At 42.1% G+C, this 120,000-nt stretch overlaps 9 protein-coding genes across 13 annotated transcripts in view; 6 read left to right on the forward strand and 3 right to left on the reverse strand.

Annotated features, from left to right (window-relative positions):
* Positions 1-9,334, forward strand: part of LOC134183894 (coiled-coil domain-containing protein 166-like) — a 10,675-nt gene extending 1,341 nt beyond the window's left edge. The window contains exons 1-7 of one of the 3 annotated variants that reach the window (XM_062651472.1): positions 5,965-6,387; positions 6,877-7,176; positions 7,246-7,563; positions 7,628-8,020; positions 8,078-8,162; positions 8,231-8,409; positions 8,477-9,334. In XM_062651472.1, coding sequence (XP_062507456.1) covers positions 6,297-6,387; positions 6,877-7,176; positions 7,246-7,563; positions 7,628-8,020; positions 8,078-8,162; positions 8,231-8,409; positions 8,477-9,201 — 2,091 coding nt within the window. In that variant the 5' untranslated portion in view covers positions 5,965-6,296 and the 3' untranslated portion in view covers positions 9,202-9,334. The other 2 variants (XM_062651469.1, XM_062651473.1) reach the window with 2 other exon arrangements.
* On the reverse strand, positions 9,285-10,046 carry LOC134183895 (dynein axonemal light chain 4-like). The gene is made up of 3 exons (XM_062651474.1): positions 9,892-10,046; positions 9,733-9,816; positions 9,285-9,525 (listed from the first exon to the last, which is right to left on the reverse strand). Exons 1-3 carry the CDS (start codon positions 10,030-10,032, stop codon positions 9,361-9,363), a joined length of 390 nt encoding a protein of 129 aa, XP_062507458.1. The 5' UTR covers positions 10,033-10,046; the 3' UTR covers positions 9,285-9,360.
* Positions 10,047-22,525: 12,479 nt separating this feature from the next.
* LOC134184762 (uncharacterized protein K02A2.6-like) lies at positions 22,526-24,783 on the reverse strand. The gene is made up of 3 exons (XM_062652506.1): positions 24,310-24,783; positions 23,932-24,057; positions 22,526-23,521 (listed from the first exon to the last, which is right to left on the reverse strand). Exons 1-3 carry the CDS (start codon positions 24,781-24,783, stop codon positions 22,526-22,528), a joined length of 1,596 nt encoding a protein of 531 aa, XP_062508490.1.
* A 3,625-nt stretch (positions 24,784-28,408) lies between these two features.
* On the forward strand, positions 28,409-31,337 carry LOC134184421 (endonuclease V-like). 3 transcript variants are annotated; one of them, XM_062652108.1, is made up of 6 exons: positions 28,620-28,907; positions 29,610-29,784; positions 29,841-29,958; positions 30,788-30,856; positions 30,929-31,057; positions 31,124-31,337. In XM_062652108.1, the coding sequence occupies exons 3-6, from the start codon at positions 29,884-29,886 to the stop codon at positions 31,199-31,201; spliced, it is 351 nt and encodes a 116-aa protein (XP_062508092.1). In that variant the 5' UTR covers positions 28,620-28,907; positions 29,610-29,784; positions 29,841-29,883; the 3' UTR covers positions 31,202-31,337. The 3 variants fall into 3 exon arrangements, with proteins under 3 accessions (XP_062508090.1, XP_062508092.1, XP_062508091.1); XM_062652107.1 differs by lacking the exon at positions 28,620-28,907 and having other exon boundaries at positions 29,591-29,784; positions 29,846-29,958; positions 30,929-31,053; XM_062652106.1 differs by lacking the exons at positions 29,841-29,958; positions 30,788-30,856; positions 30,929-31,057; positions 31,124-31,337 and having other exon boundaries at positions 28,409-28,907; positions 29,610-29,682.
* A 20,169-nt stretch (positions 31,338-51,506) lies between these two features.
* Positions 51,507-82,887, forward strand: LOC134183968 (splicing factor 3A subunit 3-like). The gene is made up of 20 exons (XM_062651562.1): positions 51,507-51,611; positions 51,673-51,720; positions 54,601-54,653; positions 54,718-54,823; positions 54,878-54,950; positions 56,979-57,070; positions 57,126-57,211; positions 66,469-66,541; positions 74,722-74,787; positions 74,847-74,983; positions 75,039-75,079; positions 81,574-81,646; positions 81,712-81,784; positions 81,844-81,909; positions 81,965-82,066; positions 82,124-82,203; positions 82,274-82,304; positions 82,358-82,448; positions 82,529-82,584; positions 82,657-82,887. The coding sequence occupies exons 1-20, from the start codon at positions 51,516-51,518 to the stop codon at positions 82,732-82,734; spliced, it is 1,521 nt and encodes a 506-aa protein (XP_062507546.1). The 5' UTR covers positions 51,507-51,515; the 3' UTR covers positions 82,735-82,887.
* A 203-nt stretch (positions 82,888-83,090) lies between these two features.
* On the forward strand, positions 83,091-99,150 carry LOC134184763 (uncharacterized). Its single transcript, XM_062652507.1, has 5 exons — positions 83,091-83,221; positions 92,694-92,753; positions 98,614-98,652; positions 98,715-98,816; positions 98,881-99,150. Exons 1-5 carry the CDS (start codon positions 83,168-83,170, stop codon positions 99,148-99,150), a joined length of 525 nt encoding a protein of 174 aa, XP_062508491.1. The 5' UTR covers positions 83,091-83,167.
* Positions 89,058-91,568, reverse strand: LOC134183996 (uncharacterized). Its single transcript, XM_062651595.1, has one exon. It carries the CDS (start codon positions 91,566-91,568, stop codon positions 89,088-89,090), a length of 2,481 nt encoding a protein of 826 aa, XP_062507579.1. The 3' UTR covers positions 89,058-89,087.
* Positions 99,151-110,086: 10,936 nt separating the features above from the next.
* Positions 110,087-115,013, forward strand: LOC134184481 (tyrosine-protein phosphatase corkscrew-like). Its single transcript, XM_062652184.1, has 5 exons — positions 110,087-110,533; positions 110,596-110,627; positions 110,685-110,807; positions 110,870-111,031; positions 114,604-115,013. Exons 1-5 carry the CDS (start codon positions 110,525-110,527, stop codon positions 114,782-114,784), a joined length of 507 nt encoding a protein of 168 aa, XP_062508168.1. The 5' UTR covers positions 110,087-110,524; the 3' UTR covers positions 114,785-115,013.
* A 491-nt stretch (positions 115,014-115,504) lies between these two features.
* LOC134184228 (squalene monooxygenase-like) overlaps positions 115,505-120,000 on the forward strand; it is a 9,068-nt gene continuing 4,572 nt past the window's right edge. Inside the window, exons 1-3 of the mRNA XM_062651864.1 lie at positions 115,505-115,613; positions 115,674-115,959; positions 119,599-120,000. The exon at positions 119,599-120,000 is cut by the window's right edge and continues 162 nt beyond it. Of these exons, the coding sequence (XP_062507848.1) occupies positions 115,527-115,613; positions 115,674-115,959; positions 119,599-120,000 (775 nt within the window). The 5' untranslated portion in view covers positions 115,505-115,526. The remainder of the gene's footprint in view (positions 115,614-115,673; positions 115,960-119,598) is intronic.

Below are 120,000 nucleotides of genomic sequence, written 5' to 3' on the forward strand. Positions count from 1 at the left end.
TGGCTGCTAATTCTGTAAATGAAATATACTTCATAAATGCATGCAATGATAAATTATTTACCAACAACTAATAATCTAATCTGTCCATGCAGAGAACGGGGTGGTGAGCTATAAACAGCTTTGGTCCTCATTCTTATTTATAGTACACAATTTTTATGACCACGCCTACAAATGATGGGGCTTAGTCATAGCCTGGTCTAGCCCATGCCATGTTACGCCTCTGTCTTGCATGAAGTGGCAATCGAGTGTCCGCTTCTTCTTGTGTGGACTTCAATTCACATATGTATACCTCCAGCATTGAGTTTCATGCACTTGTCACGTAAAACTGCATGGCATTTTCAAAAGCTTGATGCAAACTCAGGACATTGCCTACAAATCAAATCGATGTGTTGTCATTCTTGAAAAAGGTCCAAAGTAGTTGAACCCGTTCTCTCGCAAACAGCGGTCAGGGAATTAACCCAAAGACAAATAGATTATCTAGCATTTTTGTCACATATACAACTTAGCATGTAAGAGATTCCTATTAGAGAACGTCAAATAGTTTGATTCTTAGGCGGTCATCTTGATAGTTTGTCTCCAACACGTCAATCAAAGTCTGTAGTAAACACCTAAGCATTTCTAGTACCTAGATTTCCTGTCACGGGAGGTTCGTTTGCATAGGTCAGCAGGCAGAGTAAGTAAAACAAGCTTATAACAGTGGTTATTTTGTTCAAACAAGTAATCGACCGCATTTCTAGAATTCTAAGCACTTCTACTGTAGTCTACACGAGATATTTGCACGTTAGCAATGGAAGGATTACCCTTGGGTTCTCCGCCCAGCAAGGCACCACTGCTAGACTTGTCACACTGTTTGTGTCACTGTCGACCAGACGCTACAGGTTGTCTCTCATTGTTCACATTTGCTAGTTGGAAACTTTGCAAGAAGCTGCAAACATACGACGCGATGCAGTTTCGTTTTCCTGTCTCAGAAATTTTATGAATGGCCAATGGGAGGTTACCATATCTCTTATGTTAATTGCCAGACTTATATCAACAGAACTATCCTGAGTAGGCTCCTTTCTAAAACGGTCGGAGGTAATTGTGTATTCTCCAACAGAATGATGTAAAAGTGCTGCTGATCAGCAGCCTCTTTCTGAAACGACTTCGTTGTTGAGGCACAGCAGAATACTTACAACTAATCTAGAAAAGTGGGTTACATCTGTCAGACAGAAAAGAAAATTAATAAGTGACAAAATTATAATCTTAGTGCTGGCCTAACGTTGAATTTAAAGCCGCAGAAAAGTTGTTAAGTGTTGCTTGTATTTGGAATGAGTAGCTGTTATGCTACATTTATGCATTCCATTGCATTGAGCCGAATTCAGTCAAACAAGCGTGCGTATTCATATATATATATATATATATATATAGTCTTCAAACTTGAAGGTGTCCTATAACGTAGGGTTTCCAAAGCCAGAGAGAAGAACTCTCCACCAGCGGCAGCGACGATATCATCATGGTAGGCATATATTTCCATTTCACCCGCCAATGCGGCAGCACCTGTACTGGTTGCAGCGGCAACGATGTAGCTGGGTTGGAGGGAATTTCTAACAGTTATGTCAAAGAAAGCAGGCTTTCCATTATTGGTAAAGTCAGGATGATAAATGTCGCCTGGTTGATGAAAATCTCGGCCACCTATTCGCTGTTGTTTCTTTACTCCACTATTGTCGGTGTGGAGGGCTTGCCAGACGATATCTCTCAAACTGTCATCTCGTTTTGTTCGCAAGGGGCCACTTCCACAGCTCAAGGTGTGGTCCCCAAACTGATCAATGATATAACCACACACACATCTTTGGGCATTTGGATGTGGTGGAAATAGTGGTAGTCCCAGCCAGATCCTTATTGATGTGATGAACTTGTGTTTCGAAAATGCCAGCCCAAGTTTTTCATTGGGAACAGCCCTGAGCCAGGCTCCAGCGTGAATGGACGAGATGGTATTGATATGAGCAAGATCTCTTATGCTCCTGTTGTTTTTACAAGAAGCATAAACTACGTCACCTATTTGGCCCTGAAATGATTTTTGAGAAAGTCCTGAAGGAACGGCATTCGTATTCATCAGGTTGGCAGGGTTTGTGAATAGATCAGTAAAGCACATGTTGGCCAAATCTTCACCAGAGATTTTAAGTGTTGAAGGCTGTAACACAACCTGACTACCACCTGTAACACAACATCCCTTTCTCAAGCTTTCCAGAACCTCATTGAACAATTATCTGTGAAACTCTGGTTATTTAATGCTCGTTTAGTGCACGGTTGTATGCAACTGCATTCTTCTAGTGACTCTCTTTGGGACTTGCTCACTTAGTGTATTACCAATTTATTAATTATATTATTAATATACCTATATAATATGTGTGTGTGTGTGTGTGTGTGTGTGTGTGTGTGTGTGTGTTTGTGTGTGTGTGTGTGTGTGTGTGTGTGTGTGTGTGTGCGTGTGTGTGTGTGTGTGTGTGTGTGTGTGTGTGTGTGTGTGTGTGTGTACGTACCTGAATGACCAAGCATCGGTTGAAGACGATGCTTTTGAGAAGTTGTCAACTGAAGTTGAAGACAGCACTAGCAAGGGTCACAAGTGCTAAAGTTGCGAGGCTATCACGTGATACACCATAGTAAATCTTTAATTGGCGTTTTTAGGGGTACATGACTTTGGAAGGTGTGGTAGGAACTATACATAACTATTTCTTTCATTTACAATCTTGATGGGTTGCGAAACAGCAAGAAATACCAACAAGCCTTGACATCCAGACTATTGTACGCGCAAGATACTGCAATAAATAAAGACATGATTATGCCACTTTTGGACCTTTGTCGAGATGCCAACAAGTTGAAATCGTCTCTAGAGAGCAAGAACGTTCTAATGAAAGTGAGAAATAAATGTTGGCTGAGGTTCGGAGCGATACTGCTAACTATGCATCTTTTCAGACATGGTCTCGTACTATTAACTAAGGCCTGATTCACACTGAGCACTTAATGTAATGTAATGTATTTTATTAACGTAGGGTGATGTACGTAACGTAACATAACGTAACATGACATTTAAGAGTGATACTTGTAAATCTATCTAAAATCCTACGAAGCGACTGTTGTTTTACGTATCCGCAAAGTTCGTAAGTAGTCTGTAGGCGTAGAAGTACAGCAATAAGAGTTATCACATATGAGGCATAAATGTCGCTCATGGTTATGCAATGCTAGGTTTCTGTATAAATGTCGTAAGCAATGAAAGCAATTGATTTTGCGATAACAGTTGCAGATAGGTAAGTTTTATTGTGTATTTCCGACAAGATCTGGCAGACGCAAACATGGATTACACTGTTCTGGTAAAAGATCTTTCATGATTGTTTCACACATCTGATTGGCTGTTCTTCCATTGTCTTTGGTAGCCATGACATAAAGGAATACTGCTCTGTGATTGGGCCCCACAGGAAACGTGGCACATTCTTGAAGAGTAACAAGGTGTAGTCAGCCAGTCAGCCACAAACATAGCCCACAGACCGGAAGCCAATTCACCCCTATACGTTTGATTATCTACTCAACAAGTCTTGTTACTTTAAAAAGTTCTGTTTCTTATAGCTTATAGCTGAATTTATGGCACTATGAGGTAACATAGCTGTTGTGGCAGAAGTTTGTGCTCTCGCAGTGCTGTCCGTATTCTGGATGGAGTGGTTTATACATGTACCATTAGTATCTTACTATTTCATGTAGTGCTGGTTTACTGAAGTGTAGCAGGATTTTTATAGCAGTCATGGTCCACTGTTCTGTTTCTATTTATGTTTATAGATCTGTATCTATGTATGTCTATGTATATATATATATATTTGTCTATTGTTTACAAGATATACAGATGGAGTGTGGTTGAAAAGTGCATCACATACATTCAAGATTTGAGCTTGGCCATTGTGTTGATTACCATATTACTAGTGAAATTTTGATCACATCTTTTGTGCATTTCAGTATATGACGCTGCACATGAGCTATGTAATTTGTACTTGTTCAGACTGAAGGGTAATGTGTACATGTACCTTAATTAGGGACAACAAGGCCTAGATGGACATACTGTAACCCAAGATAGACAACTACCTTTGCGAAAAGACTAGCAGCCATGATGAATGCGGGTTCTAACGCACCTTACGCTGGTAGGTGTGCTTGATGTTTACATGGATTGCGTTTTCCTAGTATGAAAATGGGTAAATACACATTGAAAGCGCATCCAATTCACATCTGCTGCAAATGCAGTTTGAATGCACTTCAGGTGTGAAAAGGCGTTTTTGCACATGTTACTTGAATAGGTTATGGCTGACAGATGGACTGGCTAATGACTAACACATGATTGTAACAATTATAAAAGAAATGATGAGGGGACTTGTGGAATTATTAATTTACAGCAGTGTATGGTGTAGATTCTGATATACGTGTTTATACCGGTATTTTGACTTTTTGTATTAATTGAATGTGCTTTTAGCTTTACATGCAGTTATGGCAGAAAGAGACATAGAGTGGGACAAGACTAACAAAGAGCTTGATGACTTGAAAGAATACAAAGTCAGTGCAGCATCCTTTAGATTGTTACTTTGTTGCAAATCTCCCTACACCATTTCCAAATTAGACCTATTCATTCGTGCATCAAGTGGCATGTTGTATCAAACTTGTTTTGCCATGTAGTTTTGTTTCTGTCCAGTGGATTAGGTGTGAGGTTTGAGGCAATGTCTTAGATGTAGGCACCGTGCAATATTCCTTATAAATTAACAGCAGAGACAGTGCTCAGACTGACAGGAATCTAGTAGGTGTGTGTCCAATCATATCAGCGTTGTGTCAAATCCTTTGAATTCAGAATCATGCCAATATTATATCCACCTCGGATGGTCACAGGAAGTTCCATAGGAGTCTCTATCAGTGGACTCTGGTTATGGACACTTCACATGGAATAACTATGGCATTGATACATGCAGATCTATGGAATTGGTTGGAAAATCAACAGTATAGGTATCTAGCCAATGCTTGCAATTTGTTGTAAATGTTTTCTTGCCAAGGGTATGTACATGAATTGTCTGATTGTCATGAATTTGGGCAAACTGCCCTGGGAAACATGTATGGTAATTCTAATGCAAACACACAAGGATGGGATGGTATTTGTGGTGGAAATCAGTGAGTTGTAACCGTAGGTACATTGATGGTAGTGTCAATTGTTGGATTTTGCTGATGAATTAGTGACATTTTCAGTGGTGGGTCTATGAATTTGGGGGTATGAATTTAATATGGCAGTTGCCAAATTTGATGTGACTGACTGCATTGATTTGACATCTCAGAAAATGTATTAACACAGAAGTACACTTTGATTTGACGAAACGTATACGGTTAATTATTAACAGTTTTACTTCACACTTGACAATGAATGCACTTGAACCAAGATGGCGCTGTATTAAATACTGTGTTTTGTTGAAGTCACTCCAAGAAGCACAGGAGGCAGCAATTGCTCAATTGGAGAAAGAGGTTGATTTGAAACGTTTCAAACATAGTGATGCAGTACAAAAACTGAAGTCTGCATTTCTTAATGAGAAACGAACATTTCAAGCCAATGCTGATGCCAAGGTTGCAGACATGCAGCAAAAAGCTAATGAGGTTAAACTTTGTGTTGGCGAGCTCCCTTTCTCTCTTTCTCTTATTGGTACAGTATCTCTACTTTCTAGCAAGCAACCAGTTGTTTACGAGATCACACACAAGCAGTGCATGAGGAAAACAAGGAATTACGACGCGAGTTACTTTCGTTGATTCAGGAAGGCCGCGTGCTGCAAGATTATAAGCGTCAACTCGAGAAACAAAACAGAGCCCTCCTACGAGATAGGCAGTTTGTGTTGGATTTGAAACAAATCAGAGATAAAAAACAGCTGAAAGCTATACGTACAGCTGAGCATGGTCACACGTAGTGTTTTGCTGGTGACCTATTTTATCATGGTATCCAAAAAACCATCTCTAGGTAGGCTTGTTTAAACTAGCGGCGTATTTTGTCGTTTATGCAAGTGTAACTACTTCCATCTCTCAACCCGTGCACGACAGGTTGCGTTCTACTCACCTCTCCAGTGATGTTTACTGTTTGTCTAGCGACGAAGGAATTGCGTTCACTGGGCGGTAGTAGAGTTGGGTGGTGTGCCGGTACCCTCTCATGATTGGATACTTGTCACGGGTTGTTCGCTTTGCGCATGCTGCTTGGTATCATGAGACAACGGCGTGAGTATAATCGTTAGTTAGACGTCGCGTTTCCAGTACTGGAAATGACGCTGCTTTGGCTCGGGTTGTTTGTCTCTGTACTACTTTGCAAAATCGATCTGTCATGTGCAAAACCCGGACATGCCCAGTTTGACGGTAAGATGTTTTGTGTTCTCTGGACTAAAATTTTAGAATACTAGCGGTACTCAGCTGTAGCATTGGTACGAACGCGAGACTACGAAAGTAGTGGTACCCCGAGTTTCCTGGCAGAAGTGACCTGTTGTATTATACCAGAAGCTCAAAACAACGTTCGAATATCATGCGATCTGCTTCATTACTAAAGGGTGCTACATAATGTGCTATCTAGTTGTCATGCTCGTCGGTGCTTGAGATATTGAGCATTGCGGTAGACGACATGCAGGTAAGCTAGATATGTCCTCTTCTTGTTTCGTGGGCTCTAGAAGCGTAAAGTCATCCGTTGTTGGACTGACCATCACACCACAAGTCGCTGTAGTGAAAGAAAGCGACAGCCGCTTTCGGAGGTGTGTGTCAATGTGTCTGATCAAATTTTCACTCTTACTTGGGCGGTACCGTCAAGTCTGAGGGCGTGCAGGTCACTAACATATGACCGTCTGTTTGTTTCAGATTTCAGGATCAAGATATCAGCCAGCAGCCCGTTGGCACGTCCTGGCTGGACAACTACGTTCAAGGTCCAACTGTTGGGAAATAGTAATAGCGATAGCAGCTTGCGGTTTGTGTATACATTGTCGTTGAACGGTACCTCATATTTACGCAAATGGAGTCGGTACCGAGCAAAGTTTACGTACAAATGGCTGGAAGATACGCCTGCTGGTCTCTGTGAAGTTCAACTAGCAGTGTTATACCTTGACAAGAAAGATGAAGTAACGCTGGTGGCGAAGAAATCAACGCAGATACTAGCGACACGTAGGCTAAACATGGTGTAATATATATATATATACGTGATTCATATGTGATAACGCAACACCTTTGCAGGGGCTAAACTGAGCATTTCAAGCAACAGCCCTACTCCACCGGGCGGGTACACTCACTTTACGTTTGAAGTTGAAGACTCGTTGAGGACCTACTTCATGTATAACTGGAAAATACATTGCACCACCTGTGCGAGTGGCTTGGCTCAACTACAACAAGGCTCAGTCAATGGTACAAAGAGCGAGGATCTCCAGTATAAGTGGAGTCCTGATGCAGAAGTTGGAGAGTATTTCATTACAGTTGACGTTTACATCATTGGAAACAACGGATGTGTCATCACAATTCCAATTGATTCGACTTCACTAACATTTGAGCTAACTGGTAATTACCTCGTTGACTTCTACTGATCTGACATTCTAAGGGGCATTATGTATATGTCTTACAGATAAAATTATTGCAAATTTTGAATTGCGATACAGCGGGTCTCAAGACTTAATATGCCCTAGTTGTTGTGCGATACCTGGAGAATTTGACTTTTACTCTACCATTCACAACCCGGGAGGGTTTTATGACACCACTTCCCTAATTTTTGAATGGAAGTTTAACTTCCCAAAGAAAAAGAGTGAAGGAGGTTCAGACAACCGTCAAAAACCAAAACACGACTCTACTAACTCCCAGCATCCAGGGAAACGAAGTAGTTACAAGGAAGGGGAAGAAGTTATAACTCAAGAAGTGTTATATCCAGGGAGGTACAACTACACACTTGTAGTAACAGGGAATGCTTATGAAACTGGTGAGGAACATTCTGGTCAAACATCTGGGACAATATGTATTCAAGGCAAGTGGTGACCATACATTGCAATCATGTCAAAATGAATATCTTCCTTTGTCATAGATCCTCTCAGTAATGTTTGGTGTGAGATGGAAGATGAGATAAGAGTACTAGAAAACAGTACAATCAAGCTGTTTTCCAATGGAAGGTAAGTTAGGTATTAGGTAGATGTGATCGATCATCATCAACTCATCTCACTTGTTTTGGCACTATTAGCTATCCTGTTCAATACTGCATATCAACCTGTGACAATGCAGATAAAATTTGTACTAGATATGTGAACTCTTCTGCCTCAATCAAAGTCTTCTTTCAGAAGGCAGGAAAGTGTTTTGTCAATATAACAGCTGCAAATAATGTCAGCACTCGGTCATCAATGTGTAGCCTGTATGTTTCAGGTATTCTACCATTTGACTGCACTTAATTTACATACTGTTAAGATAGTGAGCCTGTTTGATGTTCCAGATGTGAGTGATACAGAAACATCGTCAGGACCATCTTATGCTGTTCCAGTTGTAGGATCGATTGCTTTTGCTCTTGTGGTTGTTGCAGTGCTAGTGGGAATTCAACAATACAGAGCATACAAGAAAAGGACCACTGAATTAACTTTTGAATACATCGACAGACCACCGGCGTACAACGTTGCAAACTTATGGACTGGAGTTAAGTCCACTGTTCAAGGAATGATACAACGACCCCAGAATGAGGAAAAGCGGCCATTGCATCCACAGCCCACCACTACTCCTCAGCAGTCTGACTACCCATTTAATTCACACAATACTCCATTCCAAAGCGAGAATCCACTACCACGACCACAAAGTCCAATGGCAATTGTCAACCCATACAATCCGCCAAATGATCCGATGCCACCACAGCCCAGCAATCTCCTACCTCAACAGTATCATATACCCCAACAGACTAATGCAACTTCACCTCCTACAGCCCAGCAGCCCATTTCTCAACCTCACCCGTATATTTCACCAGCTCAACAGCAAAGCATTTCACAGCAACAGCACAGTGTCGCCAATCAACATGGCAACTCAACGAAAAGTCATAGCCAATCTGCTGACTATCAGAGAGAATCAACAGTAGAGAGGTCACGAGATGACTCTCCGCCTAGACTAATGCCATGGGCAGACAGTTTTGTGTCTTTTGCTAGTTTTGGCACATTTGCTCCTCCTCAGCACTAAATTTTTGTCACCATATGCTTGCAGAGCAACAGATTCCCCAAATTTTAAGTTATTTTCACCTTTTCCTCTGTACAAATACCTCATGGCACTCTTCGAATGATTTCTTTAATTAATAAATGTATGAGCAACATGTAATTATCTGCTTATTGTCAGAGTCTGTTATGAACACTTCCACACTAGGATAGCCTGGTTGCCTCCGAAGAACATGTACAGAAGATTCTTCATTTCGTGAGTGATCTCGAATGCAAACCCTTCACCGATGACAACGTGCCATGCCTGACCAAACTTCTTATCCATGGTTTCTTTTACCATTTTCGCTGCTGCCTAGTTAGACAATAAATGGAAATTTTGTACTGTACTCCATACATAGAATGCCTACAGATAACTTTGACAACAAACATGAATTAAACAACAGAATTTAGAAAGTTGAAGTAAATACTAGCATGCAGTTTAATTAAATAGGAATTGTTCCACAACGGACGTTTGACAGCCATGCATTGCAATTGCCTACTGAGCCCTTTGAAAGCTGACCTCGTTGTTCGTAGAATACTTCTCCGCTGCTGTAACACACAATTCCATTGCTTCCGTTTTCAACTCTTCATTCATATCAGAATTCTAAGCAAGTCCAACGAGATTTCGAGTGAATTAGCCTAACACAGGCTACAAAATCCTACGTGGATAACTTCTTACTCTAACGAGAGGATAGTTTAGTTGCCGTCGAAAGTCCTTTTCTGGTGCCTTATCAGCAGTCGCTATTTCCCCTGTTCCCTCACCAGACGCCATCGTTTCAGCTGTGATCTCGTAGCAACGAAAATTGAAATCAACAACCATTTGTCATCAGAATGGCGGACCTTTCAAGCGACCACGAAAAGTTGGTATCAGAGTGGACTAGGTATTATTACGTGCTCGAGATATATACGTCGTAATGATGTGAGAATCGAATGTATACTAGGCAACAACAAGAAATGAAGATGAAAGTTGTGTTGAAAGACGACGACTTGAGCTTTCATGCTGACACATTGACTTCACTCAGATTTGTAGCGGGTGCAGATATTTCGTTTGTGAAGGACGACGGTGTGAACGCATGTGCAGCTCTTGTAATACTCAATTTTCCAGAACTGGAGGTACTGCAGGTGTAAGTTATACCGTTACACGAGCAGTTGTAAGCGGGCCAGCCCGTGCTGGCTCGGCTTATACGGTACGTGTAAACGCGGGCCGAGCCGTGCCAGCTCGGCTCGATATTTCTAGCTGGGCCACTGCGCGCTTAGCCTCGCCCCAGACGCAATGTGGATTGCAGCCCCGGATGGGCTGCCATCACTACTACGTCTGGTTTGGTACCGCCCCTTTCGGTCAGCGCTAATCATGTCCCTAGGGACATGTACTACTGTCTGTTCCCCATAAGTGTGAACTTTAAAAATCATCAATATCTCTGCTGTTTTTTGGACTTTCGCGATGATCTCGGTATCGTTAGAAACCACTAGGTCTGTCATTTCTGTTTATCAAATTATCGAAGCCTTTCCTACAAACGAAACGGAAGGATAGTACTTGTGCATATCAAACACAAATGGGTGGAGCAATGGCTATTCTCCAATTATCTTGTAAGACCAACGGATCAGCAACTGGAACCATTTAAGATAATTGGTATAACATGGTCCAACTGGAGTAGCTCTTAGTGCACTAATGAGTACACCTGGTGTGACCTCTACTTCAGTACTCACTTCCGGGTTCACCGTTACAGGGAACAGACAGTAGTACTGTAGTGTCAGTTACAAGTGTACTTTGTGGGCGTAGTAGATTACAGGAAATGACTGTAGCCTGGGATCTGTATGTAGCATGCGGTACGCAGGCAGCAGTCCAATGCAGTACAGTAGAGGCATAGGAGTCGTTGCAGCTTCAACTGGCAACCTGTGTACGCGTTCAAAGGCATATGATGCACTGCAAGTGCCATTTCTGATCTGCCATTTCACCCCTACGCTCCTTATCGTAGCTGCAATCTCTTACCAACGCTTGATAGCGGCCTAAAATTGCAATGTCGACAGGTACAGAGGCTAGAACAATGCCAAAGCCCAATCGAAAGCTCTGTTCCTAGCTTATATATCATTAGTATGGCACACATACTTACTCCTGCCCAGAAAGGGGAACCAGACGTAGCAGGTGATGGCGGCGCATCCAGGGCTGCAATCCACACTGCGTCTGGGGCGAGGCTAGCGCACGCCAGCCCCGGCTGGCTCGGGTCAAGTATAGTGTAAATGCACAGTGTGCTGGAAAACGAGCCACACATTGCTCATTTCGTAGTCTTGCATAGCCAGACCTCCCACTGCGTCAGTGATACTTTCAGCGAAAATGGTACAAATAGCGTGGAGGGAGACAGGTACCCGTGTCTTATCCAATTATAGAGTGACCAAGAAGAACAAGAAGTTTAGCTTTTGAACTCTGTTGCTGCATGCGCGCAACAGTTGCCTGGCAATAGACCTGCGACGTCTTCTAGATGTCCTATGCATTCTCAATATGACTGTTGTAAAGCCATAGAGAAAAAACGCAAGCAGCTTGGCTTCTGTCCATTGCAAACGTGAGCTAATGTGAGCCATGTCAAGCTCAACTAATTAACGCAGGTTAGTGACATGCATTGGCTTCCTTCTACAGAGTGTGTCGTGTAAACCCAGGCTGGAATACTTGACTGGCGAGGCTCGGCTCGTTGCACTCCACACGTTGGAGTAAGAGGTAGATAACAGATACAGCTATCGTTTCTATTGTTGAGACATGTTGTAATAATTGTGCTAGTGTTTAGACATGTTGTAATAATGTTTCAGTCCCGTCTTGTATTATCTAAATTAGATCACATGATCAATATATCACAGGGTACGGTAGTGTACCCTGTATGTAGGATTGGCCCGGTTTTGGAGCATTGTGGGGCGTGGTCGTCTTTTTGCATGCTTAGAAAACATAGTAATTGAAGACTAACATTTCTCAAAATCAACGAAATGAAATGTTTGTATATTTTTGTTTTGGTCACTAATCATCTAACAACCTAGAAAACAGTTGCTAGCCTCGGAGGCCCATGCGCCAATTTTGTTCTTCTTTTCCTTCTGCACGGATATTTTTTTTGTACGTTATGTACGGCTGTGAAACTTGCGAAAACGTTTTAGAATTATCCGAACTCTATTCTTTTGGTGACTAGAGAAACCGAAATCAATGTTAATTAAAAATTGTGTTTCTTTCAAGCAGATTTGATCCAACGACTGTCATCAATGCTATTGCACAGTTAGGGCCAATCACGGAGCAGTATTTGCGATTGCTTGTCCATTGCAACCAGGGACAATGGACAAAGAGCCAATCAGATAGGCCGAACGCGTTTATGAAAGAGTTTAGGACCAAAACTGTGTAATTCGATCATGTTTGCCATTGTCCGGTCTAGTCTGAAATTGTTTGCGATCTGCGTTGCACACAGGAGCGAAATTGACAAATAATTACGTACACATAGCAATTTATACGGGAAACCAACATTTGCAACGCATATCCTGTATGTGATGATCTTTGGCTTTGACTACTAAGCCAAGTTCTATTCCAACTGCTGTTGCATATTCAATTATACACGCACGGAAGAAAGAGCAATGCAAAGACACTAAAAATTAGGATCCATATTTGTGCAACGTGCGCTAGGATACCATGGTACCATACGTATACCCAGTAGACCTCTTTATATAAACCATTTGAGTAAACTACCTCAGAATCATGTCTAACAAAAGCTGTTACATATAAACAGGTTTAATTAACGCTAATGAAAACACGCTAAATCTTAGACATTCTTATAAAATGCTTACAGGCCCTAATGAAGACATGTACACCCTAGCTGTGTTGCGCTTTTGTGCTCTAAAAACTTCCCAAACTAGAATTTTAAAAACTTTTTCTCTAAAAAAAAGAAATAGATGTAGGAATTGTATAAAAAGTAATAAAAACAAGATCTATAGATACAATATGAACCAAAGCCAGACATCGTTAGTGAATCCTTCCAACCCCCACATTCCCTACATTTTACATTTTGGGGGTTGGAAGGATTCACTAGTGATGTCTGGCTTTGGTTCATATTATCTATAGATCTTGTTTCTATTACTTTTATGCAATCCCTATATCTATTTCTTTTTTAGAGAAACAGTTTTTAAAATTCTAGTATTTTTAGTATATGACTATCTTTGAGTGTCATTCACACTGCATCTAGTGAAAAATAGAAAAATATGTTTCTGTGGATTAGCCCCGTGTGTCTAATAGTGTTTGGTACACTCTGAATTCGAATAGCGCATGCATGAAAAAATGATAGGGTGCGAAGTGAGGCTTTCAGTGGGGCCCCTGTTGCGGTTAATTAAACTCAAAATTAATAAACAATCTCAAAAATTCATTTGTGCAGTTTTGTTGCACTCACGCTGACAATCTTTCATCGAATTCTCAACCACCTACGGCAATATTTCTATTTTTGTAGTAAAATGCGGGAACCTGTCTACTATTCTCGCCTTGAGAGAGCGAAACTCTTACGTTTATTAAAATCAGGTGGCTCGATGCAGCTAATAGACTTGTACACCACTGGACCAAATTTGAAATAAGTACACCAAACCAAATTTAAACTGTGCGAGTTTAATTAACTTAGCGAATGACATGCGCATTGGGGGATTTATGCTGTCCCGCACTGTAGATTAAAATATTTAAGTAATTATTTGAAAATTAAGTGGTGTGTTTGAAACGCCAGGAGAGAATTTAAAGAATATTGCAAAAGGCCAGTGTGTGGCACACAGCAAGAGAGTCGTCACGCAAGGCTTTTGTTTGGGTGAGAACATAGGTGTAACTCTTAATATGTTTCAGTACCAGAGTTGTGTGCTCATCATGATTAAAAGGTGCAGGGTCACAGTCGGACATGCGTGCTTTTGAGCTGATCTCAAGTGAGGTAGCTTTTGCGTTGTAGCTATTGTATCTAGCAAATGTTCAAGTGTCCTGGCAAGAAAATCAGTTTCGATCGCCAGTAAGCTTTTCAAATGCTGTTCATATGTAGCGTATGTGTCATGTTAATTCAGTTGGTGTTGAATTAAGTATCCATGTTAAATTCAGTCGTTAAATTTAGTTGGACGTTAAAATGACTGTTAAATTCAGTCTGGCGTTGAAAGAGCAATGTAGAATAGTGTCCTCAATCATTTGGTTAGGTCTAGACTTGTTTAATTAACACACACCATTTGCCCCGACTGTTTTTAACAATGTACACTGTTAAATTCAGTCAGATAGCACGTTAGACGTTATCCAAAATGGCCACTTTGTTGTTGAACTGTAACCAACAGACATCTGCTCTCATTGCTTCTTAGGGTAAGAGGCATGACCTGTTGTAGCTTTACGAGTTTCATTCGTTAACCAGCTATAGCTAGCTGATCTAATCCACTACACAATCTACTTCACGACAGTCACACATCAGCGTACTGCGCTTCCTTTTTTTGATACAAATGAGGATGAGGAGGTAGAGTGAATTAGTGGCAATATTCACGCGTTGCAAAAAAAAAGGAGAAGCCTATGAAGACAACATTGACTCGAGATAGCAATAGACACGGGAGCGAGTGTCGGTATTGTGAGCTAAACACATGGAAGTCAGTCTGGAAGAAAGGTGAAGCAACGTTGAAGGTTACAAAGAAGACGCTGAAGACATAAACTGGGGAGCCGGTACCTGTACGTGAAAAGTTGAAAGTGTGGGTAGACCGTATGGACGCCGATTATCTCTTCCGCTTGTGGTAGTACTAGGCTTTGGCCCGAGTTTATTAGGAAGAGACTGGATTCGGCAAGCACAAATTGATTGGGGAAGAGCTCATCTTTTGGAGGCAAACCCTCACCAAGGGAAAGTGGAAGGGTTATTGTTATTACACAGTGAAGTGTTCAGTGGGAAGTTAGGGAGATTGCAAGGTGTGAAATTGATATTACCAGTGACAGAAACGATGAGTCCCAAGTTTTACCGACCAAGACAAGTACCGTATGCTTTGAGAGAGAAGATAGAGGAAGAATTGTTCGACCTCACGAAGCTGGAATTATTGAGCCAATTCACTATTCGGAGTGGACGGCTCCCATACTTCCAGTATTGAAAAACAATGAAAAGGTCAGAATCTGCGGAGACTATCGGTTGACAGTGAATCATGTGTCGAAATGCGATACTTATCCAATTCCACGCATTGAAGACTTGTTTGCTCGAATAGCAGGAGGACAGCAGTTTACAACCCTGGATTTGGATAGAGCATATCAACAGCTTGTACTTGATGAGGAATCACGTACTTATGTAGTCATCAATACTCACCAAGGATTATTTCAGTACAATAGACTACGGTTTGGTGTTTCATCAGCTCCCGGTATCTTTCAAAGGGCGATGGAAACTCTGTTGCAAGCAATGCCAGGAATGGTGGTCTACTTAGATGACTTATTAATAACAGGAAGAAACGAACAAGAGCATTTGTCTAACTTAGGTAAGGTGTTGACGAAATTGGGAGAGGCTGGACTACGGCTGAATAAAGACAAATGCCGATTCATGCAATCTGAAGTAGTGTATTTGGGACATGTCATTGACAGGACAGGGTTACATCCGGACAAGGGACGAATTCAGGCAATAATGGAAGCACCCAGACCACAAAATGTGACAGAAATAAAGCGTACCTAGGATTGTTATCGTATTGTGGCAAATTCGTACAGAATTTGTCTACAGTGCTACCTCCACTACATAGATTGTTACAAAAAGGAGTAAAGTGGAACTGGTCATGTGAACAAGAACGACCTTATCGCCAATCAAAACAGCTGTTAGTGTCGGACAAAGTGTTAGAACATTTCGATCCACAGCAAGAGTTTGTCGTAACCTGTGATGCTTTGTTCTACAGTTTAGTTGCTGTATTGGCTCAGAGAGGGAAGGACGGAAAAGAATATCCAGTAGCATTTGCATTGAGATCATTGACGAAAGCGGAGAGGAATTATGCACAGGTGGAAAGAGAAGCATTGGCAGTAATTTTTGGTCTACAAAGAGTTCACCAATATCTGTTTGGTAGAGAGTTTGCTAGTCTCAGACCATAAACCACTGGTAGGATTGTTGGGGGAATACGCCTCTTCCGCCAATGGCATCAGCGAGAATTCATCGATGGCCCATGATTCTATCAGGTTACAGTTATAAGTTGCGATACAAACCAGCCTGGGATATCGGTAATGCAGATGTTTGCAGTCGATTACCCTTACAACTACTGTCGACAACTGAGGAAGAACAACCAGAGACAATTCAATTTTTACAGCAGCTGGAATTGTCACCAGTATTTGGCAAGAGATGTTAGAAGATGGACAGAACAAGACTCTACTGTCTAGGGTACAATATTATGTTTATCATGGTTGACCCAATAAACCACTAATCGAAGCGTTGACTCCTTACTGGCCAAGAGCAAGTGAATTATCTATAGAAGAGGGATGCGTATTATGGGGTACAGGGTGATTGTACCACCACAAGGGCAACGAGTTTTGGAGGAGTTGCATGCTGGTCATCCTGGTGTGACACGGATGAAAGGCTTAGCCAGAACAATAGTCTGGTGGCCAAGACTGGATGGATACATCGAACGCAAGGTCCAAGGTTGTTCTAGTTGTCAAGAAACAAGGAATGCACCACCCAAAGCTCCATTGCATCCCTGGTCTTGGCCCCATCAGCCGTGGATGAGGGTGCACGTGGACTACGCTGGACCCTTGCTAGGAATAATGTTTATTGTACTCATTGATGCACACTCGAAGTGGATTGAAGTAGAACCTGTAGAATCAGCGACGACAAAAATTGCGGTGGAAAAGTTATGGAAAATTTTCTCAACTCATGGAATTTCTGAAAAACTGGTATCAGACAATGGGTCAGTATTCACCAGTCAAGAGTTTACCGATTTTGTAAAATCGAATGGAATAGACCACATTAAATCAGCACAGTATCATCCGTCAAGTCATGGGCTGGCGGAAAGAGCAGTACAAGTGTTGAAGAAAGGACTGTTCCTAGCAAACAAGGAACATTGACATATCGCTTGACACAAGTGTTGTTCAGCTACTGGATTACACCGCATTCCACGACAGGAATATCACCTGCGGAATTATTAATTGGTCGCAAATTACGGTCACGTTTAGATTTGTTACACCCCAACTTGGAGCAAACGGTACATAAAAAAATGGCAACAGAAAAATTTCTACAATGGTAACTGGAATAGTACGATAGACCTTAAAACGGGGTGAGAGTCTACGTGCGCAATTAAAACAGAGGTCATTTTTGGGTAGCTGGTGTATTTCAGTCCAAAACAGGCCTCTTATCATACACTATCAAACTTGAGGATGGGAGGGTAGTCAAACGACATTTGGATCAGATTCAGAAAACCTTACAGTCAGAAAGACATGAAAGAGGTGAACCAGAAGATCTATTGATGGAACCAATACATCCATTGGATAAACCATGTTCAAGAGCAATGGTACAGTGCCCCCACGCATAAACGCCCATCTGGGAGTGATGTCAGGAAAGTGTGCGTAATTCAAATGTTCTGTCATGTCTATCGACGAAACTCGGTAACAAGATTCAGCAATCATAGCCGCATCTTGTTGTGAAAGAACTCAACAAACGGTTGCGTTTACAGCGGGCCTCGCTCGAGGAAGCACATTTTCTTTGTATTACACATTTGTCTGTTTTTACGCTACGGTGTTTCATTATTTAACTAGTTATTTTGCAGAAAGGGACATGACATGATTATCTAGGTAATATTCGTGGCGATTTTTGAAACATGCTTTCGTTTTTGAGATATTGAAGAGAAAGGCCCCTGAAGAGGGGTGCACATAGGGTCGTACATCTCTACAAAACGGTAACGGAATATGGTGAAACACAAGGATAACATAGCAGAGACGATTTCTAAAATATTCATCGTGGGGATTTCTGATTGATGCTTTTGACGCGAAGATATGACAACATGAATATGTGCAACATTCTGTATTACGCCATCCGTAAATATTTTTCACTTACAGTAAAAAAACAACCAAAAAGCTACACAGAACCTAAGATCTAAAAACTATACAAAACAACTAAGGATCGAAACGCCTGAAAAACAACAAGACTAAGCATCATTCGGTCTTCTGTAGTGAGAGTGACAACCCAGTCGTCCAAACAGTCCTAAATGTCTTTATCTAAGATCTGCTTGTCTAGTAAAAGTTGCCCGAGTTCACAAGAACTGGCAGAAACTTGAATAGGTCTTTCACATAGTCAAACATCAGCGAAGGAGACGCTAACCCGTCATTCCCAAAATGGGGACCCTCCTTTTGGTCAACAGGAACACTCATTCGCTTCCGTCTAACCTCGTTCAAAACACTTCTTCTGTCTCTGAACAGCTGTTGCTCACTCCGGCGCACAGCAAAGAAGACAGGTGCAAGAATATGGCACGGTTGCTGTGCGACCGCATAGCGTTGCAACAGTAAAAGGCGGAGCTAAGTTTATCAACCAATCAGTAACAGGCAACGCCCCTATCGACAGCCAATCACCGCCTTGTATTACTAACTTTCTTCTAGAAGGTTCTGTGACATCATAATTACATTACCAGAAAGCCCTCGCATCAAGGACCACTCGCATCTAATCAGCTACAGCGTACGACCTTGGGGGCCCACGCTAGGCCGCGCCGAACTTATGGGCGTTTATGCGTGGGGGCACTGTATTGGTATCGCCGGGAGATCCCGAAGCGTGGGTTGTCACACCAGACTTACCATAACAACAACAAGATGGAGTTGACAAACAATAGAACAGGATGCGATGGTACCATCGCCGGAGATTAGCACAGAACCAGAAGACTTAGAGACACACGTGGAACCAACCAGAGCATCAAATCTAGGTGCCAACAAAGGAGTGACTCCAATCTGCTGTTCCAGCAGAAGGAGAAAGGCACAAGACAGACTGAATTTTTGGTAGATTTGACTATTGTGTTGTACTGCATACCTCTTAATTGTTAATATCAATCACATAGTCAGGGGAGGGGGAGAAGGATGTAGTATATACATTCGGGAGCTTGTATTGTGTTAGTTCAGTCATTGACCAGCATTAGGTCTAGCCAGTCATTCTTGAAATAGATCCTCTTGAGTTAACAGTAAGACCGGCTGAGCGCGTGCTAAGGACGCAGTTACTTGTGACAGTTAGTTACTGTGACAAGATCAGGGAAGCTCTAGACCATATTTCAGTTTGCTTGTGTAGATGTGCGCATGTCAACCGGACTTGCAATAGAGACCAAATAGCGTAGTATTATAGACGAACTCCATATGGAATGCGCTAGAAAGAGTTATAGCGTTTTAAATGCATTCTCTAGCACGGAAAAATTATTTATAACTTATCACTGAGTAAGGTTAGCTAGTTTTATTACTGTACGTAACGTGTACAGTACATGTACAACGTTCGAAGAACTGCCATTTTGTCTAACGTCTAACGCATGCTATTTTACCGAATTTAACAGTGTACATTGAAGAAACAGTCTGAGTGTGTGGCACGCGTGTTAAAATAAGTTTACATCTAATCAAGTCATTGAGGAAATTATTCTGCATTGTTCTTTCAACACCAGACTGAATTTAACAAAATCTTTTCAACACCAGGCTGAATTTAACACAGATAGTCTACTTTATTTAACACATGCTATGAAGAATTCAGTTTGTGTTAAAAAGAGTCTTTTTAACAGCTACTTTGTTAGAAAGACTGGTTTAACGCTAGAAAGAGTCTTTTTATAGGTACACTCCGTCGTTTAGCGCTACGCCCCTGCAAACTTGATTGCATGGTCTACAAAATCAAGGTGGAAGGTTGGGCTGAATACAGGCAAAGCTGAATATCAGAGCGTAGTCACCGTTACAGATAAGGAAAATGTAGGGGAGCAATTTTGCAATCTCGTTGTTGAAGCAGAGTTCGCGTCTTGCACAAACCAATGTGTCATCTTTCGTCAGGTCAAAAGCACCGAATTGGTTACGTTTTACACAAAACCAGGTCTGAACATGCAACTGCTACATATCAGCGTGAAAACAGAGCGCATACTATGATCACGTGGCAAGCAATAGGGTGGGTGTTCCTAATTGTGGACACTCCCCGGTAATTTGAGTTACAAACGCTGTTTCTCTGGCAACTTTCAACGGAGAGAGAGGGAACATGTCCAATATAAGCACCAATGTCTAAGCTTTGGAACGATACCTGTACAACTAGAATCGCACAACGTCTGCTAGCGCACTAGCAAAATATACAGGATAATGTCTGTGAACAGCCCAAACGGGGTTGTATCCTAATTGTGGACATTTTTCTCCGCCACAGAAAGCGACTGAGTCTGAGAAACAGCTGGACTAGATACCGGAATGGTTGCCTCACAAGCTGGTATTTTGGGGCCACAATCAAACCATGTTATGTGTGTATCACCACGATTCACCTGCGAAACTGTGAGCACCCACAACGTTCCTCCCATCACGTCCACAAATTCGAGGTATACGAATCAATATTTTGTTGGATCACGAAAGTGCCCTGATGTTAATTATGCAATTATCGAGTACCTTGGTAAAGTTTTGAGCCTAGTTACGTTGACTGTGACGTGCTAAAGAAGTGCATTAAGTGCTTGGAGCGAACGTGTATTTCCAGTCCAGCAAACACATAAATATCTTCACTCATACTAGATCTAGACATCACTAATCCACTGGCAATCTAGCTGTTTTCACTGCTACTACGTCTGGCCACAATTGGGTATAAATGAGAACGAACAATTTAGGTGGAATGTCAATATCAGCGACATTAGTAATCCAGTTAGAATTTGATTGTCTTCATTGCTGCTAGACCTGGCAACAATAAGACACAAAATGAAAACCTACAAACTCGCCTAGGATAGGTGGAAGGTCAAACCTGCCTTGTCTGATATCAATAATCAGCTCAACCAGCAACACAAAAAGATGCTAGAACCACAGTTTACAGTTCAGACGTTTATCTAAACATGATTGATCGTCTCCTGCATTGTATCGTAGACAGAACACTTGGTTTCTGCAAAATTGAAAGGCATGACGCCATTTTACACAGAGGTGATACACCACAGAACATGGTTTTGATTGTGGCCCAAAATACCAGCTTGCGAGGCAACCATTTAGGTATCTAGTCTAGCTGTTACTCAGGCTCAGTCACTTTCTGTAACGGAGGAAAAAATGTCCACAATTAGGATACACCTTGCATCCAGGCTGTTTACAGACGTTGTGCGATTCTAGTCGTACAGGTACGGTTACGAGCCTAGACATTGGTGAGCATATCGGACATGTTTCACTGTCTCTTCGTGCAGGCTACCAGAGAAAACAGAGATTGTAATTCAATTAACCGGGGAGTGTCCACAATTAGGTACACCTACCCTAATAGGTCACGTGATAAGTCGAAGTGCACAAATGCAGTGCAGTTGGTCCCTTCAGCCTTGCATGCGCATCCATGCTCGTTTCACAACCCACTGGCACATTTTCTCAATGTCTCGTGAGTGTTTTCTAGCATTTTGATGGTAGCGAGGCTCCTAGCATTAGCGTGCGTTGACGGAATGTTTCTCACGTGTCCATAGTATGAGCTCTGTTTTTTGGCTATTTGCTGCTGATATCTAGCGCTCTCTTATCACACCAACCTTCCATCTTGATTGCATAGCTATGCAATCAAGTTTGTGTGGGCGTAACACTAACCGACGGAGTGTTCCTCTATCATCTACTGAATTAATTAAGTAGTTAATTAACATGTGCAAAGGTCAATAGACGAAACTACTGCAAAACTGGCTATTTAGGTATTGATTGATGGTCATGGCAGCAGCGTAAGCTGTAAACAATACAAATTTTGGTGCTCACTGTGACAACTCAATAATCTTGTTAACTCAAACAACTCAGTCAATCAACTACCAGCAAAACCACATGTCCCGTACAATACCCAATCTCCACAACATCCCTCAAAAACAAATTAAACTACTCAAACAGTCTTTTTTGTAAAGCTCTATACCCACTCTCCTAAACGTTCAGGCGGTTGTCCTTTAGTTCTTCTCTGGCTACGTCTAGGTAACTTCTCTGTCTCGATGGAATCATCCTCCGAATCAGAATTGGTTGCAATCGTGTTATCAGCTGGCGAGGAATGACATGTTTTCGGAGACAATATTCTGCTCAACAAATGGTTCATGTGTACTTTTCTAGTAGTGCCTGTAAGAAACCTGACCATGTAGTATCTTTGTCCTAGAACTTTGAGAATTGTTGCTGGTTTCCAAAAACCTTTCCTTTATTTTCTGGCTGTCTAACGAAAACAGCTTCTCCTAATAAATTATTGAAAGAGTTTCCTTTCATGAGACGTACGATCATGTCTTTTCTTTTGTCTCTCTTGACACTCTTGAACTTTGCATTTCAGTAACTGCTTAGTCTGATCTGGATGGGCAGGTAATTCTGGCGCTAGCATATCGAGAGAACATCGAAGTTCCCTATCCAATAGAAGTTTGGATGGAGACTCCCCAGTAGTGTTATGTTCTGTACTCCTGTATACCATGAGAAAGTCAGTAACAACGTCTTGCAGATTTGCTTCTGGTGTTTCTAATCCTTTTCGGACTGCTCTCTTAAACGGCTGAATGAATCTTTCTGGATGTCCATTACTTTTAGGGTGGTAAGGAGGTGTTAAACTGTGAAAGATTCCTTGCTGATTACAGAAATCTTGAAACTCTTTCGCCACAAACTGAGGGCCATTGTCGGTGACGATTTGCTTTGGAATTCCAAAACTCGCAATTAGGTGTTTTGATGACGATATTACTTGCTTTGTTCCGCTTGATCCAACTTGAAATTTAAAATCCTCTGGCCATTTTGAATGGGCATCAACAACTATGAGCCACATAAAATTCTTGAACGGTCCCGCAAAATGAAGGTAGAAACATTGCCAAGGTCTGTCCGGAAATTCCCACAGATGAAGAGGAACTGTTGGAAGACTATTTCTGTGTAAGGCACACGCATCGCAATTGCGTACCATTTTATCAATATCACGGTCAATACCTGGCCACCAGATATGTCGGTGAGCCAGTTTCCTCATGCGGGCGGAGCCCACATGAGCTCTATGCAACTGCAGCAGAAGCAATTGCCTAATGGCAGATGGTACGACAATGCGCATTGTTTCATCTCCATGCTTCAAAAGGCATCCATCAATAACTGAAAGTTGATCTTTGCAAGAAGAATACGGTTTGACGCTTGCATTAGATAATTCTACTGGCCATCCTTCCTGAATGTATTGAATGATTTCTTGTAAGACGGCATCTTTCCTAACGTATTTCTGAAGTTGCTTGTAGACAATGGGTCCATTTTTAACATTTTTGGGTATCTAGGCTGGCCACTAACTGCTCAGCTTCTTTGTCTTGTTGTCTAATTTGATCGAAAGTTTCATCATGTCCTATAGGAAGACGTGACAAGGCATCAGCGTTTCCATGAACTTTGGGATTTGTTATCGTACTTGTACTGCAATAACTGGAGAGCCCACCTAGTCAAACGACTGCTGGTTCTAGTAGGAACTGATATCCTAGTAGCGCCAAAAACTGGGACCGGTGGCCTATGATCTGTTCTTAAGGTAAAATGACGTCTCAGAAGATAATGTCGAAATTTTTGAATTCCATAAATAATTGACAAAGTTTCTGTCTCTATCTGAGAATAGTTTACATCAGCTTTTGTTAAAGACTTGGAAGCATGCTCAATTACTTGCTCTTGTCCCTCAGCATTATGCTGAGATATACAAGCTTCTAGTCCTTTTTCACTAGCATCACATGCTAGGAACAACGGTTGATCCTGATTGTACATTGCTAGAACTTGTAGTGAGGTAAGCTCCTTCAGAATTGTGTTAAAAGAGCCTGCAACTTCACTGGACCAAACCCAAGACACATCTTTTCTCAACAGATAATTGAGTGGAACTGTATGATCAGATAGGCTAGGAAAAATTGATAAAAAATAGGTAACCATTCCTAGAAATGAAGGTAATTCAGCTTGATTTGTAGGAATCAGCATGTCTTGAATGGCTTTTATCTTCTCTTCCGAAGGCCGAATGCCATCCTTGTCGATGACATGGCCAAGATATTATACCGATGGCTGAAAGAATGAACATTTATCTTCCTTCAAACGAAGGCCATGATCTCTGATACGCTTGAACACTTCAGACAAGTTTTTCAGATGTTCTTCATCATCGGACCCTGTCACCAAAATGTCATCAAAGAAATTAGCAGTTTTCTTGAGATTCTTTAACATCTTATTCATTACTCTTTGAAATATAGCAGGTGCAGAGCTCACTCCAACTGGTAATCGACGAAATTTGAATAAGCCTTTGTGCGTATTTATCACCAAATTTTTCTGACTTTCCGAATCCAGTTCCAATTGATTATACGCATCTGACAAATCTAACTTAGAGAATTTTTGCCCTCCCACGAGAACAGTGAAAATATCAGACAGGTGTGGAATCGGGTGCTGGTCTACCACCATGAATTTGTTGAGACGCTTAAAGTCTCCACATATTTGTACAGATTCTGATTGCTTCACAGCATTGACAAGCGCATAATGCATTATTCAATGGCTTCAAAACCTCTCTTTCAACCAGTCTGTCTAATTCTGCCTCTTTGTTTTCTCAGATGCATAGGAGGTCTTCTAAACGAAATGATTTTAGATCTGCGTCCGGACGAACTTGGATGCTTGCCTTCTCACTGCAATGTCCCAACTCGTCCTGGAATATGTCAGAAAATTCATACAACAGCATATTCAAAGTGATTGGTGGTATTACTTCCACCGGTAACACAGCTGGGCCTCCCAAGCTTTTAAGAAATTCAATACGTGTTGTTGCAAGTCCAAATTTCCTTATCCAATCCATCCCAAGTAGATTGGTTCCCACTCATTCCTTGACATAAAATTGAATATCAGCTAACGAGTTTCAAAATTGCACAAATTTCTTTAAATGTCATAACTTTTCCCGATGCATTTCGAAGTCTTCTTTGAGAAGCCGACAATCTAGGACTCCCAAGACACTCCCAAGACTGAGCAGTTAGTAAAGGTACGTCTTCTCCTGTGTCTATACGAAATTGAATTGTTTTACCATCTATTGACAACATGCACCAATATTTTATTGCTTTCTGAGCAAACTTTATCTATCTTGCAAACGTCCTTGCAGATTGACTCTATACTTGGATGAGTAGTGCTTGAATCTGAAGCACTATCATCACACAGCTTGGCCAAAGCAATATGCCTTGCTTTTTGTTCTTGCCTGTTTCCAACTACTTGCCGATCTGGAGTTTTTAGTCTGCAAGCACGTTCCACATGACCTCTGTTTTTACAATTTGCACAAGTGTTTTCTCAAAGGACCTACTAGCTGGTAATGCTTTCTGTCTTCACAAATGTAGCATGCACCCACACGTCGTTGCTTATCATTCTCATAAGTATCCCCAACATAAAGTCGATCTCCCTTTGCTTGCCTTGTTTTCCTGATATATTTTATGGTCTCCAAATTCACTGACGTAGACGTATCTCGTGTTGCTGCTATCCGTGGCACTCTCCAACGTGCTAGCGAAAGCCAGTACCTGTTCTAGAGGTGTTGTCAAAAGATTATCCCTTTCATAGAACTTTTGCAACATTTCATCATTGCGCAAAACAGCAATTTGCAGCTATTCGTTTCAATGCATATAGATAAAGATGAACAGTCTCACCAGTCTGTTGAAGACGTACCTGCTCTACAATTGGATTGTATTTTTGTCTAAAGAAGCTGCGTGTGTGCTCAACAGGCTCAGGTAATCTCATATCTCTAATCTGTTTCCGTAAGACGGAGTTCTCAAGCCGCAGACTTAAATCTTCGTCTATGCATTTGATGAATAGATTCCGTTCTACTTCTGTAATGCGGTGGTCAGTCTTCGCTAAATCTCCAAAGAATTGGAAAGAATTTTTCCACCAGCTTTCAGTCTACGTAGAGAATCTTCACCGTCTTGGTCCCTGAATAATCCAATGGACTTTGTAGCCTGCCAAAGCCTTGTAGCCTAGTGGAGTTTTAGCTTCGTGTGTCATCTGTTTGCATCACCAATCTGCGACAACTCAATAATCTTGTTAACTCAAACAACTCAGTCAATCGACTACCGGCAAAACCACACGTCTCGTATAATACCCAATCTCCACACTCACTGTGAACTGAGTGCACTTGGTTACTCTGAGAGAAAGACGTGATTACGGACATGTTACGTATATGGTAACGTGACGTATGCTTTCTGGTCACGTGCAGAGCGTAAGGAACTCCAATCTGGCTCGAAGTGCGACGGGGCGCTTGTCAAATTTTACCGAAACTGCAGTGTAGCAACCTCAGTTTGAGGTTTTAGAAGAAAAATTCCGAGAACTAGATCTAAAAAGCCTAGAATTTAGCCACCAGAGTCACGGTCTAATGCAACCTCGTACTGCAACATCTTCATTGTTCCAATTCAGGCTATAGAGAGACTTTAGTCAGCTTTACCGTCAGTCAAAATTAGAGCATCTAAGTCTTAAGTGTTTGAAAAAGTGCACCCTTTTCCGTGACCTTGCACCTTTAAAGCAAGCCTGTAGTGAAGCACAAATCCATGCTGTATTACCTTACTTAGAAGGCATGCTGCTATAGCATGAAGTTTAAGAGACTGTGTATTGTATTTCTTCAAATGCCATGTGCAAATAGTGCGCCATGCTCAAGTAGAACATCACCTTTTGCATGTGCACACATAGTACATAGCCACATGTTTCAGCTGACAGGATCTCCATATTTTGCTTTGTCACGACTCAAGAATGTTTGCTTGACAAGGAGTGTCAACCCATTGCTGTGGACAAAGAGGAAGAATTAATCATTATATGACAGTGACCAATATAAGGAAATGTTGATGAAGAAAATGAAAATGTAGAGCATTAGTTGCATACTTAACATTAATTGACTGACAGTTAGTATGTTTGCTTACAAGTAATCTTTAAGGGTGAGTTCGAATACTAGTTCCACTGGAACTGCCAGATCTGTCAGAAGTGTTGGAAGTCTTGCTATCAAAAAGAACACGTAGAACTGTCAGCAAGTTAAGCATGCGCAAAGGCTCATACTTCCGGTATGCGTCAATACTAAGACTTAGTAGAGTGGCGTTTCTACTTCACTTGTTGTAGTTTGTCCGAACATCAGCAGTGCTTTCGCTTTTGTTTTTTTGGAGCTCCTCACGCCAAGAAGGTCGCTGTAATCAGTTCCAAATGTAATTTTTATTCTGGTGTTTGCCAAGCCGATGGTCGCACAAGTGTTCGTTCATAGAACTAACAAGAAGGTCCACAACGGCCTCAGCATCTGTACCCGCCATTTCACTTTGGCAACCACTGGGAATTTTGTGTTTATGGCGTGATAGTTCCAACAATTTCAGCTCGCTAGGCAGAACTGCTAGAACTGTTCAGAACTACCAATCGATCGCTATAGAACTTTGCTCTCTCCGCCAATTCCAGTTCTAGAACTAGTATTCGAACGCACCTTAAGTTTCTGACTGCTCACTCTTTAATTGTTTTGCTATCCAAGGCTAACTCGGTTTTGTAAGAGCATGTCTGTTTAGTCTCTGGATGTCTTGAATCTCAAATGAAACAAAGGAAAGGAAATAGTTACATGGTTAAAGAGCAAATCCTTTCCTACTAGGAAAGTATGTTTTTGTTGGACAACTAGAGAATACAAATGGGTGTATGAAGACAGGCAATAATATGTTCCATGTCAGAAATTTGACATCTAATTCGTTAAGGCATTTCCAAGACAGTAAGCTTGGGCCTTTTACTGGACAGACCCATGGAGAAATGTTGGATGGGTTATGAATGCTAGCCTGCTACTTTCGTCAAGGTCAAGAAGATGTGATGTGTCAACTGCATAATGGCAATGTAAACACCTATAAGGGTGTCCTTTGTGGACTGATGACATAAACTTGCACAGAGTGGAGCAGCTTCTTAGACAAAGCTGGAGCACAACCAAGAGATAACCACAACAAAGTTTTGGAGACTGCTTTTATTATATACCGTACTGACGCGATTAATACCCCAGGCCTAGAGTAAAGTCCCATCCCCACCTTTGGCCCAGGTCCTAAGATTTTCACATCTTTTGTTCTTTAATTGGTGCTAATTGGCGCTTTCTATAGAGACTAGCTTCTTTAATTGTCTAGGCATTTGGCATCATGTTCTAGGCAGCTATGCCCAAGAGTTATCGTAGTTTCACTGTTGAATACAAGATCAGCGTTGTTGAATGGCATCAAGGCAATGGCTCCATGGTGTCAAAACCGCCAACCAATTTAGCATTGACAGGAAGTGTGTGCGGGACTGGAATGCAAAGTACGAGGAGCTAAAGCGACACCAAGCAGCTCCCAAAGGAAAGAAAGCAAGAAAGATGCACGACGGACGTGAACAATTAAGTGTACAGCTTGATGACCTGGTGTATGGCTTTTTGCAAGAGAGGCGAAACTTTGGCCTGGCAGTTTCTAACGTCGCACTGATAGACGAAGCAAAGCGAGATGCTGCAGAACTAAACATTGTAGGATTTAAAGCAAGCAATGGATGGCTTGTCAGGTGGAAGCAACACTTTAATGTAGGACTACGCGCAAAACGAATGAGTCTCAAGCCCTTCAGGAGCATTATCAAGATGACCTCAGATTTCACCAACAAATTATCCCGTTGCGTGAGACACATGACAGGTGGTTAATTACTTGTCAATTGATTAAGTTAATTACTTTCACCAATTAACACCTCTATATGTCAGGTTTTGAGTAAAGTCCCACCCCCTAGTTTACCTTTGATGCTAGCCAACCATGGGGTGGGGTATTAATCTCGTCAGTACAGTATAACAGTTTAAGGAGATAATTTGGCGGCACGTACTAGATACAGGTTTTTTGATAAGAGTGAATGGTGGCTCGTTTACCTAGACATACAGTCATTGACTGCTATGATGGAATTGTGTTCTGTTAACCCTAACCTAACCAGCTTTTACTAAACATGGTTCAGAGGTAGTTTAGGTCAATTAGCTTAGGTTTAATTGTCACTTGGTAGCAACTCGAGATCATACTAGAGTAAAGATGGAACTTGAGCAATTTTACTTGCATTTTGCTCTGTTGATTATGGTGTTGAGCATCTTTCAAAAGACCCTCTCAATAGTCTCAAGAGCGAAGAAGGATGTTGCTGCAATCAAGAAGAGAGCAATTTGTGGGATATCTTGACAGGAGTTTTAGATAAGAGGGCAAACCAGTTCTGGAGCCACCACAGATCTTTTCTAAACATGTTTTACGTAAACTAGTTTAGACTGGAACAAGTGGGGACATGCGTTAATATCTAGATGCTATAATATTATTGTATTGTATGTTTTGACCGATTCTTTGTGCTACAGTTGTTTATTTTTACAGGTGGTTTATGCTGACATCTCTTTGGTGAAACTAGACTTGCCTTACATACCAGGCTACTTGTCATTTAGAGAAGGTCATTTTATTATTGAAAAATTAAAGAGAGTACAGAAAGACAGGCCTGACGTTTATCCGCAAATGCTGTTTGTTGATGGCAATGGAATTCTTCATCCTAGAGGTGTTTATGTCTAGTTATGTTTCTTCCATTATTGTGCCATATACCTTGGTGACTAGTCTAGGTGTTGGTCTGGCCAGTCATATCGGTGTCTGTTCTGACATGCCAACTGTTGGTGTTGCCAAGAAATTGTTCCATGTTGATGGCATTATGAGGGATGAAAAGCACCATGAAAAGGTAAGCAAGCATATTAAAAGAACAAATATGACTGGTTAAAGCCAGACTACTGAATTTTTTGGCCCTTGGATTTTGATACATATAGTCATGAAATATGCGACCGTCAAACCACATCAAAGGCGTGCCACTCGAGCCTATCACAGACAGATTGCTTTCCAGCGTGTTGACGGACGGATAGAGAATTAGTTCTATTTTGTCAGGTCCCACAGGAAGTTGACGGACTGCAAAAGAAAGTGACATAGACGTGCCACCCAACTAGTGACACGTGAAATGGTGCAATTGGCACAGCTTTGTTGCAGCGGTAATGCCACAACTAGGCTCGAGTGTCTAGCTGGTCGTCCCCCCCCCCCCGCGGAGGAGAAAGATCACGGTTGGGCACTCCCCATTGCATATTGTAAACCAGCCTTTAGGTTGTTAAGGCAAAATTTGCTACCATTTTTAGATTGATGAGGTTAGAAATTCATCTTATTCATGATTGAATCGAAGCATCAATTCTTCTATTTTTCATGACACATTGGTTCACTTTCCATTTTTAGAGATTGTGCAGTAGTGGTACTTGTATCTATAGGCTGTATCACTATGAATACATGATGTATCTGAATCAGATGTTTTTTAGTAAACGGCTTGTCATTGCTAAAAGACCATTTGGAACACTGCTATTTAATGTTGTTTGCCTTCATTAACTTTGCCCAATCCACTCTCTTCTGTTTTACGTTTTTGCTTTTTGCCCATTTCAGACAATTTTTGAAATGCAGCTTAATTAAGTGTATAGATGATAGTGTTTAGACATTTAGTCAGTCACTGTATTTGTGTGTGGATATATGTCCAGGTCAGACAACTAAATGGCAAAGGTGATAGTTTTGCTTTGTTATCAACTGATGGATCTGTACTAGGAAAGGTATTGCTTATGCTTATGTTCTTTATTTGACTTCCTAATTTATTAATTGCTCCATCTCCTGATTAATTTTAGGCTGTTCTCTCTGGTCCAGGATGTTCTAACCCAGTCTATGTATCAGTTGGCCATCGAATGGGTTTGGATACAGCAGTAAAGCTAGTGGTTGCCTGCTCTAAATATCGCATACCCGAGCCAGTGAGGCAGGTTGAAAAGATGTGTTTCCATTAATTTGTTATGTGCTTGTAAATGTCTGTTTTGTTGTGACTTAAGGCTGACATTTGCTCTAGAGAGTACATTCGAACCGCTTTCTGCAATGGTGAAACAGGAGTAGTCGGAGACAAATCTTAATTTATCGTTTGTAAATAAGTTTAGTACAATCTGTTTATAGAATCTTGATGCATCATCAGTTGATGTGAGTTATAACTTTGCCCATTTTTAAGAAAATTATATTGCATCTTTTAGGCTCATAATACAATCAGCTGTCAGTGCATGGGCCATTTGGTGCTGAGGTTAGCCTTTGTCAACATTTCTTTTATTCTAATCTTATTCAGGTCAAATACCTTTACCCATCTTCATTTATGTTGTTTTTTCTGTGTAGACCAGCTTGGAATGGGTAGCCTTCTAGTTATTTAGACTAAAATTTTTAAAAACTTTTTCTTGTAAAAAAGCAATAGATGTAGGGATTGTATAAAAAGTAATAGAAAGAAGATCTATAGATAATATGAACCAAAGCCAGACATCATTAGTGAATCCTTCCAATCCACTAAATGTAAAACGTAGGGAATGTGGGGTTGGAGGGATTCACTAATGATGTCTGGCTTTGATTCATATTATATAGAGATCTTGTTTCTATTACTTTTTTACAATTCCTACATCTATTTCTTTTTTACAAGAAAAGGTTTCAAAATTCTAGTTTGGTAAGTTTTTAGAAATGCAAAAGCGCAACCTCTATTAATATCCCGTTGAAGACAAAAATTTAACTGAGTGTCCCGTTAAAAAATCCCGTTGATTGGATTAGTGGTTGCTAGCAAGTAATATTCCATTAAAGCCATTTCCACACTCCCCTTGGACGCGTTGCGGAGAGCATGTGTATGGACGCGGGCATCTATTCCACAGGAATCCCGTTCGGAAATATGCATGTACTAGCCAACCATCCCGTTCTCCGCACGGACAGATTACTAGTAGCTATTAATATTATGTTAGTATATTTCTATTATTATTAGTTGTTAATTAATTTATTGTCGTATGCATTCATGAAGTATATAATTAACAGCCCCTGACAGAATTCTCGTAAAGTTAATTAATTTAACGTTGTATGCAAATTTCTGTTGTTGCATGAGTTCACATGCATTTTTACTCCGTTCTGACGAATTAGCAGCCAGACAGAATTCTCAATCAGAGTTGTATCCCGTTCAATTATATCCCGTTTTGAGAAATTAGCAAGAATGAAGTATCCAATTGTATGCAAATTTATGTTTTTGCAAGAGTATCCCGTTCTAATTTATCATGAAGTAGATCTCTGCAGAATTATCAGCAGAATTCTCATGAAGAATTTCGCTCAGAGTTAGCCAAATTCGGCGGAGATTGGACGCGTGGCGGCGGAGATACGCGCGTACAGTACTCACATACAGACAGACAGACAGACAAACAGACAGACAGCTCGATAATCCGTTCCCCGTACATATACCAAGTTACGACTCGTCTGACTCTTGCCGTTTCGACAGTCCCGTTGAACGTCATCACTCGAAGAAGTTGCTGCCATTGCAACCGAGTGTCCTGTTTTGAAAAACCCCTCTTGAAAGTACCAACTTCACGTCTCGTCTGACTCTCGCCATTTCGACCGTCCTGTTGGACGTCGTCACTTCGAAGACGTTGCTGGCGTTGCATGGAACAGGTGTATCGAATGTGGCAGGAATTCGATTCGTCTACACGGCCAAACGAAGGGTAGGTTTTTCAAGACCCGGATATACTAAGAAATATCTTACCTCTTTCAACGTCGCCCGTAACAAACAACACGCTTCTCGCGTACCGTCCGACGTCAGGAACAGGCAGTTTATATTCGGTGGAGATCCGACACGCTGTTCCCGAGATATTCGCTCGCGAGCAGAGGCGGGTTCCATCAGCAGGAAATGGCGTCTTCGTGGGAGAAGTCCGGAATGCGAAGACAATTTCACTTTCAACGTCTATGGATTCGGCGTGCACGAGCTAAATTCGGTGGTGATCAGACTTGACGTCTTGGAGATCCTCTCTTACATACGAACACACAGCTCTCCTCTATAATGCTCAATGCTACTGCGTCGTTACCTGTCCAAATGTGAGTGTAATAGTAACTCATTTGGGTTGCGTAGATACGCATACTCTTATGTCCTTTGTCTCGAGAGGCTTGGTTACTAGAAGTGAGACATATTGCACCACTGTGATGTGACATTCAAGACATTTCTGTGTAGTTTCTTGTTTTAGGAACACTTCCAGACAATAATTGCGTGAGTACCTTGAAAACACATGTACAGCAAGGTCTTTTCTTCATGAGTGATTTCAAAAGTAGCTCTTTCCAATAATGACATGCCAGGCAGGACCACGCTTTTTGTCCATTACTTCTTTTGCCATTAGGGCTGCTGCGTGAGATGAAGAGACAGTGATTGCTATACCAACAGTCGCAATCAGAACAGCTCAAACCTCATTGTTAGTGAACTTCTCTGCTGCAGTTACACATGATTCCATGACTTCTGATTGCAGTTCTTCACTCATATCAGAGTTCTAGAAATGCAGTAAAGCATATAATTGATGGTGCGTTAACTATAATCACCAAAGTCGGCATTCTAGCTAACAATCAGCAGAGGGTAGTTGTGAGCTTTTCGGAATCCCTCGGTTCCTCTATCTGAAGTACTTTCACTTCCTTGAATACTAGGGTCATGACAACAAACACAACATGTACAAGTAGTGCCCTGAGTGAAATCATACCTATCCAGAGGAATGTGCAAGAAGGAGAGGTGAGAAACGTACCACATGTATTCTATGTACAGGTAAGTATAGTCTACCATTAATTAATTAATAATCAATGGTCCATGTTGTGTTTCACGATGAATATGGGGTGATTTAATTATTGGTTTGTTATCTTCAAAGCAGTGCAGAGCCGTCGAAGTATATATAAACATTATATATATAATTTAGTCAGAAAAGACGCTTTAGTTCAGTCGATTTACTACCAACTCTTTACATGATATACCTCACGCGTATACATAACAACTGCCACACTCATGACATAACCATCTTTCTTCTTTGCACAGTACTCTTCATGCGTACCATCTACAGTACATCAAGCGCGCACGCACGCGCGCGCGCACACACACACACACACACACACACACACACACACACACACACACACACACACACACGGCAAGTGGCAAATGGACAAGGGGCTGCCCTTAAACGGTAATGCCCCCAGCCAGATGGCTGGGTTCCTGTGCAATAAGCAGGAGCTATGGGCCGTGCTAAGCAATCTCCTGGAGTCTGGCCAGGTGTTCGCAGGAGCACCGACTGCGACGCCAACTGTGGTGTGGGCACCCGGAGTCGGAGGCCTTTGCCACCCCAGTCAAAGACCAGGTACTCATTTATACTCCCGAGTCGAGAGAGGCAATTGTGTGTAAGTTTCTTGCTCAAGGAAATTATGCCATAGCTCGCCATTACTGTGACTTGAATCTGCAACCTTGTAAGGTCCCGCATGTAATCACTCCATAAAATGACTCTCTAAGCAACTGAGCTATCGCACCACACACACACACACACACACACACACACACACACACACACACACACACACACACACACACACACACACACACACACACACATACACACAAAACTTTCACACAAACTTTCTTGCACTCTGAGAGACCAAGCCACAATTTCATAATAACCACACATGCTGGAGCTTGCCAGTAGTGGATCCAGCTGTGTTTACGTGGTTTACGTGAAAACCCCTTTTGCTGACCCTTCTTCTAGACACTAGTGTACATTGCAGTTCTAATGTTTACTCTAAAGGGAAAAGTCACTTTTTATGCGGTCAAGAAACTTCAAAAATTTCCACTAAAAATTACTCTGTGATCGCGTTCAGTTCGTCTTTGGTCTGGCATTTCGAGGCAAGTCAGGGAGATTCAACCCACAAAGCATCGGAAATGGAAAGAGACGTAGAATGGCTTCGGATTCCGGAAGTTACGAAATAACGTCTCTTTTGCAAAAAATGACAAACATGAAGGTAAGAGACTTACTAAATTAAGTCAGATCACCAGTGTGACATTGTGCTAAAACGTAGGGTAGATGTTCCTAATTGTGGACTCTCCCCGGTAATTTGAGTTACAAACGCTGTTTCTCTGGTAACCTGCAACGGAGAGAGAGGGAAACATGTCCGATGTAAGCAGCAATGTCTAAGCTTTGGAACAATACCTGTACGACTAGAATCGCACAACGTCTGCTAGCGCACTAGCAAAGTATACGGGATAACGTCTGTGAACAGTCCAATCGGGGGTGTATCCTAATTGTGACATTTTCTCCGCCACAGAAATCGACTGGGCCTGAGTAACAGCCGAACTAGATACCTGAATGGTTGCCTCACAAGCTGCATTTTGGGCCGCGATCAAAGCCATGTTCTGTTGTGTATCACCACTATTCACCTGCGAACTGATAGCACCTACAAGGTTCCTCCCATCACGTCCACAATTCGAGGTATAGGAATCGATCTTTTGTTGGGTCATGAAAGTGCCCTGATTTTAGTTAAGCAATTATCGAGTAACTTGGTAAAGTTTTGAGCCTATTTACGTTGAGATCGACTGTAACGTGCTAGAGAAGCGCATTACGTGCATGGAGCGAACGTGTATTTCCAGTCCTCATACTAGATCTAGACATCAGTAATCCACTAACAATCTAGCTGTTTTCACTGCTACTACATCTGGCTAGACTCGCGCCCAGTCTTCCTTCGCGCTAGATTGCGAACACCACGTGCGCTAGCTGTCACGTATGTGTAGGTCCATGTGGTTTCACACGTGTGGTTGGCCTAAGCATGGAGGGGGACTGGGACCATACCTCGTCACGTGACAAACATGTTTGTAACGTGACCGAAATGGCGTGACATGATTGGTAGATACTACTTCTATTTAGCATGATAGTTTCCGTAAGAGGGCTTTGTAATGCACAATCACACAATTAGAGAGACTAAGTTCACAACAATTATAGAACCACTAAGCCATTACGTGCCGATAACTTGTTGATGGCGTCCATGTCCGTGAGAGTGCTACTAGAGAAGGACTTTCGAGAAGAGCGGTCTCAATGGTAAGTACATGTGCATTCGCGCGCGCCTAAACCTTCTAGATACCTGTCGAGCCACACGTGTACGTGAAGATAAAACCTCTCTTTTTTCAAAAGGCTGCGACGGGTCCTGATCCCTGTATCTGCCAGAGCACCGCGTTCAGGCGTCCCTGTTAGTTACGTCCAGCAGATTTTGTTGGACCAATTTTACGCTAATATCAGTCACGTCGAGGTGGCTCGTATTGTGAGACAAGCTTTCCCGGAAGCTCGCCACAAGATGGACCATGCCACCAGAACATACGTCTACGATGGTATTGCCTTCGCACCAGTCTCTGTTGGAGTTTTAGCACATTCTACTGACGTTTCAGACTTGCGGAATCACCCCTCGCCGTATGCAAGTAAGATACGCACTACGTACAAGAGGTGTGCACGTGCAGAGTGCCCGTTTGACCTGTAGAAGTCTCAAGGAGAAATCGACAAGATTCGAATCAAGCAAGTGGAACTTCTCCAACTCCAGCGAAGCAACATGTCTCAAGAGATTAAGCGGAGACGCCAATCAATTGGCAATTAGTAGAAACGACTCTGTCGTCCGAGATGAAACGTTTGCGGGAGTCCAACTGCTGTTCTCTTGGTCGAGGGCCTGTTTCGTGGCAAGATTTACGCCGTTTCTCCGTGAAAGACATCGAAGACACGATGCGTCGTCAAAGCCCTCATTTGTTTGGCATCTTGCAAGCGCTGGTCAAAGGGAAAGCCAACGAGGAGGCTGACAGCACACGCCTGCAGGCTCTCGTCATCGGCATTGTGGCACTGAAGTTCAGAGATCGCCAAAGCTGTGGGATTGCACTCCTGGCAGCCTACATGCTTGTTTGCTCGCTTTACAGGAAAACAAGCAAGTACAGACCTCGACCATCTTGGTGTCTCACAATCATATCAACAGGTTTGGCGACGTCTAAAGAACTTGAAGAATGATTACTAGAATGTACAGCAGCTCACGAAAGAGACACACATCTGGGTGTATGACAATCTGAATTTGTATTTAGATTTAGATCTGCTTTAGATTTGTGACGGTAGCCGTACGAAATGTGTTCGTCATGGACTGCGTTATCCTACCCTATACTCTGCTAGCAGGCGCAGTTTTAAGAAGAGGATCGTGCATGTGCATGATGGCGTTGATTTGTGAGGCCAGGCGACTGACCGGTTGTAGGCAAGTTTGTTAGGCTCTTGCTAATCTACCACCTTCTGTGTCGTTTAGCAGAGCCTTGCAACCTATTAGAAATCTTAGCTGAGACCAACGGGCTGAGCTAAATAACTTAATTAGACTCAAAACACGTCACGTGACGAGGTATGGTCCAAGTCCTCCTCCGTGCTTAGGCCAACAACACGTGTGAAACCACATGGACCTATACACACGTGGTGTAAGCAACCTAGCGCGTAGAAGGACTGGGCACGAGTCTAACATCTGGCCACAATAGGGTATGAAATGAGAACGAACAAAGTAGGTAGAATGTCAATATCAGCGATATTAGTAATCTTGTCAGAATTTGACTGTTTTTACTGCTACTAGATCTGGCAACAATAAGACACAAAATGAAAGCCTACAAACTCACCTAGGATAGGTGGAAGGTCAAAACTACCTGTCTGATATCAATCATCAGCTCAACCAGCAACGCATAAAGATGCTAGAACCACAGTTTACAGTTCAGACGTTCATCTAACATGATTGATCGTCTCCTGCATTGTATCGTAGACAGAACACTTTGTTTCTGCAAAATTGAAAGGCGTGACGCCATTTTACACAGAGGTGATACACCACAGAACATGGTTTTGATTGTGGCCCAAAATACCAGCTTTTGAGGCAACCATTCAGGTATCTAGTCCAGCTGTTACTCGGGCTCAGTCGCTTTCTGTAACGGAGAAAAAATGTCCACAATTAGGTACGCCTACCTTACCGATGTGCCACAAAGACAGTCATCGTTTCCGAATACTGAATGCAGTTTCTCTGGAGACGCTCGCGCCCGGGAGAAAATATCCGGGAACGGGGTACTGTACTCTCCTAGACAGTGCTATCTAAAACGAGCGATCGCGAGCTTGTCTACCTTAACGCTACTGCAAAGAAACTGAAAGACTCATGCCGAACACGTTGGATTGAACGCATCGATTCATATGCTGTATTCTGAATTGCTTCCTAGCTGCCGTTCACACATATGCCTTTAAGCTGTTATTGTTCCGACTCACCATTTCCACATCGTCGCAAATGGCAATTGAAAGTGGGACGGAGAAACGCTTGCAAAAGTAAGCGGTTTCTCTACCAACTGCAGTCTTCTTCTTTCTTACTGTTCTTCAAAATTTTGCTTGAATTTTTTTCCGCGCTTCGAGACTTGAGCACAAGCCTACAAATGCGGCTTCAAGTGTTTCTGTGTGTATTCACAGGTTTGTGATGTTAAATCCGACATGAAAGCTTTATGGGATAATTCAGATCAATTAAGATTTTGGTGTGTGCTGGAGTTGTACTAGTGGCTGGTAATACAATAACGGTGAAAACACAACATTTGGCGACGAGGATATCGCGATGGCCGCTAAAATGGGAAAAGTTGGACCGTTCAACGGTGACACAGAGGAATGGGAACGATTGGGATTCTTTTCACAGCCAACAAGATCACAGAGAGTGATGAGAAGAACGATTCTTTTAACAGCTTACGGGGAGCCAACATACAAACTGATCAGGAATCTCGTGTCACCAAGGAAGACGGAGGAAGTCCCGTATGACGTGATCGTGGGTATACCGTGAAGAGCCACCTCAACCCTAACCCATCAGTGCTCCTCTAGACGTATCGATTCAACAGCAGGACACGACGCCCAGGTGAGTCGATCAGTAGCCGACTTTGGCAGATTTGAGAAGACTATCGGGTGATTGTGAATATGCATAGACAGACGTTAGCAGACATGCTTCGCGACCGATTAGTGGTCAGACTAATTAAGAGACAAACGAATCCAACGCAGACTACTACAAGACGATACCTTAACATTTGACAACGCATGGAGAATCACTCGATCGATGGAAACAGCAGCCAAGGACACAGAAGAACTTAGCCAAACGCCAGGGATGGAAGCAACTCCAGTACAGTCTGGACAAGTATACAAGATGATAGGAAGTCAGGAGGGCCGTCGGAGAGGCGAATGTTTCGTTGCTTGGGTTACCATTGGCCACAGCCCTGCAGATTTCTCAAAGCGTAATGCAGAAGATGCAAAAAGATTGGTCACTTGGCAAGGGCGTGCCAAAATCCCACAGTGGAAGAAAAAAAGCAAAAACAGCGCATCGTCTCGAGAAAACGGAAGAGAGCAGTGATGACAGCAGAGACGAGCTGGAATCAACATTTCTGGTCTCAATTGATATTGTTGGGAAGAAGCCACGGGCAGCCCCATTAGCAGTGAACGTCACCAGCAATCAGAAAAAGTACAGTTTGAGATAGACACTGGAGCAGCAGTGTCACTAATCAATGAATCTACATTTCAAAAAATTTGGAAAAGGAAGGAAGCGCCTGGGTTTAGAGAACCCAAGATACAGTTGAAGACATATTCAGGGGAGCAACTACAAATTATAGGAGAGGTGGAAGGGAGGGTTTGCTGTGTCAGTCAGATGGCCAGAGTGCCCCTCGTTGTGGTACAGGGGCAGAGACCAAACCTGTTTGGTCGCAACTGGATGAATGAATTCCAGTTGGATTGGAGGAAGATATTTTATGTAAGCTATGTGCAGAGAGAAATAACAGCTGGAGCCAGGGAGTCACCAACAATTGACAGCATCTTGAAAAGGTTTCCGGACGTATTCGACGAGGGAAGGGGCCAGCTGAAGGAGACGGTGGCATCATTTTGTGTTGACCCAGACACCAAGCCGAGATTTAACAAACCAAGACCGGTACAGTTCACACATCGGGAGAATGTAGAACAGGCACTGAGAAAACTGGAAAGAGAAGGACCATAAGACCCACGCGTCTTTCAGAATGGGCTGCACTGATAGTACTGGAACTGAAATTGGATGGGTCGATGCGAATTTGCTGCGATTACAGATTGACAATCAACCAAGCCGGACAGCGAGATAATTACCCGCTACCACGAATTGAGGACATGTTGGCATCATTATCGCGTGGAGTGACGGTTTCAAAGTTGGATTTAAGCAACGCATATCAACAAGTGGTCTTAGGTGAACTGTCCATAAAGTATACGGTGATCAACACGCATTTGGGACTGTTTGAATTTATTTACTAGACTCTCTTTCGGAATTTCAGCCGCGCCAGGTATTTTCAGAGAATTATGGACTCTCTGCTACAAGGGATACCACACACAATGGTATATCTGGATGATATCTCATTACTGGTAGGACACAAGACGAACATTGTCGAACTTGGAAACAGTGCTCAGCAGACTAACACAAGCAGGATTACGCCTCAAACGCAACTGCGTCTTTTTCCAAAAGGAAGTGGCCTCTTTAGGACACAAAATCGACAAACAGGGCATTCACCCTAACGGAGAGAAAGTGCGGGCAATACAAAACGCACCGGAGCCAAAGAATGTACAGAATCTATGAGCATACTTAGGGCTGACCAACCAATACGGGCGATTTTTGCCGAGATTATCAACCACCCTGGCAGCCTTTTTGACTTATTGCGAAAAGGGAAGCTTTGGACATTGAGGAAAGAACAAAGGAAAGCATTTGAGCTCAGTAAATCGGCTCTGCAATCCACCAACCTCTTAGTACATTTCGACTCGGAGAAAGAGCTGACTCTCGCATGTGACGCTTCCTCGCACGGAGTGGGAGCGGTGCTATCGCACCGTCATGCTGATGACACAGGCAAACCAATTGCATTTGCGTCCAGGACTCTCACTCAGGCTGAACGGGGCTACGCACAGTTAGACAAAAAGGCAATGGCAGTAATGTTTGGAGTCAAGCGGTTCCACCAGTTTATCTAGTATAGTAGACCATTCGTGATCTACACAGATCACAAACCTTTGTTAACATTATTAGAGAGAAAAAGTTCGTACCGACGACTTGCTCCGGTCGCGTGCAGCGATGGTCGTTATTGCTGTCAGGATATCAATACGAGCTGAAACAGGCCCGATAAGGAGAACGCCAACGCGGATGCGATAAGCCGGTTACCGATAGAAAGCAAGCCCGACAGAAGACCCACCGGAAGCAGTGTTAGCGCTGCATATCTTGGAGATGGTGCCACAAAAGCCGGTAATAGCGGCACAGCTGCGGAGATGGACAGAGCAAGACATAACCTTAGCAAGAATGAGAAGCTACATGTTGTCAGGCTAGCCCAGAACGAACAGGGAGGCGACGTTAGAGCCGTATTGGCGCCGGAGGATGGAACTGAGTGTGCTGTAAGGATGTGTATTGTGGAGATCCCGAATCATAATACCACTAAAGGCTAGAAAGAGGGTACTGGAGGAGTTGCACGGGGTCACCCGGAGGCCGCACGCATGAAAGGATTGGCACGAAGTTATTTGTTGTGGGCAAAGATGGATCAAGAAATCGAGGAACACGTCAAGCTTTCAAGCAGATGCCAAAACCACTCTACCGCTCCAGTTAAGGCACCGTTACACCCGTGGGCGTGCCCTGAGAAACCCTGGATCAGACTACACTTGGACTTTGCAGGCCCATTTATGGAGAGGCAATTTTTAGTAGTGGTGGATGCTTTCACCAAATGGCTGGAGGTTCATGAGGGTTTTACCATCCACTACGGCGTTATCCACCATCAAAAGTTTGCAGCGCATATTTGCAACACATGGGATCCCAGAGATGTGCGTAAGCGATAATGGACCCGACTTAATTTTTAAGCAAGGAGGTTAAGCAATTTATGTAAGGAAACTGGATCACCCACATAACGTCAGCACCCTATCATCCATCCACAAACGGTCAGGCAAAACGGGCCGTCGAGACATTCAAAAGCGCATTGAGGAAAATGAGGAAGGAATACTGATCATTGGAGAGTAAAGTGGATCGCTTTTTATTTCGGTATCGGCTAACACCACATACAACCACGGGGGAACCGCCTGCAGTACTGCTGATGGGACGACTGCCGCATAGCAGATGGGACATACTACCACCAGATGTGGGGAGCGGACCCGACAGAGACAGGAACAACAACATTACCACCACGACCGAACCAGCAGCGAACGTAACTTGGGCATAGGACAGCCGCTGTTCTTGAAAAATTTTGGCACGGGCCACAGGACGTCTTCACGATGGCCGCATAGTGAGAAGACACTTAAATTACCTTCGAAACCGGGCATCACAGGACGAAGCAGGGGAGTGACTGAGGCTCTATTCGACAGGACGCAACAGCATACAAGCCAAAGACAAGACCCGGGGCAGGAAAGCATAGACATGCAGGAAGCGGAAAGACCGAACGCAATGAGTCACGTCAGAGCGGAACTGGTGGTGAGCAAAGGACAACCCAGGAGGAGTCGCCTCTTAAAGCCGGTGAGGAACAATGCCGTTTCAGGGCGAAGATCCACACGGAGACAGAGAGGGCTTCAGAGGAGTCTGGAGAGATCACCCCAGTCCGGAGATCACATCGAGAGCGGAGAGCTCCCAAGAGACTAGACTTGTAATTGCGGGTATGAACTAAAGTAGAAGGGTTAGATGAAGCTTTAGAGGGGACGGATGTAGTAGATTGATACGGACCTTAGAGGCCGGCCCCCGCGTGTGGTGCGGTTGCGCGTTAGCGTGCTGGCGGAGGTTGTACTAGTGGCTGGTAATACAATAACGGTGAAAACACAACACACCTCTGGACAGAACTTTGAATGGACCTTTCCACAGAGCGTGGCACTAACAACGTCATGGCCTACCGCGAGCCGATTTGGTTCTCTTTTGATGCATTGGCGTTTGTTAACCGCGTGAGTCTAGAGCAAAAGCAACAATTTTTCTTTTCGAACTTTAACCGGTGCGTATAGCGATGCATCGAATCAGGTGAGGCCTCATTAGGACTCGGCCCTTGTTTTTTTGCGTGTTTTGCAGTGATAAACAACGCCTTTGTGATCTCTTTCGTGACTCTGTCGCGTCATTTTGAGTGATGATTTAACATTAAGACTTGACAGACGTCAAATGCGGGTGCAAACGTGCGTACTTAATCTATGATGCGTGTTCTAGGAAGTATTCAGGAGGTACAAACCAAACCATTTGGTAAGTGCGTCCCACACAGAACACGCGTACGCATCATAGATTACGTACGCACGTTTGTACCGGCATTTGACGTCTGTCAAGTCTCAATGTTACATCATCACTCAAAATGGCGCGGCAGAGTCACAAAAGAGATCAGAAGAGGTTGTTCATCACTGCAAACCACGCAAAACACACAAGAGCCGAGTCCTAATGAGGCCTCACCTAATTCGATGCATCGCTATACGCACCGGTTAGAGTTCGAAAAGAAACATTGTTGCTTTGGCTCTAGACTCACGCGGTTAACAAACGCCAATGCATCAAAAGCGAACCAAATCGGCAGGCGGACCTGTTCATCTTTTTTCTGGTAATTTCTGCAAAACAGAAATCTTTCTGGTAAACTAGGAATACGTGCTAAATCCGGTCAGACAGTGATTTATTCATGCTAAAAGCAGCTCTATTCTATCTACAAACGAACACGAAGCTGATTCCACCAGTCCGGCTATCAAACTTCTAGACAACTCTCAGTACACGTGAGCACGTGACACTAGCTTTCTGCATAGTAGGAATATCGCTACAACTTCTCTTCCACTAACACAGACCGTTTCCATCTGTTGCTTCACACTTTTCCACAGTAATTCAAACATTTCTTAAACTTGTTCAATGTTTTTCCAGGCTTCCGTTGACGAGAATCAGCAGTGCAAAGTACACGTGGTCAAGCACGACAGACGCCATTTTCTGCATACTAGTAATGTCTCGGCAAATCGCTCTAGTACAACTTGACAAATAATAATTTACATCGGTTGTTTTCCACAATACATAGAACCGTATCACAAAGTTTATGATTATTCTGACGACATCTTCTCAGATTTTCAAAATTCGACCAAACAATCGATTTCTCACGTTTCAACTATATGTAGTCACTTCTGCTGGTAAAGCATAACGTTTAGACATTACCTTCTCGTGCGACGTTCAGTTTTATCATATTTGCGAACGACTGTCATCTTGCGTAAGCCGCGCAAACTGTTAGTGCACGTGACCACGTGACACTAGCTTTCTGCATAGTAGGAATATCGCTACAACTTTTCTTCTAGAAAACCGACAGTTTCCATCCGCTGCTTCCCACTTTTCCACTATAAGACAGACATTTCTACATTCTCTTTATGTTTGTCCAAGTTGCCGTTGACGAGAATCAGCAACGCAAAGTACACGTGGTCAAGCACGCTAGACGCCATTTTCTGCATATTAGTAATGTCTCGCCAAATCGCTACAATTCAACTTGACAAATCCAAATTTACATCGATTGCTTTCCACAATGCATACAATCGTATCACAAAGTTTCTGATTAATGTGACGTCATTTTCTTGGAATGACTGTTTTCAAGAACAAACGTAATAATTTTACATTGTCGCTCAATTCATCGATTTTGAGCCGTTTGTTGCTAAATTTCGCGCAGTTGCAGTTCTCGGCAGCCATTTTTTCTTTATTAGCTATTAATGTCTTGCCAAATCTTTAAATCAAATAAACTCTAATTGCTTCATACGTTAGCTATCAGGCGTTACTTCGTAAAGAATGAGAAGAATTAAGATTCATGCAGATCTACAATATATATATATATATATATATATATATATATATATATATATATATATATATATATCGTTGCACATCTGGTTGGGCATCCCACTTTCCCCGGCAGATTTGGGTTCCAAGCGCTGTTCCTGTGGACAGATCCTAGATACATTTGGCGACCACTTGCCTGGATGTGGCCAGAACAACATAAGAACACGCCGTTATGGCAACTGCCATAAGGAACAACGCTGCAACACTGATACTTGTGCCAGACCGGGTGATATTTTCCTCTCTGACTTCGAACAAGGCTGTGCCACCTATTTGATGTAACGTTCAGGAACACAATGCAACCGTCATACGTTACCCAAACAGCTTACAGAGCGGGAAATGCAGCTGCAGCTGGAGAAAGGGAAAAAGACCAACGTCATGAAGCCAATGTCACATCAACCGGGAGTATTTTCCACTCTCTTGTGTGCGAATCTCTTGGCTTGTGGTCACCACACAGTTTGAAAGTATTGAAGACCATCGCACGACGATTATCTTTCAAAAGAAATTTGACAGTCAGCCAGGCAGTCAGAGACATTCATGAACAACTGTCGGTGAAACTCTGGCTATATAACGCCCAAATGATATAGCATAGACTGGCTTTAGACTGTACTGACATGTTTTTTGAATAACGTGTGTTAGATACCCACGTAGCTGAGTTTATATAAATATATATTTATTGTTATGTATATATATAACAATAAATATATATTTATATAAACCCATATATATATATATATATATATATATATATACATATATAACAATATATATATTGTAGATCTGCATGAATCTTAATTCTTCTCATTCTTTACGAAGTAACGTCTGATAGCTAACGTATGAAGCAATTAAAGTTTATTTGATTTAAAGATTTGGCAAGACATTAATTGCTAATAAAGAAAAATGGCTGCCGAAAACTGCAACCGCGCGAAATTTAGCAACAAACGGCTCAAAATCGATGAATTGAGCGACAATGTAAAATTATTACGTTTGTTTTTGAAAACAGTCATTCCAAGAAAATGACGTCACATTAATCAGAAACTTTGTGATACGATTGTATGCATTGAAGCATTTGATGTAAATTTTGATTTGTCAATTTTTATCAGCAGAAGTCAAAACGTCAGAAATCGATCGTTTGGTCGAATTTTGAAATTTGGAGATGACGTCAGAATAATCAGAAACTTTGTGATATGATTCTATGCATTGTGGAAAGCATTCCATGTAAATTTGGATTTCTCAAGTTGAATTGTAGCGATTTGGCGAGACATTACTAGTATGCAGAAAATGGCGTCTGTCGTGCTTGACCACGTGTACTTTGCGCTGCTGATTCTCGTCAACGGTAGCCTGGACAAACACTGAACGAGTTCAGAAATGTTTGACTTATTGTGTAAAAGTGGGAAGCAGCGGATAGAAACGGCCGGCGTACTAGAAGAAAAGTTCTAGCGATATTCCTACTATGCAGAAAGCTAGTGTCACGTGGTTACGTGCACTAACCACGTAGTCCAGTTCTGCGCGGTCTACACAAGATGACAGTCGTTCGCAAATATGAGGAAACCAAACGTTGCACAAGAAGCTAATGTCTAGACGTTAATTTTTATCAGCAGAAGTGACTCTATGTCATCAAAACATCAGAAATCGATTGTTTGGTCGAATTTTTGAAAATCTAACAAGATGACGTCAGAATAATCATAAACTTTGTGATACGGTTCTATGTATTGTGGAAAACAATCAATGTAAATTATTATTTGTCAAGTTGTATTATAGCGATTTGGCGAGACATTACTAGTATGCAGAAAATGGCGTCTGTCGTGCTTGACCACGTGTACTTTGCACTGCTGATTCTCATCAACGGAAGCCTGGAAAAACATTGAACAAGTTTAGAAATGTTTGAATTACTGTGGAAAAGTGTGAAGCAACAGATGGAAACGGTCTGTGTTAGTGGAAGAGAAGTTGTAGCGATATTCCTACTATGCAGAAAGCTAGTGTCACGTGCTCACGTGTACTGAGAGTTGACTAGAAGTTTGATAGCCGGACTGGTGGAATCAACTTCGTGTTCGTTTGTAGGTAGAATAGAGCTGCTTTTAGCATGAATAAATCACTGTCTGACCGGATTTAGCACGTATTCTTAGTTACCAGAAAGATTTCTGTTTTGCAGAAATTACCAGAAAAAAAGATGAACAGGACCTAGGCGATGACGTCGTTAGTGCCACGCCCTGTGAAAAGGTCTATTGTCAAAGCCAAGGGTCAATCCTCGACAAGTGTATAGCAGCTACGTTGAAACGACTGGTTCTGAAGAGTGTACTGTACCGGATTTCTGTAAATCATGAATTTATGTTCTATGCACGGATTGTCTCAATTGAAAGAAAGGTTTCTAGATAGCCCGTTACACGGTATTGGACTCCTACATCTGTTGCCAAATCAATGCCAAAGCATAGATAATGATGCCAAAATTCCAGAAGACCTTTTGAAGACAGTTGACTTTTACGGTTTCGATTTACCTCATCCTGCACTTTCCCAAGCGAGTGCCGTACTTTGTGCGTAAATGGAAGCGACAACCTACAAATTTGCCAAAGGACCTTGTAGGTATACTTTGGAAGCTTGTGACGCGCAACGTCTTTTCCGAATTTAAATATTCTTTTGCGGAAAGCATTGACAATTCTAATAGCGTCATGTAAAAGTGAGAGAAGTTTTAGTCAACTGAAACTTGCTAGAACGTGCCGTCGATCCAATATGTTGTCTGATCGGCTCAGTGGTCTCTCTCTTATGGAGATTAATCGTGATAGGTGTGAGGAACTTCAACAGAGTCAAGCGAATTAAGGTAAAGGAGCTAGTACAAACATTTTACTAACTACATCCTAGACATCCGCATAAAGCTTTCATTTATACTTGCTGACTAATTATGATATTATAATATTGGCATTATTGTAATTTTAAAGTTTGAGATGTATATCTGTTAGTTCAAATGATGCCGTAGTTTTTTAAATTTTATTGGTAATAAAACGTTATAATGTATACGTATCTACAGTATAGAATTTTTAAAAATAGTTAAACTTGTTTAACTTTTGTGACACTTCTACTTTCTATTAATATAGGAAACCCCCTTTTCAAAATCCTGTATCCGCCACTGCGTGCCTATATCCAGGAGCCGTTCCTAACCCGAAACTTGGTCTTTCCATGACCATGCAGGCATGAGTTCTATTGCTGTTCGTGTATGATTGGGCATAACTCTTTTCCAGTTCATCCTTCTGCTGTAAAATGCAAGTGCCGGTTACTTTACGGTTTTGGTGACCATGTATCTCCTTGCATGGCTGCCGACAGACTAATTTACGGTCAAGTGTCACGACGCTTTCAGAGACACAATCTTCAATGCTTTACTGATCGATGACAATGCACTTCAAAAGAGCAAGGATTCTCGTCAGACACCTGATCGCCCTGGAGACGTCTTCCGGCTCGCCCCAATTTTTGACTGGTCGTCCTGCTTACTTTGATCTAGCCGTACGTAATTCGTTCCAGTGTCAAGTGCAGCGACTGTGGCAGGTGCGGCCGGGGAAATTGAGAAAGACACCAATTACGATGACTTAGCGTCTTCTAATATTTCTTCTGGTGCACTAGTACTCTTGAACTTCTATCCTCTGGTAGAGAAATCGTAATCATTTGGCCTGCCAGCCTGGAAACTTTGAGAACCATGCATAGCTACCAAAATGAAGAAGCACTTGAAGTGCAAACCCTCGGCCGGTATGCACCTTGAAGGTAAATTAGTCGCGCTGTGACAAAATCGTATGACAGAATGGTATGATGTGGGTAATAAATAAGAAGCATCATTGAAATGGCAAAGGTCGACCTTGAGGTAAGTCACGTGACTGGCTGCTACCGTGTACAACGGGTAGCTACGCAGTCCGTCAGCCAACGTCCCATAGGACCTCGCTTCTATTTTTTACAACCTTCGCTCGTCGGTTCTTTGTGCAGGTGATTGTTTGTGCAGCTTTTGAGGTCGTAACTATGGCCGGTTCTAGGCGTGGCATAGGTACCAGAGCCAAAACAAAATTAGATGTGGGAACGTTACAAATGCAGCTAGATTAGCTAGGCGTTGTTTCTAAATGCATGTTACAAATGTAGTTGTTTCCAATTGATGGAACAAGCCAAATGTTACAAGTCGGGGAGCCTCGACGCTAGGCCGGCTGGCAATCTTCGCCTTACGTGATGAAGTAACGGGCTTGATCATTGTTCTGTTTGTTGGTGGAAAACCTTGGTTACAAATGGAGACCAAACAAGCAGCTCACCACCGATTTCCAGCTCACAAGAATGTAAAAAGGTGCGTTTCCACTAGTGCCTAAACCGGTCTAACAAGTGGTTTAAGCTAAACTGATTTAAGAATTCACTTGTTTCCACCTGCACTAAACCAGTTCTATTTTGAACCTAAACCGCTTTCCTAAACCCACTTCAAAGTAGGTTTAGCAAAGTGGTTTAGGTTTAACTGTCACGTGACAGTAGCGCGCTTGTTTTGATGGCTCCCGACAATGTCGTTTTGATGATATTGACTATTTTGCTGGGATAGGATTGCCCTAAAAGATGTAAGGGTCGCTAACTAGGGGAAAGAAATCAGTAGCTACGGAAAGAGACAAAACGGTGTCCTTGCTCATCGTCATGCAAATTCCTACTAGCAGATGCTGAATCAGTGACAACCAACAGTTGCTCTGACTCGGCGATAAAGCAGCCCAAAACTTCAAAATAAGGCGTTCCTAGACGGTTTGTTTTGCACATCCCGGATGCACAAGTTCCTAGTGGAAACAGCCGCTTTCTTGAACTGGTTTAGTTCTTAAACCTGTTTAAGCTAAACTAGTCTAGGGTGCAGCTAGTGGAAACACGGCCAAAGTCTCGTTCTTTGTGCAGCTTCTCTAGGCGTCTTGTTGTTTGTGCGGCTTCTCTAGCTAGGCGTCGCCTACTGTTGTAATGAGGTGACCCCAGAGCCAAAACAAAACATCAATGCGGGAAAACATGCACGTGCACATGTAGATTAGCTAGGCGTCTGTTCGCTCTGACTTTGGATACCGTAAAACAGAAATGAATAGAGACGCACTAGCGTACTTAATTACAGGTCGGCCGAGCCGCTTTGTCCTACAAACAGACGCTGTCATGGACAATGCACGTTCTTCTTCGCAAATTCCCGTCAAACGCCAAATTTCTGTTGAAGACGACACTAGTGATCTTTGCAACAACACCACGGCCGCTCAGCCACGCACACCCAAAATTCAAGCTGGCAGACTGCAGAACCACAATGCAGAAACACTGTGGAACAAGCAAAATGTTACAAGTCAGGTACAGCTACACACTTCGCCCTGGTTGTTGTTGGGGAAACATACACGTACAAATGTATGTGCTAAACCCTTAGAGCGAAGGACTAAACACCATGTACAGGACGGACGCCCGATGGCCGAATTCTCGTTAACAGCTACCAAACAAAGCGAGGTGGAGCCTCATGATGACATCACGTTCGTCTATTGGTCAGTAATGACACCACTTCTCGTCTATTGGTCGGAATAGCTTCATTTGCATCTTCGCTAATCAACTATATATACGGTCGATGGGTCGTTGGGTCGTACGGTCATCGAACGACTACTATACCCTCCACCCGGAAATCCGGGCCTCGGGTAACAATTACTTCAAGAAACACTCCGTTTACACAGGCCTACACTAACCCGGCCTACTAGTTAACTATGCAGCAGCTGTGGAGATTTTATGCTAACTAGACTGTCACTGATAGAAAGTAGACTACTTTTATATTCAGATGACTGTCTTTGGGATTTGCCTGTTGAATGTTTCTATCTAAACATTCTAAAAGCCGAAAGTGAAAAAGGTAGGGGCTGGCTGCGCGAAACTAGAGTCTGGGTTACAATATTGACATAGAAGGAGGAGTCGGTCAGGCGGAAGTGGAAAAAGGGAGGGACTGGCTATTCTAGACTACCAAGGAGTTGTCTAATGCTGGCAAAGCAATCGAAGAAGGCCAAAGAATTTAGAACATCCCAAGTAGCAGCAAAAATATTAATGTGTATATTTAGTCTAGGCTTATATTTTAATAACAGACAGCACAAGTTCGATCTGTGTTTTACATTTGGGGCAGTTTGCTTATCTTAGATTCTATCTAAGTTAGTGTACTGTAATTAATCAATTATTAATTAATGACTTCTACTTCAACCGAGCATTAAAATATTTAAATTTTGATAATTATATATTATTTATATATTATTTATATATTATTTAACACCTATTACGATATAAAATATAGTGATATTAATGTTACTGTAGGCGTGTCAAAAAATTAACTCACGCATGCTCACGCATTTTTCTGCAAACTCATGCATTTAGGTTGGCAGGTCTGCTTTATGTGTGTACCAGTCCTAACCACTAATCAACATACGGTAATCACGCGACGTCACGTGCATAACCAGGGTGGGGAAAGGTAAGTTAATTCCCTAATAACGTGCGCAACATGTAATGCAATTAGTACCTAAAGCGCGCTAAAAGTCCGTCCATAGCGCCACTCAACACACGTGCTTATGTGTTAGTGCCCGGATATTCCCAGGCATGGAGACGTTGCTGGAGCAGCAAAGACGATATCATGAAGAAAGAGAACGCCTAGAGGACGCTATTGTTCAAGAGAAACTTTTGAAAAAGTCATCTGTATGTTTTGTTGGTCTTCTAGTGACTTTGTGGACAATTCAATTTGTACGTTTGTGGCTAGCATCGTGAACAAATCAATTCGGAACATAGAATCAAAGCATTGACTGAGGTATTGGTGCGTTTAGATTTAAATACTATTTTCTTGTCTTGCTCCTCTGTTAAAACTTACTAAACATACTACAAAGCGAGAGAAAATCATTAATTAAATAGACCGAATGATTGCAAATTGCCTTCATTGTGCTTTAATGAGATTTAAGTCTGCTGTATGTTCATTTAAACTAGATATAGAGCGTGTTCACACAGGGCCTAATCATGATTAGTTCGGCGTTAGTGCACAGCAGTCCTAGTCATGATTAGTGTAGCGCCATTCTAACTCTGTAGAGAGTACTGTTGTATTACAACAGCATTAGTGGCGTTAGTGGTTACACGTGACTTGGCACGTGAGGTAGTATGCAAGAAGAGCATGCTGCCGATGCTTCTGATGTGGTGTTGTGTGTTTAAACCTACAAATCCAGCAACAACATGGCAACGTATGCGCAAGCGCATGCAGATGTGAACTATGTGCCTGTGACAACTTCCTGACGTTCCTGAAGGAGATGTCAGAGAAAGCAAGCAAAATGTTTCTGTCTTCAAAACCTAAAGTAATGGATTTGTCAAGACAATTCACGTGAATTCTTACGGGGATGTGACTGATGAAATTATACACTCACTTACCCACGTGACATACTAATCATAGTTAGTAGTGTGAACGCGCTCACGCTAATGTTGGCTTAATTATAGTTAGCCTAATCATAGCTAGTCCAGATGTCGGTGTGAACACGCTCATAGACAAGATGGTATTATCGTAGATTTGCTACAGCTATGACATTAGTCTTTTTGAAAAAGGACGAGTGATGTGGAAGCCACTTGATACATCCACCTCTTCGTCATCCTCTTTCTTTGCCTTGTCACAGTTGCATACCGGCATACATACTTTCTTTGAGTATTTTTCTAGATAGGGTTTGTGAGCTTTGTTATTGTTGAGTGGGGCTTTGCTGGAGGATCTAACACAAGGTGCAACTGTATGATGTTTGCTGTGTTCAATGGCGTGTAGTTGTTACCTTGACAAAGCCAAATAATTGCGTGAGCTAATCAAAGCAGGACATCTTTGTAGTCTACTGGAAGGTGTGACTCATTGGCTTTGTGTAGTTGAATTGAGTGACATTTCCATCATCCAAAAGCAACTGTAAATCTTACTATGTGGGGCTCTCCTGTAACTTACTTCATCAATAAACGCCGCATTGGATATGATCAACCTGTAGCAACGACTTTTTTGCAGAAACTTGTAGACTCTTTATCAAGCCGTGTAGAGCTTGGATCTCTATTGCTGTGCACCTTCATAACTTTCTTTCCATGGGAGCTTTCATCATACTTAAAGACAGTCTCAATAGCATATATGTTTTTCTGCACACTGTATAGTTTGGTCATTTCAGGCACTACAGAACCATGTTGACTTTGTCATTTTATGGTTGTGCTTTCCTTTCTATTGTAATGATTTCATCTGTATTGGCATGACTTAGAAACAGTATATTTCGTGTACAATGTTTAGCCTAATGATGTTGCAACATAGTCTCGCGTAGCCAGACCATCTCCACCTACATCCTTCCCGCGAGAGATAGTCTGGGGAAATGCTTATACAATTCTTGTTCTGTGTTCCCCACAAATCATGGAGGATAAAGACCTCTTTATAGATAGCAGGAGGTCTAAGTAGGTGTCACGCAATTGCATTCTGCTCATTTTGCTTGTGTTGATTACGGTCATGTCTGTGAACATACACTAATTAGATATTTTTTCTTCGACCTGTAGACCTTGAACTACTGTCGTGTTGCAGGAGGGACGTACGTTTTGTGGCTGAATTGTCCATGAGGCTGTGCTTCTCCGATCGACCACTTATTTCTATATCTATTGTCATGATCTTGTGTGCATCTGATGTAAGCATGGGACGTGCTTTTGTTTAGTCATAACGCTTTGTCGCTGTCTGCTAGTCTTATTCAGTGGCTGCTCGTTTTAGCGTGTTGTTTGAATGCAGAGTGCCGCTATACCGCCTTGTTTTCTTACATGTATTTGTCTGACATGTCGAGGGACTAAAAACGCCTCTCGATCAAGCAATATGATCATTGTGGCTGTGGGAATTCATGCTTTTTTCTGTCTTGTTATTGCACTACTGTGTTCAACGCTCTATTCAAAGTTCACAAGATTGACGAACGAATGTCTTTCTTTTGATTAGTAGGACGTCCATTCACAGGCATACATCTTTGTTAATTAATTACAATTGTAACTAACCAGTAATTACCACACACGAGATGAGCAGAATGTGATTGAGCAACACCTACTTAGACCTCCTGCTATCTGTAAAGAGGTCTTTATCCCCATGATTCTTGGGGAGCGCAGAACAAGAATGGCTTAGGCATTTCTCCAGACTATCTCTTGCCGGAAGGATGTAGGCGGAGATGGTCTGGCTATGCGAGACTAGTTGCAACATGTGTGCTACATTTGTTAGTTGCATGTCGACATCAATTAAGTGAACCATGGGTATGAAAGTTTTAGAAATTGGGCTAGAGTTGGGGAGATGGGGCTTGATCAAAGATGGCTGCATACTTGAGAGGGATGGTATAGTGGCAGAAAAGTACATACAAAATCCCAAAAGCAAATCTAATGCTGGTATAACAATGATTTAAATGGCAATTTAACAAGACATAACAAACAGTTGGTAGAAAATCAAATTTTGCACATATTGAGATTTCTTAGATTTTGGTATTACATGAAAAGATTAGTAATAAGTACTACTAGAGTGTCTGAACAATATAGGTCAATTTTAATAATTGCATCTACTTAATTAAATAGTTGTTTTGGGGCTTTTAAGGGTTTCCTAATTGATTGTCGTAAGTTAATTTACTTAGCATCTGTAATAGATAGGATATCTGTACGTAAATTGACTGTTTGTTTCTAGCGTTCAATGGAATGTGCTCATTCTTTGGCTAATCTCTATCAAGATGAAGACGGGTAAATGAATATCAAACAGAGTTATAGAAGTGCCAGATACAGTAGTTGTTATGCAAAAAAAAAGGTTAAGGAAAGAAGAAATCCAGTCTCTGTCAGGTCCTAATGAATTGGCAGAGTTTTATGAGAGGTTAAGGCATCTGAAAGACTTTCATAGGCGATATCCAGGCGAGGTGACATCTTATCAGAGTGATATTGTACATATTATGAATTGAAAAGTGTTTCAGATACATGAACCAATGCAGCTTGAATTTATGAGGCTTGCTCAAGCAAGAGAGAATCCTGGTGAAGAATATCAGAGTGAGAAACTGTAATGAGTTTTGTGCAGTTGAAGATATAACATAACACACCACATTATCATACACTAAGTTGAACTAACAGTAGCACCGGGCATTGTATGGCAAACACACATATGAATGTGTAGGTGCGTACTTACTTGCTATTAACAACTAGCTACATTGCCGGCTTTGTTGGATGCATTTAAGAGGAATTACCATGAAACTTACATAATCGTATAATAATTTTAGTTACAGTTTTTATAAGCTCACTTTTCCGTTCTTCCACGGTCCATTCTTTGCATGGGCAGACTAAATATTAATATTAGTAATGGTTAGTAAGTTTCTGGAATCAGGCAAGTTGTTTTGTGACTGATCACAGAATTAGCAGCCCTTGACAGAATTCTCATAAAGTTAGTTGGTTTAATGTCTCAATAATGTCTTTCAAACAAACACAGGAACTCAGAAACAGACTTTCAGTTGCTCTTTTTCTAGCTTTGTCTTTCATTTCTCCGTTTACGCTTCAATCGTCTCACTCATTTACTTATCTAGTCGCGTAGCAATGGTTATGTAGCATTAATTTCTGTCAAGCTAACGTGCGGAAACTAAACACAGACTTTTTTTCTTTTAGCTTTTCTTTCTATTCCTTTTGTCACGCCTTAGTCCTCCTTTGCTTCTTAGTCGCGTACGGGAGGGAAATCAAGAGTCACTACTCTTCTTGACAAGAAATTCTAATAGAGTTGACCCCTTAAAGGGGGACTCTATACTCAATTTTTGAGCATGTGTTGTGGAGTCAAAATTGCATTCATCTGGCATTGTTGTAATGTCGATCTGTCTCTCCGTTTTGCCGTAAATCCATATGACAAGTGCTGACTTACGTACATGTAAATATATAGATATATAAATATATAACTATATAAATATACTATATCTTGAGCTCAATTGACGTGATAAGACATTTTTAAACGTTAGGCACTGCAACTATTATTCATATTATACGGCATTCTTTCCACATTAGGTATACTGAATGTAGATGTGAATTAAACGAACCAAATATCTTATTGATGTAGAGATAAAATTATACTTTTCATGATTGATTGTAAATTTATATAATATGCAGGATAAGTTATCTGTCATATTATCTGTCCTATCATACTGGTATATTTGTCATATCATTTGTCATATCATATATTTGTCATATCATATTGGTATATCTGTCATATCATCTGTCGTATCATCTGTCCTATCATCTGTACTATATCATCACTCACTTGGCAAGCTTGACCTGTCTGATAAGTGACACGTGACTGTACTCATGAATGCATACAAGGATAATTAATTAACAACCAATAATCTAATCTGCCCATGCAGAGAATGGCAAGTGAGCTAGTTTGTAATATTATATAGTCGTGCATTATTGTATCTTTTTTTTATGACAAAGATCATAAAGATGTCAGTCCTTCGATAGCACATTACGAGCAGAGCTGCACTGCATATGCATTGCCATGGCTATGTAATGAGCCCCATAATGGAGACGTATTTTAAGCCATTAAGCATGAAATCAAATTGACCATTGTAACTTAGCGGTGTGTAGAGTTTTATTCCTATTTCTCACCCGAGGAAGATTAATTTTGTTAGTAAGTACAGTATTTTGTTCCAAGCATATTTACGTTACTGTGGATCCTACATCAAGCCATCTTTCTGGAATAGAATGGATCTTTCTGTTACATTTATATAACCAGAGCCACAGATATGTTTGTACCTTACTAATGCCAGACAAATGGTCATCTTGAGGGAGTCATTCTGATGCTTAATGGGATGAGTCAACTTGCACACCATTATATTGTGATAATCTGAAAGGGGATTCGATGAAAGCCATGCATCTAACAGCTAACTGGACTGTTCTAAATGTTTCAACTTGTCTTGTGTGCAAAGTTTCATGCCAATTGAGCTGGCAGTCCCAAATTTTAGGATTACAAACACACGCAGAATGCCATTTATATAAGAGATTGTTATCGTGTTAGACTGCTGTTTTGCACTATCACTATTGCAGACTTGGTTGATTTCTCTGATGAGGAAGGCTATGGCAAGTACCTTGATCTACATGCTCTTCATTCTGAATTTATTAACATGAAAGGCATGGAGGTTTGTATCACTTAGATTTCCATGTTTACTGTTGTAATATAACAAATATATTTAGAAATTGGACTATGTGACATTTCTAGCTAAGTTTGATCAACTTTTTGATATGCCAAAAGAGAAGAAGACGGCGGGAGAATACAAGCGGTATGTCTTGTTTTAGAACATGAGGAGGTAGCGTTCTTGATGTTGCTCTAAATTATACTGCCATGAATGTCCTAGAAGTATAATTGCACAACTTCTCCTCACTTTAATTTAAATTTTAGCACAACTCATGACTTTACAAGTAGTTAGCAATGGTGCCAGCTTTGTCTTTCTGATAATCCTATGTATTTCACTCACTCATAAATGATGGCAGACAGACAGTATTCATCATATATGGTCTGTGCTCCTTTTGATCATTACAATTATTGCATTTTAATGCTGTTAAAAATTGCAAATGTCTCAAATGTTTTAATGTACATTGAATTTTTTACAAACCATAAAGCAAACATTTGCAATTTTGGTTAAGCAGTGATTCTATTGTTTGATAAGGACGTTGTTCAAGTGTTGGAAATTTATTTTATTGTCAATTGTTAGATTTTAAAGGAACAATTGACGCATGTGCAGTAGAGGTTACCATACGTTAAGGCCTTGGGCTGCAGACCGAACGCTTGCTGTGTTGCGCAGCGCATTGTTTCGGTCTTGCTTTCCAAGGCCAACTCCGAGAGCACACAAGAGATGGGTCTAGATGCTTCAGGCGACTCTAACAGTGAAAGAGAACAAGTTACAGTTCATAAACGACTCAGTCGTTCATATGTTGTAGACTCCACGTGACCATCGCCGTATGTGTGCTTTTCGGTGTAGATTGAAGTGAGTCAGTGATGCGAAAGCACATTTTACTTTCGCCTAAGCAAATATCAAAGTCTACACGAAGCGGTAAACGAAACCTACATCTATTGGACGTTATTTAGAAAACCGCCACGTACGATTTTGTTTTTTAGCCTTATCATAATGCTCAGCTATCAAGTTTGCTCTGAAATAGCGCCAAAATTCTCAACTTGAAGACTACTAGAAATGATTAGCGGCCGAGGGCGAAGTCAGACCGGTGAAGTGCTCCTTTAATGTTCACACAAATTGAAAACTGCAGCAGTGGCAGCGGTACCATTCGATCATTCTAATTTTGTAACCTAACATCTTGCTCAACATCCCAGCCAACATATAAAGTGAGAAAATTTGCTGCCGCTGCCCAATGTACTATAAGTACCGGCTGTAGGTGCTAATTGTATTAATAAAGTTTGATGAGCAATCGCTGGTAATTGCCCATGTTGTTTCCACGGTAGTCTATCTATCAAGAACACCAACCGTTATTGTCAGGTACGTCTAGCCTTCTAGCTATATAGGCAATGTTTCGTAAATTCATAAATTGGTCTTAGGTTACTTTCTTTGCCCTACCATAAACCTGCATGGTCAAGGGTGTGTTTGAAGACATCCTAAGACAACTTTATTGATACAATTAGCACTTACAGCTGGTACTTGTAGTGCATCTGTAGTGTGAAACAGTTCAGGCGGCAAATTTTCTTACTTTATATGTAGACCGGGATGTTGAGCAAACATGTTACGTTACAAAATTAGAATGATCAAATGGTACCACTACCACTGTTGCAATTTTTAATTTGTGTAATCATTAAAATCTAACAATTGACAATAAGATACAATTCCAACAGTAGCAACGTCCTTATCAAATAATAGAATCACTGCTTAAATTTTTGCTTTATGGTTTGTAAAATAACAAATGTACACTAAAACATTTGAGACATTTGCAATGTTAACAACATTGAAATGCAAAAATTGGAATGATCAAAAGGAGCACAGATCGTATATATTGACCATGTATGTTGTGCACAAAGCATGGATTTGGACAATCCTTGGATTGCCGGTACAAACCATGCATACCTAATCTTAACCCATATACCCCTAACTCTAACCCTATCCTAACCCCTACTCTCAAATTGCCCAGAAAAAAACTAGACATTTACAGTTTGTTTATCTAAATGTTGATGGTAACATTAGCCTTATAGTTAGTGGAAAGTCAGATGGAACTCACATCTCCCACATTGATAGCTAGGTATGCTAACCACTACACCACGGAACACATGGTAGGTCTAGTCTGACTAATCCTCTATTTATAGAGGATCGTACGTGGTGCTTCAGAGAGCCACTCACCATACTAATTATGTAACTCAGGAAGGACATAGAGAGTAGCATTAGCCTCGCTACTAGTGTGTGATGATTGTATACCCATGAAGTGGTGTCAAGTATATTGATGGTAAGTATTGTGTGTATGATCGTGTTGTGTATACTTGTGAGATATATTAGTAAAGAAGTTGATGGTAACATTAGCTTAAGATACGCATATAGTTTAGTTGGAAAAGTCAGGTGGACCCTGTGGGAATCGAAGCACCTTCTCTCATGTCCAAGCAGGTGAACAGAATGTGAGGCCGCACAATGAGCATGGAGGAAGGCTTGGCTTATGAGGCTATGATCTCTAATTCAATTCGAATGGCCTGTTGACCCACCCAGTACACCCATTCACTTCGCGCGTTGTTCCGGCTCAAGCACCTTCTCTCACGTGCGAGCAGGCGAACAGCACAGAAAGTGTGTGCAAGGCAATGCCTGATGTGACAAATACGTAAAGAATGGAAAGGCTAGAGTTGACGTGATAACCAAGAAAATTGGGATTCAAGAAACAGGAAATGCATAATGCCAGCAAGAAGCCGGTTATTTCTGGTAATGTGATGAACCTAAATGGTCACGCTCACATGGTGATGGGTCTAAAAAGTTTATTCTGTGCAGACGCACACGACGAGACAAGAGTAGCTAATGGGTTTGTAGAAGTCTAGTAATAGCATTCTTGAATGCTTGGGATTGATTCTTGTCAACTGCTGATGGAAGATGTCGGCAGATTGGATTTCATGGTAGTATTATGTCAGTGCACGAGACATTGTATGGAGAAATTCTTTGACAACTATGGACAGCTGTTTTGAGAAGTGACATGTTCAAACGCTGCTGGTGCCAGTAGCTTGAGGTCTGACAGCTTGAAGGTCTTGTTATGGTTTCAAAGGAATCGTTTCACTTTGACCAGACAAGCTCGATAGGATTGAGCTCACAGTGGGCTACTGGAGAGTGCAGAACGAAATGGCCTTTAGTCTTGGCAACCTCATTCGTCTCAAACAGCTTTCTGTTTCGAGCTGCTTTTTTCAATCTTTGCTCAGAGATCTTGCTTCAAGTTCTTGCTATCAAAAGGAATACCTTTTTGAGTCAACCACTCCTGCATCACCATTTTGGTGCTGGGCTTCGCCAGTACCTTGTAGACAACAGCATTGTGTTAAGGTGCATTGCAAGGACGATGACAGAATTGGGAGGAATATTAACCAGCAACTTGTAAAACCATTCAAGAAAATGTTGGCTGTTCATCTCATCATGGTAGCCTGTGCTTTTAGATTTTGAATGAAAACCAACACCACATTTGGTATCCATCCTTATTCCCACCCTGCATGCGAGATTATGAGTTTTTGGCCCTTACCTGATGGTCACTTCCATCTTCCTCGGTCATCTTGATTAAGCCACAATCTCTAAGGAGCTATATTTGAATTGGCCCAAGTTTCATCCAAATATATAATAGGCTTTCGCTGTTTTCTGTACTCACGTATCTTTATCAGGTAAAAGTGGTGCTGCTGTATAATATCTTGTCTCTCATAGAAATGTACATCTTGTCATTTCTTTTCTGGTAGTGGAATCCCATGCGTTTCAGAAGAAGGAGCAGTGTTGTTCTTCCTCCAGGAAGTATTTCTTGTACGTACACAAGAGAGAAGTTTGTCCAGTCTAGGACATTCTTGTCTTTCATACATTTGGCGGAGTGTCTGTCTAGTGGCTGCTTGGTCAGAGCCGTCCACATTTATTTCCAAACGAGATTTTGCATATTTTTCTTCTTTCGTGGACTCTCATACTGTCTCTTGGCCAAGAACTCATTGTGAATGTTAGTAAGAATGGGTCTACTGATTCCTGTTGCCATAGCTTCTGTTGAGGCTTAAATGGTGCCTTGATGCACGTTCTTGCTCAAAGAATTCTTGAACGTTATGGATCAGATGCTTTCTCTGCTGACAAAAGAGGAACTTTTTGTGTGACGTGATTTATCACTGTGGGCTAATAAGTGAAGCACAAGTTTGGGAGTAAGGTTTATGTATGGCACAGTGATGCAAAGAGTAATGCATGTTAGTGGGAAAATATATGTAAAGTATGTATTCTTCTACAATGTGTGTCAGACTCGCCCAGTAAGTGTACACTTCATGGAGTATTTACATGCTATTGAGAAACATGAAATCATAGAAAAGATATGTAGAGTATTCTATTCTTCTAGACCAAAGGTCAAACTTACTCAGTGAGTGTACACTTATGAAGTAATCACATGTTAGTGGGGAAAGTGAAATCTACTTCTTGATCCTGTACTTGCCTAGATTTGAGGAGTGACAGATTCAAACACTGCCTGTACCAGTTGCTCAAGGTCTTACAGCTTGAAGGTCTTGTTATGGTTTCAAAGGATCATTTCACGTTTGATCAGAGAAGCTTGATAGGATTGAGCTCACAATGGGCTACTGGAGAGTGCAAAACGACATGGTCTTTAGCCTTGGCAGCCTCATCCGTCTCAAACAGCTTTCTGTTTGGAGCTGCTGTTTCAATCTTTGCCCAGAGATCTTGTTTCAAGTCATTGCTATTAAAGGGCATACTCTTTCGAGTCAACCAATCCTGCATCACTGTTTTGATGCTGGACTTTGTCGGTACCTTGTTGACAAGTGGTAAGGTGCATTGTCAAGGACGATGACAGAATTGGGAGGAATATTAACCAACAACTTGTGAAACCATTAAAGAAGATGTTGGCTGTTCATCTTGTCATGGTAGTCCGTGCCTTTAGATTTTGACCGTAGACCAACCCAAAATTTGGTACAGCTGTTAGTTAAAGACTTAATGAGTAGATAAGTACCACACCTGTTGAAACCGCAATCTTATTATCCACTTCCGTGTAAAAAGTGAATGCGAACAGAGATCATATGCCTAGTAGAGATTTGCCAACAACAACAACAGCAATGTATGATCGCATGCATTGCTCCACCACGTAAGGCGAAGATGGCCTAGCGTCTAGGCTACCAGACTTGTAACATTTGGCTTGTTTCTCGGTGTTTCTGCATAGGCAGTGGTTCTGCAGTCTGACAGCTTGTATTTTTCGTGTGCTGGCTAATCAATAGTGTTGTCTTCAACAGAAATTTGTTGCTCCTTGGGAATTTGCAAAGGGGAACATACATTGTCCAAGACAGCGTCTCTTTGTCGGACGAAGCAACTGATCTGTAAGTACGCAAGTCTGGACATTGTCTACATGTCTGCATTGGAAAGCTTAGCTGAGACCAGTGGGTTGGGCTAAATACCTCAGTATGCAAAACATTATCACAGGACGAGATATGATTACATACACCCGCCCGAGGGTTTAGCACTGTAGTGCTTCTCTTCATTTGCAGTGCTTGACACATTTTTATGTCATCGAACAGTAACACTATTACAACTGAAGCAACAGTGGCTGTAGCTTGCATTGTTCTTATGTGCATGTGCATACGTGTCACTTTTCCTGTTTCTCAAAGTTCTGTTCCATTTTCGTCGTCTTTTTGTTCTTTCTAGTCTTCCTCTCCCCCCTCCCCCAAAGCCCCAATCAAATACACTCTATAAGGTAATGCACGGTTAGGAGACAATATCCAGTGTATTATATATTTGATCGAGGTCATGAAGTGGTTCCTGAGAATAATTTATCATTACTGAGGAGAAAGCTTTTCATGATCGAGATGTAATATTATATGTAAAGCACAGATATTAGCATCTTATTATGCATTAAATGATCTGTTGTATGTTTTATTCGGCCAACTTCGAGCTGTTGCATGTTTGTAAGGCATTTTCTTGTGGTTTGGTTGTTAAAGTGGTATGTGCATACATGACCTCAATATTTATATACAGTAGAACCTTGCTAATTTGAACAGCCTCTTGCCAAGCCCAGTTTGGATTAGTAAAGTAGTTTAGATAATTAAAAATGTGGAGCTGCGGAGATCCAGATCTCACATCGGACACTTAGCCCACTGGTGCAATTACTTATGTCATATTTGTGGTAAAGGACACAGCCACAACAACTACATGCACTGATTCAAAATTGTCCTACAGGGGTCTGTGATGGTACCACCTTTTCTCAATATATTGCGGTTTGTTCTAGGACCAGTATTAGTGTTCAGTTTCATGAATGCATGCTTTTCCAATTACGGCTGTAATACTACAAGAACGACGAAGACATGTCGCACTAGCACATCATGTCGCATCCTGCTGCACGGGTATCTTTGTGTTTACTGTAGCTACGGTTTTGTCATTTGTGTGTTAGTAGGGAACGCTTACGGGATGCTATGAAACTCTTTCTTTACTAATGGAGACGCGGACGCAATTGGCATGTGTCTGATCGCTGCGAGTCGCTGTTAGTCACCACTCGTAGCCGCGAATTTGCAATGAAAATTTGCGATGCTCGCATCCGCTGTGACTTGTTGTGGATTCAATGCACCTTGCCACGAAATTGCGGCAAAACTTCGCTGTGAATTCACAGCAAGACTTTGGGTAGTAGACGTGATCATGAAGGCGTTGAGCATGCAGCTGGCTAGTGTAGACATCGAAACTTTGTTTCGTAAATTAGAGCAAACGTCTCTGCTACTAGAAGGTGTTGTTACTGCACTGACAGGTGCAGAATACCAACCACAACGTGTAGGGATGTGATTTTGCATGAAGAGCGCACTACAAGTCATCGTTTGTGTACATTGTTTCTTAGACATCACTACCACGCTATGCAGGAGATGTTTTATTGCAGCCGTAATTAGAAGGATATGCATTTATGAAACTGAACACTAATGTTGGTCCTAGGACCATCCACAATATATTGAGAAGAGGTGTACCATCCTAGACCCGTGGAGGACGATTTTGAATCAGCGTTACACAGGTCCGGGAGGCCGAGGGTATACATGCACAGAGCATGAAATAAGGTCTGAAGGAGCACCGGACATGATGTCCTGTCACCTTCATATTCAGCCGGACATAGGAGCTGTCTGGTCGGACATCCAAATTTGAAAATAGTTTCTTTTGAAGGTTTCAAGTAGAATTTTCTAATCAATTAATTAAATGTTGTTAAAGAAAGTACACCCTTGAAGCAACCGGCAAGAATTCTGTTCAATTGTTGCAGTTCTGGGTCAGTAAACCAATTTTTTAGGGTAAATTGCTCGAATTGATCTATTCAGGGTGCTTGCTAGTCCTGCCAATTCCAGTATGCCTGCCCAAGTGCCCGGATGTGTACCTAGAGAACATTGATGCTCGATGCCTTTGATGAAAGCATCACTGAGTGTCAAACCGCCTGACAGACTCCTAGATAAGAAATGTATTACTGGCTGCCTTGCTTTGGGTCTGAGACAACAAGGAGGCCAACGACAGGGATTTGTCTGCAGCCCTCTGCATTTCAGCCCGCCTAACAAAGTCATCAAAGTAAAATGAAGAATGCTCTCGTAGCTCACCAGTGACAAGCGGCCTCAATTCCCCATGGTGTCGCTCGTTACCATGACTAAGAATACTGGCAGCTTTAAAAAGACAGTTCCCATCAGCTTCAACAGCAAGTGGTACCAAACTGGGGTATTCGCCGTCCAAGTACAAGACAGCCAGCTTGTCGACTGAATAGTGATGGACGTCCAGTACAGGAAACAGTAAAGGCATTATCTTGTCAGGATTCTGTTACCTGCATTTACGGCTTCTCAGTGTACGAGCCACACTGCTGAACTCCACAGTCTTACCTACACTGTAGTACGCAATCGAAATCAGGATAAGGACAAGTGTCGATCAGGATTAGAATACATTTTAACAGTAGCTTGCACAAGGTGTTGAAAAAGGTGTTGCACAAGGTGTTAAACGTGCCGGTATGTAGTGACCACATGTGTGGCATGTGATAGTGGCATGCGTGGGTTGGTCTTTTAATTAATGTGCAAGTGTGCGTGCAAAGGGGACGATCACTTTGTGCCTCTTGCTAAAAGTTTTACAGGAAATACATGTCCGATGACATCTACCATGGATTGGACAAATTGGCGTTTTGACCGGTAAATGTCCGATGTCCGGCCCGTTATTTCGCAGTCTGCATGCACACTTCTACAGTTACCATCAGGATTTAAAATAGTCAGATACATGCATTTGCTGATGACTACATAATCCCTTATTTGCTGCTGATTCATGTAAGCTACGTAAACAAGCTATCTGAGTATGGGAGCCAGTGAGCTGGAGGTGATTCAGATTAGTGAGGTTTGGGTTAACAAGGTACTGACCTTATTTATGCAAATAATGGAGTTGAATTGCTATGCTTAGAGGTCAGTATGAACAAAGACTGCATTCTAGCATCGGTGAATACACAGGCTGTCACGTAACAAAGAGTTCAATTGCATGCTTAACGAAGGCTATTGAACATTCTAGAAGGCATTTACTGGTGTTGGATTCAACTAGGGTGCATTTCCATTATTCCTGTGCGGTGCACAAATGGAGCAAGATCAATAGATCAAGGTTGCTTTTTAGCAGATATGCTTCAGAGTGCACGGTTTGAAAACCTCACTTACTGGCATTGTGCAAAGGTGATCTTCAACTCAATAGTCACACAGAAGTAGGGTGTAATATTAAGTGCTTTAGACTGGCAGAAAGCAGAAAACTACTTTTCTACACCTCGTGGATGCAGAATATCAAAATGTCATCAAATGACATTGTATAGCTGCAAGCTAAGAGTCAATGACTTTAATTATTAACCACTAGAAATGGATTTGTTTACGTTTATTGTTTTTGAGAAGAAGCTGTCAGTAATCCAAACAGGGTGGACCAAGGATATGTCTAATAATTATATTATGGGAACATGGCAACGACAGTTTTTCAAATAGTTTCTTTCCTTGTTATTTTCTTTCATTGGCAGTACTTGAAAAAGTAGTTCCCGACAGCAATTATTTGTTGATATTCTGCATTTTATGGTAATTTGTATCTATTTTCAGCTATGACAAAGTAGGGAAAGTCTGAGTTTTTAGTGGATAATTTTTTAGTAGCTACAACTTAACTTCAAGGTTTTCTTGCTTTTAGTTAAGGCATCAGTTGAGAAAGGCTGGTCTTTTCTGCTAGGGAAGTGGCAGCTATAATCAGTTTAGTGTGTGTGTGTGTGTGTGTGTGTGTGTGTGTGTGTGTGTGTGTGTGTGTGTGTGTGTGTGTGTGTGTGTGTGTGTGTGTGTGTGTGTGGTGTGTGCACGTAAATTATACATTGTAATTGTTGCTTTGTTCTTCTGTAGATATTTAGGCAATCTTCTCACTTACCTTCACGAGTACACTTTGAAAGTAAAGCCAATGATGGATCTAGACAAGGTATGTATAATATGAAGGAGGTCTGTCTGTCTGTCTGTCTTTGTCTGTCTGTCTGTCTCTGTCTGTCTGTCTCTCTGTATGTGTGGCCACCCGTATCTCCGCCGCCCCGCATCTGGTCTCTGCCAAATTTGGCTCGTGCACGCTGAAACGGCGCTTGTCGAAAGTGAAGCTGTCGTCATCTTCCGGCCTTCTCCTAGGATGACATGATTTCCTACTGAGTGAACCGACCTCCTCTTGCTCATGAATATCTCTGGAATGGCACGTCAGATCTCCATCGAATTTAAACTGCCTATTTCTGACATTGCACTGGTACATGTGGAGCACGTCGTTTATTGTGGGTGACGTCGAAAATGGCAAGATATTATTTTTTAGTATATCTGGGTCATGACAAATTTGTCTACACTTTGTTTGCTTGTGTATGCGGTTCGAATACCTGTCCCGTTCGATATGCCTGTTTCCTGCAACAGCAGCAACGTCTTCGAAGCGACGGCATCCAACTGGACTGGACTGTCGAAATGGCATGAGTCAGACGAGTCGTGACGTGGTATACTGTATTTCCTCAAAAGAACGTCGCCCTTGAATAAATGCTGCAGGACAGGTAATTGATATTCATTATACATACCTTGTGCATGCTTGACATGCACCTAATCGTGTTAACGGCATGGCTGAAGAGAAGCTTTCATACGAGGCTGCCTTTAAACTCAAAGTAATGCAGTATGTGCAGCGCTTCAGGAACAGGCAAGCAGAATGAGACTAGGCAAACTTCGAGTGGCGAAAAAAGACAATGAACCTCAAAGACAATGTTGGTGTACACGGAAAAGGCAAAGGGAGGAGGAAGAAGGATCAACCTTGGGCCATGCAGACGTGTGGATTGTGTGTGCGTGCGGTGTACATGGAAATGACATCGAAAGAACGCCGCCTGTAAATGAATGCCCAGGGTCCGGCCTTCGAGGAAACACTGTATACAGGGATATATATATATATATATATATATTGGACAGCCGCAGGTTTTTGCTTTCGACGGTACCACAGTTCACTGTCTGCACCTTGAAATAATAGGTACATGTCACTTCTACTCACAGTGATAACCGGCGTGTCTGATATATGGGAAAAGGAGCGGAAGTTCTATTTTGTTGTCGTGAACAGTAATACGCCAAGTGATCAAGCTGAATCTAGCACGTCGTGTTACCGTGTGACTACTCTCTACATTCATGCCTTACATACAACAAATCTTCATCTGGTTTCCATACGCCAGTGTCCGATATTGGGAGTGTCCGATATTGGGAGTGTCCGATATTGGGAGTGTCCGATAAAGTTAGCTACGAGCACAAAAGAAGGACACCACATTAAATGGTGGACTGCTTCGCAAGAAGCGCACTCTAAGCGGGCTCAATTGACTCCTGGTCTGTCTGTCGGTGTGTTATGTTTGTTTAGGTCTATGTTTATTTATATGTTTGTAAGCTTGTGTCACGCTCGGGGAGTTCATTGAACCAATCAGCAGTCCTTTTGGGACACGAAAAATAGGTGATATACACTAGCTTGTCAACTCTGGGGTTTGTTGAGCCAATCAGCAGTTGTTTTGGGACATGAAAAATAGGCCCCTTCCCCTTCCCTCCCTTTCTCCCTCCCTCCCTCCCTTTCTCCATCCAGTTTCAAAATTACCAAATCTGAGTGTTGGTGTAGGCAAATCTGTATTAGATGAGTCATCATTTCAGTTCCTCCTGGCACTGCTACCCCATACTGGTGAGGAGAGAGATATTCGGCCATGCTTTCTTTAGTTGTAGACAGGCAGCAAGTTGTTGTTCATTTTCTGCAACTCCATCCATTTGTGTCTAAATATTATATCAACCCAATTCCACTGGTGGTATCAATCACTGGTGAGCATACCAGCATCCTATTCAGAAAGGAGGATTCGGTCTCGGGTCTGCTAAGCAGTCCACTTTGAGGCTTTTCTTGGAGGTTGGGCCAACACTATAAGTCATCTTCAACATCGTGATGATCATCTGGGTAATATTTGTGACAACCTATTGAAGGTCACTGAGAAGAAGCGATTTCATATCTTTTGGGATTAGACATCTACTCTGGCTGCTCTTCATAAATCTTTTGAAAATACTAATCGTATTTCCACCCATTTAATGGCAGCACTCTTATTAATACATTTGGTGCTATGTGCCTTTGTACTGTATAGTTAGGGAGTAGGGTAGAAGCCATTAAATTTCGTAGAGGATTGCAGACAAAGGAAGACATCACTGATGGCTATATTTCTGATTCTGATTTGGTTGCTTCCTCCTTATATAAAGTGTCAGTAGGAACTGACCTTATGCGTCACTTGCACATGCTGCAGACTTTCATCAACTGTATAACAGTAATGTCCTCCTTTCTCTGCAATATCCTCCAGGGAATTCCATGACTTCTACGCTATTCCCTAACCACACTGTACAATGGCACATGGTACCAAATGTTCTAATAAGAAATATGGAAAAAAGATTTACCATTAGTGGCAAACCTCCCAGACAATCCGAAAACCTTCAAGCAAGACGTCACAAAGCCACAAGACCTGCTTAACTCAACCAAGTTCTTAATTGGTACAACAATTGTTGTGATCAAGTCAGAATACATTCTTGTGGTGGTCCAAACTCTCACGTCTCGTTAGAGGCATTGTACCTGGTTTGCATCATTTTACCCTCAGTAATGACAACTTTGTCAATGCTGTTTGTCTGCGGCTCAGTAGAGCAATTCCAGGTTGACAGCGATTGGACCAATGCATTGCCCAATGTTCCCAGCCAATCGACACTGAAAGCGATCATGCCCTTACCTGTAAGTGAGGCGGATGTCCCATCCACCGGCGTGACAATGTCTTGGATTGTTTCTATCAAGTCGATAGGATTTCATTGTAGGAAGGAATTGATGTTGCAATTTGAGGACAAACATAGGCCTGACATTGCCATCTACAATTTCAGAGATACAAAAACAACTTCTAGACACGGTGATCACCCACTCATTAGCAGTACGACCTATCACTTCAAATTGTAATCAGCTAGGCTTTGTGGCAGCTGAAAGGAGGTCAAAGATACCAAAATATTGCTAAGGCATTAAATCTTGAACATTTATTTCATTTGCTTGCCTTAGATGTACGGTATTTCTGCACATTTAGCTTCATGCTGGTATAAGCGAGATTACCAGAAACTTGTTTGTCGGACTCTGGTAACAATGCCAGCATGTTGGTATAGCGTGAGGGAGTGCCAGTAATGCCAAGGGAGCAACTACACATGGGTGGTACTTCTACTTCTCACTCGCCGTAATTTGATTTATTGACCTAGGGAATGCTGCTGCTCCTGAAGCCAAGCTAGAAAAGAGAAAAGTTGAACAACCAGAAGGTATTGAGAATGGATCTTCACAGTGTGGCAGAAGGTCATACATAATTGAAAAATCTAGCAGTACTACTAAAGTACGATGAGCTCAGTGGAAACAAAACAAAAGTTGCTAAGCAATGTGGAATATCTCGTCAGTGCGTACAGGATTAGGTTTAAACAAGCAGAAGAACACAGGTCTGACAGATAACGAAGAGAGGAAAGACGATGAAGAAGAGGAGGATGAAGACAGAGAAAATTAAACATTATAGCATTGATTATATACTACATCTAGATGAAAAATATACGTCTTGGTGTTTATTTATGTTAGTTAAATCAATATCTGAGAACGGATGCAGCGTAGATTATGGGTCCAGTCTATAGGGATGTTGGTCAAATCATCTCTCTTTCTCCTACATGCCAGTATACCCCGGGGTATACCAGTACCCTGGCAATCTCTGGTTTAAACCGGCATGCAGCTAAATGCACGGAAATACGGTATATGACTGATGGAGGAACGAAACTGAAGAGACGCTACAAGAAATTTCAAGAAAATCACTAGTTGGTTCAGGCCTAATCTCCAGTCAATTTGAACTACATTGGATAAGGAGAATTGCTGTCTGTCTACAGAAGGGTAACGCGTCCATTATTAGCAACAAAACATCTGCCATTATAGGAAGGAATGAAAAGTGCCTGATTACTGATCATACTTTGTCAGCGAGACTTTGGTAGTGACTTTATGTAAGTAGCTGTATGGTTTTTGTGTGGTTTCTAGGGTTTAGTTTTGTAGTAGAGTTATTGTTATTTGAGTTAGTTTTCTTGTTGTACTTGTACATGTTGTTTTCTTTTATGTTACTCTAGTGTTATTCTGTACCGACCAAGCTTACTAAATTAGCTGCTATCACTTGTGATTACCTTTTTTTGAGTTGAAATAAAAGTGAGTGTGTGTGTGCATGGGTGTGCATGTGTGTGTTCATGTGTGTGTTGGAAAGAGAGTCTCAGAGTAAAGGAAAACTACAGGATGGCTATTGGTAACTGTGGGAATAGTTTGAGGAGAATGTATATAGCATTTTGCTTGAATGACGATCCATGTTTGTACATGTTAATATGAATGATCATTATTTCAACCGAATATTGGAAGACACTCAGCCAGTCTGTATGTTTGACGTGTCACACTCCAAACCCAGCGTACACAACATCACACATGTCAACCCTAAGTTTTCCAAACATCTCACACATCTCAGCTAGTGAAAATAGTGCTAATGCCTTTGACTACTATGACTTTGCTCAATCACAGTTTGTCTTTGTCATATGGTATTGTATAACCGGTTATTTCTGTGGTCATGATAGTTCTGCGAATTCTGAATAGAAATCACAGAGCGCATAAATATAATTCGCAGATATTTAGTCCATCCTTGGAGTCCCAAGCAGTCACTGTTTCGACATTGCGCAGTTCTTTTCTCATGTTGCATGTGTCATGTGCGTGAAGTTTGCTTTGCGCTCATTTCAGTTTTTGTTTGGTATGAGCATACGTCGTTATTTCAGAACCCTTCCTACACCAGTAGAGACTGGCATTGGAGTGAAGCAAACCGCACTGTATCCCGTGTGCTAAATGAGAAAAGCGGTGGATGCCCTTGACCCTGGGAGATATTGATGAAGATGTACAGAAGTTTGTGAAGGCATTGAGAATGGCTGGCACCCCTGTGACAACTGCTGTTGTTTTGGCTGCTGCTACTGGAATCGTCATGGCTAAAGACATGACTCTACTAAAAGAACGCAGAGGGCATGTCACTCTAACCAAGAGCTGGGCAGCTTCTCTTATGCATAGGATGAATCTTTTAAACGTTGTGGTACCTCACAAGCCAAGTCTACGTTATCTGAGTTAGAGTTTTAACAGGTGAAACATAGATTTCTTGCTTGTATAGCAATACTTGTTCAGGAACACGAAATTCCTCCCCAGCTAATTATCAGTTGGGATTAGACAGGTCTCAGTGTTGTTCCTTCATCGAACTAGACCATGGCTGAAGGATGTAGTAAGAATTTTTAGTGCAAACCTAGGACACAAACGCCAAAAAAATTACTGCTACAGTAGCTGTAGCAATGACTGGTGAGGTATTTCCCATGCAAATTCTGTATACCGGCAAAACAGAAAGATGTCATTCTGTCTACCAGTTCCCCCCCCCCCCAGTTCCGATATATGGCACACACCCAATCACTGGGGGAACAGTGAGACAACGATCCGACTGATCAACAGCATCATTAGTCCACATGTTTCTTCTGTTCAAATGGCATGGGGCTCTCACCGGATCATCCAGGACTCGTTGTCTTTGATGCCTTCAAGGGTTACAAAGGTTCTGAGATCAAAGACATATTACAAAGACATAATCTTTTTGGCTGTCCAGGTTCTGAACAACTGCACAGATTGTCTCCAGCCTATTGATCTTAGTGTCAATAATGCAATTAAGGACTGCCTTTGGAGCAAATTCACCGAATGGTATGCCTCAGTTTTGAAAGAGCAGCTGGAGAATTGCATGCAATGTAGATGCAGTGAAAGTTGACTTAAGATTGTCCATCATGAAAGAACTTGAAGCTAGCTGGATTGTCTCAGTGTGTGACTAACTGAAGAGAAATTAGCCTCGTACCAGACCCTCTTGCAATGTTGTGCCCGGGTCCCATATAACATGACAACTCCGGAGAGGGTCTGGGATCATCCTGCCTACCGTTTATGCTGTTAGATGATCAAATTAGCTCGTATGTCACCAAGCCTCACGCTCCTAATACGATTTGTCTGATAGTTATTCTCATGTGTCACACGGAATGTCTTGCAACCGACTTGACCTTCCATTCGTCCTCTACTTGTTTTCTTTCAATGTTGATATCCGGTCTCTACGCAAGCTCTACGTATTTGCCAACTTTCTGGGAGAGAGGACTTCCTCTCCAAGAGAGCGGAAGTCCTAGTCAACACGTGCACCGTGTCTGACGGCACGCGCTGCCAGAATCCAGATGTTCCCGAATTGTACACGAACTTCCCGATTTGTATTGTTCTCGTAGCCTAGCACAGTACTAGAGCGGCGCCTGCTACCTAGACTGCTAATCGAATCACATTGGACCTCATGACACACAGCTTCAGATAACGTGAATCGAACTCAGGATCGTGTGAATGAATCTCTTTCTATGTAGTAAAATGAATCTCTTCCCATGCAACTACAGGAACAAAATGTAAACAGTAAATGTATGCAATCGGATATCACGGCTAGCATAGCTTTGATGGAAGGATGGCTTCATAATTTATTAAGAGCATGAAAGTGTTGACGTTGGTGACATGAGGTGAAACTTAGATGATGTAGGGTGGGTGACATTAGGTGAAGAAAGTAGGAGGGATGATCCCAGACCCTCTCCAGAGTTGTCGTGTTATACGGGAACCAGGCACGATGGCGCAAGAGGGTCTGGTACTAGGCTAAAGAGAAATAACATCATTGTCCAGAATGGATTCAAGGAATCTGGCATAGTTAAAGCTTTTAACTAGTAGTGGCGATCTCAGCGAAAGCATGAAACAATACTTAGTGATGAATAAGCCATCTTGTGGCAATGTGTGGTACCTATTAGTAGGTAGTGGACACTTTGATGTGAAATTAATATACTGTTAATGTATGTGTACAAGCAACTGTCTTCCTGGGTGAAACGCAGAAATTTAATTCGCAGTAATTAACACTGTTGTCTAAATTCTCAAATCGCAGAAATTTAAGACCTCAGAAATAACTGGTTGTACGGTAATTTGCGGCAGTTGTTCTCTGCAATGAGAATATATTGATATATAAAATACGTATAATCAAGTAAAGCTATTGCACTTTTAGAATAGCCTCTCTGTGCACTGAGCAATTTATCACTCAAGTTTGAAAGTTGACTAAAGTTTAAATTCAGAAAATTTATTGTAAATAGAAAATATTTTGTAACAAGTTTATCAGTTTTGCTATGAAACACTTTCAAGGCTTTACTATTACTGTTGTTGTCTGACAACATTTCAGATACCATTTCCCTTTGCTGCTGCACGCTGACAAGTTTGCAATGTATGCGTAGCAATCGTAGCTGTACTGTACCAGGTTTGGAGCTTATACTACTGAAACTAATTCTAAAGACTGGTTCTAAAGCCTGGTTCACAATACTGACGCTGATGTTCACGTCAACGTCTGATGCCCATGTCAACGTCAATATTGTGAACATGCTAGGGCCACTGACACTGAGCCCAGCATCACAATGTTGACATTGACGCTGGAATTAAACCAAGGTGTAGTCCAGCATCAACAAACGGAAGTACTCAGTGTCAACCACAAGCATGTGCTCATTTTCAACCAATCAAAAGCACACACCCTTGAACTACAAATCCGAGACAGCAGTGGATGAAGCACCGGCGGAATCCATGAGGAAGTACCCGTGAATTTGGCGAATCCAGTTGAATGATAAAAAGACTATAGGACTGAAGGAAAATGCCCGTGGAATTGTCTTTGCTGTCGGCATCGCTAAAATGTTTTTTAATCCACTTTCGTCTCCTTCCTGCTGTTTGAACTCTGTGTCTACGACGCAGTAGAAATAGCAACAGAAGAGCCACACAATAATGGTATTTGTTTATGTTGGTCGTGCTGACTTGATCTTTGGACCATCTGATCTGTTCGTCGCGTCACGCAAATATTGTGAACAAGTCAACGTCAACGTCAGATGTCGACGTCGGCTTAAAAGTTCTAGAATGCAAACTGTAGGAAATCAAATAGAAGCTTTTATCCAAGTTTAGGTTTGGAAATGACAAGTGCAATGTGTTTTGTTGCTGTGTTATAGGAACTGGCAGGAGTTATGAGAGAATTTGAAGAGAAATGGGTTAAGGACATGCTTCCTGGCTGGAAAGTGATACAGTGATGTTGTACTGTTATGACTTGGACATTGCAAAAGTGTTTTGACAATAGAGAGATACTGGCAGTGCTATGACTCATGCTGGAGCTCACTTGGATCTTTCAGCATTCTCGTCTGCAGAGGAATTGGCCTCACTAGGGCTTAACCGATTGAAGTCGGCACTGCAAGCATTGGGTGTCAAGTGTGGAGGGTATGTTTTGTATCTGGTTGTAAACTTGATTGTTGAAGTATTTGATGTCAATTAGAACTCTTGAAGAACGAGCTCAGAGACTTTTCAGCACCAAAGGTATGCACGCACACACACGCACACACACACACACACACACACACACACACACACACACACTCATGCACGCAAGCACACACACATTCACACACACACACACACACACACACACACACACACACACACACACACACACACACACACGGTGGAGTGAGTGGTCGACACGACCAAACTCATTTATGGCTTTGCTTATGTCTCCAAACACCAATGCGTGCCGTGCAGGAGCATCCACAAACATTGCATGTGAAGTTCCCACTCTTAGAGATCGTCTTTTGTTCCTGCCTTTTTAGTGAAGTGTTTTCAAACGTTGGTCTTCAAAATGATCTAAAGATTTTTTGCAGTAAGATCTCCTCGGAGTATGGGGTTTATTCCCAGTATTAGCACCGTCTGCTACCGAGCACATCCACAGGTTGCGGATTGTGGAACAACCCAAAGATATAAGGGCTAATTAGCTGTGAAATAAGCAGGCCTTGCTTGACAAATAAGCAGTCACGGACAATCTGGTGGCAGTGTTATCAGAGAGTGATGGGATAACAGGTGGCACTGTTATCTCTATAAAATGTCACAGATTCTCTATGACGACACTGGGCATGGCGAGTGCAGCCACCATAAATAGCTGTTGCTACAAATTCTGATTTGGTTCATAGCAATTCAGCATAGTATCTGTAAGCAGCTGTGGTCACTTTGGCTCTAAAGAGCAGTTTACTAATTTGGGGCTTAGTTTTCTGGTGAGCTTACTGCGTTCATACATGTTTTTTGGCATGTTGTAATCGTACACCTGTCAACATATAACACATACTTGAGGAGATAGTGGAATCAGTTCTGCACACGGTCATTTCACTATAATCTATTCTATTGTGCAGGTTCTTTATGGTGACTTGTTTTGTTTGTGTCTTTCTCTATTTTTCTTCAAAGTCTAACAGCGATGGGCAAGTTGTGACGGGGACAGTTGTAGAATGGCAATGCAAGCCTTTAGCTACAACCCTGAAACATTGGCGGCTCAGGTGTGATGGCCATTCTGTTGTTGAATTGGAGTAACAGCACAGTTTGTGTCCTACTTGAGTGTCAGAGCAGCCCTATTCAGGGATAGCACTGCTCTCTCCAATAGGAGAAGGGGAGAGAAAAGGATCCCTAAAGAAAGCTTACTCTGTACAGACCTTGCTGGCTTACTGCGGTCAGCAGGCATTCAATTTTGCGGTTGAAAGAAAAGAAAAAAATGAACGATTGAAGTTGACGATTGCAACATGGAATGTAAGAACATTACGAGATAACAAAAGCAATGTCAATCTTGAGCATCAATCTGCAGTTATCGCCAGAGAACTAAAATGGTGTAATATTGATATTGCAGCACTGAGTGAGACCCACCTTTCTGGTCAACAAAGTTTTGAAGAAAGTGCTGTCACACTTTTTTCATCAGGTGTCTTTGTTAGTGAACCTCAACAAGCAAGTGTTGGTTTTGCAATAAAATCCAGCACTGTACATAAACTTGAGTTCCTACTTCAGGATATCAATTCTCATCTAATGTTACTACGTCTAAATTTTCTCATGGGTGATCTCATTAGTGCATACATGCTTTGACTGTACCAGCTTCAGATGCCTTTAAGGAAGAGTTTTATGAAGAATTGACAAATGTTATTGACTCAGTGCCAAGAATAGATGAACTTTTCCTTATTGGAGATTTAATGCTCGCGTTGGTTGGGACTATACATCATGGTGTAAAGTAATTGGTCCTCATGGTATAGGAAGGGAAAATTCCAATGGGACACTGCTTCTCAGTACTTGTACTTAGTACAATCTAGTTATAACAAACACCACCTTTCAACAATTCACATCATGGGCATGTTCTGGACTACGTCATTGTGCGACAACGTGATCTGCGTGATGTCAGACAAACACGGGTGCACCCACACACACACACCCACCCACCCACACACACACACACACACACACACACACACACACACACACACACACACACACACACACTGGTCAATGACCGAATGGCACTGTATGTAGCTTACATTTGCATATGGAGGAGTTTGTTTACTCACACCCAATGCTTTTCCTACAATACATTTGATGCGTCCTGGGTCCTGGGATGCATTGAAGGATGTTGGGATACAGATTTCAGACAGCTGGACACATCCTATAATGTGCATTCTTATTAAAATTCATTACACCGGTAGATTTCAACTACTGTGTATTCCCCATAAGGTACCTTTTGGACCTTCCCGGTGATCTTTGTATGGTTAGAAACCGCAGGGCTTGGCGTTTTCATCTAAGCCCTTCCTACAAAGGAACAGAAGGATACAAAGGGTGGAGCTTTGGTTATTGTCCAATTATCTTGTAAGACACACACACACACACACACACACACACACACACACACACACACACACACACACACACACACACACACACACACACACACACCTGCAATTAGAACCATTTAGGTTTAATTATTTAACCGGAGCAGCTCTATTGAGCACATAGTCTCTTGCACAATCCCTCTTAATGTGCACGCGAGGAGTGGAGAGGGTGTGGTGCCTGAACGCGAAAGAGGGTCTGTTCAAATCCGGCAGATAATTGGGAACGGAAAGGAGTGCTAACACCTGACATCATCTCTTTAGCACGCATAGCACGCACCTGCCTAAGGTGATGGCTAGCTATTATGTCACTTGACAGGCTGTGAAGCTGAGACCTCATACATTGTTGCATGCACATTGTTCTGTTCTATAGAGTGTACTTAGCAGATCATGTTCACTAAAGGGTACTTAGCAGATCATGTTTAGTAAAGGGGACAGAGACTGAGGAGATTGAGAAGTAACAGTAGGTCATTCCCTCATACAAGGTACTAGGAACCTGAGATTCAGATGGCAAGCTACTGTGGGATGCGAATACCGTTCAATTGGTCAAGGTGACGTACATTGTATTGGTGGTAAGAGTTGACCTTACTTTAGCGGTTTGTAAACCCTAGACCCAGGAAGTTTTACGGTTAACGCAGTTTAATGGCTCGCTCACAGGCTAAAAGTTACTGATGATGATCATGCACGAGTTGACCCTGTACTAAACAACCAAACTCACCAGACCCAGGAAGGTTCGCAGTTATGAATCACGAGGTGAAACTTACACGATGCAGTAGGAATCTCTGCACCACTATAATATATGTCACCTTGACCAATGCTGAACAGCATTTGCATTCCATGCTAGCTTGCCGTATCTGAATCTCAGGCTCTTAGTACCTTTGTATGAGGGAACGACCTACTGTTACTTTTGATCTCCTCAGTCTTTGTCCCCTTCTAGTGAACTACATTATCTTCTAGCTACACTCTATTGAACGGAACAATGCGAATGCAACAACCTATGATGTTTTCACAGCATGTTGAGTGACATAATTGGTAGCCATCACGTGAGGCAGGCGCGTGCTACGTGTTCTAAAGAGACTATGTCAGGTGTTTGTCACTCCTTTTTTTTGTTCCTAATTATTTGCTCGATTTGAACAGACCCTCTTTCACGTGCGGGCACGGCCCCCTCCCTCTCTGCTTATCGCGCGCGTTATTGCTGTCTCCTTCAAGGCGTACACTCTAGGTGACAATCCCAAGTAACAGGCTAATAAATAGGGGTTAGCAGTAATGATCTAGGATTCTATAGGGAAGTGAATTTTGGGTTCAACTGATGTGGTGTCTCTAATTTGTTGAGTGTACACGCTTGAGCTAGTAGAGGGATTCAGTTTGTAACACACTTGCAGGTATAGAAAAAGGTGCACCTCTGAACTTGCGCCAAAGCCATTAGAATTGTGGCACAGGTTTAACTTAATTAGGCATAGCACTCACTTGCACTTGCCTTAGTCGCTAAGCCGATTAGCTTATTTTAACACAAATTACTGAACACAGCAGTGATAATTGAACTGTATAACTCAGCACTCAGATAACCATCTCCTGGATACAGGACAGGTATTGTTGCTGAAGAAAATGGTGGATCTGACCATAGGTGTAACAATTAATTAATCAACAAGAACAAGGCGCTTGATTTATTCAACAGAAACTCTTTCCATGTTCATCATGTGCTAATTATTATCTTTTGATAGCTTGCTACTATGTACACTTGTGCCACAACCCTAATTGCTTTGTATACACCCGAAAGTCTGTTACAACCAATCCCTCCAGCGAAAGTCTATAATCGACGAATTAAGCCACATCAACTAAACAAGAATTTGCTTCCCTAGCTAGAGAATCATATAGATGGTTACTGCATAGTTATTAACTGCTATTTCATCAGCTTTATCACGTCTAGGTGGTGTTGCTGAAGACTAATAGAATATACTTGGCCGGAAAGTGTAGCCTTGTACCAGACCCTCTCGTGCCGTCATGCCCGGTTCCCGTATAATACGGCAACGCTGGAGAGGGTCTGGGATCATACCGCCTACCGTTTATGCTATTAGATGATCAAACTAGCTCGTATGTCACCAAGCCTCAGGCTACTAATACGATTACTCTAATAGTTATTCTCATGTGTCACACGGAATGTCTTGCAACAGACTTGACCTTGAACCATTCGTACTCTACTTGTTTCCTTTCCGTGTTGGTATCCTGTCTCTACGCAAGCTCTACATATTTGCCAATCTCTCTGGGAAAGAGGACTTCCTCTCCAAGAGACTCTAGAGCGGAGGTCAACATCGTGTCTGACAGCACGCTCTGCCAGGCTCCAAATGTTCTTGAATCGTACTCGAGCTTCCCAATTTGTATTGTTCTTGTAGCCTAGCACAGTAATAGAGCGGCGCCTAGTGCATCCCTAGTCCAAGCTACCTAGACTGCTGATCGAATCACAGTGGACCTCACAGCTTCAGATAACGTAAATCGAACTCAGGATCGAGCTCCCTCTGTGAATGAATCTCTTTCCATGCGGCAAGGTGGGTCTCTTCTCATGCAGCTGTACAGGAACGAAATGTAACAGTGAATGTATGCAATCGAATATCACAGCTAGCATAACTTTGATGGAAGGATAGCTTCAATTAACTAAGAGCATGAGAGTGTTGACATTGGTGACGTGGGGTAACACTTAGATGATGTGGGGTGACACTAGGTGAAGAAAGTAGGCGGTATGATCCCAGACCCTCTCCAGCGTTGTCGTGTTATACGGGAACCGGGCATGACGGCGCGAGAGGGTCTGGAACGAGGCTAGGAAAGTGCAGCTGTCATTTCAATTTTGCATTTGCGATTTTGTTATATGTAGTCACTCAATTTTCAATTTTGTAATTTTTAATTTTTAGTTAAAAATTGGTCCAAAAATTGAAATGCACGATGTACTTTTCAATTTTTAACCAAACTAAAAAACTGAAAAATTGAATGGCCGGAAAGTGCACTGACCCTCTAGTAGCTGTTGACATACCGAGTGTAGGATGTCGATTTGTTGAGTCTGGGAAACCAGTGAACTTTTAAGTAGCACGAGCTAGCACACGTCACGTGAACGTGTAGGCTGCTCTCCCTTCAACTTCAAAATTTCAAATGCCTCATTCCGTATGCCTGTGTGAGATAGATAGATTATCATACAATAATGGGCACACAAAACAGATAGAGTGCATGCACTCCTTCTGGCTGCAGGACTGGTCATACCGGTAACAAATGCTGGCTGTGAAAAAGGATTCTCTTGTCAGAATCACATTATGACAAAACTATGGAACTGTTTGTCTGAAGAGAGCATGCCCACACGTTTGTTTGATATAGACTATAGTAGAAAGTATTTGCATACTTGGACAGCACCTAGGCGTAATTGTTGTAAGAACATATTATGATGAATGTAGTCACAAACTGTTATTTACTACTAGTCTAGTATAGACCTTTGTTTGAATATTTTGGTTAATGAAACCTGTCTACAAGTTAATTGTTTGGTATCATGATAGACATACATTACAATTACATTCACTGTAGTAAACGGTTACTACCACATCACCGACTTTGGCCATGCCTCTTTAGGGCGGGGCAGATTATGCGCAACGGATGAGGACACATGTTTGAGGGGGATTAGGAAATCACTGCACACCTCTAAAACTGATTTACAGTCGCTGGTCACTAAAGTTATAGCAAGGGTTACTGTTTCCACACGGCAAGTGTAAAGGCTTGATGAACATAATAAAAGCTGTGCAGGGTGTCAATTTGCTAGAAATTGGTATTACAGTCAAACCTCGCTAATCCGAACAGTCTCGTGCCAAGCCCCATTCGGACTATGGTAGCTCTACACATATGTCATGTTTGCGGTAAAGGACGCTGCTGCAACTACTACGTGTACTTCTAAATACTGTGACAGTCAAAATTGAAAATAGTCAGACGCGAGTGTTTGCTGAAAACTAGATAATTGCAACCCGAATAAGGCTGCCCAATAGGATCTGGGTATGCAAGGCAGGACACCAAAGGTACAGTAATTTGGATTAGCGAGGTTCAGATTAGCGAGGTTCGACTGTATTGTAATTAATGGCTAATGATAATTCATTGTGACAGGAAAAGACTTGAACAAGTTGGATCCATCACTATTTATTAAAGCTAAGGGTGGGAAAGGACACAGAATTCCAATGTAAGTGAGTATATGTGTGTGTAGTTTGACTAGTTTGTGATCACCAGTTGTTCTGTGCTGTATAGGAGTGAAGATGAGAGGAACAAAGAGATAGCAGCTCTTGAATGTCAAGTTTACTTTTTTGTTGAGTTGTTGGGGGTTTGTTTTGATATGTATGATCAAGCTAAGGAGTTTATTGAGTAGCTTATCTGCTTTAGGAGCAACGCCAGGCAACAAGAGAGAATGTAGAACGAAAACAAGCCAGAACAGCGGATGAGTTAGAGGCAATGTTTTGTGTTTGGTCATTTGTGGCAAGAATGCTAACACTCTAAAATGCAGGAAGATGAAGAACCAGATGAAGTTGTTAGCGACTCGGACTCTGATGAAGGAGAGACTGTTCCATATAATCCAAAGAACCTGCCTCTTGGCTGGGATGGGAAAGTAAGTTTCCATAGTTGGTTTATGTTATGATCCTCACTTGTTACACCAATTATCAAGCCCATTCCTTACTGGCTATACAAGTTACATGGACTCAACATTTACTATGAGTGTGAGATTTGTGGTGGATACAAGTACAGGTACTGTACTGTACTAACTATTGTGTTCAAGTAGGTAGTGATTTGTAATGATGTTTTGATTGCTTGTTAGGGGTCCAAAAGCTTTTCAAAGGCACTTCTCAGTGAGCTATGAAGTTCTTTGTGTTTTGATTTTGTACTACACTGACTTGTTAAGGAATGGCGTCATGCTCATGGAATGAGATGTCTGGGAATACCCAACACTGCTCATTTTGCTAATGTGACGTCAATCAATGAAGCACAGCAGTGTATGACATTTGGCGAGATATTAAGATTTTAGTAACAGGATGTTTTAAATGCACACGTACAATTGATTGTGTGTTTCCAGTGTGGGGAGCCTTGAAGAACAATAAGGAGAAAGAGAGATGGCAAGCAGAAAGAGAAGTACGTGATGCAACAACCTGTCGTCTTATAGTGAAACCTGTTAATTGCTTTTTAATCTGCCCGTCATTCTAGGAAGAATTTGAAGATTCTTTGGGGAATGTTATCACGAAAAAGATCTACGACGATCTTAGACGACAGGGCTTACTCTAACTTCGTTTGTTCTCTATCGTAAACCTGACACCAGTATATTATTCTCTAGCTAGCGTCTTGTTTTCTCTAGTGCACTGTACTTGTACCAAAACAACATGTATACAGCTGCTAAGAGGGCAGCTATAGCAATAAAATACAGTACAACGTCTCTTATTCCCGCATTACTGCGTTTGCTCTGCGCCTTGTTTCGAATTCTGATAGTGTCCCGCTTTGTTCGTCCTCGAAACTCGTTCCTGCCCATCTCACGCCTGTATTGGTCAACGGAAGTCTGTGCTCTCGAAGGATCTTTTCTTCCCATCCAGCAGTAGTCTCGCGTAGCCAAACCCTCCCCTTTTACTTCTCATCTGTTTCCAAAGTTTCCCGGATAAGGGTTGGGCTTGTCTGGGCGTTTGTGTTGATGTCGACTGCCTAGCCTCGTGAGTTGTTGCTGGCCATGGCTGAAGGTCGCGGCGTTCTAGAAGAGTATGACGACTACCGCTATGCGAAGGTAGGTAGGGGAAATGTGCGGCGAGATTTCCTGTGCTAACTTGAGGGATTTACAGAGACTAAAACCTGGAAACTAGACGTCTAGAATTGATGTGATTACCCTAATTCAGTAATAATTCATTTTTTGTCAGTACAGTAGTGTAACAGTTTACCCTATTTTGTAGGCACGCATTCAGAATTGCACGTCGACATTTGGGAACATTCTCGTTCTCATCAAAACAACTTTTTCATTGGTTTATATTTTGCTGACGTGTCGCTCTACTCTGTTCACTGCACACGATGATATTTCCTGCCACTAGTTTCACAGGGCCGGTGGAAGCTAACGTCTAGATATGAACCAGGAGCATGGGAACAGAGATGTCTCAGGAAATCAACCACGTTCACACCAAATCGCCTATGAGATCGGGCACAGCTTCTAGGTTGAGAGGTTACTCAGGAGTAGCGGATTCTTGTAACTAGCTTCGATACTGTACCCGATTTCTTAGGAAATTTGAAAAGACGCCTGCGGTGCCCCTATTTCTTGCTGAGCCCCTGTGACGCCTTGCAAATTATTGCCAGTGACAGGAAATCATACTCATGTAGCCATTTGCCCTACCTATTTGATGATTTAGTGCTGGCAGAAGAAAATTTAAATTGGTTGACTTAATCACGTGATCTTGTTTTTGGAAATAGAAGTTTCAGCATCCGTTATTGGCAACTATGAAAATTATTTAATTAACAAACTCCTTAGGGGTGCATTGAATTTGCCCATTCCAACCATTCTTAATACGGAAATAATTCAAATTTGCATTCCAGAATGATCGATTTATATTCCCAGTAAACCACTTCCCAGTAAACCACTTGGGTCATGTTTCCACTAGTGCCTAAACTGGTTTACCAAGTGGTTTAAGCTAAACTGGATTAAGAATTGACCAGTTTCCACCTGTGCTAAACCAGTTATATGTTAAACCTAAACTGCTTTCTTATACCTACTTTGAAATAGGTTTAGCAAAGTAGTTTAGGTTTAACTGTCACGTGACAGTAGCGCAATTGTTTAGATGGTTTCTGACAATGCTGTTTTGATGATATTGACTATTTTGTCGGGATAGGATTGCCCTAGAAGATGTAAGGGTCGTTAGCTAGGAGAAAGAAAGCAGCAGCTACGGAGAGAGAGAAGACAGTGTCCTTGGTCATCCTCATGCAAATTCCTACTAGCAGATGCTGAATCAGTAACAATCAACAGTTGCCCTGACTCGGTGACTGACCAGCCCAATACTTCAAATTAAGGCAAGTTCCTAGTGGAAACAGTCGCTTTCTTGATCTGGTTTGGGTTTAATCACATGTAAGCTAAACTTGTTTAAGGTGCAACTAGTTGAAACACGGCCCTGACTGGTTTACTTAGTTTAGTTTGCGGTTTGGTTTACTAGAGGTGTGAGAATGAAAGGAATTTTTGACCAAATCGCAAACCATACTTGCCCAGTAGCTCGTCTGCCATAGCTCGTCTGCCAGACGTACAGAAACAATTGCGCAGGTGTCACACTGACAACACACCCTTCATTCCCGAATGTGGTTTGAGTCGAGCAAGTGTTTGATTTGGAATGACTAATTCTCTTCATTCCAGAATGGTTGAAATCGGCAGTCAGATCTATTAATATAATACAGCAACAGATGGTGATACAATCTGTATGTTAGTAAAACTTTTGATTGACCTTTCACTCACTCGCAGCATTGGTGGGATAACAGTACTGTAGTTAATTAAGTACAGTTCGTGCCATAATTATTGAGACTCGGGAGCGTGTCACCATACATGGCATCAATTTTTCTAGCAGCTGTCTACTAAAACACCATGCTTTCAGACAAGGATAGATGATTTTTTAGACTTGCCTTGCCTGGTATTCAAGAACAATGTCTAAAAACTGTGCAAGAGTGAGACCAATGACAACAAAAGTTTGCGCTATTGATATTTAGTGGGACCTGCACCGCCCACACGTTTAGTATCCTGGCTTCCAGTTCCGTCTTGTTTTTTGGTCGTTTTTGTCTATTTCGCGTTTAATCCAACTCCATAAATTTTCTATTAGCATCAGGTCCGGTGAGTTGACGGACCAGTCAATAACGTGAACGTTTCTGCTAGCGAGAAACTTGATCTTTTGTCCTTCTAGACCTGTCAGCTGGTGCATTGTTCTGTGCAGTCTCCAACCATCGGAATAGAAGTGTTTGCAGTTTCAAACAAACTTTCATGGTGTGATGGATGGGTGCAGACTCAAGTTGAGGTACTCGCTAAACCCATTACGCCTCTGGCGCTAATGCCTTTCTACACGTTTAGTTTAGGTTTGCTTTTTGTAACAAGAGATGTAGGGTTACTGTGTACAAGAGCCTAAATGCGACGAGAGTTATGATATAATTGGAAGGCGCACTGAAGATTGTGTTCTCCCAGCTGTCATGGCGGTGGCACAGACTCCTTTCCAATCTTATACGTCTAGCTGATGACAACAATCTAACTCAACTGCGTACTGACTTAGACGCTTTTGTATGCATGTCATGTGTTTCTCGCTATTTGGTTTGTTAGTTTGTAGCTATATTCTAAATTTACACGGTTTTCTTCAAGAATGTATGAAACTGGAAGATTCTCAATAATTATGGCACTAACTGTACATGAAGCCCAATTATCGTCATTGTATTTTACCTCATTTGGTGATTAAGGCTAGTATTTTGTTTTGAATATTTGTGTCATAATTTCATTACACAAACTATTAGATTTATTAATTTACACACATCTAGGGTGCATTCGATTTGCCCTTTCAAACCATTTTGGAATCAACACTTGTTCAACTCAAACCGCATTCGGGAATGAGAGACACCTGCGCATTAGTTTCTGTACGTCTGTTGTCATGGCTGACGAGCTAGTGCGCATGTATGGTTTGCGGTTTAGTCAAAACAAACAGTGGACAAAGTGGTTTACTCAGAATATAAACCGATCATTCCGGAATGCAAATCGAATGGTTGTTCCCTTATTTCTAGTATTCCAGAATGGCTGGAATGGGTAAATCGAATGCACTTCTATACATCTATACATCTATCTATACATCTATGTATGTATACATTACTTAAGTTAAGAGTTTTAGGTGACCCTTTATGTAGTTTGCGGTATCTGTGCATCATCTCTACCTATTTAGCTGACATTTTATGTAATTTGCGGTATCTATCTAATGTCACTGTACTAGAAAATTTGCATGATATCCAACAAATCTCTTTCTATCTATATGCATACAGTAGTTGAAACAGCAGAAAGGGCATTTAGTAGGACAGCCTAGGCGATGTCACAATAGGTGATGTCACAATTAAATGCAAGGCCACAATACATGTATGTAATGCCACAATGGATAACTTAATGGGATTTTTTAGAGTTCAAGAGACGACGTACGTTTAATATAAGTGCATTTCAGTTCAGACTAGGAGCGCTTCATTTCTTTCTTGCAAGCATTTTAAATGGAATTAAATTGACATCAACTTGAGCCAGCTGTCACTATCCAAAGCTAATTATAATGAGCGGCATACTGAATCTAATTGTAAATGGAATACATGCTGTGCTAATTACTTAGAACATCTAACTGTAACTAAAATTGTAGATACTTTCATGGTAATTCCTCGCAATTGAATGCACCCGGGCAAAGCCGGGCAATATATATGTTGCGTCATGGCTTACGGGAGCACCCCTAACAGCTTTGTATAAGAAGCAGGGTCAAGAGGGATCAGGCCGATAGCGGTTGGCGAGACGCTGCTTCGTCTTATTAGTTGTGTTTGTTGTGCTGCTGTTCGATCAAAGCTACCTACTATTTTCCTTCCCTATAACCAAGTTGGAGTTGGAGTTTCTGGGGTTTAGAAGCTGCCATACATACCCTCAGCTACTTCATCAATACTACTAATGATAACATTCCCAATTTGTGCTGCCTTAAAATAGACATGGCTATGCCTTCAACAATTGTGATCGACACTCATTTCTAAATCGATTACAAAGAGAACTTCCTGAACTGTATTCTTGGGTTCTCTGGTGCTATCACACAATTGGTGAGCTCGATTTGGAAACTGCCGTTTCATATCCTCAGCGGGTGTTCAACAGGGAGACTCTTTGGGTCTACTGTTATTCTCGCTTGTTGTAATGGAGCCAATGGACGAGTTGGGCCCAACCCCTGGGATTGCATTACAGTTGTGGTACCTGGATGATGGAATTTTCATTGGAAACCGTCCTGAAGTCGCATCTCTTCTGAGGAAGTTGCAATCAGCTGGCACTTCTTTTGGATTGCAGCTAAATACAGCCAAATGCGAAGTGTTCTGGCCTTCAGGAGACCAATCCTTTCTTGAGTTCCCAGACGGCGTTCAGCGTGTTAATGCCAACAAAGATGGGGCTGAGTTTTTAGGATCACCCGTATGTTGTTCAAAAGAGTTTGTCAACAATTCTTTAGCCAAGCGCGTTGACAGAGTTCTGGAATGTCAACAACTTTTGTCAGATTTAGGGAACTCTCAGGTAGAACTTCATTTCTTATCCTCTTGTCTTTCTTTGTGCAAAATCAATCACTTAATAAGAGCAGTTCCATCTAATGTAATCGAAAGTCAACTATCCAGATTGACACTGGTGTACGGTCATTGCTTGAGTCCATCATTCATTCCTCAATACCAGACCTCTCCTGGAAACAGGCCACCCTGCCGGTACGATTGAGTGATCTGGGCCTTCGTGAATCAACAAGAACAGCACCGGTAGCTTTCCTTGCAAGCTGTAACTCGTCATGTGAGCTGGTTCTTCAACTACTGTCTGGAATGCAACAGTCTGCCATCATCCCCAGCTCATCTCTTGACCAAGGTCTCAGCCTCAAAGGCAGATCAGTCGTAGAAGATTGTCTCCGTACTCTTCTACCAATAGCTAAGATTGATGTTCTTACAACTAGTCAACACCAACTTCAGTCTTTGCTTGACTCCACAATGTGGCACTCAATTAAAGACAACACCAGCTTACGTGCCCGTGCCCGACTTAACACGATATCTGCACAGCATGCAGGAGCATGGCTGCGGGCAATCCCCAACCCCAACACTGGCCTTGCCATGCCCCATAGAGAGTTTGTGGTATCATTGCACATCTGGCTGGGCATCCCACTTTCCCCGGCAGATTTGGGTTCCAAGCGCTGTTCCTGTGGACAGATCTTAGATAAATTTGGCGACCACCTGCTTGGATGTGGCCAGAACAACATAAGAACACGCCGACATGACGCCTTATGCAATGTTCTTTTTCACGCTTTGCTTGTGGATAATGGCAACTACCATAAGGAACAACGCTGCAACACTGATACTTGTGCCAGACCGGGTGATATTTTCATCCTGACTTTGAACAAGGCTGTGCCACCTATTTTGATGTAACATTCAGGAACACAATGCAACCGTCATACGTTACCCAAACAGCTTACAGTGCGGGAAATGCAGCTGCAGCTGGAGAAAGGGAAAAAGACCAACGTCATGAAGCCAATGTCACATCAACTGGGAGTATTTTCCACTCTCTTGTGTGCGAATCTCTTGGCCTGTGGTCAACACACAGTTTGGAAGTATTGAAGACCATTGCATGATTTCTATCTTTCAAAAGAAATTTGACAGTCAGCCATGCAGTCAGTAACATACATGAACAACTGTTGGTGAAACTCTGGCTATATAACACCAAATGATCTCGCATAGACTGGCTTTAGATAGTACAGACATGTTTTCTGGATAAGGTGTGTTAGATACCCACGTAGGTGAGTTTATATAAAGAATATATATTTTCCTTTAATATATATATATTTTTTTTTTTATATATACATATAGTTTATTCAAATATAAATAATAGCTACCCCTCCACTAGAGGGGCCTCACAACGAAGAACAAACAGAGTAGTCTCTGTCTAAACCTAACAAAGACAAACGGTCCAAAATCATCCTAGCGTTAAATTGCCAAAGGCGGAGAGAGAGCTGCCCGTGAAAATTAACGATAGCCCTGCTAACAGTAATACTACTACGGAGAGATGTCCTTCTAGCAATTGTTTTTAAAGTTTGTAAGCTACTGGAGGTCCACGTTCCGTAGGACTCAACTACCAGCGGGTAGAAAACACCTCCTGTCGCCTCTACGTTGTCTTTATGACGATCGTCTTTCTCCATCTCTCCAGCTGCTGCAGCGGCACCAGCACAATAAGCGGAGTGGACAATGTGAGACTGCTGGAAGGAATTCCTTACTGTGATATCAAAATATCCTGGACGACCAAGTAGAAAATCTGGGTGGTAGACGTCACCTGGGCGAGAATTGTTATATCCGCCACAGTGCTGTTCTCTCCGAGTGCCAGAGTGATCCTCAAGTAGTGTGTGAAAGATGACATCACGTAACGCATCATGGCGTTTAATTCTCAGGTTACCATAGCCGCAACCTAACACATGATCTCCGTAGGCATCTATTATTGAACCACATGGACATCTAGTAGAGAGAGAAGGAAAAATTGGAATTCCTAGCCGTAAACGTAAAGCAATCACATATTCCTCTGCAGACATGACGAGGCCCAAATTTCTGTTAGGGATTGCCCGCAGCCATGCGCCTGCATGAGGAGTTGATATAGCGTTTAGACGTGCTTGGTCGCGTATACTGACTGAGTTCTTAATGTCAGATAAAAGTGACTTGTCGAAAATCTCTTGCAAATCATGTTGACTTGCTCCACCGAGGTCAACATCAGCGGTAGACAGGAGAGTAGACAGCAGCTGTTCACGAGACGATACCTCACCTGGGAAAAGCAGATCTGGAACATCAGGATTAGTGATTGGCCCTTCACTGCTCCTCAAAACAGGTGGCTTAGCACACCCCAAGAGACGAATACTCAAATCCCGTGTAAAATTGCAACTGCCTACGAAAGCGAGTGCGGAAGTTCTACAGGTTTCTCTCAAACCCAAACCACCGAGACGGATTGGCAATGTGGCCTGTTTCCACGCGACGTCAGATACAGATGAGCGAGAAATCACCTCCAGACTGCTTCGCAACTCGCTGTCGAACCTCTCGAGCTGAAATTTTACTTTCTCTGACGGAACTGTTCTAAGAAGGTGATTAACCTTGCACAAGCTCAGGCAACTTCTAAGTAGGTGTAACTCCACCTGCGGGTCTTCTAGATCCGTCAGACGACTTTGGCATGACAGAATTTTGTCAATTTTCCTGCCAAAAGTGGCATCATAAAAAGCATCTGATCCAAATACCGGAGAGCCTAAAAACTCTGCTCCACCAGAAATGCATTGCACTCTTTGAACACTATCCGGGAACTCAGGAAACGAAATATCTCCAGAGGGCCAGAAGACTTCGCACTTCTCCAAGTTAAGGATCAATCCATGGGAAGGACCCTTTACAGACAAGCTATCCAGGAGGGAAGAAACCGCCTTACGAGGACCAACAATAGTTCCGTCGTCCAAATACCATACCTGAAGGTTGATGTCAGGTGTGGAATCAATATCGTCCAACAACTCCAGGAGAGTCAGAGAAAAAAGGAGCGGACCAAGAGGGTCGCCTTGCTGTACTCCTCCTGATGATTTGATACAGTGACTACCGAAACGTAGCTGTCCTTCACAGTGGTAACACCACTGAGCCCAAGCAAATATTGAAGGGAAATCCCTTTGTAATCGATGAAGGAAAGAAGAACGACGACATTCATTGAAAGCATTTCTGAAATCCACCTTCAAGCAACAGAGATCAGGATTATTTCCACGCAAATCAATGATAGCTGATAGCGAATGAACAGCAGCTTCCAAACCTCCACGAATACCGACGCCAACTTGACCGTACGGAAGGAAAACATCTGACGAGGCAGATCTCGCTGCTGAGCAACAAAGGCGACTCGTAAGGCGACGTAAGACCTCTCCAACAGCAATCGGGCGTATACCACCTTGTTTCTTGAGAAGAGCAGTCAAAGGTGCACCAGAAAGCCACGGAGCAATGCGAGAGTCAGCCTGGCCTGACAAAAGAAAACAAATCAAGCGAGTCAATCTGTCAAGGCAATCTTTAGATAACGGTGAAGAATTCCCATCAGTGGCATCCAATAGGTGCTGGCAATGCAACTGCGAAGCTCCAGGACTAGACGCTTTGGGAAAGTCATGTAAAGCAGAGAGTACAGACTCTGAAGAGACAGTAAGTGGAGGAGGAATGTCGTCATTCCAATCTGGAAGAACGTGTTGAGGATGACGCTGCAGTAACTCTTCAAGGGCCTGGGTATCATTGTGTGCAGCAGTACCACAAGAACCAAGACATTGCACTGCTTTAGAAAAATTTCCTTCTCTAGCTATTGCCAACGCACGTTTGACATTACTTGTATATAGACAACATTGCATTGCTTTAGAAAAATTTCCTTCTCTAGCTATTGCCAACGCACGTTTGACATTACATATATATATAGACAACATTGTATTTGTTGTTTGCCTGCTACTTCCTCACGCTTGGCTCAATGTCACTCGAATTCTCCAGACATGCTTACCGAATGGAAAGGAACGTAACAATGTCAGTTTTGATAGGTGGGTCCCCTTTCAGTGGTCGACCCTCGAACAATAAGCTCTCTATTCTGTCCGACATTGATCGTATTGCTAAGCACGAAATTCAAGAGCATAGCATGCAAGGAAATAAATGGTTTATTGCTTTTGCATAGTCAAACAGCAGAAATAGAGCATTTAATAGGACATTTCTAGGTGATGTCAATAGGTGATGTCACAATAAGTGACGCCACAATGGATTACTTAAAGGTTTCTTTTAGAGTTCAAGAGACGACACTGCATTTCGGTTCAGTATAGGAGCGTTTCATTTCTTTCTTGCAAGTTTTCTAGATTAGAATTAAATTGATGTCGACTTGAGCCAATCACTATCCAAAGCTAACGAGCAACATATGGAATCGAATTGTAAATGGAATACTCGCTGCTAATTGCCGAGTATAGATACTTAGAACATCTAACTGTAACTAAAATTTTAGGCAAGATACTTTTATGGTGATTTCTCACAACTGAATGCATCTGGGCAAATTTGCACAATGTAGCTAGTGTTTTCATATTGCCTATGTAGTGATTGACACTGTTAAAAAACTTTACAGTGTAAAGCGTGGTTTACAGTAACTACTCTAGCTCAGCGTAATGGCAGCACAACATCACTGTCAGCATTGATTGATTCACAGTAGGTGTTGCTCAACATCAATTTTAGGTACTCACCTGTTGCAAGGAGAAGACAGCACTGCAGGGCTACTCTAGCACACTTTAGAATAATGCATATGCCAGCTGTATGATTGGTTGAATGCTTAATTAAGTAACACATTCAATTGTACTTTAGGTTTGAATAGCACTCAACTCTACTTAGTAGTGATGCTGGCATTGTCTGACATTATGCTAACCTTACATTGACATTACATAGAGTATGTGTATATTTCTTTAATATTAACTGTAACCTACTAATGCGTAGTTTGCTTGCACATTTAGTTGGACAGACAACCGACTACTTCAGAAGGAAGCAACCAGAGAGTGAGATGCAGAGAGGACGTAAGAGTAGATGTACAATCATATGTAATTGTGGATGTTTGCTTTATCCAATGTAGTGCTTAATTTGTAAAATTGATCAAGTAGGCTAGGGTAATGATAACAGGCAAAGCAGGGAAGGCCATTACTAAAGCAGTTATATTGTTTGGGAAATAATGTTGAGTCAGTGTGTATAGACGTAATGCTAACTGTTTGATTGTACCGGCGACTTGTACTATAAATTGCAGTTTTCTTCTTTTAGATTGTCAAGTGTCTGCACTTTGTGTATACATGAATTTAATAGGATCACTTCATGACACTAAACTTAGCGAGCACAGTCCACCTTGAAAATTTATACCGATATCTATTATAGTTACAGTTGTTCCTCTCACGACCTTTCTGATGTGCAACCATCTCCTAGTTATGACAAGATTTGGTCATGCACCTGGGATTCATGGCCAATGGAATACTTACCTTTATGAGAGACTACCTCTGTTATATGGCCAGGGTTGATGGGCTTTTGGGGTAGTTGTAAACGAGATGGACCCCTGAACTACTGAAAGGGCAATGTAGACTCATATGTAACTGATTCAGTTACATATATGAGTTCACTTTACTGAACAAGAGAGAAACACTCACACCTCAATAGCATGCTTGTGTAATACTGCATCGTCGTTGCATTACATGAGATTACAACTTCTTACGTTCTGTTATGAACATAGAAAATCAAGTCAACAAGTGTCTATTAATTACAGTGTAAATCTCAAAATGAAGTCTTCAATGGCTTGGCCACTTTTTTGATATGAATACTGTATCTGATATTTTTCGTAAAAAGTATCTACCGTATTTTTGTGCGTGTAGCTGCATGCCGCTTTGAGCTGAGGATTACCAGGGCCGCCGGAGAAAGAGAGGTGATTTGACCAACCTTTCTGTAGACTGGACCCATGCCTATGTATATCAAAGTGGAATATAAGGCAAAAATTTTGTACACACACACGAAGATCCTGTGAGCGACATGAACATCCAGTGGGGGAAGTGAAGATCCTGTCTCCAGGCACATGCACATACAGACAACACGGCGAAAAATGATTCCACTGAAACTGGCAAGTCGATTGGCACTCTGGTCTCGTGAGTAAATAGGCGAGTGTTTTAAGCACCTTTCATAACACAGAATGAATAGAGAAGCGAAGATCCTGTGACAGTGTGATGAGTGTCTTCGGTCACACGCAGAGAACAGTGAAGATTCCACTAAACTGGCAAGTCGGCATGGCATGTGCATGTGTTAATGAGGAATTGAGTTGGTGTTAAAAGCACTCTTTAACTCGTTAAAAAGAGTCCTTTAACAAAGTAGCTGTTCAAAAGACTCTTTCACACTGACTGAATTCTTCATAGCTTGTGTTAAATAAGTATCTGTGTTAAAATTCAGTCTGGTGTTAAAAGAACAATGCAGAATAATTTCCTCAATCAATTGATTAGGTGTTAACTTTTTTAACACGTGTGCAATACGCTGAGACTGTTTTCTTCAATGTACACTGTTAAATTTGGTCAAATAGGGCGTGTTAGACAAAATGGCAGCTTCTTTGAACATTATACGGTACACGTTACGTACAGTGATTAAACTAACTGTACTCGGTGAAAAATAGGTTATAAAATATTTTAGTCTGTGCTAGAGAATGTGTTTGAAATGGCATATACTATAACTCTTTCTAGCGCTTTTGTTGCTTAGTTTGAATTTGTCTCTCTAGACTAGTTACTGTAGTGCAAATCCGGTTGACACCCACACATCTACACAAGCAATCTGAAAAATTGTATGGAGCTTCCTTGATTTTATCGCAGTAACCAATTAACACAAAGCAGGAGCGTATAGTACTACGCTGATGTGCAACTGTCTAGCTAGTGAAATAGATTGCGTAGTTGACTAGATCAGCTAGCTATAGCTGGTTCACGAATGGAACTCATATTACTAAAACATGTCATGCATCTTACCCTATGAAGCAATGAGAGCGAATGTCTGTTGTATGAAGAGCAGCCATTTTGCCTAACGTCTAACACGTGCTATCTGACTGAATTTAACACTGTACATTGTTAAAAACAGTTGGGCGAATGATACGCGTCTTAAAAAAGTATAGACCTAACCAAGTGATTGAGGACACTATTATACATTGTTCTTTCAATGCCAGACTGAATTTGACATGGATACTTTATTTAACACCGACTGAATTTAACACGACACATGCACATAGGCGACTATGTCACACGCAGAGAAAAGCAAGGCAAATGGCATGGTCAAATTTTACAGTAAAAACATCATTCCAACGTTGTTTGAAGGTGCTTTGCTAGTGCCAAAGCGATAGTCAAAGATCATGGCTCTTGCGAAGTCACGCAAGATGTTATATATAATTGTGGCATTTTATTTAAGCATTTCAGAGCTAGGTTATTCCAAAGTGAATAATATTGGAATTAATATTAATTATTGGTGCCATTCCTACAAAGGGAGTGCTTGCGCACTTCCCAATATAAATAATAATGCTTGTTTCAGTTTTTGGGATGAGATAGTTTACCGTGGGTTCCCGATTAAGGCTTGTTGATTCTCATGACCTTTGGCTTCGTGGTTCTAAGTTCACTTCCACTGTGTAAGTACACGGGCAAATGAAGTAGAATTGCTGGCCACTGTCAATGAAAGAGGCTATAAGCCAAGATAAATGCTTCTACACTAGCAACCTTGCTTTTCTGTACAAACCTGAACATGCTGCTTTGATTGTTTGATTAACTCGAGATGGAGCCTCTAGTTACAGCTGATCTGGGTGGGGCGATAGACGGATGTGGGCAGTATACTATACCGTTTGGCTGTATCTGCTAAATTGTCATGAGAGTGGATGCTGTCAATTGTCTTAGTTATTAAGTTGTTTCTAAACAAACACAGTTGTTTGATTGTTTCGAGGACTCAACCCAAAGTTACAAGACAAAGTAGTTGCATGGATATGACGAATTGTGTTGTGAGTGTCATAGTCAGTTTCTTCTTTGATAGAGTGCTGATTTGCAAATACATGACTGGATCTAGTAGGCAGTGTCTCCCTCTACAGGAAACAGAGCGATCGCTAATGAATACAGCCAAAACCTTGCTTTATGGCGTCAGACCAGCATGAAAGTTAGTGAAAGTAATTAGTATAGTTCAGATACATTGTTTCCGGTCATGTGATCTCGACGTGTAATCACACGTGTTAGTCCACCCCACATAAGACAAAGATGGCCTAGCATCAAGGCTAAATAGTGCAGCAGCTGCATGTTCCATAGCCTAAAGTCTAAGGCAGCCAAAGCTTAGCACTTTAGTGCTGCTTCATTATTCAAACTGCTGTTTTGTCTTGTCTGAGCAGAAATATGAACAGAAGGATCGAGTGTACAGCACTCGGGGCGTCGACGAAAGCCTAGACGTAACTAGTGTCAGTCAGTCGCCTGTCAATCTGCCCGAGCTGTTGTGTGTGGTCCTATGCTCATGTTTTGTCGTCTCAAGCCCGGTTCACAGTACGACGCTGGCACAGCGTCCTGCGAGCGTCCTGAACACTGACAAGGATGCTCACTCGAGCGTCAGCGGAGACGCTGGCACTGTAGCATTCACAGTATTGCGTCTGACGAGCGTCCATTGCAAAAAGAACACACTGCAACAGCTGTCTGACGCTGAAAAGTAGCCACTTGTGTACAATGTATCACGACAGACATGGACGACGACGTTTTGCTTTTGTTGCGCTGCTGCGCCGTAGTCTTGATCAAGCGTTTTCTTTCATCCTTATTTTACGTTTTATGTTGCCCCTAGGAGGGAACTACACCAGATGTGGTGTGATAAAATAAATTATTATTATGTCCTTGTACTCATTTGACTGAACCTGACAAACGCAGGGAAAACCAAGCACACACTCAATGAAAACTTTAATCGACGAATCAATGATTGATGCCATGTGAACGAATAGAATATCTCGGATACGTCCAGTGACTTACTTTTGATTGGTAGAAACGGAGCACATGATGTCATCGGACGCTGGGTCACTTCCGGCTAGGACGCTTGATTAGAACTTTTCTCTATTCCAGCGTTGTGGACGCTCGCCCAGCATCGTGCGAGCGTCGTATGAGCGTCGCGGACGTTGACATGTTCACAGTGTGACACTGACACTCGCTTATCGTCAGCATCCAGGACGCTCGCACGATGCTCGTGCCAGCGTCGTACTGTGAACCGGGCTTCATGCTAGCTAGAGGTTGACTCAGAGTCGTGCCCTCACTGCATAGTCGGTGGCCATGGAAACAATGGATGTTCCAGTGTGAAGACGTTCGATTCTTGCTGTCACTGTTGTTGACACCCCGAGTGCTGTGTAAGTATATATAAAAGTTACACATTCGCAGAGACATGACTGCGTCACTCACATGACAACATAATTTGCAAGAAGACGAAGAAGGAAATTTCAGCCAGTGTAGATAAGAGATAAGTAACCACTAAGTACTGAGTAGTGCCATGCTCATCCGGTCGTTAGTTGTTTGTTTATCGTACAAGCGGCAACACAACGACTTCAAAGCAACCACGCCAGACCTTATTTTTGTGGAAGTATGACTCGAGAAAAGGGTCTGGCTACGCGAGACTAGCGCAAGCGTACAGCACAGTATTCTGTAATGGTATGCAACCGAAAGTATCCAACACATTACCGGTGAGAGGTGTTGCAGAGTTACTGACAGTAGAAATTTCACAGAGACACGGAGATCATAGTGATAACTAATTGAATTAATGTTTTGGGGATTGTTAAGGAATGCTATTAAGGAATGCTATTAAATGCATACCACCTCTCTTTGTCAAAACAAGGTGGGGTTTTTAATCAGATTTCCACATATTGTGGAAGTTGTCCATTTCTTGCTACTAAACTTAAAAATCTTATTCGCCTATTTCTATCTACAGGTTTTACCATTGTCTCCACTTCCTCAATCACGTGCTTGCTGGTCATAAAGTTCATGCCTTTACTCTGTTGGAATCCTGAAATCCAGCAATTGTTTTATTATCTACGGAGTGCACTACTGTAGATATAGACATGGCTCTCGCACTCCCAGTTTCATTATCCAATATATGAGGGGGGAGTTTGTCAACTTACGCTGCTGGTGTATTACGCATACATGTCATTGTACAGCAAAAGTCTCAATGCAAGCGTCAAAGCGCCACATGTTTCAGTACAGTACAGCTATCTGCCTGCATACCGAGAAACCCATTACAAACTGGCCTTGGTCTGCTAGTCATCATTTGATGACCTAGATTAAATGCTAGTCATCAGTTGGAGATTTTAACTTGTCAAATGACGTCTGACGACCTTTTCGAGCTGCCTTCAATGGCTTCATATACATTTGTTTTCACTCAATGCTAAATACCTCTACTACAGCAGTTTAAAAACAATTATGCATGTTTAATTTTCTTGGTACAGATACTGATTATTTGGGTCAGACTAGATGGCTATAGCATTAACAATATCATACTAAGATTTATTTAAAAGAGTAGGTAGGTTTTGGTGTTTTCTAATGAATGTAGTGGTATATAGACTTATTGCTGGCTGTTGTATTATTAGTTAGTATTGGCAATATAACAATAAACATTGAAGGTGTGCATAAGCATGCTCTTGTTGCTATTGGATCATTTGTTGTTCTGTTTTTCGTATCATGTTTACTTTTTATTACACATACTTTACTTGCACATGAAACAACGTGAAAAAATTATGTAAAACATAATTGAAACAAGTTTGCCAGTTCTTCATCAGTGTCGTCTGCTCCAGTACATCAGTATTACTTGAATGCTGTTTTCAAATGGCTAGCAGAAACTGTAGCTTACCACTTACGCTACTCATATTACTTTTTGGTGCAGCATGTTGCAAGACAACCCAATGAAATTTCATGCCCTGCGGTGAGCTACTGTTTCTTTGTGGCATTTGTCTGGTGTTTGTTAGGAAGTTACGTGTTATTCAGGGAGCCATAGTGGAAGTAGTAAGAAGAGATATTATATCTGGTTGGTGGCTGGTTTGCTACTGTGACCAAGTGGGGAAAATACCTAGTATGAAGCTTGCTTTGGTAATTTGTTTGTTACAGTTGATTTCTTAAATTTATAGTGGCATAGTTCACTGTATATTTCCAGGATGATGTTTTATGGAGAAATCAGACTGCTACATCAGCTGGGCCTGTGTCAAGTCAAATATCACCTCGATTAGACAGTCATAGAGGATCACCACATTTATCTCGCTTGCGGTCCAGAATTTTAACATCGCGTGATATACAACCACAACAGAGTTCTTCGTTATCAGTCTCTAGAAGTGATGAAAATTTGCATCAAAGACAGCGAGGAAGTCAAGCAACACTTGGTACAGGCACTGAAGTAAGGCAAAATTGTGGTAATGTTACTGTGTAAATATAATTGTTTTGCAACTGGTGATGTTATATTGCCCAATCATCGTCAAGTACGTATATATATATATATATATATATATATATATATATATACATACATATAATATAAAGCTCAAATTGTCTGTGTGTGTGTGTGTGTTTGCATTTGGCGGCCACGTCTTTTGTTCGTTTCCAACCGAAATCGGCATGCGCACTCGGCACGCACAGGGGAAGGTTTGCGTAAAAAATAAAAAAATTATACACCAAGTCCCCTCTAGAGGGATCGACCCCCCGCGTAAAGTTTGTCGATGACGCAAACGCTACACATTCCAGTCCTGTGTAGACTGTATGCATCGTCATCCTACGCAAAGCTTCAGGCAATCAAATATCTGTTGCTGACAAAACTTACTCTTCTAGCACTTTCGTTTCTCTCCAAATTCTGATTACATTTGCACCAAATCCAACCTACACGTTTTCTGCAGCAAGCTCTACACGGGGAGTGTGTCTATTCTTATCGAAACTAGCGCGAAGAACAAGATTCGAATTCATTCAGCACATCCAGGACCTTGCAACAAAGATTGCACGTGATGTGTCCACAGACCTATCTTTACACTACAGTATCTTGCCTGTACGAAGGACGGGCCATGCATCCTAGTATATATATATATATATATATATATATATATATATATATATATATATATATATATATATATGTATATATATATTATGTATATATTTTTATTATAGGTCCCACAACGGATTAGCCGTATCATCTAAACTACATCTAGCTAATATCATTTTAGCGTGCTACACCACAGTCTAGTAGAGAGTTGCTGGTGGAAATGACAAACAGATTGGCTAATTGAAACATTATGTTTAAATGAAGCTCTACGTGCTATGATCTTGAGCACTTGAAGGCTAGAAGCTGTCCAAAGACCCAGAGTCTCAACCACGAGCGGATGAAAAATGCTGCCTGTGTTGGACACATTTAGGTGATGTCATTCGTCCTTCTCCAGCGCTCCAGCTTTAGATGCTGCACCTGGATGACTTGCCGCTTGAGTGAGAAAAGACGGTTGTAAAGAGTTTTGTACTGATAAGTCAAAGTAGGCAGGCAAACCGCGCTCGAATCGGGATGGTAAACATCTCCTGGTCTTGTTTGGTTGCTACTGCTACATCTTGCCTTCCTACGGCAACGACAATTATCTGTAAGTAGTGCGTTATACACCACTTTGCATAGAGCATCATGACGTTTTGTTATAAAGCTTTGTCCTTGATTACATCCCAGTAGATGGTCCCCAAACTTATCAACTGTGTTACCACAAGGGCAGCGTTTGGAGTTTGGGAATGGGAAAATTGGGATACCCAACCATATTCGTAATGCAACACTAAACTCTCTTTTGGGCATGGACAGGCCAAGGTTCGGATTCGGTACTGCTCGTAGCCATGCCCCACTTAGGCTCGAGAGTCCAGCCGGTCATCCCCCCTCGCGGCGAAGAAAGACCGGCTGGAGACATTTGCCACTCAAAAGAAATCGCTGCCTCTCTATCCTCTAATCAGGATTTTACACGTTTGTTTAGTGTTTGTGCATGTACGTGTATTTACGATAACGGCTGATAGCAATGCCCGTCGCTATTGGCTCTCTACTAATGGCTTTGTAACTGAGTAGTCAATTGCTTTTACCGTCTGATATCACATTTTGTTAGCGTGTGAGCTACACCTGCATGTCGTCTTCTTTTTGTCTTTCTTTTCGTACTTGGAGGACTAAGCAGCACATGCAAAACAACTTCTAGTCCCCTAGGGTGTCGTACGTTGCATGCATTGAACGAGTAGACCATCTACAAAGCGTGGTATTTGCACTTAACGCAGGGCGACGTGCAGAGCTATGATTTGCATACATTGCGGTCGACCTTTGGTTGGCCTCTGTGGTAAACTTTGAGTCTAGCACTCTTAGAACGAGAGACAGACAACGAGAAGAGCTGGAAAGAGTCGACCTGTTGTTTATAGACTAGGATGGCACGTGTTGAGACTACACATACTTGCATCAGAGCGAAAACTTACATTAGGAAAGAGCCAATAGCGACGTGCATCCCTATCGAGGATGCACAAGCAGTGAACGGCACTCTGATTGGAGGATAGAGTCGGCGGTTTGTTTGAGTGGCGAATGTCTTTAGCCGGTCTTTCTTCGTTGCACGGGGAGATGACCGGCTGGACACTCGAGCCTATGCCTCAGTGTGTTGACCAGAAATGGTATTCAGTCGAGCTCAATGCCTTATGCTCGCTAAGTCTTTGAGTGATGACCATAATGCAGAGTCTAACAGAAGTTGTAACTGATGCTGACTGGTGGAATCAATTTTGTGGTTGTTATCTGGTAAATGAAGCTGCAAGAAATCTTGGGCTGTAGTCTCCCCTGGGAACACAATCACCTGGCCCTCATTGGAATATGACATGTCCCAATGGCTGCTCATGGATAGAAGGTAAAATTCCAAGTGACGAGAAGAGTTACAACTAGCAAGATAGGTTGCGGGGTGACATCAAGAAGCTTTCCTCAAACCCAAGCCACCCAGGTGAATGGGGAGTGTAGCTTGTTGCCATGAGCTTTCTGATAAGGAACAATCAATTATTGATTCCAGAGTGTTCCATAGATTGATGTCAAAAGGCTGAAGTTGGCCAAGGACTCTGTCAGGTGGGACAGTCCTGAGTATGTGGTTTAGTTTCCACAAAGACAAACAAGATCTCAGTAAAAGTAATTCTACCTGAGGGTTTTCCATATGTTGCAGGCGTTGTTGACTTTCCCAGATCTTGTTAATACGAGTTGAAAGGCTGGTATTGAAAAAGTCCTCTGATCCCCAGAGAGGAGAGCCCAGAAAATCAGCACCACCCTTTGTGTCGACGACTTGTTCCACATCTGACGGAAATTTCGGAAAGGACTGGTCTCCAGAAGACCAGAAAATCTCACACTTGGACATATTCAACTGAAGACCATATTTGGGCCCTTTAGATTTCATCTGCTCTAGGAGTGAAGCTACTTTGCAATGGTGTCCAACAAAATTTCCATTGTCTAGGTACCACAACTTTAAGTTATGTCATTTAGTGGCCCAATTTTATCAACTAACTCTAGAATGACCGAGGAAAAAGCAAAGGACGCAGAGGGTCACCTTGCTGAACACCAGTAGAGGAAGTGAGTTTTTGAATGCCAAAACGAAGTTCAGCTTGTGTATGATAGCTCCACTGTACCCATCCAAACAGCTCAGGAAGCTCTCTGTGAAGACGTCGCAGAAAAGTAGTTCGGTCACAATTGTTGAAAGCATTGGACATATCCAGTTTGAGGCAGCATAAGTTGGGATCATCTCCAAATGCATCAATAAAGCTGGATAGTGAATGTACGGCTGGCTCGAGACCACCTGGAGTGCCCACGCCTACCTGGCCATATGGCAGCAAAACATCTGGAACTGAGATTTCACAACTGAACAGCATACACGACTAATCAGCCGGTGAAGTGTTTCTCCCACAGCAATTGGCCTAATACCTCCACCTTCTTGCTTCTTATATATAGCTGTTAGTGGGGCTCCTGTAAGCCATGGTGCTATTTGTCTGTCTATGTTTCCTGACAAGGCCAAATTGACCCATCTAGTCAAACTCTCAAGGCATTCTTGCGCAGATGGTTTGGACGAACTGAGGACTGCCTCAAGAAGGTGTTGTCACGAAGCTTGGAAAACCCAGGACTAGAGGCTCGAGGAAATGCTTTCAAAGCCTCTAAAACTGAAACTGAAGTGACACAAAGAGGTGGAGGAATATTGTCAGACCAGGTGGTAGGTGGGTTGACCGGATGCCTATGATGGAGTTCTTTGAAGTCCTTCTGATCGTGAGGGGGGGGGGGGCACAACCGTTGGGCCACAGTGATCTGCCTTCTCTGCTCAAAAATAAGGCGTGACGTACATTCCTTTGAGCCAAAGACAAACCAGTTTTATTGAAAACACGACCATAAGCTGCTCTTCTGGCCTCGCTCCACAAATAAACAAGATCTCCAGATTGCCGCTGTTTCAGTTGAGGTATTAGGCAAGCACTCACCACATGCCTTTTTTCTGCTCCCACGAGGTGGTGATCTCAAAACTGCCTTGGCAAAAAGGGAAAGTCGAACAAAGCCCCCAGGTTACTCCCGACAGCCTGTTGAAACTCGAATGACAGAATCTCTGCCAGGAGAGGTCGAACACATCAAGGTAAATAGCAGACAGAAGTGACCGATAGAGTTGAGATTTTATCCATGATTGTTTGAAACACATCAGCTTCATTCAGACCAGATTGACAGTCAAGATTCGAAGCTGCTTTTACACCCTCCAGAGCCAAGTCTTCAACATTCACAGTGACATCATTCTCAACTTCAGTGACCAGAATAGGGGGCACTAGAACTGACGCGTTGCTAGACTCGTGAACTGACACATAACCAGTTACGGACTTGTGAGGTGATGAAGTGAGTGAAACAAACTCAGACTCGCTTGGAGCTATTATCCAACCTCTACAGCAAGGTTTGCCAGTGCCTTGAGTACGACGACAGAATTTCCACCTTCTAGCATAAATGAAACCACGTGTGAAACAAAAGTTCCGACCGTGATCCTCCAAGAACCCTGCTGAAGGAAAAGAATGTCTTGAGATATGCTCTACGTTGAGATGATGCCAGAGGGCCGACTGCTCACGGAGTTTGGTAGCACAAAGCGGGCAAGTGTGAGAGACCTGGCCAGCACAAGGTGAACACTCAGGGAAAGCAACGTACTGCAAGGCTGGCCATTTTATCCCTGGGCAGGACCCAGATGAGGGTGAACGTCTCCGCAACGTAATATCAAAATGGCGGAAGTCAAACAGACAGGTCAGCAAGGTAAGCCTCAAACTTCTCGTACCTCAGCATTCACTTCTGCTTCGGACAGGGTAAATTCCACAATGTTCAACCAAAGAGTGATAACGAAGCTGTACAGAGGCGAACAAGCCCACACGAGTGCGATAAGCCTTGAGAGACACAGTCATCACGAGACGGCAACATTCGAGAGAACTGAACACCTCCAGCAACTACAAAACTTCATCGATATGTTGTGAGGAACGTGACTACCCAGAACAACGAGAAAATGTCACGCAGAGTTCAAACAGCGTGCGCTGCCATTTAACATATGGTCATGTTCAACCAGATCAGTATGGTTAGTAAAGTCTATTACAAGTACCGGAAGCAAATCCTGCTTCAGAAGTACTTAGACCATCACGGCTGTCTAGAAAGAAGACATGACTTTACAAAGGATCCGAGTAGATTCCAGAAGCACTGTTTTCTGTAAGTGCTGCAGGTTGTGATGACCTGGAATAATGTCCGGCCACCATGCAATGCCTGCATGCACTGTGCCCAAAGCTCCCAAGACCACCGGAACCACCTGTGTTCGACAATGCCACATGTGGCTTATCTCTACTCGCGAGTCCCTGTACTTCGCCAACTTCTCAGCATGTTTTCTGCCAATGTTGCTATCAGTAGGACAGCTGATATCAATAAGAAGGCATATGTTTTTCTTTTCATTTCTGAGACAGATGTCTGGACGATAGGCTTTGATCCTCTTGGCAGTGGGGATGGTGTTATCCCACATCATAGTAATGTTATCCGTCTCCACAAGCTTATCATGATGATGCCGGTGCCATCTGCTATCTTCTGGAACCCCAAAATGGCGACATACACTTAAGTGAATGATGGAGGCCACTTGATTGAGTCGATCAGTGTAGTTTGTTGGTGCCAAAGCACTACAGCCTACCACAATGTGGTCGACGGTTTCCAAGGCTACACTGCACATGCGGCAAGTAGGACTGACATCACAATGTTGAATCTTGTGCTCATAATACCGAGTCCGAAGAGGTTGGTCTTGAGCAGCAACAACCAGTCCCTCAGTTGCCGCAGGAAAATTTGCTGCCTTTAGCCATTCGTAGGTCTCTTTCATGTTCACAGTCGGTTGCTCAGTGAGACGGCGATACTGCCCGTGCATATTCTTCCTGCTCCAGGACTGCACTCGAAGAGAACTGCAACACGTATGGTAATGCCTTGCATCTGTTTTAGGCGCTTGCTCAAAGCCATCTTCAACCGAGATGGATGCATTCCTGCGTAAGTCCTGCGACTTGTCGTTCGAAGCAAGTCTCCTCTGCAGCTGTGCAGTAAAGCGACAAGCCATGTGCTTGATCAAGTGTGAAGATTTTTGAGAGTCACACTCCCGTATCATTTGTATGAAAGGATCAGAACTGTCAGCGAGGTAACAGTTCAGCCTCACAATACAAGATTGATATGTTGACTTAATCTGTTGTAACCCCCTACCCCATCACTGCAAGGAGCGTACAGTCGGTCAACGTCTGCAGAAGGATGGTGGACACCGTGCATAGAGAGGCGCTTTCCGGTCCATTGATCGATCCGCTGCAGGTCCGTGCACCCCCCCCCCCCCAATGAATGACGCCAAAACTGTAAGTGAGAACCGGTATTGCAAACCCATTGATGGCTAGAATCTTATTCCGACCATACAACTCAGTCTGGAGAACCACCTTTACTCTGCGGAAGTACTCACGCCGGAGTCTCTCCCGCATCATGCTGTGCTGAATATTGTTACTCTCATCTACACCCAAGTACTTGTAGACTTGACCCGGTTCCAGACAGTTGATAGTGTCTGTTTTTTCTATCGTCACTCCAGAGTTGTGTCCAGATAGCCTGCCTTTGGCAAAGTGTGCAACAGCACACTTGTCCAGACCAAACTTCATCTGGATGTCATCAGAGAAGGTGTGAACCGTGTGCAACAACCTATCCAACTGATCAGAGTTTCTGCCATGCAGCTTCAGATCATGTAAAGTAGAAGACTAATGAGCTGACGTTTGGCAGTCTCACCATGCCCAGTGGTCATCTGGTAGCCGTAACCGGTTCTGTTCAGCTCCTTACTCAAAGGATTGAGAGCTATACAGAAGAGAAGTGGAGAAAGTGAGTCACCTTGGAAAATACTCCTCCTGATCTGCATAAGCCTTGTCTTGATCGTACTGTTCCCGCAAGAAAGCACCATTGATGTCCTCCAACTCTTCATCACGCGTGACAAGAACCTGCACAAGACTGGACTGATCTTATGCAGCTGAGGCATTGGAGCAACCAACTGTGTGGCACGCTGTCATAAGCTTTCTGGTAGTCCACCCAAGCCATGCTCAAGCTCTTGTGCCTGGTGTTACAGTCTTCGGTAAGCAGCTTGTTGATCAACAACTGATCCTTTGCACCAAAAGATCCCTGTTGACAATCCTTCTGCTCTGGAGCCATGAGATTTCTCTGAACCAAATGCCCTGCAATCGTCTGCCTGATGACTGAGGTGAGGGTCTTATAGAAGACAGACAGACATGTGATAGGCCAGTAATTTTTGGCCTGGTCAGTCTTTTCATTCTTAGGAATCAGAGTGGTTGTTCCTTGAGACAACCAGTGGGGCACAGAGTCTGGATTCTGAATCAGCAAGTTGTAGTTACAAGTCAGATCGGTATGAAGACACGTGATACGCTTGAACCAGAAACCGTAAACCTTGTCTGGACCAGGAGACTTCCAGTTTCCCATTCTTTTGAGACATGATGTGATCTTGTTGTCTGAGATAGGTAACCACTGCTGCTCATCTTTCCGGTGCATCTCACCATCGGTTTGATGTCTCAGCCAGAAGGCAGACTTATCGTGATATACCTCAGTTTTTAGGATACCACCCCAATACTGCTCGATCTCAGACTCGGATGACGTGAAGTGACCTGGATAGTCTGCTTACCCAACTCTCTGTAAAAATCGTCCCGCATCTCGTTGAAACAAACTGTTCTGGTGAAGTCTCTTACGATTCTTCTCCAGCCTCCTGGCCCCCTCGACCTTGAACTTAAGTTCCATTTTCAACCGTCTGATGGTGACCTCACAACTCTCCAAACAGGAAATGCCCAACGGATGCTGGAGAAGTTGGAGTTCATGTAACATACGGATGCCTGATGAACCCTTTCTAACTTTCAGCAACAGTGAGATCGTACATTGAAGTGTGAGAATCTCCATATCCAGCCTACGTCTTCATGTTGGTGTTTGAAAATTGGTTGACTTTGGCGTCTTTAAGCTCTGCCTTTTGGACACTAGTGAAGCAGTGGAGTATACCAGGTAACTGATTTCACTCATATCTGGTTCATCCTTCAACGAACTGATGATCATGTTAAGATCACCAATAAGTTTCAAGGTTTCACTGTTCACAAAGATTCTTGGAAGGCGTTGTCTCTCACAGATAGGAATTTGCCTGACTTTCTACAACTCCTCAAGAAACTCTCGACGAAGTACAGGGTCCACAGCAGCATCACTATCAAGCAAAAGACCATCTTTTGTTTGGCAGCAGTCTGGACTGAGTTGAGATGTAGGAGTTTCCATCTTTTCTAGCTGAGAAGCTATATTAGGATGTGAAGTTATCAGATCAGAGCTCACAGAGTCACAAGGGGATGGTGATTCCCTGATAGCACTGCACTGAACTGAATCCAAAGTGTCATATACGGATAGGATATCACTACTATCTCTTGCAGATGAGCAGTCCTGAGAGAGAACAGTGACTGACTGAACAAGGGAGCCATCTTTCAAGTGATTAGCAGACTCATGATCCTCTTGCATCATTGACATGACAGGTTTCCCACCACGTGCAGCAGGCGCCATTTTGACTGAAGCCATGCAAGGTGACACATTGTCAAGGAAGGGCGTGACAACTGAAATATCAGCTGATAGAGCAGAAACCACATCCAACGCCGACATCTGCACACCATGACAAACATCAGTTGTAACAGATAACAAACCTGAGACGGGCTTTCCATCCTGTGCGGCCTTGCGTTTAATCTCCTCCAACTCTGATTCAGTCAGACTTCCAGAAGTTAGGAGATATTGCTTCTGGTCTGCCAAAGGGTGTTCAGAGATGTCAGTCAGGGGAGGATTTCACTCACACCACAGCTGATGCATGGGTTTTCTGAAAGCAGGGAACTTGCATGACAACAGCATGTGGTAATAACAAAACATCACTTCCTTCTTCATTTGTCTTGTTGCATTGTCTCTTCTGTTAGCCGAAACACAAGATTTGCTAGGAACGTTGGGCATCACAGTAGTCTAGTCAGCGGGATTTGAAGCCAAATTCAAATCAGATGCCACACGAGAGATGTTTCGACCAGTCGCCCTACACCCAGAAGTATTTCTGGTCTTCCAAACAGCTCCAGTGAGTCCAGAAGCCGACTTTTTTTTAGCCCTGTCCTGGTTTCTCGACAAGGAACGCACTCCTCAGCTAGCTCTGAGACGAGTGATACAGCTAGATGTCCATCTTTCATCAATATCCGGGACTATTATGATGTGTCATTATGCCTCTCCATAATGGGCAAGTGGGGTCTTTACCCCATCTTGGCGCCCACCTACCCAGCAGGTGAGCCCAGCAGGGTACATGTTTCTGTGTAGTCCACACGGCGATCAATGACTAATCAATTTGATATAGATTGGAGGCATTATGGTGACCGCGAACTTGATACAGCACGCCTATTGGATATCAATGATCACCAGGAAAGCACTGATCGTCATTGTCAACGGACCGTTCACCAGACCACAATCTTCCTAATGACTGAAATGAGTCATCGTCTCATGGATAAAGCTAGAGAAACATGAGAAAGAAAGACTGACAAGTTTCATAATTTACTGTCATCACTGGGATTTGAACCCCCAAACCATGGAGTGGTAGCCATTGCCGCTAACCTCTAAGCCACGTTATGTGTAGTTATGGCCCTTTGTAATGGGCAAGTAGGGTCTTTACCCCCATCTGGGCACCCACCAACCTGGCAGGTGAGCCCAGCAGGGTACATGTTTCTGTGTAGTCCACACGGCGATCAATTATTATTGTTTATTATTATCATTATTAATATTATTATTTTGTTGTAATCACTCTTCCAGTAGAGAAAGTGGTGTCTTTATTCTCAACTGGGTGTCCACCAACCCAGAAGGTAAGTTTCATAGAGGTACATGTGTCCATGTAATCTAGGTTGCGCAAGTAATTGGCAGATCAATTATTGATTACGTGCACTGCTAGGATTTTGCCAGCTCTGAACAGCACGTCCAGTAGATATCAATGACCACCAGGAAAGCAATGATCTTCAATGCCAACGATTCCCACGCCAGATCACAGAAACTCCCCATTGACGGAAACAAGTCTACTCTCACAAACATCGACAGTGAGAAAGAACTAACAGACTCGTTTCATTATATTGCTGTCACCACCCAGGCCATCATGGTCAGAGAACCAGAACTCTAACAACTACACTATTGTGGCTGTTATTACTTTTCCTGAAACACAACACTTTATTATATTGTTTTATTTTGAACACAGCACAACAACTTTATTGATATAGCTTCAGGTACTACAATACCGGCAACACACTGCTACAACAACTGTAATTAAAGAACTGTGCCAAGTAGAAAGAACAACTATGTCTGTTAGAAGACTTAGTTATTGTTATTATTGAAATTATTTTTAAATGTTGTTATGCTCCTTCATGATGGGCAAGTGGTTTCTTTACCTCCATTTGGGCACCCACCAACTCGGCTTGTGAGCCCAGCAGGGTACATGTTTTGTGTAGTCCACACGGCAATCAATGACTAGCCAATTTGATATAGATTGCAGGCATTACGGTGACCACGAACTCGATACAGCATGCCTAGTAGATATCAATGACTATCAGGAAAGCACCGAACGTCATCGGCAACGGACAGTTTGCCAGACCACAGGAACTCTCCAACAACTGAAATGAGTCAGTCTCATGGACAAAGCTAGAGAAGCATGAGCAAGATAGATGCAAGTTTCGTAATTTACTGTCATCACTGGAGTTTGAACCCCAAACCATTACTAATTATGTTTCATTTTCAATGAATTATAAACCAACTACAAGTCTTTCAGACTCGTGTCAACTCGATTAAGCAGTTGGGACATACTGTGTACCTTTCTGGCATTGAGTTTTCAGACTTGTGGTGATGATATGCCATTGTTTCTAAGATATTCTTGGCTTGTTGAAGAGGTTCACTGCTTGTGCAGATATGTTCTCTATGTTTTATTGCTGTGAATATATTTTACTGGAGAAGTTATGCGTGCCTTGTAAAGCGGATTATGCAGTTGTATGCTTCATGTTGTATCGTAGTTTGTCATTTTGGTTGGTAGAAATGATACAAACTGTACTAGTTCTGTTTGCAGTAAATGTTACTGTGTTACTTAAGATTCTGCGTGTGGAATTTGTTTGATGGTTTATAGGATAGTGGTCATCATTACCATACAGCACAAAGTCATCATCTTTCTGAGACTGAGCCATATGTTGCAAGAGCAGTCCTTCAACACTCTGAAATGGAGGAAGTTTGTTTTTTTAATGTCACTGTTGTTTCAAATTTAACGTGCTATGTATGTTGTGTGTTTAGGATTCACAAACAGCAGATCTTCATATATATGAGTATTTTGATGTTTATATTTGTTGTGTGTGATATTATACTTTTTTTGCTGATGTTAGTTGGTTTCATGGCAAACTATCTCGGCAAATTGCTGAAGCACGGTTGACTTATTTTGGCATTCATGGTAGCTTTTTGGTAAGGGAAAGTATGGGTGTGTCAAGACAATTTGCTGTGTCAATCCGGTTAGTATTTTGATAGCACACGACTTTGTTCTAAGTTATATTTGTGTGCATTTCTGCTACAGGTCTGGCAACAACATATATCACTTTCGGATTTATGAAAGTTCAACTGGTGGGTTCTTCATTAACAGAGGAGAATTGCCATGTGGTTGTCTACCATCTTTGATCATGAGGCATACAAGGCATCCTATCATAGGGACAAAGCCTGGGTCACAGTTTACACTGCTGTAAGAAATAGTTTAGTCAGTTGTGTTGTTTGTGTGTGTGCAAGCAATTGTCAATGAAACTAACGAACCTGTTGGAAGCACTGAAAGTTTGTAGTTTGTTTATGATGAACTTTGTTAAAGATGCTAATGAACACTGTTAAAATGAATCACTTCAAAGAACTGGCAGATGAGGTCTAGCTACTACAACTGAAAGCAGATGTGTATTTTGAATAAAAGTTAGTTTTCGACTACACAGTGAATACCTGAAAAATATGCTAATACATACAGGGTAACAGCTATAATGTTAGCAGCATTAAAACAAGTAAAGAGAAGAGTTTCCAGATCTAGTAAAGGATCAAAACTTGTGTAATTTTGTTGCATGTGTTACAGTAAACTACTACCGTCTTTACACTAGAGGATTTTTGACTCGAGCCAAATTGGCTTGAGCCTGGCCCATGGTAATTTGGCCTTGTGTAAATAGTGTTGGCTCGAGCTAAATGCAATTAGCCCATGCTAAATTAACCTGAGCTAACTTGTACGGCCAGGCTTAAGCTAACCTAATCACGTGCTACATACTTTTGTATTACTGGGCTATAATGCACAAAGTGTACTTTCCGCTTCTTATTTCCGGATTATTGTCAAAATGGCCAGCCGTAGTACGAGCATGCGAACTTTTTGTGGTGAAAACTGGACTGATGTAGAGGTTGGAGTTTTGATCAACAGTATCGTCTTCTTCGTGAGCTTGCGCAAAGCATGCCAGACACACCACTATGCCCACTTAGCCCAGATAGTGTCAACATGCCAACAATCATGCCAAATTAGCTTGGTCCAGGGCTCGAGTCAAATCGCCAGTGTAAAGCCGGTATAAGACATTGGCTGCATGGAAGTCAGTTGGTTCAATTGCTTCATACCTTATATTGACCAACCATATGTCAGTGTCTGCTACTAATGTTACCACTACTTCTGCCACTGCCATACTTTGACTGCTGCCTGTTCTATCTTGATTTACCTTGCCACTTTTGAGGGCTTCTGATAAAGAGTGAACAAGCATCGACTACATTGAAATACAATTTGACTACATTGAATACAATTTGACTACTCTCTAGTACAATAATATTGTATACAGGAACAGTTTCAATGCTGCTTACTCTGGAGCTTCAAGGAAAGCAACATCACGGCATGCACATGCACACAAGGCCAGCATGTACCAGAAGAAATCTGATGTGTGCATTAATGATATACTGTTGACATTCAGAAGGTACACGTGTAGTCTGGGACAAGTGGTGAAAGGCACCGTGTCATTTCAGGCATATTTTGAGGTTTGGTACATTGTTGCAATAGACATTTTACCTGGATCACTACCCTGTTAGTTCGAAAATACGATTTTTGTCTGACGTCTTCAGAGCAAACAATGTGGAGTACAGTACTTAAGCTGACCAGCCTAACTGAACAACAGCATACACAGTTGATGGACATGGTGGCGTTATCTTATTCAGGGTTGCTAGTTAAAGTCACAGTAATGGCGTGCATTGGCATAATTTCCTTGGGCAAGAAACTCACACACAACTGCCTCTCTTGACTCAGGAGTATATGAATAACTGGTCATTGACTGGGGTGGCAAAGGACCCGACTCCAGCAAAACTCTATCTGCCACTGGGATCCCAGGGGACTTTGGACGCTCATAGTCGGTGCTCCTGCAAGTACCTGGCCAGACTTCTGGAGATCGACGATATTTGGGGCGGAGCTTCTAGAGCATGCGCAATATTGAGGGTAACACTCATCTTTTGCCAATCTTGCTGTACACAAAATCCACATTTCCGGGTCTGCTTCTGAACCGTAGATCATCTTGCCATTGACTAGACTTTGTAAGTTCACTACTTACCATTTTGTGCATCTTGTGAGAGACTTTGCCTGCGTAGAGACGCGTAGGAAGCCATTTCTTGAGTATGGGTTCTTGAGGGTAAGAGACTGCTGTTCAAGCTGAAGTCGCCTGATTCACACTCTGAACAGATACACGGAGTGGAAAGACAAACTACTCATTGCCTAGCGATGGAAGTTTATCAGGTGAAGACTTTACGGTAGGGGAACCCATTCGGGGTGCTGGATGTGACGCGCTGTGTGGCTGAATAGGACTACTTGTTCCCCCATCTAGCATTCTTGAACTGTGGAACTGTGATACTTTGTATCTTGTCGAACTAGAATCAGCAAAAATTCGTCTAGCCTATCCAACCCTTCATGGAAGGTGGTGAGCTCATGAGCTTACATCAGTTGATGTACCTTGGCCTGATTCTTTGTTTGCTATACAGAGTAATAGTCTTGGCTGCTACTTCAATCCAACTCCACATTGTATCAAGCACATTTCTCAACACAAAGCCTGTGTAAAACTTGATTTTATCATTTAGCAGTGTGTTGAGCGATTTTTTGCAACTCAGACTTTGCAGATGCAAGGTCTTACTCGAGAACTCTAATCTTGTTTTTAAGTTCCACTATTTCCTTTGCTTGCTGTTTAATTATCCCACGTAAACCATCAGCTTCAGCATCAGTGACATTTTTCGACAATCAACATCTTCACTTCTATATAGGATCACTCGACTATATACATGTCTTGATCAACTGCACCTGCGGATGAGGTAGAACAGCCTCTGCTTTCTGATTTAGACATTACTGCTATGGAATAGCTAGTGCGTGTGGGTTGTGTTACATAGTTGTTGCTGGGACTTGTAGGCTGGCAGTGCTAATAAACAGACTGTAGTGTACATGTACTGTACTCTGATCCACGTCAGTACCTATCGAGTGCAAGTTATGACAGTATCATCTTCAACTTGGCCAATCACATATATACAGAAGCAAGCTAGACTGCCCAGGAACAATGCGGAACGTCCTACATGTATTTTTTTTACCCCAAATGGGTTCCCAGGTGGCATGATTTCACTCTCTAAAACTAATCCATCACTAGACAATGAGAGTCTGTACCTTCATTCCACGTGTATCTGTTCAGAGTATGAATCAGGTGTCTTCAGCTTGAACAGCAGTCTCTTACCCTTGAGAAGCCATACTCAAGAAATGGCTTCCTACATGTCTCTATGAAGGCGAAGTCTCTCACAAGATGCACGAAATGATAAGTAGTGAACTTAATTACAATTTCTAGTCAACGGCAAGACGATCCACGGTCCAGAAGCAGACTCAGAAACATGGACTTTGTGTACAGCAAGCTTGGCGAAAAGTGCGTGTTACCCTCGAGATTACGCATGCTCTAGAAGCTCCACAGTCGTGTGTTAGGTGGCTCTGAAGTCTTTCTACTGAGTTGTGAGAGATCTGGTCGGATGCGTTTTTATACATTTGTATGGGCAGCGGTTATTTATTAGATTCTTTGCATCCCTACATACAGGGTACTACCGTACCCTGTCATATGTATGCATGTATGCTGTAGGAAATGTCATGTATTATTAGTCAGCGTTGTGTTAAAGAATTCTTAATTAATGAATAAAAAGTGACTCTGCCACGGCCAGATGTGACTCCTTTGTGTTGTATAATTGTTAAATTTTTTAGTCAAAGGGTATATCATACATGTTAATTTGTATTGTTTTCTGTAGTGAACCTCTCAGTTCAGCCCAGTGTGCTGTTATGGGAGGCATGAAGACACCAGACGGGTATGAAGTCATGTCGCTGTCTCCACCTTCCTCTTCGAATTCAGATATTGTGGGATCTAATCACTTTGGCAGAGTGGAGTCAGATCTGGCTAGTCGTCGTTCCCAGTCTCCTTTTGCTTATTAGATGTAACATTTAGACAATATTAGATATTGAAGTGGAATTGATGTTTTACATATTTTGTGATATGCATGAATGTTGTGATTTTGCTGATATAGATTTGTATTTTGCGTATCTGAGCGAATTCGAAGTGATTGCTCTGAGAACAGTCTGCGATGTGAGATCTAGACATTTATGTAGCATCCGATGTTCAACATACCTTGGTTTTTGCATAGCAAATCAGCACTATAAAGCTACACAGAACCAACAGCAACAGCAGATAGAAATCCATATTATTGAGAGACATACGTGGCGTGACGTTCCGGATGGTCACGTGACGTCGTCAAGTGTGACACCAGACAGCCAGTTTGGAAGGGCGCACATGACATGACATCTGAGTACATGAACATGTACTGTAGCTATATCTTTTTACTTTGCATAAAATTGATTTGAATTTTTTGGACGAAGTCTTGTACTGTATACAATATGCAGGTATACGTACAGCATCTACATGGTAACATTAGTGACAGCGCTTGGCGGAGCTGAGGACTGAGGGGGTCACTGAGGGGGTCACTGAGGGGGATCTTAGGGACCCCCAACTTTGGGCACCCCAACTTTGAGCCCAACCTCTATTTTGTAAGTAAAAACACTACCCTCGTAGTTCATGTACTGTACTCCGATGTCCTGTCATGCGCTTCCTGTCATGCGCGCCCTCCCCAACTGGCTGTATGGACGACGTCACGTGACCATCGGGAAAGTCACGCCACGTATGTCTCTCAATAATATGGAATTCTATCTGCTGTTGCTGTTGGTTTTGTGTAGCTTTATAGCGCTGATTTGCTATGTAAAAATCAAAGTAAGTTGAACGTCGAATGCTACATGAATGTCTAGATCTCACATCGCAGACTGTTCTCAGAGCAATCGCTTCGAATTCGCTCGGATACGCAAACTACAAACGTGTGATGTACTTGCTGTTGTCGATGACGTGCATCCCACTAAACTGGTGAATCCGAAATTGGAAGAACAGTGTGAAGTAATAGTGGTGGGTAGTGGTGTGCTCGGATCAGCGCTGGCTGCTGCATTGGGTCGCGATGGTCGGAAAGTAACCGTCATCGAACGAGACCTCAGTGAACCGGATCGCATAGTCGGAGAGTTGCTGCAACCCGGAGGCGTGAAGGCGCTGAACAAACTTCAACTAGATGGCAAGTTTAGAATTAAGTGTAAACCTAGATAACGTAAACGCTATCCATTTCAGCTGTACATGTTCTACTGTTTAGTAATGATTGTATATCTGTCTGTCTGTCTGTCTGTCTGTCTGTCTGTCTGTCTGTCTGTCTGTCTGTCTGTCTGTCTGTCTGTCTGTCTGTCTGTCTGTCAATACATATATTTTCACACATCATCGCTATTACAGTCTAAGACAATTAGAACTAAAATCACAAAGTCTAAGAGCCCATAATGGGCTACTTTATCAATCTATCTAATTAGCAAAACACGTCAACAGTGAGGATCGCCCAGACATTACATTCTTTGATGCAGAATCAGGACAAAATCTAGATGTTGACATATCATTGGCACACCCATGGAGTCAAGGCATTCTAAAACAATCCAGCAGGGAGGATGGGTTTGCTGCCCGCACAAGAGAAGAGAAGAAGACCAATAAGTAAACAGGAGAAATTCTGTCAGGAGGGATGCCATCAAAGTGTATCCCACTAGCGTTTGAGCGCTTTGGTAGATGGGGCCTGCAAGCCGATGCCTTCTTACACACTCTCTCAAACAGTGAAGCTGTATTGAGGAAGACCCCTTTCGTAGTGCAGAACAATTCAAAATGTTTTTGGAGGAAACGGTTCTCTTTGATTCTTCAAAGATGCAACACAAAAGTAATCCTCAAAAACTTGTCAAGAGTTTCAGAAGCAAAGAATGACATGGACAAGCTTTTTGACTTTAATGTACAGATCCAAGTCCACTAATGTTTTAAACTATTTTGCTGTGAAGGACTGGTTCATCATAGAAGTTTAGGATGTGTGCAAGTAGAGGATCTGTAACAATAAAATAATCTGTCTGTTGTCTGTTTGTCTATCTGTCTGTCTGTCTGTCAATTAAAGAAATATTTCATAAATCAGAAATATTACAAGCTTAATCAAACTAAGCAACTCTTAACTAGAAGTCTAATACACGATACTGTTGATCCTGGCAGGGTCTTACAATGACTATTTAACTAACGAACAAAAATCTGAAACGTGTCCAGTTCTGAGCCGCACTTTTGACTCCGTAAGATGTTATAGGCTTTTCTTAACATCACTGAAGCATTAGATTTTTGCAACTCAACTGAAAACGACGTCTCCAAAATGAACTAAACTCAGCAGGATTCTTTCGGTCACTTTCATCTCTTGAGAGATGTGAGAGATCGTCCAGATACTTTAACGCTTTCTTACCCCAACGAACAAAGTGTTCAAACAATTGGGGCACAACAGATGATGAGGAACCTCTCCTATGTACTTTTTGTCTTTGATTTCTTTTCTACAAAGAGCAGCAGCTCCATCAAACAGAGAAGCCTTGGCTAGAATGTCAATACTCCAAGGATGTGCCAGTGAGACATCTAAATCAATGCTTTTCTCAGATTGATAGTCCAATAAATTAATGTCTGACCTGTTGTCTGAATTACAGTATTGGTGTTGTGCTTCGTTTACATGATGGAATCATTGGATGCTAGAGGTATGTGTGTCGGCAGGGCCACTTCCAGTTTTACAAGTTAGAAGGTGGTATCTATCCATATCTGATTCAAGAGACTTTCCACATCACACGAATTGGACCAAGAACTGAATTGCATCATATAACCTAACCTCATCAAGGATGTCAAGCGATAATTGCAGGATTCAATTGTGAGCTCAGATGAGGAGGGATAACATTAAGCCAAGCACCTGCTCCTTTGCCTTGAATAGACCAAACAAGCTGAATCTGTAGGAGTAGGAGCGTTATTTGACAGTGATTTGTCTGTATGTATGGATGTATGTATGTCAAATCTGTATATGTTGTATACATCAAAGCTAGTACAGGTCAAACTAAAGTAACAGCTAATGAACAGTAAGTGTCACAACTATATTGTAGGAAGCCAACAATAACAACTAACTAATGAACAGAGTTCTGTCTGTCTGTCTGTCTGTCTCTGTCTGTCTGTCTCTGTCTGTCTGTCTGTCTGTCTGTCTGTATCTTCTGTCTGTCTTTCTGTCTGTCTGTCTGTCAATTCATATATTTTCAAACATGGAACTATTATACATCACTGCAAAGCACATAACTATAACTAAAGTACAACACTGTCTGTCTGTCTGTCTCTCTGTCTGTCTGTCTCTCTGTCTGTCTGTCATATGTAATTGGTAATTACAATTGAGAGTACATGATGGCTGCTACAAACCTGCACTATTTATCTGTAATGTCCACGTTACTTTCATCTTTATTTACTTCAAGGCCACAAGGCCTGGAAACTTCAAAAACTGCTCATCACATCTATCGAGACGTCTGTCTGTCTGTTTGTCTGTCTGTCTGTTTGTCTGTCTGTCTGTCTGTCTGTCTATCTTTCTGTCTGTCAAAGAACATTTATTGTAAACTTCAACAACGCTAATACAAAAAGGCTATATCACTAACTAGGTCTGTCTGTCTGTCTCTCTGTCTGTCTGTCTGTCTGAGAGGTCTTTTAAACACCTCAAGCTTACGATCAATAGAAAAATTTACCAAGTCACAACAATCACGAAAGTCGTTTCTTTTCCTTCTACATAAAATCTGCAGAATTGTCATGGGATGTTCATATGCAATATGGTGCAAGTGGGACAAATCTGACTGGATAGAAACTGACTTGTTTTCATAGATATCATAGATATCATAGAAGAAATGTTAACGTTAGAAATAGTATCTAGTGGTTAATTGTTGGTTTCTGCGCCACATTTGTATGTGATGGCAGGGGCCACAGATACGCCCATGCATTTATGGAAGAATAAAACACTCAAAGAAATATATTTTCATAAATCAGAACTATTGCAATCTAAATCAAACTAAACAGCTCTTAACTAAAAGTCTAATACACGATGCACTACAGCTGACCCTGGCAGAGTCTTACAATGAGTATTAACTAATGAACAAAACTGAATGTGTCCAGTTCTGAGCCGTGCTTTTGACCACCTAAGATGTTTGTCTGTCTGTGTGTCTGTTTGTCTGTCTGTTGTCAGTTGTCTGTCTGTCTGTGTCTCTGTCTGTCCGTGGGCATGTATCTTCAAAGTGGCAAGTCACAGCTTCACCAATTTGTGTTCACAGACGTTGATCTGATTGTAGACATTGAAGGTGTTGTGGTCTTCCAGAGTTTTGTTGGCACAATGTGATTTCTTGCTGATTGAACCCACTTCCTTGTTAATAGTTGCGTTGTTTGTGTACTTTCAGACGTACATGCATACAGTATACATATGTGCATACATACATACCCTAACATAGACTATAGTGTATCTAGGGCATAAGAGAAGTCTACATTTATCTATCAAAAGTTGGAAATAAGTTCTGTAAGCTAATGAACTCATTTCTTGGGATTGTATTGCTGAACTATTGTACTTGCAATTGTCTCATTTATGTTTGCTTTGTTTGGTCGTTCTTGGATGTTTGTTGCTGTTGCTTACTTTTGAGAAAGAAGAATACAGCAAATACTGCAGTTGAAAATATAGTCACAAATGTATTTATTATTTTTTGTACTAACAGTGAAAGTTTGTGGCATTTCTTGTGTACAGAAACTTTGACATTATCAATTTCTAGTTGTTATCTAGGGTGTCTTGAAGGGTTTAATGTATTAATTTTTTGTTATTTAGGGTGTCTTGAAGGGTTTGATGCTCAGACAGTTAAAGGATACGTAATTCATGATCAAGATACTGGTGATCAGATTCACATTCCTTATCCTACATCTGCCGATGGACATATTTATAGTGGAAGATCATTTCATCATGGTCGCTTTGTTATGGCATTGAGAAAGGCAGCTCAAAAGGAAGAAACTGTTACAATGGTAGAAGGCAATGTAACAACACTGCTGACAAAGGCAGGACGAGTGGTGGGAGTTAGATATAAGGACAAGACTTCTAAAGAGATGCGACAAAGGTATTCTCCTCTGACTATTGTCTGTGATGGTTGTTTTTCTCGCTTTCGGAAAGCGTTGGTTCAGTCTGTTGTCAGTACGTCATCTCATTTTGTTGGGTTGATCATGGTGGACTGCCCAC

This window comes from Corticium candelabrum, chromosome 9 (genome assembly GCF_963422355.1).
Source record: "Corticium candelabrum chromosome 9, ooCorCand1.1, whole genome shotgun sequence".
NCBI classification, from domain to species: Eukaryota; Metazoa; Porifera; class Homoscleromorpha; order Homosclerophorida; family Plakinidae; genus Corticium; species Corticium candelabrum.

Bases quoted from the DNA above. Each gene is read 5' to 3' on its own strand.
- LOC134183968 (XM_062651562.1), top strand. From the start codon at position 51,516: ATGGAGACGTTGCTGGAGCAGCAAAGACGATATCATGAAGAAAGAGAA. The intron at 81,647-81,711 runs GTAAGTGAGTAT...TGTGCTGTATAG, and splicing joins AAAGGACACAGAATTCCAAT to GAGTGAAGATGAGAGGAACA. The intron at 81,785-81,843 runs GTTTGTTTTGAT...TATCTGCTTTAG, and splicing joins TTTTTGTTGAGTTGTTGGGG to GAGCAACGCCAGGCAACAAG.
- LOC134184421 (XM_062652106.1), top strand. From the start codon at position 28,463: ATGGCATCAAGGCAATGGCTCCATGGTGTCAAAACCGCCAACCAATTT.
- LOC134184763 (XM_062652507.1), top strand. From the start codon at position 83,168: ATGGCTGAAGGTCGCGGCGTTCTAGAAGAGTATGACGACTACCGCTAT. The intron at 83,222-92,693 runs GTAGGTAGGGGA...TTGCACATTTAG, and splicing joins ACGACTACCGCTATGCGAAG to TTGGACAGACAACCGACTAC. The intron at 98,653-98,714 runs GTGAGCTACTGT...CGTGTTATTCAG, and splicing joins ATGAAATTTCATGCCCTGCG to GGAGCCATAGTGGAAGTAGT.
- LOC134184762 (XM_062652506.1), bottom strand. From the start codon at position 24,783: ATGCATTATGCGCTTGTCAATGCTGTGAAGCAATCAGAATCTGTACAA. The intron at 24,058-24,309 runs GTATAATATCTT...ACAATTCTGAAG, and splicing joins GTTCATTCTTTCAGCCATCG to GAGCTTACCTCACTACAAGT. The intron at 23,522-23,931 runs GTAATTGAGCAT...ATTGTCTACAAG, and splicing joins ATGCTGAGGGACAAGAGCAA to CAACTTCAGAAATACGTTAG.
- LOC134183996 (XM_062651595.1), bottom strand. From the start codon at position 91,568: ATGCAATGTTGTCTATATACAAGTAATGTCAAACGTGCGTTGGCAATA.
- LOC134184481 (XM_062652184.1), top strand. The intron at 110,808-110,869 runs GTTAGTATTTTG...TTTCTGCTACAG, and splicing joins CAATTTGCTGTGTCAATCCG to GTCTGGCAACAACATATATC. The intron at 111,032-114,603 runs GTAAGAAATAGT...TGTTTTCTGTAG, and splicing joins GGGTCACAGTTTACACTGCT to TGAACCTCTCAGTTCAGCCC.
- LOC134183895 (XM_062651474.1), bottom strand. From the start codon at position 10,032: ATGGTTGTTGATTTCAATTTTCGTTGCTACGAGATCACAGCTGAAACG. The intron at 9,817-9,891 runs GTAAGAAGTTAT...GGACTTGCTTAG, and splicing joins TAAACTATCCTCTCGTTAGA to AATTCTGATATGAATGAAGA. The intron at 9,526-9,732 runs GTCAGCTTTCAA...TTGTCTAACTAG, and splicing joins AGTATTCTACGAACAACGAG to GCAGCAGCGAAAATGGTAAA.